The 137,105-nt window shown below is 54.3% G+C and overlaps 8 protein-coding genes and 1 long non-coding RNA gene across 17 annotated transcripts in view; 5 read left to right on the top strand and 4 right to left on the bottom strand.

The window, feature by feature from the left end:
- Positions 1 to 10,969, top strand: part of UPK3BL2 (uroplakin 3B like 2) — a 12,426-nt gene extending 1,457 nt beyond the window's left edge. The window contains exons 2-9 of the mRNA XM_002925815.4: positions 3,032 to 3,183; positions 4,779 to 4,931; positions 5,121 to 5,340; positions 5,858 to 5,934; positions 6,214 to 6,334; positions 7,112 to 8,066; positions 9,029 to 9,131; positions 10,300 to 10,969. Of these exons, the coding sequence (XP_002925861.1) occupies positions 3,105 to 3,183; positions 4,779 to 4,931; positions 5,121 to 5,340; positions 5,858 to 5,934; positions 6,214 to 6,334; positions 7,112 to 7,220 (759 nt within the window). The 5' untranslated portion in view covers positions 3,032 to 3,104 and the 3' untranslated portion in view covers positions 7,221 to 8,066; positions 9,029 to 9,131; positions 10,300 to 10,969. The remainder of the gene's footprint in view (positions 1 to 3,031; positions 3,184 to 4,778; positions 4,932 to 5,120; positions 5,341 to 5,857; positions 5,935 to 6,213; positions 6,335 to 7,111; positions 8,067 to 9,028; positions 9,132 to 10,299) is intronic.
- Positions 10,970 to 23,460: 12,491 nt separating this feature from the next.
- Positions 23,461 to 46,294, top strand: RASA4B (RAS p21 protein activator 4B). 9 transcript variants are annotated; one of them, XM_034669963.1, is made up of 21 exons: positions 23,462 to 23,651; positions 28,338 to 28,394; positions 29,949 to 30,062; positions 30,588 to 30,649; positions 31,780 to 31,909; positions 33,816 to 33,897; positions 34,440 to 34,571; positions 34,804 to 34,895; positions 36,159 to 36,276; positions 36,526 to 36,676; positions 36,957 to 37,021; positions 37,356 to 37,423; positions 37,697 to 37,889; positions 38,104 to 38,241; positions 38,807 to 38,951; positions 39,211 to 39,377; positions 40,934 to 41,071; positions 42,078 to 42,213; positions 43,585 to 43,705; positions 45,448 to 45,512; positions 45,647 to 46,294. In XM_034669963.1, the coding sequence occupies exons 1-21, from the start codon at positions 23,587 to 23,589 to the stop codon at positions 45,766 to 45,768; spliced, it is 2,361 nt and encodes a 786-aa protein (XP_034525854.1). In that variant the 5' UTR covers positions 23,462 to 23,586; the 3' UTR covers positions 45,769 to 46,294. The 9 variants fall into 9 exon arrangements, 8 of the variants coding, with proteins under 8 accessions (XP_034525856.1, XP_034525854.1, XP_034525855.1 ...); XM_034669964.1 differs by having other exon boundaries at positions 37,356 to 37,468; positions 41,018 to 41,071; XM_034669962.1 differs by having other exon boundaries at positions 23,463 to 23,651; positions 37,356 to 37,468.
- Positions 46,295 to 47,853: 1,559 nt separating this feature from the next.
- Positions 47,854 to 51,264, top strand: POLR2J (RNA polymerase II subunit J). Its single transcript, XM_002925813.4, has 4 exons — positions 47,854 to 48,012; positions 49,092 to 49,181; positions 50,399 to 50,573; positions 51,079 to 51,264. Exons 1-4 carry the CDS (start codon positions 47,960 to 47,962, stop codon positions 51,112 to 51,114), a joined length of 354 nt encoding a protein of 117 aa, XP_002925859.1. The 5' UTR covers positions 47,854 to 47,959; the 3' UTR covers positions 51,115 to 51,264.
- Positions 51,265 to 51,534: 270 nt separating this feature from the next.
- LRWD1 (leucine rich repeats and WD repeat domain containing 1) lies at positions 51,535 to 57,983 on the bottom strand. The gene is made up of 15 exons (XM_034669970.1): positions 57,850 to 57,983; positions 57,116 to 57,350; positions 56,919 to 57,035; positions 56,323 to 56,463; positions 55,804 to 55,908; positions 55,402 to 55,521; positions 55,205 to 55,319; positions 54,873 to 54,982; positions 54,521 to 54,728; positions 53,933 to 54,005; positions 53,705 to 53,845; positions 52,380 to 52,477; positions 52,050 to 52,205; positions 51,892 to 52,004; positions 51,535 to 51,809 (listed from the first exon to the last, which is right to left on the bottom strand). The coding sequence occupies exons 1-15, from the start codon at positions 57,927 to 57,929 to the stop codon at positions 51,669 to 51,671; spliced, it is 1,953 nt and encodes a 650-aa protein (XP_034525861.1). The 5' UTR covers positions 57,930 to 57,983; the 3' UTR covers positions 51,535 to 51,668.
- A 152-nt stretch (positions 57,984 to 58,135) lies between these two features.
- ALKBH4 (alkB homolog 4, lysine demethylase) lies at positions 58,136 to 64,186 on the top strand. The gene is made up of 3 exons (XM_002925812.4): positions 58,136 to 58,294; positions 60,550 to 60,747; positions 63,287 to 64,186. Exons 1-3 carry the CDS (start codon positions 58,172 to 58,174, stop codon positions 63,872 to 63,874), a joined length of 909 nt encoding a protein of 302 aa, XP_002925858.2. The 5' UTR covers positions 58,136 to 58,171; the 3' UTR covers positions 63,875 to 64,186.
- A 2,818-nt stretch (positions 64,187 to 67,004) lies between these two features.
- On the bottom strand, positions 67,005 to 75,160 carry ORAI2 (ORAI calcium release-activated calcium modulator 2). The gene is made up of 2 exons (XM_034669971.1): positions 74,843 to 75,160; positions 67,005 to 70,141 (listed from the first exon to the last, which is right to left on the bottom strand). The coding sequence occupies exons 1-2, from the start codon at positions 75,065 to 75,067 to the stop codon at positions 69,602 to 69,604; spliced, it is 765 nt and encodes a 254-aa protein (XP_034525862.1). The 5' UTR covers positions 75,068 to 75,160; the 3' UTR covers positions 67,005 to 69,601.
- An 11,017-nt stretch (positions 75,161 to 86,177) lies between these two features.
- Positions 86,178 to 111,224, bottom strand: PRKRIP1 (PRKR interacting protein 1). Its single transcript, XM_019806520.2, has 6 exons — positions 110,738 to 111,224; positions 109,921 to 109,999; positions 108,829 to 108,929; positions 103,741 to 103,826; positions 102,395 to 102,462; positions 86,178 to 86,656 (listed from the first exon to the last, which is right to left on the bottom strand). Exons 1-6 carry the CDS (start codon positions 111,059 to 111,061, stop codon positions 86,556 to 86,558), a joined length of 759 nt encoding a protein of 252 aa, XP_019662079.2. The 5' UTR covers positions 111,062 to 111,224; the 3' UTR covers positions 86,178 to 86,555.
- Positions 101,339 to 103,731, top strand: LOC117804135. Its single transcript, XR_004628377.1, has 3 exons — positions 101,339 to 101,790; positions 102,335 to 102,379; positions 103,588 to 103,731. It is a non-coding gene; the product is annotated as an uncharacterized LOC117804135 (long non-coding RNA).
- Positions 111,225 to 137,082: 25,858 nt separating the features above from the next.
- SH2B2 (SH2B adaptor protein 2) overlaps positions 137,083 to 137,105 on the bottom strand; it is a gene marked incomplete at its 5' end in the record, with an annotated part of 10,900 nt that continues 10,877 nt past the window's right edge. The window contains one exon of the mRNA XM_034669535.1: positions 137,083 to 137,105. This exon is cut by the window's right edge and continues 103 nt beyond it. Within this exon, the coding sequence (XP_034525426.1) occupies positions 137,083 to 137,105 (23 nt within the window).

Genomic DNA, 137,105 nt, shown 5'->3' with positions numbered 1-137,105 from the left:
CCCTACTAAAAGAGCTTTCTGGTTTATGATTCCAGGTGTGTGATTTTTTTTTTTTAAGTTTTTATTTATTTATTTGACAGAGACAGCCAGCGAGAGAGGGAACACAAGCAGGGGGAGTGGGAGAGGAAGAAGCAGGCCCCCAGTGGATGCGGGGCTTGATCCCAAAATGCCAGGATCACACCCTGAGCTGATGGCAGACACTTAACCACTGAACACCCAGGCGCCCCGCCTTTTTTTTTAAGTAAGCTCTATACCCAATGTGGGGCTTGAACTCACGACCCCAAGATCAAGAGCCACATGCTCTACCAACTGAGCCAGCCAGGTGCCCCAGTTTTGGGGGTTTTATGGAGGCTTCATTATGTAGGCATAATTGATTAAGCCATTGGCAACTGGGGAGTCATTCAACCACCAGCCCCAGTACCCTTTCTGGAAGGAGGGGGGATGGGGCAGAAAGTTCCAGTCCTCTCCTCCACTGCTTCCCTGGACCACCAGCCCCAATCCTGGGGTTACCTAGAGCTTTCCAAATTTCCTCATTAACATAAACTCAGGTGTGGTTGAAAGGGGCTCATTATGTAAAACAAAACATATTTCACCTTTACTACTGCGGGATACCACAGACAAAGACCACAGTGTATCTCACAGTAGCCACAGTTAAGTGATAGGGGGACACACACCAAACCGGGGACAGAGGGGGCCTAGGGGTGGGGGCAGGAGAGAGAGGGACACAGGCAGGAAGAGGGAAAATACAAAAGGAAGCTCAGGGCCGAAGTGCAGGGCGCTAATTTAGGTGTAGGCCACAAACTGAGAAGGGAAAGTAGCCGCGGTCCCGCAATGCAACACGGATCTAAAAGGGACAGACTCCTGCGTGAGCCCGACCTGGACCTGGGGCCAGTCTCCAGCGGGGTGGCAGGGAGGTCCTCTCTCAGTTGGGCCCTGTTTTCTCATTTGTATGATGAGATTAGTCAAAATGCCTGCCCTGCCCATTTCTGGGGAGCCGAGGAGATGAGTCTCTGAGCAAGACTTGCCTTCAGGAAGATAAAGCAAGCTTTCCCCTGTTATGATGTCCGTCTCAAACGCCTTTTAAAAAGGTAGAAAGAGGGCGCCTGGGTGGCTCAGTCACTAACCCTCTGACTGTGGCTCAGGTCACGATGATCCCAGGGTCCCGAGATCAAGTCCTGCATTGAGCCCCTTGCTCAGTGGGGAGCGTGCTTCTCCTTCTCCCTGCCGCCCCCCTCCCCGCCTCTTGTGCTCTCTCTCTCTCTCAAATAAATAAATAAAATCTTTAAAAAAAAAAAGCTTAAAAAAATAAAAAGGTGGGGCTTTAAAGAAAGCCCTCCCAGGGCTGGGTCTGACCCAGACCCTCGGGTTGGCCCCCCACTCCTCTTCTCCCCTCTGTGCACCCCGTGAGTACAGGGGGGCCAGTGCCCGCAGCTGGGGCAGGGCACAGCTGTGTGCATGGACGCACACAAGGTAACAACACGTGACCTTACAGTGATTGGAAGACAGAGATGTGTGCCGGGTCCCCGGCAAGCATTTAGGGAAGGCGCCAAGGCCAACCAGAGCGTGTTTCTGGCAGTGCCGACCCCTGGGGTAGGCAGGACTGAAGGTCGCTGAGTATTGCACGGTAGCAGGGCTCTCGGGGCAGAGACTGGCCGAAGCAAAGGCTCAGAGGTGCCAAGCAGCGGGAGCCTTAAAGAGGTGTCTCACCCTCTGGCGGAGCCTCCCCCCATGCACACCCAGGCTCACCCGCCCTCATCTGCCTTCCCTGAGCTTTTGCTCTGGTTTCGGTCTCCAGGTCCCTGGGGGTTGAGTCAATCACGGATGGAAATACAGTGATTTCAAATCTTGAAAAATCTGAAACTCTGTGCTAGCCTGCCCAAGGAGAGTTGGCCGCAAAAAATCTACGAGGCAATTGCATAGTTGGTAGGAGTATTTACCCCTTTTGAAGTTCACTATAATAGATAATTGGCACCGTTTAAGTACTTTTGGGGAAAAAAAATAGCATATGTGGGCTGGCAATCAAATAGCATGCAAATGCGTTATAATAACTAAGAGGATTTATAATTGTTTTAAAAATGTGTTTTAGGGGCACCTGGGTGCCATAATCGGTTAGGTGTCTGACTCTTGGTTTCGGCTTGGGTCATGATCTTGGGGTCGTGAGATCCAGCCCCGCGTTGGGCTCTGTGCTCAGCTTGGAGTCTGCTTGGGACTCTCCCTCTCCCTCTGCCCCTCCCACTCGTGCTCTTTCTCTCTGTCTCAAGTAAATGAATAAATCTTCTGGAAAATAGATAGAGATAAATGTTTTTTAAAGTACTCCCCAAAGGAGTTTGGGTTTCAGGAGGGTGGCTCTGGCCAGGGGCAGAGGTTGGGCAGAAGGGGACTGGTGCTTGGGGCAGGGGGTGCCCCATGAGGGGCTTCTGCTCCAATCCAGGTGAGAGGTGGTCAGTACATGCTCGGCACAGCCCCCACCCCCACTCCTGGCCCCCGACCCCATCTGGGACCCTCCTGTCAGGAAGAATTGCCCTGTCCTGGCAGCAGTCAGGCTAGAGGAAGAAGAGAGGGCGGGTCCCCTGGATAAGGAGAGGAGGAAGGGTGATGTTGGGGAGTCCCCCCACCCACCGTGGCCCAGGCTGCAGGGAGTGCCCCCAAGCTTGCCTTTGGGCGTGACTGTCTCATCAGGCTCTGCCCTGGCTGGCTGGGTGACCTCGGACAAGCCCCTTGAGGGTAACTGCCTTCAGCACGGGTTGGGACTGTTGGCCCAACTGTCACGGGGGCTACCTGGACCTGGAGCTGCTGCCTCCCTCCCGGGGCCCTCCCTGGCCAGGCCCGCCCACAGTCAGGGGTGGGAGGGTCCGGGCTTGTCCTGGCGGCAGCTATGGGATTGTTCTCTTCAGACCCCTCCCTGGGATGCCAAGTCCATAGGGCCAGCGCATTCTGCCCCCAAACCTGTCCAACCAGTCGTTTGGGAAGAGGGGGCACCTGGGAGGAGCTGCGGGAGGTGCCAGAAGCAGCCTCCCTAATCCCCCGGCAGACAGCGGAGGCTCTGGGACGTTGGAGACAGACCCTGGGACTGACGGACGGTCAGACGCTCGCTAGGCCTGGCCATGGGGCTCAGTGGTCGGTATCGGCTGCTGATGCCACTGTTGCTGCTGCTGGCCTGCCTCCAGCGGGGGACAGGCCTGGGTGAGTGAAGGGGGGCTGGGCATGGTGCTTCCGGCTTCAGAGGGACGGACCCACCTCCCCCAGCTGCCTCCCAAGCACAAGTCTGGGGACTGGGTCCTGTGTGGGTCACGGGAGATGGCCCAGCAAAGAGGTCACAAGACAGACACCTGTCCCCACACCCCAAGATGGGAGAGCGAGCAACGCTGCCTCCCTCTCTTTAGGGTTCTCATCCCCATGCGTCCTGAGCCCCCATCCCATTCCCGCCAGCGCCTCCCTTCCTTCCCCTCCTTCCCGTCCCTGAGGAGAGGCTTAAAGACGTTTACAAGGACACCCCCAGAGGAAGCTCTCCAGGTGGCTGCAGGCACTGGTCACTGTGGGCTCCTAAACTAGAGGTGCTTAGAGGTGCAGCCCCCCATCTGGGCTGCTCCCCTCCTTCTCCCTCATTAAGCAGACATTAAGTACCTGCTGTATGCAGGGTACACTGGGTCTCAGAGACCAAAGTGGGGGCTCTGAGGAAGGAGAGGTCTACCCCTGAACCTTCAGAGCTGAATGAAATGGAAATGAATCATACTGAACAGAACTGAGGTGGGGGGGCTCTGGAGACTGGCTGCCCTCCAGTACTGGGGGCCAGAGAGAGGACAGGCACTACCCTCAGGGGAGCCTTCTGGGCCGTGAGGCTGGTCCTGAGTCTGTGCCGCCCCCACCCCCATCTCTGGCATGGGGGCCCAGGCTTCCCTGCCCTTCCCCCAAGTGAAGCTGTGAGGGGCTGAGAGGGGGACGAGGTCCAGAAGGGGAAGATGCCAGGGGCGGGGTGGGAGGTACCACTGGGCCGGGAAGAGAGGATATCTGGTGCTCTCAGCCAGGACACCTCCCAGAGGTGCACCTCTGGGCCTGGGAGCCTGTTGGGGACCTCTCTGTGTCACCCCCTAGCCCTCCAAGCCCCTCATTCCCCACCCCAGACAAACCAACCTGGACCATGTGGGTGGAGCTGGAGGGATGTGAGAGGTAGGTAAACTGAGGCCCAGAGAGTGCCAGAGCTTAAGGTCACTGGGCTCTGTCAAGTCAGTCTAGGGTTTAGGCTCAGGCTCCCCTAAATCTGAGTCTCACCCCAACAAGGCTTAAGACCCCTTCCCCAGAACTGTGCGTGCTGCTGGGGGAGGGGCCTCTTGTGCCTCCTTGCCTTCCCCAGGCCCTGCCCCTGGCAGAGACCCCAGTGACAGGTGGGGCAGGACCTCCCTCCCGACCTCCCACAGTGCCTACCCCTAGTAGGCTAGCAAGGCAGGGGACACCCCCATGTCCCATGGGCACAGAGTCGCCGGGGAGCCCTCCTGATTAGTGTCTGACTGCAGCTTCCAGGTAAAGCCTCCACTCCTCCCTCAGATGGGGGCTCCCAAATCAAGTCTGTGCCTCCCCCCTCAGACTGGGGCTTCCAGAACCATGACTCCCCCCTCAGACTGGGGCTTCCACAACCATGACTCCCCCCTCAGACTGGGGCTTCCACAACCATGACTCCCCCCCTCAGACTGGGGCTTCCACAACCATGACTCCTCCCTCAGACTGGGCTGTGGGGGCTTGACTGTCCTGCTGAGCGCCTTCTGTCTGCCCCCCTGCCCCAGAGCGCATCCGCTATATGCCCCAGCTTGCAAGCCCCACCCTGGCAGGGACGCTCACCCAGACTACCTTCACGCTGGAGCAGCCAAGGGGCCAGTTCAGTCACCTCGACATCTCTGACTTGGACGCCATCTGGCTGGTGGTGGCCCGCAGCAACGGTGGGTGCTGCGGGGCGCAGGCCTTGGTTTTCCCTCTGTGGAATGGGCGGGAGGCCCGGGAGGAGCCGCAGGTGTGGGGGGAGGGGAGGCAGGTGTGCAGGGGGTGTGGCAGGAGGGCTGTGGGGCCTGGCGGGAGGGGCGGAGCCCTGCCCCCGCAGCCCCCGCCGTTTGACCTGCGGCTCCCCTCAGCCACCCAGAGCTTCACTGCCCCACAGAGGGCGGAGGATATCCCCGCCCCCGCCGACTTCACCCGGAGGGGCTACTACCTCACGCTGATGGCCCGCCGATCGCTCTACCCGGGCAACCAGCCCGGGAACCAGCTCCGGGTCCTCCGCGTCGGCAATGATACCGGCTGCCTCCCTGCCAGACGGGGCTGCAACGCCCCGCTGCCGGGCCCGGGCCCCTACCGGTGAGCACCCTCCCGGGCCCTAACCTGAGCCTGGGGCCGCTCCCAGCTGAGTGCGGGGCTTCCCCCCACCCCGGGGGAGCAGAGGGCAGGAGCCAGGGGGCCTTGGGGAACTCTCCCTCCTTTCTCCAGCAGAGGGCCCCCCACTTGAGCCTCTGCCCCCGTGGGCCCTGTGCGCAGGGAGTTTCCCCATCCAGGCAGAGTGTGCCCCAGCCCCATTTCCCCTCACTCAGGGCTTGAGTCACTGATGCGGGGCACTAGGGATCTAGATCATTCCACACACGTTTCCTAAATGAGGACAATAAGGCCCAGAGAGGGTAAGGGAGGCACCCAAGGCCACAGGGCTGGGAAATGTCACAGCTGGAATAGGAGCCCCTTCTGGTGGGTTCTAAGGCTGGCTTTTCGGTCCAGTCCCCACTCGTCCCCCCATCCCCCCCTCTGCCCAGGCCCTAGGAGTCAAGGGGTCAGACTGACAGGCGCCAGGGCCAGAGGCCTCACCCCGGATCCTGGGTCTCCTCAGAGTGAAGTTCCTGGTGATGAGTGGCAGGGGGCCTGTGGCTGAGACGGAGTGGTCCAGCGAGACCCGCCTGCAGCAAGGTATGGGGCCAAATGAGCAGGTCAAACACTGGGGCTGGGGGTCATGGGGCCTGGGGGACTCCCGAGGATGGGCTGGGCTGGGGAAGATGGGCCAGCCCCTCATCAGAGCCACCATTACCACCCTGCTGTCTGCAGGCGCCCCTCCCCCAGTGTGGGCGCCCCCAGCTCGGGCAAGGGATGGTTGGTCTGGAGGCTGTTCCAGGGCCTCCTGCTCAGGTCAGGTCTCTCCTCCCTGCTCTTCTCTGCCTGTCTGGGCGACCCCCCCTTCAAACCCCTCAGCTGTGGCACTGCAGGCTGCCCCAGGGCCGCAAAGTGTGGGCACCGTGGTCATCACTGCCATTTTGTCGGTCCTGGTGGCTGTCCTCCTCACTGCCCTCCTTGCTCTGCTTATCTACACCTGGTAAGTGGACAGGGTCCGGGCACCCTGGGAGGGGTGAGGTCTCTGACCGGGACCACCTCCTTTGCCCTTCTCCCTCCCTGCCCAGAAGACAGCAGGTCATGGGGGTGTGTGTGCATGCATGAACCCCTCCTTTGTCCCTCTCTGCCTGCCTATTGCCCCGGTGGGGGACAGCGGTGGCAAGGGCATGTTCACGCTCGCGGAGCTCGCACCACTCGCCCCCTGGCGGCAACAGCCGGAATTGCGAGTGGGGGGCTCACAGCAGAGAGTGGGTACACCCAGGCACAGAATTGCTTTTAGTCCGAGCGCTGAGCTTTGCCTCAAAACTTCATCCAGAGCTCGGATGCTGGGGCCTGGTGAACCAGAGGTGCCCACAAGGTTCCCTAGAGGAAACGGGAAGCCAGGTGCTTGGTTGGATTTGGTGAGGAGGGGAGGAGAGCAGCTCTGGGAGGGAGAGGGTGTGTCTGGGGAGGGGAAGGTTTCTGGCAGCCAGGCATGCCAGGGTCTTGATTCCCAGCTGAGGCAAAGGACTGTGTCCTGAGGGCCAGAGGGAGCCAGTGGCGGGCTTTGATCAGGGGAGACAGACAGATCCTGGGGTGCAGGGAGTAGAAGAGCATGGGGGTGCCGGGAGGGCACAGCGGGATTTGTGAAGTTTAGAGGAATAGCCTGATTCCCTTTGGTTCATCCAGCCTGGCCAGTGAAGCCTCAGTTTCCCCAATGCTCCTATGCCTAGAACTCCTAGACTAGCTCCTAAGTTCACCTTCTCTCCCCTCCCTGAAGCTATGACACCTGCGGGAGCACTCCCATTTCGGGCCCAGAGCAGCCGGTGTGCGTGAGAAGATATGATACCCACCACATGATCAGCCCTCCAGCCATGGGGGGCTCCTGAGGGGTCCTCCTGTGCCCCTCGGCCTCCTCCCTGGTCCAGGCTGCAGATCCTGGGCTGGGGGCCTGCCCTGCCGCTTCTGGAGCCCCGTGAAGAGAAGGTTTCCAAGTGAGGGTGGGGGGAGGATGTCCTTAGCCCGAAATTGGGCCTGTCCTTGTCAGAAATAAATGTCCCCAGCAGCCCCCTGCAAACCTGTGTTGTTGTACACCTGAGCAGTCTCCCTGAACCCCAGCTTCCCAGGGGCGAGGGCAGGCACTCAGGAGGGTATAGCACCAGGGGTGAGGCTCCAGGGTCCGAGGCCAGCTGAGCCATCTGGGTCCAGGTGAGCCCCTCTTCTGGCCTCAGTCTCCCTCTCTGGAACTGGCCTCACTGGGCTGAGGTTACACTAGACCAGTGAAGTCAATGCGTTCGTCCCATCCTGCGTGTCTGGCACTGGCTGCCCCATCCCCCAGCATCCTCCCTGTGGCCCTCTCTCCAGCTGGCCCTCCCTGTGCCCCCGCTCTGGCTGGAGGGCTCAGGCCTCTAAGCTTCATACCCAGCCCGAGGCTCACGCTGGGCGTGAGGTCATGACTCCTAGAGAAGGCTGTGCTCAGCCCAGAACTGACTCTGGCTCCAAACTTCATTCTGGGCTGTCCAGCATTTGTGACTATCAGCCCCACTGTGGGCCAGGCTCCGCAGAGTGGGTGATGTCCCCTGCAGGGTCCTGCCCCAAGCTGCCCTGTGCTGTTGGGGGAGGAGAGGGACACCAGTGCCAGAGATCCAGATGAGGCTTCAGAGGTGGCTTTCTGGGCAGGTGTAGCCTTGGAGAAGGAGCAGCCCTGTGCCAGGTGACACAGGAAGGGTGCGCAGGTAGGGGGAAACAGCATATGCAAAGGCCCGGAAGCCACCAGGGGCTGGTGGGTGGGCAGGTTTTGGGGTGGCTTGAGGATAGGGTAAAGGACGGCAGGGAAGCTGGGGTAGCCTGTGCCACGTGCCCCTGGGACTGGGGGAAGGGGGCAGGGGGCAGGGAAGGAAGGCGCTGGCTGGGCTCCCAGGTGCCTCTCTCTCGGGGAGGTGCAAATGGCCCTAATTGGTTTACTAGCCAGTGCAGACACATCCGCTCCTGCTCTGGAGGAAATGCTCACATGACGGTGGGGGAGCCAGGCTGGGAGGGGCAGGGAGGGGAGGGGGCAAACAGGCTTCCACCCTCTGCCTAGGTCAGCCTTGGCCTCTCCAGAGCCTTTTTAGAGCAGCCATGAGCCCCAGCCCCTGGGGCTTCGTGACTCCGGACACATCGCTTACTCTCTGTGGTCCTCAGTTTCCCTTTATGTAAAAAGCGGGGGTTGAGCTGGGTGACTCAGGTCCTCGTTGCACAAACCAACGCCCCGTAGGGTCAGGCCCGGCAGGAAACAGATGGCATGCTGTCTAGCAGGGCAATTGAGAACGTTTACAAAGGTGTGGTCAGCGTGCTAAGGGAGCCAGGCCACTGATGGGGCCAGAAGCTCTCTCCTGTACCTGAGGGGCCCACAGGAGGGAGTGGTGTTTCCAGAGCCGGAGTCCTGGGGGAGGGTCTGCCCAGCGGGAGCATGGGCTGTGGATAGAAGGACGCAACCACCAGAAGGAGTTGGGGCGGGGGAGAAATACCCCTGCCTTTCTCCTCCGGCCTTCTGCTGTCATGCTGGCGGCTCCAACGGACCTCCCCGAACTACAAGCCAGAGGGCAGGGGCTCTGGGCGGGGGGGTGGTCCATGAGCCAGCCTCCTGGGACCGGGGCAGCACCGAGAAGGGCCAAGAAGGGATTCAGAGGATTATTATGATCTGTTTTATTCACAGCACCCCTGACCCCACCCAATTCTCCAAGTGTCTGGACACCAACTGGGCGTGCTAGGATTTAATTGAACTCTGACACTGTCTGGAGTACGTGCAGACCCCACAGGTAAAGGGCTCGGCCCCCAAGACCGCCCCCCGCTTCAGACCCCGGTAACAAGCACTGGGGGCCCAGGATACCCACACTTCTGTCTGACTGGCTTACAGCACAGGGATCCCCGGGACCCTGTCCTCAGACTGGGTGATTTGCCAGAACGGCTCACAGACCGCAGGAAAGAGGTTTACTATCACTGGGTTATCCTAAAGGCTACAAGTCAGGAGCCGCAGACTGGAAGAGGTGCACAGGGAGAGGCAGGGGGGAAGTTGTGTGGAGCTTGCATGCCCTCTCTGGGTGCATCACCTTCCCAGCATGTTCACCAACCCAGAAGCTCTCTGAACCCCATCGTCTAGGGTCTCTGGGGGGGGGGCTCCCTCACGTAGGCACGATTGATGAAATCATTGGCCATTGGTGATGGAACTCAACTTTCAGCCCCTCGTTATGAGGGTCACCTCCTTAGCGTGGACTCAGGTGTGGTGGAAAGGAGCACGTTACAAAACAAAAGGTGTTTGGGGTACCCGGGTGGCTCAGTCGGTTGGGTGTCTGACTCTTGATTTCCGCTCAGGCCATGATCTGAGGGTTGTGAGATCGAGCCCCGTGTCAGGCTCCACGCCCAGCCTGCTTAAGATTCTCTCTCTCCCTCTGCCCCTACCCTCATCCCCGTACTCTCTCCCTCTCTCGAAAAAAAAAAAAAAAAAAAGAAAAGAAAAATGTTCTTGTCACCCCCTAACATTCAAAAAATTCTAAGCGTTTTAGGAGCTTTGTGCCAGGAATCAGAAACAGATCAAATATAGATTTCTTATTGTATCATGATATCACAGAGGGGCACAGGCCACCTTTGTGCCAATCCTGTGGAATCAGTCCCTTCCCCATCTTTGTGGTCTCCAGACCAGACGGAAGGGCAGACAGGTGATCTTAAAGTTCTGTCCCAGAGGGCTTCCTGAGGCCAGAGTGGGGGCGTGCAGTGGGGACTCTGCTGGAGACCATCCCTGAGGCCTGGAGGACAGGGACCCTGGCGACCTCTGAATGGATATTCCAAAGCCTCCAGGCCACCATACGACCCCCATAGCCAAACCTAGAGCTGCCCCCTGCCCCCTTACCTCCTCCCAGTTCCCTGGTCCTCCAGCCCCCAGGCCAAATGCTGGAGAGGACCCTGATTAACCTCTCTCCTTAACTGCAGGGCCCCACTGAGGACACGCACCATTTCCTGTGACCGACACAGCCTGGCCACAAAGCCCAAGCCACCGTCCTTGGGATCTGCCTGGTGCCAAGCTCAGAGCCCAAGTTTGAGGGTGTGTGGGATTTTTCCCCCTCCTGAGCTCCCATGGAGCCTCAGCCTGGGAGCCCAGGACAGGCTGGAGGGGAAGGCCTGAGCCAGGTGGCCCCATAAAGCCACTGACCACGATCCCCAGGAAGCAGAGAAGGAGCCCATAGCTCCTGTCGTTCCCTAGCCTGTTTGCTCACTCACTCACCCCCACACCCATCAGTCACTGACTCCAGCCTTGTTGGGCCTTGTCTCAGGCCCAACCTGGTGGGGGCTAGACGATGGCAAGGGGGCCCTCGTGGGACGGAGGGGTGTGCACTGCTGCCTGGAGCAGGGGCTGCCGGGTGACACTGACCGCTGGCCCACCCAGCATGCCAGCTCTCAGGGGCACAAGCCTGGGGTAGACAGACTTGGGGACATCATCACGGAATGATGTCCAGTGGGTCGCCTGCCACCTGCCATCAGCCTGATAAATGGACCGATGGATTCGAGCAGGGGCCTTTTTCTACCCCTACTGGCCCCTCGCCAGCTGTCTTTCTGACCACCTGTCTGTGTCCCCCTCTTGCTTCCTTGCTTCTCTGCCCATTTCTTGCCCCGTATCTCAGCTCTATTTCTTTTTTTTTTTTTAAAGATTTTATTTATTTATTTGATAGAGATAGAGACAGCTAGCGAGAGAGGGAACACAAGCAGGGGGAGTTGGGAGAGGAAGAAGCAGGCTCATAGCAGAGGAGCCTGATGTGGGGCTCGAACCCACAACGCCGGGATCACGCACGCCCTGAGCCGAAGGCAGACGCCCAACCGCTGTGCCACCCAGGCGCCCCTCAGCTCTATTTCTAACTCTGACAAGCCATGGGAGCTCGTCTCACTTTCTGGGGGAAGCTGTCTGAGCTGGCCCAGAGATGGGCATGACTGTCTCCTAGTGAACGGCAGGAGGAAACCAGAAAACTGGCTTCTGTTCTGGGTTGGGCTCAGTACAGGAAAAGGACAAAAATGGAACAGAAAGGAGAAGGGAGGGAGAGAGTGTGTGTCAGGGATGGGGACTGTTCCCGGCCTGTTGCCTCAGCCCAGCCAGTCCAGAGAGCCTCCCCATCAAGCCCCCTCACCCACGGCCCGCTCCCAATGCCCTTCACAGCCTCCAGCCTCCTCATTTCCATGTCCTGGCCCCTAGCTGGAGCCCAGTTGTCCCCAGCAGCAGGAACCCAGGTGGCCCAAGTGGACAGTCATGGGAAATCAGGCTGCTCCCCCCTACCTGGCAAGTGCATTTACACCCCGTCTCTGGGGTGGGACCTAGGGCTCTGCTGGGAACGCTGGCTCACACAGAAGGGTCTGAAGGCCTGGAAGTGCCAGAAGCTAGGCAGGCAAGAAGGATGATGAAGCCTGGGAGAAGAAGGGATCAGCTAGTCCTGGAGTCCGGGGGTGGGCTGCTTCTGCTTATGACCCAACCAACTTAAGCTTCCTGGAGGGTATTTCCACCCTGGGGCACAAAAGTGCAGCCCCACTTGAGAGATGGCACTCTCCGGGGTCTCAGCCACCAAACTGGGAGGCCTCTCCCTTGGAGGACAGTCCAGCCAAGGGGGTGGCTCCTCCACTCTCCCAGGACCCATTGGTGAGCCCCAGGCCAGAAGCAGGTGCTCCTGGGGTCCCCCTGGGGACGTGCTGTCGCAGGGACCAGATCTCTGCTTGCCGGGTGGGTTTGAGCTGCCCAGAGTCAGGTCCAAGGTCCCCGTGCCATCTTGACAGCCTGAGGGCTCACGCAGGATCATCCCCTTGCCCTCCTGCTGCCGCTCCTGCCTCCCGCCTCCTTCACCGGGAGTCCAGACCCCCCCTGGTCACTCTAGCCCAGCCCATCGAATGCCACACACAGAGGATGCGTGAGTCAGGGGAGGGGCTGACTCTTGCACAGCACCTCCTGGGTACCAGGCACTGGTCCGAGCAATTCAGATGTGAACCCCCAAATCCTCGGGCAAGCCCGTGATAGCCTCATTTTACAGATGAAGAAATGGACGCGTGGTGAGGGCCATCAGAGGAGGAAACACGGGGAAGGGAACCCAGCTGGGGGAGTGGGGGTGAGTAGGGAGGGTCTCAGAGCTCGGCTGCGGCGGGGGTGAGGGGGCTACAGGGCTCTTGGAGGGGTGGCAGGGGTGCCCAGCTCTCCCACCCCCACCTCTGATCTGGACAGCAGCCTGGATGGTCCCCTTACCTTCCCCAGCCCCCACCCCCAGCTTCCTCAGCAGGAGGACAAGGCAGGGCGTCTCCACCCCTTTCTGAAAGGTTCAGGAGATTAACGAGAGCAAAGCACGGAACTCCACTCAGGAGATGAACTTCTGGGAAGCCAGGAACCAGGGTCTGGGCTGAAGGCCAAGGGTGGGGTGGGCAACAGCACCTCTGGTCACAGAGCCTAACTACCCGCGGCCCCAGGGCCACAGCTCGGCCCCTGTGACCAGCCACGGGCCCCCCGGGGAATCTTCAAGAACGTCAGAGAACTCTTCTCTCCCCACGGCTCCCCTGCTCCTACCAGGGTTGTTTGGGAGGTGGGCCCTCAGGGCTGACATGGCTTTGGTTGTCCCTAACTCGCCTGCCTTGATCCTCAGGCTCAGTTGGCAGGGGTGAAGGGAAGAACAGGTTCGGGGACCCAAGATGTTAAAGCAGCAGACAGACTGGACCTTGAGTCTACATCTTCAGGCTTTTGATCCCTAAGGAGGGGACGTTCATCTCTTGACCTTTCTATGTGTCCCCAGCTGTCTGATGTGCTCCCCAGGCTGCGTGCTGGGCACTGGGGGCAGGAACAGCTTACCCACAGTCCCTGTCCTGGCAAGGGGGAGGGTGGCCAGGACAGAGGGACAGATCCTAAGTAGACAGTTCTGAAGTGCCATGAGAGGGGCTCATGGAACAGTTTTGTGTCCTCTTGGGGGTACGGAAGGGCTCTATGTTTGCTGAACAATCCAGTGGACCCTTCAGCTGTGACAGGGGGGCCCTGGGCCCATGGGGGCAGTGGGAGCCAGATCAGAGCTGCCCTGCTCTGCCCAACAAGGCTGAAGTATCTGGGGTTTCCACTACTGGACTGCTGGAGGGAGGTGAGGGGCCATCTGGTGGGTCCACTGGGGAGAGGTGGGGACAGGTGTGAAATGCCTTGAGGGGCCTCAAGAGTTGACCTGTTCAGGATTCTACCCTAGGACTCGGAGATTCTCCTCAAAGGTGTTTCCCCGAGAGAAGGGAGTGCTCGTGTCCCACAGAAGACACACGAAGAACTTATGTTCACAGTAGTCTCATCCATGACAGCCCCAGACTGAACACAGCACAGGGGTCCCTCCACGGGCGAAGGAAGAAGGAGATCGTGGGAGGCCAGGAACACAGGAGTACATTCTGTAGGATTCCATCCAGATGAAGGTTAGAAAGCAGGCAAGACCAACAGTCGGGACAGAGTTTGTCCCTAGGGGTGGCAGTGACTGGACTGGGGCACGAGGAAGCCAGCTCGGGGCTGGGAATGTTCTAGAACGTGGTCTGGGTGAGGGTTACCCGGGTGCATGCATGTGTAAAAATCCTTCCAGCTGTTCACTTGAGATGTGCGTGTTTCACTGTATGAGAAAGGATCCGTGTTTATTTGTGAGTGTCTAAGGAGCATCCACCGAATAGCCCCACGGCCACGGCCACAGCCACGAGCAGACGGAGGCCCTGCCCTGAGAGGAGCTGCCCCCCCAGTCAGCCTGGCCGTCCCTCCCCCAAGCGCAGGCCAGAGAGAGGTGGGTCAGGAAGAGAGTGTGTGGGGTCCACCAGGGGAAGGGGGGACAGTCACACGGAAGGTGTAGGAGGACGGTGGGGGACCCCAGTGAGCCAAGGCCGGGGCCCCCGGAGCGGCAGGGGTGGAGGAGGGGTGTTGGCACGTGAAGGGTGTGCAGGAGCTCTCTGGGCAGGAGTCAGGCTGAGACCCAGGAGCCTCCTCCACCTCCAGCCCCCGCCGCCCCCACCCCGTAGCTCTGTGCTTCACCCCAAGACTCCTGGTTCCTGTCAGCCCAGCCCGGCGCCAGAAGCCCCAGCGGGTTTATGTTCCGGCTGCAGCTGCACTCCTCTCAAGCCAAGTCCCTGTCTCGCATGTATATCCTTCTCCCTTTGGAGCCCCGAGAGGCCCAGTCGGGGCCCTTTGCAAGCACGCTGTCCCCACAACCTCGGGCCGTCTCTGTTCAGGGGGCACCCTGAGACCTGGGCCTGACCCCTTCACCCCCACTTCCTGGCCCCAGCCTTACTCCTTCAAGGCCAGCCTGGGGCCCCTTCTTCCAGGAAGCCCTCTGGGAACACCTCTACCCTCCATAAGAAGGGTGTGCTTTTGGCTGCTCCTGGACCCAAGACTGTGGACTCCTGGCCTTCAGCTTTCAGCACCCAGGACTTCTGGTTTCTCACTTGTCTTGCCATGCCTCAGTTTCCCACTTTGGGAGGTGGGAAAGTAGTTTGCACCCACAGGGGTGGAGGCTGAGGAGGTTAACAAAAAGGGACCTCTGAGCTCCCTGCTGGTGTCCACCCTCTGCCACCATTGGGATCCCCACGCCCACAGGGCATCTGAGGGACACCTGTCACCAGCCCTGTGCCTGCCTCTGCCCATGTTGGCTTCTGCCCGAGACCACTCTCGGCCACCTTGGGATGCCCAGAGGAGCCTACAGCCTGTTGCCTACTCACCTCCCAACAAGGGGTCCCTGGGGAGAACTGGGGGGCAACATTCTCCTTCCTTCTGCCCCCACCTCAGACTGGGGGCTAGGACGGTCCCCTCCATTTCTGTCTTTTCTCTTTCTGACTTCCTGTCTCTTTCTCTCTACTTCTGTTTCTTTCCACCTAGTCTTTCTCTCCGAGCGGGGTCTCTTCTCTGTCCCCTCAGGAAGGCGGGGCCGTGCGAGGAGGAAGCAGCTGTGTTGAAGCGACCCTGTGGCTCCTTGAGTGGACAGCAGACCTAACGCCAGTGCTCGGGCCCGGCCTCGCGCTGCAGATCCGGGCTGATGGGCTGGCCCGGTCTGTGCCTTCTTCAGCCATAAGAGGGGGATGACACAAACAGCCCCTGGCACTGAAGAGAGAATGTCCCTCAAGTGCTCAGCGTTGGAAGGTGCCTCACGAGGTCTGGTGACATCAGCCTGCTCTGATGAGTGTGACAGAGGCTCTCCGGGGTGCAGCCGCCACCGCCCCACTGCGTACATTAGGCAAGTGAGGCCCAGAGAGGCAGCGTTACTTGCCTAGAATCACACAGCAAATCCTATCGGAGTAGTGGATTCAGGATTTGAACCCAGCACTGTGGCTCCAGGGCCCACACGCTTCATTGTGGGCCCCAATTCTAAAAATTGTATTTAATGCTCTCTTTTTACTTGGGGTGGGTGGTGTGTCAAGACCAGAGGGGACACAGGGACGTTGGGGGCAGAGCCCCCCATCTGGCCTGCGAATGCCTCTCAGCCTGCCCTTCCTGTCTTCTCAAGTCTGGCGAGTCCAGATTTCTCGGCACACTGCTGTCATGCGGTCCAGAGCCTGCTAGGGCTCTCTGTGGCCCCAGGCTCAGTCCAGAGTCCTGTGCCCAGAATTTGCAGGGGCATAGCGGGGTCCCTCTAACCTTGGGGGGGCTGTCCTCACCTCCTTCAGTACATCTGTCCAGCTGCCTCCCCATTCCCTCCTCCTTCCTCTGACCCACTTTCTCCGCTACCCCCTAAGAGTCATGCCTTAGCTCCTCCTCCCCCAGCCTGTCTCCTCCCAGTGCACTGGACAGGCACCAGCCGCCACTGCCTCAGCAGGGAGGACAGTAGGGTGGCACCAAAAGGCCTTTCTTCTGGGCAGTGACAGTTGTCCCCGGGGGCCCTGTGGGCTTGGGGCCTCCGGCTCAGGAAAAACCGTGCGGTCCGGTTGGGGGAAATGCATTGGCTCCAAGATATTAAAACCCCCAAATTTAAGAAGATAGTAAATGTTTACTTAAATTTCTTCTAAATGTCCCACTATGTCAGCTTCGCTCACTGTTACATTTAGTATTTTAAAACATGTCACTGTGCACAAAAACAATTTGTAGGCCACATTTTCTCACTTTGGAAGAATCCCCAAGATTCCCAAGAATGCGTGATGTTTGTAGAAAAATCAGGGCCCGCAGCAAATCACAGGAGTGACTCGTACCAAAATAGCCTCAGAAGCTAAGCTGTACCATCATTTTCAACTATTTTTATGGCCAAAATATACAGACAGAGTCGGAGTATAGTTGCATTTTTAAAAATTGTGGTAAAACGCGTGTAACCTAAAATTTCCCATCCGAACCAGTTTTTAAGTGCACGGCTCAGCAGTGTGAAGTATATTCACATGGCTGTGCAACACACCTCCAGAACTTTCTCGTCTTGCAAAACTGAAACTCTATACCCGCTCAACAACAAGTCCCCGTGCCCCCTCCTTCCATCTCCAGCCCCTGGCAATCACCATCCTACTTCCTATTTCTAAGAACTTGACGACTCTGGGGATCATATATACGAGGAAGCCAGCAGTGTTTGCCTTTTTGTGATTGGTTTATTTCACCCAGCATGATGGCCTCAGGGCTCGTTCATGTTGTAGCATGTGACAGGATTTCCTCCTTTTTTTTTTTCTTAAATAAACACTAGCACCCCACGTGGGGCTCGAACTCACGATCCCAAGATCAAGAGTCGCATGCTTTACCAACTGAGGCTGCCAGGTGCCCCCAGGAATCCCTTCTTTTTTCAGGCAGAATAATATTTCATTGCATCGGTGTGAGTGTGCGTGTGAATGTGTGTGTGCGCGTATCACGTTATCTTTGTCCGCTCACCTGTGGGTGGGCATTAAGGTTGCGTCTAATTCTTGGCTATAGTGAATAATGCAGCCACAAACATGGGGTGCAGATATCTTTTCAAGACCCTGTTTTCAGTTCTTTTGTCTATATTCCCAGAGGTGGGATTGATGAATCATGTGGCGATTCTATTTTTAATTTTTAAAAAAGATTTTATTTATTTGAGAGAGAGAGAGAGCACAGAGCGAGAGAGAGAGAGAGAGAGAGAGAGAGAGCACAAGTGGGGGGGAGGGGCAGAGGGAGAAGCAGGCTCCCCGCTGAGCAGGGAGCCCAGCAGGGGCTCCATCCCAGGACCCCAGGATCATGACCCGAGCCCAAGGCAGACGCTTAATCAGCTGAGCCACCCAGGCGCCCCTGTTTTTAATTTTTTGAGAAAGCTGGTATGGATGCATTTTAATCAATTTTGCTCCAGTTTTCTTGAGATATAATTGACTTACAACCTCGTGTGAGAGGTGTACAACACGATGGTCTGATACGTGTGTATATTCTGAAATGATCTCCACGAGAGGTTTAGTTAACATCCACTACCTCACATAATTCTAATTTTTTTTCTTGCGATGTCAATTTTTCAGATCTACTCTCTTAGCAACTTACGAATACACAGCACGGTATTGTTAACTACAGTTACTGCGCTGCATGTTACAACCCCAGGACTTACTTATCTTGTCTGGAAGTTTGGCGGCTCATGCATTTCACCTGCCCACCACCCCACCCCACCACCCCCTGCCACCGTGTGCATTTTTTTTTTATTGGGGAGGGGCAAATGGAGAGGAAGAGAGAATCTTAAGCAGGCTCCGCTCCCAGCACAGAGCGCGAGTCGGCTCGACCTCAAAGCCCTGAGATCATGACCCGAGGCAAAAACAAGGGTCGGTCGCTTAACCGACTGAGCCACCCAGGCGTCCCCAACTGGGTGCATTTTTAAATGGGGTATTGGGGTGTGGAGTGGAACCCTGGCTGATGCAGGTCTAAAAATAGCCCTGTGTGATGGGTAAGGCATGCAGTGCACAAAGACAGAAGTGCCCAAAGTAAAACTGTTTTTCTGACATTCAATGCAATCTTTTTTTTTTTTAGAGAGAGAGAGAGTGAGTGCACTTGGGCATGCATGCACACGTGGGGGGTGGGAGGGAGGGACAGATGGAGAGAAAGAATCCTAAGCAGACTCTGTGCTGAGCTTGGAGCCCCACGCGGGACTCGATCTCAAGACCCTGAGATCATGACCTGAGCCGAAATCAAGAGTCAGACACCCAACCGACTGAGCCACCCAGGTGCCCCAGTGCAATTTTGATTGAATGATTTCTCATCTCAGTCAATTTGGCATCCGACCCCTCCCTGGGGTAGGATCCAAGGGGCTCATCCTTGTCTGAGGCTCTTTCTCCTATCCCTGCGGAGGCTGGAGGGGTAGCTGGTCCTGCCTCCCCTTCCAAGTCTCCCCTGAGGCTCAAAGACTCGGACCCTGTAACTCCCAACACTTTCTTCTTCCAACATTACTGCTGTGGATTGAAACCCAGGAGCTGCCTCCTGTCTCGTGCAAGGGAGCACTGGCTTTCCTGAGCCCCAGGCAACTTTGGCTGGCGTGGGTCAAGATCTTAACCCATATGTTACCACTGCTTTGGTATAACAATGAATACAATCCAGGCTGGATTCATTTATTACGTGTTCATCGCTATTATATTCACTTTTGGCTTCTGATTCAAAATAAATTAAAGCACTTTTGTGGGTCCCTAAAAATATGTGGGCGGAGATACTCCATTCAGCTGACTGCGTGAGCTGGGGACATAGGAAGTTCAGGATAGGAAGGAGACCGATATGCTAACACTTCAAAATGTCAGCCTACTGCATTTCCAGCACCCACATTTACCAAACCCTGCCCAGGAAAATGCAAAGCCCTCCCCACAGTCAAGGCCCTCCATCATCGGCTGCTTCCTATCTGCTTTTCCAATCTCACAGACCCTCGCTTCCTACGCTGCCCGCTTGGATGTTTCCAGAACATCCCAGGCTTCATTGCACCTGCCCACCTTGGCTCAGGCTGCTCCCTCCATGGAGAGCATTCCCTTCCCACCTGCGACGACGTATCAGACACGCCTCCCCATCCTTCCACACTCAGTTTAAATGCCACGTTCTCTGTGAGATCTCCCGAGCACCCCGCTCCCCTCCATACCCCCATTCCTTTCTCTGCTCTAGCGCTTACCCACCCCTTTACGCCCATTTCTTCCCTTCAACTGTGAACCCCTTGAGGGCAGGGACCACCAGGGCTGGTTTTTCTCTTGGCCTGGCACACAGCAGGTGCTCAATGAATGCCGAATACATAAGCAGGTGGCTGAGTGAATGACTGAATGAACCAGGGAGATAGCAAACAAGGGCAGTGGTCCGCTCAGCAGAGGGGTCTGCTCTGCCGTCCTCTGCAGAGGAAGGGTCTGGACTTGTGTTGGAGCCAGGACTGGGCTCCCCTCCTGGGCCCGCCCTCTGACTCACCCCTCCCCGGAGACCAGTTTCTGGGAACGCGCTGACAGCTTGGCTGGCCTCCCTGGCTCAATCCTCCTTGTTGACCATATTCTTCCCCGGGAGTCTCCGTGCTCAGAGGCATGCTCCCGGACTGCAGGGCCAAGGCCAAGGCAGTGGGGGTGGGGTGGGAGGAGTACTCATGTGTCGGCGGCAGGGACTGTGCGTGCACCCCAGGGAATCTCAGGGAAAAGGGGGCAATGGCACCTCCCGCACGGGTTGTCCCACGAACCGAATGAGAAAACCGTGTGGGTGGCTACCGTGCGGGTGGCATCTCGTGGTGCTAAAGAGATACCATCCGGGGGGGCAACGTGGCAATTCCAGCCCCTGCAGTGAGTGTCGTCACTCCTGGGGCTGCCCGACACCTGAACCTCCTTCCTCTACCCAGGGCCCTCCTCCCCCCCCTTTGGAGGTAGGTCCCTCCCTGCACAGATGCTGATGGCGCTGTCATGGGCCTTCCCCGCCCTGCAGTGACAGTGACGAGGGGGGATGCCACAGTGTGGTACTTGTGACAGCAACACCCCGGGGTCCGGCGTCGGCCTGAGATGAGGGGTCCATGATGCTGGGGGGGTCTCTACCAAGCCACCTTTGGCATGTGCTTTGGGGCATTGCTCTTGGCTGGGTGCGCCCTTTGGGCCTGGTTCTCCGGCCCTCCCAGAGAATCTGTGACACACTCAACAGCCTTCTAAAGAATCCCTTTCTGTTTAAATTAGTCACAGCTCGTTTCTGTTGTTTGAAATCAGAAACCAGGGCAGCGTGGCCCAAAAAAGCTAAGGGGGTTGTGGGTGGCATCATTAAAGGTCTAGTGCCTGAAGGGAGGGTTTGGTCTGTTCATGTCTGCTCTGTGCAGCACAGCACAGCAGGGAGGCCCAACCCTTCTCTGAAAGCCACACTCCAGAAAGGCCCGGGACAAACTGAAGGCCTTCTAGGGGCAATGACCAGGTCCATGTGGGGTCTAGAACTCATGGCAGGTGACGGGAGCCTGGCTTGGAGCTGAGTAGGCCAAAGGCTGGGGAGAGCAGCTGTGGTTTAGGCTTCAAGGGCCACTCTGGTAACCCACAGTGGGGGCGGGGGGGAGTGAGCCCCCAATGTACCAAGAAGCCGACAAAGCTGCTTCTCAGTCTCCAGGTGACCTAGCCCAAATCCAGGGGCGGGGGTTGGGACATGCCTGAAGAATGACAAGGCAGAGGGGGCACATCTCAGTGACCATGAAGACTGTGATGGTCCTGATAAACTACCTAAAAAAATAGCCCTGAGCACCCTGAGAAACCATTATTTTCCCACGGATGGCATAGACAAAGATCACAGATAGATAACGGAGCACGCTGGGACGACATGGGGGAGCCGGCACGCTCCTGTATGTCGTGGCCACGGACGTCATCGGAACCACCACCGAGGCAGGAAATCTGCATCCCACCCACCCCCACACACACATCTTCTGGCCCAGGGATGCCGCTTCTAGGAATTTGTCCTTGGCTGCATTTGCTCCCGTACGAAATGATGTGTGAGCCGTGCTATTGTCTGGTGAAAGCAACAGCCCATGCACGCACAGGAGAGCTGTCATCCCCACACTGGAAAACTGGGCAGCTGGCAGAGAAAGAGCATTTTTTAAATGTATAAATGTGCATGGCTTTCCAGGATAAAGTAAGAGAAACTGTAGGCAGAACCTGTTAGCTGTTATTTGCATGTAAAAGACAAACATATGTTATCTGCTGCTGTGTTGTAGGCAGAGACTTCCCCAGTAGGCTGTGCACGGATCCCGGGGTGTGGATGCCTTGGGGGAGGGAATCTGTGTGGCTGGGAGCAAAGAGAGACTGACTTTTCATGGAAAACATTTATTTACTTTTTATTTTTATTATATATAGAGTTTTAAGTAGGCTCTATGCCCCAGCTGGGGCTCGAACTCCCAACACTGAGATTAAGAGTTGCGTACTTTACCAAGTCATCCACGTGCCCCTAAAGTATCTTTTAATTTTTTAAATTCATTTTTATTATTATTTAAAGATTTATTTATTTCAGGGAGAGAGAGAGACAAAGACAGAGGCAGAAGGAGAGAATCTCAAGCAGACTCCCCACTGAGTAGGGAGCCCCATGTGGGGCTCAATCCCATGATCCATGAGATCATGATCATGACCTGAGCCGAAACCAAGAGTCAGAAGCCCAACTGACTGAGCTACCCAGGTACCCTATTTTTATTTTTTTTAAAGATTTATTTATTTACTTATTTGAGAGAGAGAGAGAGCGCGCGTGTGCACACGCATGAGCAGGGGGAGGGGCAGAGGGAGAAGCAGACTCCCTGCTAAGCAGGGATTCCCCGATGCAGGACTCAATCCCAGGACCCTGAGATCATGATCTGAGCCAAAAGCGGATGCTTAACCGACCAAGCCACCCAGGCACCTCCAAAAGCATCTTTTTAAAGTACTCTCTACACCTAAGTTTGGGCTTGAACTCACAATCCTCAGACCAAGAGTCACATGCTCTACGGACTGAGCCAGCCAGGAGCCCTTTTTTTTTTTTTTCTTTTCTTCTTTTTTTTAAGTAAGCATTGAAAGCATTGTAAACATTCAACATCTTTTGCATTTGGCCAAGTGTGCGTGTGTTGTATAAATAACAAAATAGGAAAAGAAAACAGAGGGTAAGAGAAAATAGAACCTGTGCTAGGCACCCACACATGCGATGTTTCCTGGACATCTGTGGCAGGTGTCACTGCTCCCTCTTTGCTGGTGATGAAATGGAACCAGCTCATAGAAGATCAGAAAGCCTCTTGGAGTGACCGGTAAGGGAGTGGTGGAGCTGCGTCTGGAACCCAAGTGTGCAGGGATGTTTGGAGCCGTGCCATCCAGGGCAGACAAATGCCCAGGGCCAGTTGCAGCTGTGCCAGCCCCAGAACTGTGACTTCTCGACCTGGGAGAAAACCAGGAAGGGTTTGATTCTAGAAACTCAGCTCTGGACACTGAATCTGGGAGAAGGATAGTGCCCCTACTGGAAAGGCCCTTGCTCACGGAGCACCCAGGAGGCCAAGCCTAGCTCTGCCTGGGCCAAACGGGTGTTCTCCAGCAAGTAATTTTCCCTCTGTGAACCTGAGTGCCTCATCCAAGTTCCCACTGCGGGGGAGGGAGGAGGCCTAAGGGAGGTGACACCTGAGAAAGCCCCCTCCTCCCAAGCAGGTTCTCAAAAATAACCCTGGTCTTTCAGACTCAAAAGCACGGTCCCCAAAGCTCTGGACCGCCCTGGCTCTCACGGCCTTCTTCTGGGTCCAGGTGGCTTTAACACAGACATATTGTTTGCTAAGTCCGTCCTATTGTTCATTCATTCATCTTACACCTACGCAGGGCATCCCACGAGTCAAGCTGGTGGGAGTCAAGCTGGGGGGGGGGCAGGATGGTCCTCCGTGCACGTCCCCTGCCCGCGTGTCCCCGCGCTTGCCCACGCCTCTGAGCACACGCTAGGGCCCATAGCCCCCGTGCGCCTGGGGACTGGCACTGGGACCACGCCCGCCGCCCACACGTACCGGTGGCACAGGCCACCCGGGCGCCGACCGTCGCGCCCTCGCCCCGCCGCGACCGCTAGCCCGCGGCGAGCCAGCAGGGCGACAGCACTTGGCGCAGGCCCCTCCCCTACCCCCAGGCGGCCAATGAGCGCCGCGACCCGGGCCGGCCCCGCCCACCACGGGGACCCCCGGCCGCCGATTGGCCCGCCCGGGCGCAATGGCCCCCGCACGTGGGGCGGGGGCGGGGGGTGAATGAAGTGGAAGCGATTCCCCCGCCCCCGCGTTTACCTCCAGCTCCCCGCGCGGCCCGCCCCCCGCTGCGCCCAGTCCAGCGCCCGCCCGCCGGCCAGCTGCACCCGATCCTGGCGTCCGGCTCCCCCGGGCCCGGACCCCGTGTCGTGGACCCGCGATGGCCAAGCGCAGCTCGCTGTCCATCCGCATCGTGGAGGGGAAGAACCTGCCCGCCAAGGACATGTGAGCGCTGCCGGGGGTGGGGGCCCCAACTTTCTGGGGGAGGGGCGCTGCCCCTTAAGCCTGACCTTTTTGGGGTCCACGCGGCCCGCCCACAAGTGGAGCAGCGGCGAGGGTGTGGCGAGCGTGGCCGCGGTGGGGAACTGGAAGGGGAATGGGGACAGTAAGATTTGTTGCGAGCACCGGGCGGGGGGGACAGGGAAGGGCCGTGGACTGGGGAGGGGACGGGTTTCTGTAAGGGGCCTGAGTTAGCAGGGAGGGAGCGAACGGCGGCTCAAGAGGGGAAGGGGCTTTAATAGGATAGGGGCTGAGCGTGGGGGGCACCTCGCAGGGAGATGTCTCCTGTACTGCGGGGGTGTGGCCGGAGGGGGTGGGGGTGCCCGTCTGGAAACGAGGGGTCTTCCTCTGCAGTTCCGGAACCTTGAGTACCCAAAAGGGTGCACCTGAAACACGCCCTGGGGCCGGGGCTGTCCCGGGGCTTCCAGCTGCGCGCTGGCGTGAAGGGTGAACCTGTAGGTCAAGAAGCCGGGACCGTGCAAAAATGGGGCGTCTGGGGAGCAGCTGTTGCTCCTGCCTTGGGCTTGATCTGAGCCAGGCGGTGGCTTTACCTCCCCACAAGTACTCAGCAAGGCAGTTCTCATCATTCCATTTTACAGATAAGGAAACCGAGGCTCGGAGACCTGAAACTGCTGGCTCCAGATGGTAGAGCAAGGTCTTGGGTCCAGAGCTCCTAACACACGCTGACATCTAGGGCTTTCCCTGGTCCCTGGCCAGATTTGAGGAGGTTTCAGGAGCCCCTTGTCCCAGCCCCTTTCTCCGTATTCCCAGAGCTGAGCTGCCCCATCCCATCCCTGGCTCCCTTGTGTTCAGCCTTGGGCAGCATCTTTGCTCAGAAGCCTCACTTACCCATTCTGTAAACTGGAAGTCAAAATCCCTTAAGCACAGGAGTGTTGGCTGGCTCAGTCGGTAAAGTATGGGCCTCTAGATCTTGGGGTTGTGAGTTCGAGCCCAGGTTGGGTGTAGAGATTGCTTAAAAATGAAATCTTAAAAAAAAAAAATCCCTTAAGCACAAGGCTCGAGGTATGCTGGCTGCTTGGAGTAGGGTGTGGAGGAAGGGGAGCCCAGAGGCTGCAAAAGGTCCAAAGTCCTCTGTCTGGAGTGCCCCCCTCCCTCCCCTGCCCTCCCCAGCCTCCTCAGCCAGCTCCTAGATGCCAAGAGGTGGCGAATGGGGAGGGGTGCACGAGGCCAGGGCGAGGGCGTCTCTCTCGCACGGACTGTGGCCCCTGTGAGTTTCCCTGCTCACTCAGTGCCTTGAGCAGTTCTAGTTCAAGGCCCCCTGGGCCTGGCAAGGCCGGGTGCAGCAGTTGCTATGGCAATGGGTGAGGGAGGGGGCTGGGCGGCATCTCCAGGTGGGTTTCTGTGCTCGGGGGTAGGTGGGACGGACGCTGGGAATGTGGTCTTGGGGGAGAGCAGGCGGATGAGCTCTGAGGAGGGTCTCAGCCTCCAGGCCCAGCCTCTAAGCACCCCCCAGGCTGGCACCGATAACTAGGTCAGCTTGGCCTCCTCTGGCTGGTGGCTGCTGGGAGGAGCAGCCCCTCCGTCTGTCGCCTCCCTCCCCATCCCCGCAGGCCCTAGTGCCTGGCTCTAGGCTTTCCCCAGGCCCGGGTGGTGAAGCTGCGGACTGGGTCTACCTGGGAGCCAAGGGGCCAGGTTCTGGAACCAGCCCTGCCTCTGCGCAGCCCAGGGACCCTGGGGCTCCATTCCCGGGGGAGTGGCCACTAAGTCCTGTTGGTTCTGCCTCTGGGATCTCTTTCCTTGCCCTACCCCCCCCCTCACCTCCCCTCACCTCCTGAAGCCCTCTGACCTGTTACCTGGCTCTTAATTCCAGCTGTCTCCACCCCCCAGCCCCTTACATTTGGGTTCTTTGCAGCCCTGCTTTTGCATGCTTTTTGGGGCTTCTGCCTTCATACCCTCCCCTTCAGAGTCATCCAGAAAACTCCCGTTCATCCTTCAGGACGCCTCTCAAACTTCCGCTCAGTTCCAGGGCTTTCTCTGGTGCCCTCCGGCAGCACTGGTTCATGTGCCCCCGGGCTTGTGTCCTCCACCAGTTGGGGTCAGCTGGAGTCAGGAGGATGCCCTTGGTGGCAGTTTCTGCTTCTTGGGCTGCCCGTGCTGTGCGACCAAGAGGGGTAGGCCCCGTGACTCCTTCGTCTTGGCATTCCAGGGGCCCTGGGGGGTTCCTGGTCCATGGTAGAGAAGAATAAGGGCTGTGGAGGACCCTTCCATTTAATCCTTGTATTCTATAAGGTAGATACGCTCAGTTTGTGGAAGGGGAAACCGAGGCGCAGGGTGTGCAAGTCACTTACCAAGGCCACATAGTATTTACATAGAGAAATCGGGATTCAAACCCACTCTTTCTGCTGCTGACAGGCTAAGAATCCTAGCTGGGCCGAGTTTGCAGGCTTGCTGTGGGGCTTGGTGGGGACTGAGCCTTCCAAATGCCGTGCAAATCATTTGGCTCAGGGACAGCAGGGGTTGGAGATCCCAGGAGGTCCTCACTGAGTGCGGGAGGCAGGGATGGTGGTGAGCCTGCCTCACTGTGCCTCATCAGCTGGTCTCCTGAGCGGCATCCCTTCCAGCCGGGACTTGCACACTTCTGAGGACGGGGAGCTCACCATCTTTCATAGTGACCCATCTTGACTGAGACCGTTGTAAGAAGGGAGACATCATCACAGCTACCATTTCCACTTATGGGCTTTTAGTTCTCTTAGGAGCACAGAGCACAGCTCTTCTCCCTGTCACCGACCGCTTTCAGAGCCCACCTGTTTCTGTTTTCATCCACCGTCTCCCATCCTTGCGTGCCTGGGTCAGCCAGACAGGAGCTAAGTCTCATAATGACCGGTGACTGACTGGCTCCCACGCCCAGTGGCCCTGGGGACGAGCCTGGGACTATTTCAGGGTTTGCCCTGATCCTTCCCCTTCCACAGCCTGGAAACTGCCAAGGGGCTAAATATAGAGGCCTCGCAAGTAGCCAGGCTGGCTTCCGCAAGTGACTTGGGGGAGAGGAAGTGGGGCAGGGGACCAGTCTGGGGGCCTCACAGGGCAGAGGGCACTGGGCAGGGGCACAGGTCCCGACAGCTGGCCAGGGATCATGGTCGGGCCTCTGGCCTCAGTCCGCTCCTGACAGTGTCCCCTTTGCCCCTCTCTGATCCAGTCACCCAGCTCCTCGCTGCCCCTGCACACCCAGGTCCATTCCTCCCTCCAGGCCTTTGCCCACCCCTGTGATCTGGCCTGTAACACAAGCCCCAAACCTCACGGTTCATTCAAAGATTCATTCATTGAGTGAGAGCTACACAGTGGGCAGAGCTGGGCTCATAGGGCTGCCAAGGGTGCCGGGCCAGGAGGCAGAGGCAGGGTAGAGGGGGCCTGCCCTGCTCCCCTCCCCCACCCCAGGTCTCAGCCCACATGCACATCTTCCTCCTTCCCAGTTCCTTGTGCAAATACGTGTGCAGCTGCTGGGCCCTGCCACCCAGCCCAGCTCTGGGGGTGTACAGAGGCCTGACTGCTGGAGGCCCGGAGTCCCCTGACTTTGGGGTGGTGGGATGCAAGCCATTCCCAAGGGGCCCTCTGGAGGAGCGGGCTCCTAAGTGATAGGGGAAGGGGTGACAGGCAGAAGAGCAAAGAGTCTAAGACCATGCCAACATTTACTAAACACCTGCCATGGGCTGGCCCTCCCATCAGGTGGGGGACCCCGGGCAGCCACCCTGCGAGCGGTCATTGCGCGCCCCACTGCACTGCATGGGGAGCTGAGTCCTGGCAAACGTTGCCGGTCAGCATCGGGAGGACCTTCGAAGATGTTTGTGTCTCGTGGCTTCCTCTGCAGGAAGAACCCCTTTTGAGAAGGGAAGCAGGGCCTGGAATTCCCCAACCTCCAACATGCAAATCACTTCCTTTTTATGGACACTGGGCCTGGCACTCCCGGAGACAGTCCTCACCCCCTTTCTTGCCTGGGACCAGCCCTAGGCCTGGCTGGGGCTCCCCCCCACCTCCCGCAGGAATCCCCTACCAACCGAGAACAGGGCACCTGAACAGTCCCAGCCTCGTCTTCCCCTTCCTTCTTTCTCAGATGGCCGAGAGCTCGGGGGCGACTTTACATTTGTTCATTCATTCATCCAGCAAACATCCCTGGGCCCCCCGTCTTGTGCCGAGCCCTGTCCTAGGCCCTGGGGTCACAGAAGTGGCCTCCTCCCTCAGGTAGTCATGTGGGGGTGGCAGCTGAGGACAGCACATCACTAGCAGTCTTGGGATGGAGGGAAAGATGGAGAGTACAGAGACAGTGGCCCCAAAGGGGAGACCTTACACCCGGCCTCGGGGATGGAGGGGGAGCGGGCTCTGAGGGGCTGGGCTGAGGCTGGGAGGTGGGCAGCGCCGTCCAGGCGGGAGCAGCAGCAGGAGCAAGGGCTTGGGTGTTGAGGATCGGGGTTTCTGGAGCTGGCCTGGGGGAGTTCCCTGCTATGACTGTTGTGTCTCCCTCCCCGGGGCAGAGCAGGGTGGGGCGGAAAGAAGGGGTGGCAGGAAGGAGGATCTTTTCCCAGAGCAGGAGGGCCGGCCAAAGGCCCTTTCTCCCCTTCCCCAGCACTCCCCCCCCGTCCCCGTCGCGCAGCCCCTGCCTGGCCTTGTTTCTTGCAGCAGCGGCAGCAGTGACCCCTACTGCATCGTGAAGGTGGACAACGAGCCCATCATCCGGTACGGCCCCTTCCTCCAGCCCCAGCTAGGGGTGGGTGACCGGGCTGCACCCCCCCCACCCCTGCCTGTCCCACTCACAGCCCGGGAGGGGGAGGGCTCCGAGCATCTGATCCCCTGGCCCCGCCCCCTGCCCGACACACCTGCTGGGAGGTGAGAAAATCGACCTCTAACTCCTCGTGCTGATTACGGACTTTAATGCCCACCCAGCCATTCGATCCAAGAGTCTCTCGCCCACCCTGTTCCTTTCTGTGATCTTCACGGCCCTCAGAAGGGACAGAGGATGGCGATTAGTAACAGCAGCTCATTTATGGAGTACAGTCCCCTGGGCCCTGTGCTAAACCTTTTGCAGCCCCTTTAAAACATGCAACGAGCTAGATGTGATATTATTAAATTGCATTTTCAAATGAGGAAACTGGGGACTCAGAGAGACTGACTTGCCCAGGGTCACATACCTAGGAGGTGGCAAAGTCAGACTGGAACCCAAATCTGGCTGACCCTGAAGCCTGAGCATCCCCCCCATCCTGGCTCTCCTTGGGGTTCCCCGCTCCCTGAGAGACTCCCACAGTGGTCATGCCCCAGAAAGGCATGCCGCAAAAAGGGGGCCCCAGCCTGTACCCAGAAGGGCCACTTCCTTGGATTCGCTTTTGTCCATGGACTCCATGATTCCGGTCTTTGAGGTCCCACCCCCTCCGTCTCTCTGGCCTTGACCTTGGACTTCATGGCCAGAGCTGCCCCGCTGTTCTGCCCACGAACGTGCCCATTGCTGACAGCCATCCGAGGCTGCCAGACTCGTGGTTCTTCCCCACTTCAAATAGGACCCCAAGTCTTCTTCCACATTTCGTCCAAACCATGATACCACGAGGGGGATGGGCAGGATGGCTCTGATTGTCTCTGTGACAGACAGGGAAACCGAGGCACCAGTGTTCAAGTGACCTGTCTGAGAAGTGGTTGGGGTGAAGATGATCATTTGAGCCTTCACCTGGGTCCTTGGGGGTTTCGGCTCCCCACCCCCCAACAGTCCCTGTTGATTGCCAAGAGCGGAAGGCTCTGCCCCGGAGGGTCTGGCCACATAAAACCTCTCTGGGTTGGGCTCTGGATCGGGGCTCCCCGGCCCTTCAGGAGGACCGTCCGGCTCCAGAGTCCACTTGGCCATCCCCCTGTTTCGACCCTCAGCGAGTCTGTTCAGCACCAGGAGCCAGGGGGAGGCTGGGAGGCCAGCCCTCTGGTTCTGGCTCTGCCACCATCCTGTCATGTGACCTGAGGCCAGCTATGGCCATCTGTGGTCTCAGTTTCCCCAAATGGAAAATGGCCTGCTAGCTGCAGCCCTATGACCCACCCAGGGCAGAGGGGAAGGTCAAGGAGGGAATGACTGATGGTGGGCAGTGGGGTGTAGGACAAGGAAAGTCACCAAACAGCACAGCACTCATTCTCGGGAGTGGAAGGGGATGTGGGGAAAGGTGAACCGAAGTCCCGTGGCCCTGTCTTGTCATGGCCCGTGGGTGGGCCAGGGGCCTGGGGGTGGCCCAGACACGTGCTGAGGGTCCTTTCCTGTAGGACAGCTACTGTGTGGAAGACGCTGTGCCCATTCTGGGGCGAGGAGTATCAGGTGCACCTGCCGCCCACCTTCCACGCGGTGGCCTTCTACGTCATGGATGAGGATGCCCTCAGGTGGGTGGGCCCCCACTCTTCAGATGGCGCCCAGACCCTGCCATCTGCCTCTCGCGGCCCATGTTACTTCTGGGACTGCTGGTCGCTTTGCATCCTCTTTACGGCCTGGGGGGAGGGGGATCCCCGGGAGGGTCTGGAAGGGTTCAAGGTTTGAGCAAGCAGGTGTCTGTGGGGGCGGGGGGTGTTCACACTGCTCACACCACGTCATCCCTATGCACGTGCCGGAATAAAGGCGCCGGTATGCTGGGCTGTGCGTAGGGGCATGCGAGCCAGGGAACCCAGAACAAACTTGGCATATATGTGGGCTCATGTGTCTGTCCACGTGCAAAAACCTAGCCCATGGTCGTGGGAGTGTCCAGAATGCCGGGCCCACAGGAGGGTCATGGGTCCCACTCCGATCGGCTCCTGCAAATGACTGGAACGTCAGCCTCCCTGCTTCCCACAGGGCCCCTGAACTGGGCCAGAGGGGGGTCCTGGGCTCCCTGCGGAGCCCTGCCCACCTCTGGCTCCCTCTCCATCCTCCAGCCGGGACGACGTTATCGGGAAGGTCTGCCTTACCAGGGATACCCTGGCTGCTCACCCTAAGGGTAAGATCCCTGGGAGGGAGCCCGTGGCCTGCTCTTGCTTCCCCTCCCCTGGGCCCCTTCCTTTCTCCCCCCACTGGTCTACCCCATCCCTGGCTTTCCCCCGATTCAGAGACGCTTCCTCTAGGCTCCTTCACGGCGCATGCTCAGGGAAAGCCATGTCCGCCCTCCTTAGAAGGGCCTCTGGCCGTCTCCTGCACCCTGACCTCTGTGCCCTGTGCCCTATTCTGTCCCCTCCTGGGACTGTGTCCCCCTAGGGCAGAGAGGGGCTGCCAGTGGTGGGATCCGAGGCCTGAGGCCTCTGTATGCTCCATTGCTGAGATGTGGAGACCCCTTCTCCCAATCGGGCTAGCTCTGTACCCTTGGGGCCCCCTTAGCCTGGGCCCCAGTGCCACTCTGTCCTAAGCCTGAGGGGCCAGCCTGTGGCTGAGCTAGGGCACTTGGGTGATGGCTGAGCTGCTGACAGTTTTGAGGGGTTAGCCCTGCCGCAGCCTCACCGCGTGCCCTGGGGCAGGTGGTGCCTTCTCTGGGCTGGGTCCCTCTCTGCCAGTGACGGTTCAGAGCGGGAGCTTTCGCACGGTTCAGGTTCCGCTTGTCTGAGCCCCTGTGACTCCTCCCGGGCCTTCCCGCCACACACCTGCTCCTGTCTGTGAGGCCTGGGCGGGCATGCGGGGTTGGGGGGGAGACTTTGCTGACTCATGGAGCCTCTCGGCCTCAGCCAGGCCAGAAGCCTCCCCTGCCCGCTGCCCCCGCCAGCCCCTCAGGGTCCAGCGGCCCAAGTGATGCTGGTCCCCTGTTGCTCCCCCATCTGGGCTCAGCCCCTCCTCCAGCAGCCCCAGACAAGATGGAGAAACTGTTTTAAGATGGAGAAACTGAGGCCAGAGAGGGTGGTCCTGTCATGAGTTAGGGTCAGCGGGGCACGACAATAAGGACACAGGGGTTGCCGGATTTGGATTCGCATCAAGCCTCTTCCAACTGCCGTTGTTCAGCTTCTGAGCCTGTGTCCCCATCTGTCCCTGGGGACGACGGCCCCTTCCCCCTGGAGCTTGAGAGGACTCCGAGGGGATGGTGGAGGGGTACTGTGGCGGGCCGAGGGAGAGGGCCAGGCCCCTGCTGAGCCGCCGGTCCCGCAGGTTTCAGCGGCTGGGCCCACCTGACGGAGGTCGACCCTGACGAGGAGGTGCAGGGCGAGATCCACCTGCGCCTGGAGGTGGTGGCGCGGCCGCGGGGCCGCCGGCTGCGCTGCTCTGTGCTGGAGGCCAGGTGAGACGGGAGGGTCTGGGGAGCAGGGCACTGGGCCCCCCTGCAACCAGAGACACCCGCCGTGACTGCCTGCCTGCTGTCCCCCACCCAGCTCCACGTCCTGGCCCTGCACCTCCTCCCACCAAGGCCTGTGCGGGCAGACCGGGGAGTTTCCCTGACCTGAAGGTTGTTTCTTGGGTGACCCGGCCCAGAAGGCTATGTCTCAGGGGACGGGGTGATGTTCTAAAGCTGGGGCTTTGGGCATCATTGAGCAGTGGGAGTAGCAGGCGAGAGGGAACCCCGAACTCTGAGCAGGCAGCCCCCATGCCAAGTCTGGGCCTCCCCTGGGTTTAACTGCTGTATGAACTTGGCCCTGTGTGTGTGTGTGTTGCAGGGGTGGAGTTGTCCTCAGTGGGGTGGAAGGAGTTGCTGAAAAGCTCCAGACGGGCAGGGTGGGGTTCCCTCCAGGAGGGACAGTGACTTGGGCTGAAAGGTGGGCCTGAGTCACCTGTGACAGCCACCCCCCCGCCCGCCCCGGGTATTTTTAGCTGCAGGCTCCCCTCCCGTCTGGGCCTGAGTGTGAGTCACACACGCCCCATGAGGAGTGCCTTCCCTTCTGGCCCTGGGCCGCCTCCACAGGGTCCTTGGCTGCCTCTGGGCCGGGAAGGCAGGGCCTGGGCAGCGCCTGTGGAAGAGGGGGGTGGGTGGCTGCCCCCGGGAGAAGGCTGTCTCTCCCGCAGGTGGGGACTGTGGCTCCACTGGCTGGGTTCTCTGTGCTGGGGTCGGAGCGTGGACGAGGCTCAGGTGGAGGGAAGACGTGTGGACAGGGGCAGAGGCCCGCTCACCCTCACGCTCGGTCAGCCCCACCTGCCGTCCCCCTGCCCACCCGCTTCCTCCTCCCTCAGCCCTGCCCGGCTCCAGGCTGTCTGTGGCCAGCGTGCGTGCACACTCGCACAGGCACACACGCTCATGCGTGTGCTCACACCGGCTCACACGTGTGTGCACACGCACGCACACGCGCTGTCGAGACTCCCGGGGGCGCAGTGGCTGGGCCAGCCTGGCCTCCGCTTAGCAGCTGCCTGGGCGGGAGGAGCGGTCTGTCCAGAACTCTGTGTGGAGTGGGGGGTCTCGGCCCCCATCGCCGCCCCCGCTCAGACCCCGATGGCATTCAGGGAGGCGCAAGAAGCTGTCTGTGCAGAAAGAACGTTTCTCCTCATCTTTCTGGGCAGATTCTCAAGGCCACGTTCTGGAATTCTCTTAGCTCTGAGGAGGAAAGAAAAGTGGGCATGAGAGGCTTTAAACTGAAAATATGGAAAAGAGCGGAAAATAGTATTTACAGGAAATGGAAGAGGGGTGGGCTTTGCTGCTGTTTCACAAGGGCTCTAAACTGGGGGTGCTGTAATCGGATTTGGGCCTTGCAAAGGACCGGCAGGATGGCCCATCGGGGCTGCTCACCGAGATCTACGCCCCAAGTAGGGGAACACTGTGGGGCAGGCCTTCCAGAAGCCCGTGACCTCTACTGTAGGAGTTATCTTCTCCATTCTACTGATGGGGTAACCGAGGCTCAGAGGGGCGGCCCCAGCTCAGGGCTGTGCTGGGGACCGGGGGCAGGGCAGGGGACGCAGCCCAGGGTGTTCCATAATGCACTTGCCTCCCCTAAGCCCCAGAGCAGAGGACGAGCTTGCAGCCGGTCTGCAGCTGTCCGGTCAGAGGAGCCATGGCTTCCACCGCGGGGAGTCCCTAGCCTGGTGTAGGTGCCACGTGGAGGCCTATGGGGTGAACGTTGTCCAGAAAAGGGAGAGGCACCGCCCACAGTCACCTGGCTTGCCAGGGCATGGATGAGCCCAGCCCGGTGTGGTTACACCGCAGCGGTGGGGTGACAGTCTGGGGAGGGGGTAGGAGAAGTGGGTGCTCTGCTTTCCCCCAGGGACCTTGCCCCCAAGGACCGGAATGGTGCGTCTGACCCCTTTGTCCGAGTGCGCTACAATGGCCGGACGCAGGAGACCTCGGTGAGGGGGCTGGGGGCGGGGGCCGGACAGGCCCTCATCAGCTGGGAGGTCTGGCTGGGACTGTGGTCTCGCAGAAGAGGTTTAGAAAAGCGGGGTGACCCCGGTGCATAGCAGGTCCCAGCACTTCTGGCACCAACCCCGTACAGCCCTAGCTGCCTTTCCCTCCCGGCCACCTGGGCCAAGACAGCCCGTGTGGGGTTCATGTGCACAGTCCGACAGCTCCCCCCACTGCTTTCCTCCAGGAAACAGCCGGGGTGGTGGGCTCAGCCCTAGGGTGGGGAGGGGGTGGAGTCCTGGTTTCCCAGTGCAGTCTGCTACCCTTTTGCTGTGTGGCCTTGGACAAGTACCTTACCCACTCTGGGCCTCTGATTCCCCTCTTGAGAAATGAATAGGGGTCTGGACAGGAAGTTTATACCTCTGCTGTTGCAAGGCCCCTACAGGGATCCCAAGTGGGGTGTTTGGGGTGGCTGTGCCCTTGGCTGGGCCTTGCTTGGGGGGCCCCTTGGGGTCAGCCCCGCCCGTCCTCACTCCGTTCCGGGCAGATCGTGAAGAAATCATGCTACCCACGCTGGAATGAGACGTTTGAGTTTGAGCTGGAAGAAGGGACCGCAGAGGCGCTGTGTGTGGAAGCCTGGGACTGGGACCTTGTCAGCCGGAATGACTTCTTGGGCAAAGTGAGTGCTCTGCTCCTTCTGGCTGCACCTGCCACCACCTCAGAGCCTGGCCTCCATGCCGGCACCCCCTCCATTCCCTCCCCCCACCAGCTGCCCCAAAGGGGCACTCCCACCAGCCACTGGTGCTCAGGGACCCCCAGAAGGGACTCCCCCAAAAGGAAGAGTAGTTGGCAAGGAAGAGAGCTGAGGGTCCCAGCCCCAGCGTGGGGCCCTGCCTCTGCTTTGCCCCCAGGTGGTGTTCAATGTCCAGAGTCTGTGGGCGGCCCAGCAGGAGGAGGGCTGGTTCCGGCTACAGCCCGACCAGTCCAAGATTCGGCGAGGAGAGTGAGTGCCTGGGCTTGGCAGTGGGGCTGGTGGGCTTCGGGCCCCAAGGGGTGGCTGGGGGCTGACAGTTGGCTCCAGCAGGCAGGGTGGGCAGGCAGGCTACACAGGGCAGGCAGACCCTTGCCCATCAGGCCAGACTCTGTTATCCTGGCTGGTCCTGCCGACTGGCCCTTCTCACAGCCTTGGACTCAGTCTTGTCCTCTGAGCTCCGAGGCAGTACAGGTCTCCTGCTTTCTACCTTCTGGCAGATTCTGGAACAGGCCATCAGACTTTTTCCCTTTAAGGGTTTCTCAGCAGACCTTAGACCAGAGTTCCAGTCCCCAGAGCTCTGACTCTCCCCCAGATTTTCCAGAAGCAGGTTGCCAGATAAAATATAGGATGTCCGCTTAAAGCTGAATTTCAGATAATGAATCATTTTTCAGTGTAAGTACGTCCATACAGTGTTGGAGACAGACTTATACTAAAGATACGCTTAACGGGGCGTCTTATATTTTTATGTTGGTAAATCTGGCAACCTTAACAGGGAAGCCCTCTGGCCTTCTTGCCCACCACTCAGCCTGGAAGTGGAGGATCAGCAGTGCCCCCCCACCTTGGATGGTTCAGCTCCGTCTCTCTGCAGAAAGCCCCAGACCCCCCATCCCCACCATTGACAGGGCGGGGGCAGGGCAGATGGCTGTGTCCAGCAGCAAGGCATTTCCAGAGAACCAGCCAAGGGCCACGTGGAGGGCTTCTGTGGACGAGGATGAGGATGGGGCCGTGTGCAGCAGCATCACTCAGTGACCTGCACTGTGCTTCCGGAAAGGGCGGGCCTCAGATGGTTAAGCCTTGCACCCCCACCAGGAGGGCTCTGGGTAGGGGAGCTTGGCAGTGAGAGCTGTTGTGGCAAGGTGCCTAACCCGCTCAAGCCTCAGTTGCCCCTGGCACGTTGTGATGACACTTGGGGATTTGCTTCCAGTGTAAAGCGTATATGCAAAGGGGCTGTTCTCTGACAGTTTACAGACTCCCGGCTGGGTCAGGCTCAGAGTCCAGGAGTCTGGAGGGCACAGGGAGCCAGGCTGTGAAGATGCTTGGGTGGCAAGGGCTTTCTGCGCAGGGAAAGAAAGCAGCTCGGGGAAAGAAGGCGGGGGGGCGGTGCAGGGAAGCAAGGTGGAGGGCGGGAGCTGAGAGACTGGCACTGAGTAGGGAATGTGGAGGCAGTGGGGAAGGGGCCCGGCCCAGGTGGCCTGGGTCCCTGGTGGAGAGGTCACAGGCTGCCCGTTCCAGGGGCAGCCTGGGCTCCTTGCAGCTGGAGGTGCGGCTGCGGGACGAGACGGTATTGCCCTCCGGCTGCTACCAGCCCCTGGTGCAGCTGCTGTGCCGTGAGGTGAAGCTGGGCACCCAGGTGAGGGGGCCCCGGGGGAAGGTGGGAGGGTCCAGGGACAGTAGGCCTGTCCTCCCTGTCCTACGCCTGCTCTGAAGAGCAAAGCTCTTGGTTCTCAGGATGGTAAGGAACTAGCCGGTACCCAGGGCCCCTTGCCATCCCTTGGGAAAACACCTCCCCTTCCCCGTGGTCCTCTGAAGTCCTCAGAGTGAAGGGTTTGGGTTCCCCTGTGGGTCCTCCAACCCTTTCTCTCCTTAATGCCTCCCACAGGGCCCAGGGCAGCTGATACCACTTATTGAGGAGACAACGAGCACCGAGTGCCGCCAGGATGTGGCCACCAACCTGCTCAAGCTCTTCCTGGGGCAGGGACTGGCCAAAGACTTTCTGGACCTGCTCTTCCAGCTGGAGCTGGGTCGTACCAGTGAGGCCTGGGAAGGGGCGGCCTGTCTGAGGGTGTGGTGGATCAGGGAGCCAGGAGCCAAGGACTCCAGAGATGCTGAGACGGGAGAAATCTGGGAAGCCTTCCTGTAGGAAGTTGCTGGGTCTGGTTAGGAGGCAAAGGAAAGAGTAAAAGGCATAGGTGAGGCAGTGCGCTGGGAGGTGGCAAGGAAGTTCTTTACAGAGGGGCCAGCTTAGAGCCCCCAGCCCCATGGTCCTCTGTCCTTCCCCAGCCCCCTACCCACTAGAACCTCCACTTGTAGGTGAGGCTAACACCCTGTTCCGGAGCAACTCTCTGGCTTCAAAGTCCATGGAGTCTTTTCTGAAGGTGAGGTTGAGTGGTATATGGTCTTTGTTTCCTAGATCAGGAGACAGAGGTTCAGAAGGGCCAAGAGAGAGTGTGGGAGCTTAAGCTCCAATCTTCTCTTGGGAGCCTGGGCCCTTTAAGGCTAAGAATGTCGTCCGTCCACCCATGCATCCATTCACTCGTTCATTCGTGCAGTGTCACGCTGTCCTGTTTGTATGCCTGGCTGTATCCTGAGTGCACACAGCAGGCGGATGGTGCACGGGGTGGGGGTGGGACGCTGGGAGGCCAGCTGCAGGGAGATGGCCGGCAGCTGGAGGCCAGAGGCAGGACCAATGCCACTCCCCACGGCCCCCAGGTGGCTGGTATGCGGTATCTGCACGGCGTCCTGGGCCCCATCATTGACAGGGTGTTTGAGGAAAAGAAGTACGTGGAGCTGGACCCCAGCAAAGTGGAGGTCAAGGATGTAGGGTGAGGCCGGGGGTGATCTCGGGGTGGGGGGGGTTGGGGGTGCCAGGCCCTTTTTGCAAGTGTATGTTTGGCTCTTGATGCCTGAGTCAACATCTCGTCGCTCTTCCCACCTGTGCGTTGCCTGTCTCCCTGTCCCTGCTGACGCCTTATTGCTCCTGTCTCGAGGAACCTCTGTGCCAGTCCTGTGCAGGGGCGCTGACCTCCATCCTCTCTGCGGGATCCACTCAGGTGCTCCGGGCTGCACCGCCCACAGACCGAGGCCGAAGTGCTGGAGCAGAGCGCGCAGACGCTGCGCTCCCACCTGGGGGCGCTGCTGAGCTCTCTCAGTCGCTCCGTTCGCGCATGCCCCGCCGTGGTCCGCGCTACCTTTCGGCAGCTTTTCCGGCGCGTGCGGGAGCGCTTCCCCAGCGCCCAGCACGAGGTGCGCCCCCTGCCGGTGGGGCCGGGCGGAGGGAGGAAAGCGGTGGGGAGTGGGGGAGCCCTGGCGTCCTCGGGTGCGGCGGCGGTGGTGAGGGGATTTAGAGCCACAGGCAGGGCCGTGGGGAGAGGGAGAGGCAGGGTCAGCACCAAAGGCCCGCGGGTGGCCAGGCGTCTAGGCCTCGGGCAGTCCAGCCGTCCTCTCCCGCGCCCCCCAGAATGTGCCGTTCATCGCCGTCACCAGCTTCCTGTGCCTGCGCTTCTTCTCTCCCGCCATCATGGCGCCCAAGCTCTTCCACCTGCGGGAGCGGCACGCGGACGCGCGCACCAGCCGCACCCTGCTCCTGCTGGCCAAGGTGCGGGCCCGGGGGTGCGGCGGGATGTCCAGACGGGTGCCCATGGGGCCCTTGCCTGCACGGCAGTGTGTCCCCGATCGGCTCCTGGAACGCCGGTGGCACAGCACTTCGCAGTTGACAAAGCTTTCTCGTGGTCCCCCGAGCTCAGGGACAAGGAAACAGGCCCCTTCGGGGGAGAGAGATTATCCCAGGCCAAATAGTCTGTGCGTGTGGATGCGGGCCTTTTAATCCCCAGAACTACTTATTCCCAGGCGGCACCTAGCTGCCTGGCACCAGGCAGGGCCCGGCGTACCCAGGGAAGCAGTGTCCTATTAAACTTGCCGGGGAAGGCCAGTAGGTTGGCCTCAAGTAGCCTCAACTATCACGTCCCGAAAGGCCTCGAGCTCCGTGATCGGTTCGGCCCCTAAGGCCAGTGGGGATGGAATGGGCCCATGAGCAGCGCTTGTGCCGATCCTGCCTCCGTTTCTACAGTGGGAGTAGCATCTATCTGGTGGCGGGGCCGGGGAGGTTGCAGTGGAGGGCCCTTGACCCAACAGAGCCTGGCCCTTGCTGCTGTCCCCTACAGGCGGTCCAGAATGTGGGCAACATGGACACGCCGGCTTCCAGAGCCAAGGAGGCTTGGATGGAGCCGCTGCAGCCCACCGTGCGCCAGGGCGTGGCTCAGCTGAAGGACTTCATCACCAAGCTGGTGGACATCGAAGAGAAGGAGGGTGAGCACTCCCCGTGGGGCCCCATGTTAACCTCTCAGGTCCGGGTTTGCTCCGCCCCTGCCCCGTAGCCCTGCCCACACCGGCGGCGCCTCTACGGCCCCGCCCACAGCCTCCAGGTCCCTTTGGTTGCACTCACAGCCTCTGGATCACGTTTACCCCGCCCCCTGTCCCACAGCTGCCCTTCCCCTCAGGGTTCTGCCCCAGCCCCCACTTAGTCCCTGGACTACTCACATTTTGCCCTCCGTCCCTGGCCCGGCAGAGCTGGACCTGCAGCGGGCGCTGAGCTTGCAGGTGCCACTGGTGAAAGAGGGGCCGCTCTTCATCCACAGGACCAAGGGCAAGGGCCCCCTCATGTCCTCCTTCAAGAAACTCCACTTTTCCCTCACCACCGAGGCCCTGAGCTTCGCCAAAACGCCCAACTCTAAGGTGGGTAAGAAGGAAGCAGGCAAGTGGGGACCCTGGAGGCCATCTGGGTGCCTGCCTCGGAGTCCATCGCAGGGCCCGCTGGGATCAGAGAAGAAAGCCAGGCGGGCCCAGGCTTCTGGTATCAGCCAGAGGATTTCTTAAGACCCGTGGGGAAGGAGCTTCTCTGCCCAGGGGGCAAGGGACAGGCAGCGGATGCAGTGTCAGCTTTCGCCTCTTGGTGCATGAGTGGGGTGCAGGGCTGAGGGCTGTTTCTGGGAGAGGAAGGAGTGAGAGGGGAGCTGGGAGGAGTCCTGGTTTCCTGCCTTGGCGTACCCACTGGGGATAATGGTCCGTACTTCCCAAGTCGTTGAGGGTAGAGGAGGTGACCGCACTGAGGGTGCAGAGCCCGGGCCGGCACAGGGCAGGATCTTAGCCAGTGGTTTTACCGAAGGCCCTGGGCTGGCCTCCCGTCCGTGCTCTTCTCCCAGGAAGGGCGGAGCACACACGTCTTGGATGGATCTGCTGACCCCTAGCTGAGCTGACCTGACCCCACACCAGCCAGGCTCTGGGGACGGTCTGCTGGGGATACCTGACCCAACCCTGAGCAGCTGATGAGGGAACCAAAGGGGTGATGGAGCTCCCTGGGTGACCCCTCAGCCTGGGCCTCTCACTTTCCAGCTTCTTCCACTCCGAGCAGCTGCCCAGCCACTGAGACCCCTCAGCACAGACTGGCGGGGCCTTCCCTTATGCCACTCTGGGCCCCTTTCCCTTCCTTGGCATTGAGTTCTGCTCTTCTGTGGGCACACCCGTGCAACGCTCTGTGCAGTGCCCTCCCTTCTGCCTCCTCCTGCCTCCTCTTCAGCAGGTGTACCCCAGAACGGGCAACACATCCTCTGTCCTTTGGGAAGCCCCACCCCCAGATGTGTGCCCCGGGACTCCCCTCCAGGTTCTTCCACTCCTCCCAAGAGGTGGCACTGCCCTTCTCGTCACAGAGGCTAGCAGGGCTGGTGGGCTTGGATGCCGGGATGGGGGGGTGTGGGTGCTCTCCTGAGGGCCACGGGGACTGGTAACCTGGGTGATAAGGGCCCTGACGAGTTCTGATGGGAGACCCCAGGGGCTGGGGGCTGCTAGCCCAGGTTCTGCTTAGTAGGTTGGGGGCCCCTCAGGGACGTGCATCCATCAGGCGCGCAGCTTCTCCCTGTCCTGTTTGTATCTTAACCATATTGGATGATGGCAGGAGTGGGGAGGGGCCAGGAGGCGGGGGAGGGAAAGGCAAGTGGGGGAATTATTCATAAGGGGAAAGGCCCAGGGCTGCGTCCGGCAGGTGCTACCTTCCAGGCCTGGGGAACGCTGGGCGTCCAGACACCTTTCCAAAGCTCAGATCTCCCAGGACCGCTGCGAACCCTCAAAAGGCCGGGCACTTGGTCACCATCTGTCTGCGCTCTGGCTGGGGTCACTCACAGTAGGGAGTGCTATGCTAACCCCCGGGGACTGCAGAGGGGGAGCCTGAGGCCCAGCACTAGGACACAGAGTGGCCCCGGCTCAGATCCTGAGTCTCCCCGGCCCGCCCACTCCAGAAAAGTGCCCTCATCAAGCTAGCCAACATCCGGGCAGCAGAGAAGGTGGCGGAGAAGAGCTTCGGCAGCTCTCACGTCATGCAGGTCATCTACGAGGACGACGCGGGCAAGCCCCAGACCGTGTACCTGCAGTGCAAGGTGGGGGCCGTGTGGAGGCCGCTGTGGGAATAGCTGCCTGCGGGGGTGGGGGTGGGGGGCTAGAAGGAGGCCCCAGTGAGTCTCCTACCCCATTGTCGGCTGCATCAGGCCCAGCAGGGTGTGAGATCTGATGTGAGTGCAGTGTGTGTGTGTCCGTGTCCGTGTCCGTGTCCTGGGCTCTGCGGGCCTGTGCCTGTGGCTTTCCCTGGGCCTGCCCAGGCACCCAGTGTAGGTCTGTGCGTGGTCCAGTGTAAGGACGGGTGCGTTCCCGTGATTCGGAGCTTTCACACGTACGTGTTTGCGGGAAACTGGGTTTCTGAGTGTCTGTGTTGGTGCCCATGTGTTGTGCTGTGCGTCAACACGTGATCATCCGTGTCTATGCAGGCGTGTGGCTCTGGGTGCCTGCTCTCAGATTTTCATCTATCTTTATGTACTAACTCTTCCATTCGCCTGAGAAGTATTTGTGGAGCCTGCAAGGCTCCGGGGGCGGTTCTCGCTGGTGGGGGTACAGCAGCAGGCGAAACCGAGCCCTGCCCTCGCGGAGCTTGTCTCCCAGGGAGGCAGACCGACCGCTAAATCGGTATTTAAAATGTCAGATGGTGGCAGTGCCTTGAAGCGCACAAAGGAGACTGAGAGAAGGAGGGGACAGAGTAGCGTTCAGCGGGGGGATGCTGCTCTCTGAAGGGTGGGCGGGAAGGCCTCTGACAGGTGACCTCTGGGCAGGGGCATCGTGAAGGAGGGAATGTCCAGGGGCAGGACACAGAGAGGAAGGTGAAGTCAGAGGGGGTTTGGCTTGTCCCCGGGAGGGATTGTCCAAAGCCTCAAGGGAAAACGGTGGCCACCCCAGAGAATCGGCGGGTTGTACGCTGCCCGGGGAGGGCCGAGGAGCCAGTGGCAGCTGACACCCAGCCCGTGCTCTGCTCATCAGGCCATGTGCCTGGGAGCTCTAGGAAGGGAGGGTGGGCTTCCTGGAGGGGGTGACCGCCGACACCCCCCACCCCCGCAGTGTGTGAACGAGCTAAACCAGTGGCTGTCTGCGCTCCGGAAAGTGAGCATCAGCAACCCCGGCCTGCTGGGCTCCTATCACCCTGGCATCTTCCGTGGGGACAAGTGGAGCTGCTGCCACCAGAAGGACAAGTCAGGTGGGAGTGGAGGCTGGGCCCCAACATGGCATCTGTCCACCCTGGCCGGGGCACGGCGCCTTCGGGCCCTGGCTTGCTGGCCTGGCTGGGGGCCGCCTGTGCACCTGCGGGAACAAACGGGCAGCGGGCCGGTCCCTGCAGGTCCTCCGGGCAGGGAGGGTTCCGTGACAGGGGAGTTTGGGAAATGCCGCGTGGTGTGGGTCCCACATGTGGGTTCGTTGAAGGCCCTGAGGAGGCGTGGAAACGAGTTGGGTGCCGTCTCGAACGCTGTGTAACGCAGCACTCCCTCACCCACGTGACAGGGACCCTTTCTTGTGAACCAGTGCTCCGAGGAACACGCTGTAGGAACTGCTAGTGCCGAGGGCACGGGGGACCCCTAAGCTGCACTGGAGCCGCGGGTGGGGGACCCTGGGCACCAGAGGGATGGCCGAGACGAGCTGCTGCTAGAACTTTCCGTGATGGTGGCAGCGGTACCCAGTACTGTGCATGTGCTTGTCATGAACGCATGTGGTTAGACTTAAACCATGGCCAGTATGGCCCAGGAACTGAGTTTTAAGTTTATTTTAATTTTATGTAATTTTAACTATTTTAAATTTAAGCGGCCTTATGTGGCTAGCTGGCTACTCTCTCAGAGAGCTCAGTTCTGGAACTGTTAAGATCTTCCTTCTCTTACCTCCATCGCTTTACAGAATTCTTGCTCCCCGGTCTCAGAAGAGACTCTGCACTTGGAGCCTCCAGCCTCCAGGCCGGGCCCAGCCTCCACCCCTGGAGCCTGGCACGGGGAGCCCCTGGAAGCTGCCCCACCTGCTCCAGCCCAGCCCTGGGTCTGGGAGGAGGCAGGGGCAGCTCATTACAATGCTGTCACTGGTTGGTTGCCTGACCTGCAGCCGCTGGCTTTGACCCTCGTGGCCTGACCTTGTTATTGGTGAGGGGTTTCCCTAGGGCGCTAGGAGGCAGGGTCTGGTAGCCCATTCTGTGCAGGAGAAAACCGAGGCTTAATGGGGGCCGATGCCTCTGCCAAGGTCATAAGGCCGGCAAGTGGCAGGGCCAGTTTACTGCAGGTGCAAAGCCCTCAGCTTCCGTCCCCATGATCTTACGGTCCCAGGCCACTCCCTCCTTCCTTCCAGAAGGGCAGCCATCCAGAAAGCTGTCCAGAGCCCTGACTTGTCTCCTGTACGGCTCCCGTGCTCTCCAGTCGTGAATCTCTGAACTCAGGAGCTGCACCCGACAGAGATGAGCTACTGCCCTCCTGGGCCCCTGAGCCCATTCCTGTCCCTCTCCAGGCCTCGGTGTCCCCACCTGCACTGCCACGAAGTTGGACATAAGCTCTCACAGGACCTGCCCGCAACCCTGCCCTCTCTGTGCCCCCAGATCTGGGCTGCGACAAGACCCGGTCACGGGTGACCCTCCAGGAGTGGAATGACCCTCTGGATCACGACCTGGAGGCCCAGCTAATCTACCAGCACCTGCTGGGCGTGGAGGCCGCACTGAGGTGCGGAGGCCTGTACGGCTCCGGGGGGAGTATGGCGGGTGGGGGCCAGAGCTGGGGCCGTGTGGCTGGTCTCCCACTGCAGATTGGGCCTGGCCCCTTCCTGCCTGTGGCAGCCACACCTGGGTAGGGGCACGTGGGTCTCTGGCATGAGGCTGGCTCATGTGAGGATGAAGGCCCAAGGGCTGCAGAAGTCCCAGGTCATTGTCACGGCCGTGCCCTGCCCCAGGCTGACTCAGCCTCCCAACCTGTCCGGCCTTCCCGTGGTGCCCTCGGAGCGCAGGGATTGTCCTCAGCCAGCTCTCTTGAGTTCCTTAATGCCCTGGTTCTCGGCCCTGGCCCCCGCTCCGAGAAAACCAGAATGCCTGCGCCCTGCCCCACTGACTCATAACCTCTGGAGGTGGAGTCCGGCGTGGGGACAGCTCCAGGCAACCCTGTGCTTCCCTGAGCCTGCTGGGGTGGGGGGCAGATTTCTGTCCCCCACCCCTGTCCCTGGGCCCTGGAGGGCTAGTGGCTGTTGTCCTTGTTCCTCATCAACTTTTCCAGGGTGTAATCTCTTCCTCAAAGCCCTTCAAAGCTCACGGGGTCAGACGAGAATGGCTCGCTCCCCTGTCAGCCAGAGTCTCCAGTAGCTTCCAGGTCCCTCTGCCTCCACATCCTTCCTGATGGTGTGGCCCTGTCACTGGCTCCCTCTCCACCCCTAGTCTGGCCCCCTGGCTGGGTGACTTTGTCTTCCATCTACAGGATGGATCCACCACCCTGTCTGCTCTGTTTCCGGGACCCACAGTTGTCCCCCATTTAAGCCAGGAAGCAGCAGAGCAAAGATTTGAACCCAAGCCACCTTGGGTTTAGGTTGGTCCTGGCACAGGACCCGTGCCCATGGGCCTGACCATAGCGCCTGCCTTGAGAGCTTCCCCACCTCCGGAACCACTCGGCCACCCCCCTCTCATTCCACCTCACCTCCTTGCCATTGAGCACCCCGGACCTTCTGGCCCACCAGCACCTCTGATCCCTGACACGGTGGCCCGTCCTTAGTCCCTGCTGTACCCACTTCCCGTGGCTGCTGCAACCAATTACTGGACACTTGGTGGCTGGGGACAACACAGATGTCTTCTCTTGCAGTCAGTGTTGAATTAGCAAATGAGCAGGGGGGTAAGGGACCGGTCCAACCCCACAGGCCCATGAAGGCATCTGAGGAAGAGGAGCCCATTAGATCTTAGCAGAGGGACACAGCTCTCCCGAAAGAGGTCAGGGAGACCATCCAAAGGACCAAGCCAGTGGAATTCCTAAGTAAGGAATTTCAAGCCCGGGGTCCATGTGGCTGCTCGCTCTCCCTCCGTGTAAGCTCCCAGGATTGTACCTGAGAGGCCCCAGGGATCTCTGGGGAACCCTGGTTAGGAATTGATACTGTCTCTTACTCCCATAAGAAGGAAACTCATTCCACGGCCAGTTCATACTGGGGACTTCTAGGCCCCAATTGGTCCTTTTCCCCAGGGACCTCTGAAACAGGAGTGACGTGGTACGAGCTTGGTTTCCAAAGTGCCCACCGTGGCAGAGGTGGGGGAGACCAGAGGAGGCTGGAAGAGGGAAGGTGGCAGGTGACCAGACAACCACAACCTGGGCCCCTGTTTCTTCCCCATAGATGAAAGGGTCAGCCCCCCACTTCCAGGAGGCCTGCACAGGGTCACCCAGCCTTCCTGGCAGGGGCAGCACGAGCTCTCACTCTGTTCTCCCCTCCCCTATAGGGAGAAGCACCGGGAGCTGAGTGCAGGCACAGAGGCAGGCTCTGTGCCCACGGGCCCAGGGGAAGGTAGGTCCCTCCCCTCTCCCCTCTGGACTCCGGCAGTGGCCTGAGCTCCATCCTGGGGTGGTGCGGGCGGGGCCCCACTGCCCGGGGGCCCTCTGGCTCTGGCTGCTCTGCCCTCACCCTGCATCTGCCTCCAGCCGCTGAGGACGCACTGGCCCAGCTGCTCCGGGTACTGCGGGACCTCCAGGAGGCCCACAGATCCAGCCCAGCCAACTCACCGCCCTCGGAGCCCAACCGCCTGCTGGCTCTGCAGACGTGAGGCCTGCCCCCCCGCGCCCTCACCGAGCCCCCTGCCAGGTGCTTGGAGACCCCCGGTGTGCTTTCGGCTCTTCAGTTCACTCCCGCTCACTGGGGAGCAGGGCTTAGGGCTCTTGTGGGCTGGGTGAGTTGGGGGACCGGGGGTGCAGAAGGCCCGTCGTTGCCCGCCGGGTCTCTAGGGGACTTGGCGCGCTCCTGCTCTTCTGTGAAGCCTGGCTGCTCCCCGAGGCCCCTGCACCATCGCTGGCACTAGCCCAGACTTGCCAGGGACCCTCTCTCCTGCCCAGGGCAGACCTAGCCAGAAACCACCCATGGGATGGCCTGGGCCCGGGAGGACTGATGCTCCCTGGACCCAGAGAGGTGGGAGGGAACACCCAGGAGGAGCACCAGGGAGCCCAGGAGACCAGGCCTTGACCTCAGCATCCCTGGGCTCCTGGCCACCACGCCACCTGCTCCCCTGTGGCCACTGGCGGGGCCCCTGGGAGAGCTTCGCCGGTGCTCTGTCGCTGACAATAAACCTGCTGTGACAGCCTGGGCTTTGGGTCTTGTGATGGGGGTCGGTGGAGGGACTGGGCCTGGGGACTCCAATGGCTCCTTGGGGGTGGCCAAGGACGGGGTCCACCAGCATAGGCTTTGTGCATCCCCTCTGCCCCCTCCCAGGGGGACTCGTTTCTCCCCCCCAGCTGCTGGCCTCACAATACCATCGCCCACAGGCTTGAGTCTGAACGTGCCTCCCCTTCCCTTCCTGGCCCAGGGGTGGCTGAGTCTGCGCCACCCCTCCCCCATCACCAGCACCCTGTTCTCTGGCTACTTCCTCAGGGCCTCACACAAGTCCTCACGCCTGTTCAATCTCCTTGGGTTTCTGGGACCTTGTGGTCAGGAAGTACTGACCCCAGAGTCTCCTGCGCCCTAATGCGAGAGTGAAGGGGAAAGAGGTGTGCATTTATGGGGCTGCCACAAGTAGGAGCCTGGATTTGAACTGCATACACACAGTGGTGACACCTACCACCCTCTCCTCCAGAAGGATCCTGGGGTGGGGTGGCCTCTGCAGCCTGAAGAGAGGTTACAAGTGTCTGGCACTGTCCCTACTGCTCAAGTACCCCCAAACCCCTGGGTTCTATTAGGCAGGAAATGCCCCTTTGGGGTAAAAACTACACCCCTCCCCCCACCCAGCCCAGTGAAGTAGCCATCCTTGGCCCAAACTTTGCCAGGATAGCCAAGAGGTGGAGATTACAGCCCCAGGGCATTGTCCCCTCATTGCCTTCTATTCCTCCCCAGTTAAAGAGCACCCCCTTCCCATCACTTGGCCTGGAGAGTCAAGGCTGGTGTGGGTCTGGGGCAAATGACCCTTCCTCGCCCCAGGGCCCAAGGCTTCAGTAGGGAATGGCTCTTCCCAGGAAGTGCTGTGGAAGCTTCTGGGTTCCTTGGCGGCTGCTCAGCGGCTGTGGCTGCAGTAGCTAATGGGAGACCCAGCCCCTTGCTTCAAACAGCGCAGGTGGGGCCTTTACACCAAACTGCAGTCTGCAGAATCCCAACCAATCCAGTCGGACTCCAGCCCTCCACGCTCCTGTCTCCCGACCGGGTACACCTGCCTGGGCCCAGCCCTCACCCGCTGTCTGCCTAACAAGCGGCTCATCAGGCCACAAGGCTACGGGGCAAGCTCAGACAACGCCGCCGGGGTCTCATAGCAGGCGGCCTCCGCAAGGGTCTTATCCGCACCGACCGAGGCCCAGCCACCCACGAGGCTTCTCCAACCCCCNCCCCCCCCACCGGCCCCCCTGCGCCCTGGCTCCATTCTCCACTCGAGGGCCTCGCGCTGGGTGCTCCAAGGGCACATTTCCAAAGCAGGATCAAGGGGCACGGGGAGCGGAGAAATGCCCCGCCCCGCTCCGCAGCGCAGCGCAGCGCAGCGCAGCGCCGCGAGGGGGCGCCGAAGCGCGTCTATAGGGAAGCGAGCGCACGGACGGAACTAAGGGCTCACGCATGCGCAGAACCACGCGCCTCCCTCAGCGCCCTGGGCTTTCCTCGCGCCTGCGCTACGTCCTCCGGGCCGCTAGGGGGCAAGCAGCCGGTCTTCACACGGGGGAAGCCGTAAACCGGAAGCAGCCGCTAGCCCGGAAGAGGTGGTGTTCTAGGGCTTTGCTGGCGGCGGAGGCGGCTGCTGCGGCTTGGGAGGCTGGTGTGCCGCTAGGATGAACGCACCTCCCGCATTTGAGTCGTTCTTGCTCTTCGAGGGCGAGAAAAAGTAAGTGGAGCCGGCGGGGGCGGGCCGCGGGTCGCGGGCGGACCCTGGGGCTTCTCGGGCTCGCCCACTGCGGGGAGACGGAAGCAGCTTTTACTGTGTCTGCCAAACTTGAGACAGCCCTGCCAGGCGGTGGTGAGTAGCCCCGTTCTGCAGAGGAGGAAGCTGGGGCTCAGAGAGGCTAAGGAGCTGCCCCGGCGCACGGGAAGTGGCGGTCTGTATGGGAACCACAGTGCCTGGTGCCACAGTGCTTTCCCTCCGGGATCCTGCAGCCTCCTGGCCGCCGCCTTCATCCTTCTGCTGCAGCCAGAGGGCTGGCTTTCAGGCTCACGACCTGGCCTGTGCAGAACCTTCAGGGGCTCCTTGCCTGCGGAGTGCGAGGGAATGTAGTCTCCCGGTCTCTCAGCCTGGGCCTGGTTTCTGGTTTCTTCGCTTACGTCTCCATGTCTTTGGGCAAGTGACTTCATCTGCCTGAGGCCTGCTTTCCTCCTCTGGAAAATGGGCTTCTTGCTGTATTAAATCACAGGATTTTCTCTAAGGGGAGCTTAAGGAGGTAATCTACCGAAAGTGCTTAGGCCAGGGCTCAAGACGCAGAAGACTGTCTTAAACATCGCTTTTCCTTAACAGTCTGGCGTGCAGGGCTCTGTGGTCTAGCCCTTGCCAGCCACTTCGTCTCCCCTGGGAGCAGTGTTGGCAGCTGGGGCCATTTTGCTCCCCAGGGGACTTTTGGCAATGTCTGCCAACACTTCTGATTGTCATAAAGGGGGTGCTGCTGGCAGCTAGTGAGTAGAGACCAGGGATACTGCTCGTATCCTACAACGTACAAGACAGTCCCCTACAGAAAAGAGTTATCCACCCTAAAACGTCACTGGTGCCCAGGAGCAATCCAAAGTAGGTGAGGGTCCCACGGAATCAGGGCATAGCCACTCAGCTTCTGTGAGTCAGAGAGGTCTTTATGGCTGAAGAGACTGAGGAAGGCTTCCAGGAGGAGGTGGGACCTGAGCCTGCATTGAGGGCAGGTTTCAGATTTGGGGGAGGAAAGGAGACTGTGTTCCTCATCTGTTGCTTCTGCCTCTTCCTAGGATTACCATTAACAAGGACACCAAGGTACCCAATGCCTGTTTGTTCACCATCAACAAAGAAGACCACACGCTAGGAAACATCATTAAATCGTAAGTTCCAAGTTAAGGCTCTTGGGCAATGTTTAACGGGGCTCTTTGAGTCAAGGCACACATTCTGGAAGATTTCCCAAAGGCTCTCTGAGCTGCAGGAAGGTCTGGGTGCTTGCTCTGGTAATTCACACATTCCAGTATATTTTCTCCAAAATGACGCTGTACCGGCTCGTTTATCTGCTGGAAGGAAGCGAGCGTGCGGCCATCCAGAGAAACGTGGGCCTGCTGTGTGTCTCTGCTGAGGGGCGGTCAGGGCTGGCTGCCACCCACCCCTCTGTGGGACCATGACCTCCGGGAAACCTGGCACGCAAAGACAGATGTGCCAGAGATTGGATTTTATTAGAAGGGGAGAAGGTGGGAGAGAGGCTCTGGGTTATCCGGTGCCCCTGGTGGACAGTGGATGTGGGTTGGTGGATGTGTGTTTACACCAGTGAAGTCCTGACCAGGTGGGAGGTCAGCGACGTGGTTGCTGTTGTGACCCAAGCGCTGTCATTTCTCTGCTGAAAACACCGTTGGTGAAGCCATGTCTTTCCGGGGTTTGCACGTTTGAGGCCGGGGCAGGAGCCCACCCACCTGGTCTCTGGGCTGAAGGTGGGAGGTGCAGTTGGCATCTGTGTCTGGCTGACTCCCACCCTGAGCCATGCCAGTGGTGCCCCCAGGCCCTTCTGGGGCCTTGCTGCTCCCCCGCTCTGGGAGGCGGGTCCGCACCTGTGCAAGGGCCCTCCGTCGTGGCGCCTGCTGGCTTCCCTGCCTTGCACACGGGGCCCCAGGCGTGTGGGCAGCAGCTGCCAGCCTGTGTTGCCCAAAGGGCTGCCGTTTCACTAACTGCCCAGCCCCGCCCGCCCCCCAGATGCTCATTCTGGCTACTGAACACAGGTTGCCTGGAGATGGTTCTTTGGTGCTGTCGCAGGGTCCTGGACCTCCCCTGAGGGAAGTTGGCAGGAAAGCCTGCTTACACCCGCTGGGGTCTTTGATCCTCACAGATGTAGGTAGGGGGCGGGGGAGACGTCCCCCATGAGGTAGAAATTTTTCAAAATGTTTTATGTGGAAGATTTTTTTTTGGGAAATCAAGAACAGGGTACTAGTGGGGTCAGCCCCCTAGCTGTACTGGCTTCTAGGCCTCAACCCGGTGGGAAGAGTCCTTGGTTAGAGGCCTGGTAGTCCCCAAGGGGGCCAGGTCAGCCCCCTGGGGCACACTGCCCGTTTCCGTCCCTCAGACAGCTGCTGAAGGACCCCCAGGTGCTGTTTGCTGGCTACAAAGTCCCCCACCCCTTGGAGCACAAGATCATCATCCGAGTGCAGACCACCCCGGACTACAGCCCGCAGGAGGCCTTCACCAATGCCATCACGGACCTCATCAGCGAGCTGTCCCTGCTGGAAGAGCGATTCCGGGTGAGCGGCCAGGCGTGCAGGGCCGTGGCGCTGGGTCTGCCCAGAGCTGCGCTGTCAGGACGAGCCCTGGGTGGTTTCCTGAGTTATGGGGGGATGGGGGAGGCGGTGACAGAGCAGCCGTGCCCCCACAGCCTTGAGCAAGTGTGGATGAAGGGGCTATGGAGTCAAGGCCAGGGGCCTGCCGTCTGCAGGCACGGGTGCGAACCGTACTGTGTGTTCGGGGTCTCCTGGGGGGCGTGTTGCCCTTGGGGACTGCTCCCCCAGGCCTTCTCCGCTGAGGCCTGGCTGCTTCCAGGGTACTTGGTGGAGCTGTGCAGGGAGGGGCCGCATGGTTCTGTCCATGCTGAGGGCCAGAGTCCGACCCGGGTGTAGAGCGGGAAGGATCCGAGGCTTGTCAGGTTTGGGCTTATGACACTGGCACCACAGGCAGAGGGGGTGGGGGCGCTCAGGGACACTGGGCTGGCCCTTCTAGCTAAGTAAGTGGCTGCTGCCCCTCTCTCCTCAGGTGGCCATTAAAGACAAACAAGAAGGCATCGAATAGTGGCCTGGAAGGGTCTTGCGTGGCCACTTCCTATGCTGCCCTGGAGAGAAGAGCAGCTCCCCCAGCTTCGGGGCTGGCCCGGTTAGCACCCCCGCTGGAGTTGCTGTGTCCCGCAGTCTGAGCTTGCTAATAAAGTGCAGAGGAAAAGGCCTGGCTGTGGGCTGAAGCACGGGTGACGCCGTGGGGCTGCAGGGAGGTCGATGGGCCTGCTCCCGTTACTCTGGGGCCACGGTGCAGAGTGGACAGGCCCCGGGACCCAGATTTCTGGCTGAGGAGGTGGTGGGACCAAACTCCTTCTAGGCCAATCCCCAGGAACCCGGTGGGGTGGGGGCACTTGCAGGAGCCTTAGCTCCCGGCCCTGCCTGTCTGGCTCCGAGGAGAAGTGCCTGACGGGGCCACAAACAGCTCTCCAGGCTTCTCTTACACAGCAGAGTTTAATAAAAATATTCCCCGATAAAAATATCCTGGTCATTTACCCCAAAGCTGAATAACTTAAGTCGTGTCCCCAGGACTCCCCCACCCACCCCCCTGAGGCAGGGGCGCCCTGGCTCTGGCTACTGTCTCCTCCAGATGGCTACGATGTTGGAGTCCGTCAGAGCAGTGAGATAGGTAAAGGTGGGGTTGGCCACCACCGTGTTCACCATGGTCTTCGTCACCATCTGGCCGAGGGCCCAGGGCTGGGGCCACTTAAGGATCTGCGGGGGGAGAGGGGACGGGGCTCCAGCTTCCAGCTGCGCCGTCCCCGAGGCGGGAGAGGGGTGAGCGGGCAGTGCCTACCTGCGTCGGGGTCTGGGGCGCTGCCGGCAGCGGAGGCGGCTGGGTCAGGAGGTGCCGCACGTCGTAGACCCACACGTTGCCCTCCTCATCCCCACAGAGCACGATCCCCTCATCTGGCGGGAGACACAANGGGGGCGGGGCAGGGGGCGGGGGCTCACCGGGACAGGTGCTCAGCGAGAAGTAGGCCAGCTTGGTGGGGGACCACTGCAGCCGGGCCAGCACCACCACCGCCAGCGTGGACTGCTTGCCCCGGCCTCCCCACGTCTGGCTCCAGCTCCACAGGTAGATGGTGCCCAGGCCATTCCCCTTGGAGGCTGGGGGGGGTAGACAGAGAACTGGGTGGGGGCCCCCTCTAGCCACTTCCTGCTGCACAGTGGGGACCCCTGAGGATTCCCCCCGGCCCTGGGAGAAGCCACCCCCAGAGGCCTTCCCGGGGCCTATCCTGGCTCCCAGGAGGCCAGGCTGTCCTGCAAGCAGGGCCTACTCACCCACCACGTCCTCGTTGACAAACGCCAGCCCGTCCACTCTCCGCCCGGCTGCCTCCGAGCCGTCGCCCTCGGAGAACACGAACTCCACCTCGCACCCCCTGCGGGGTGGGGCGGATGCTGTCAGCGGGCCCTACCGTGCGCGCCCCCACCGTGCCAGCGGCTGCTCTGCGCCTGCCCGCCTCAACTAGGAGAGGAGACCGAAATTTGTTCCCAGCCCCGGAAGGGGAGCCAGCAGGGCCGGAGCTCAGGCAGGCACAGGGGTGTGCGCTCAGCAGCATTTAGGGGCCGGTGGCAAGTGCCTGCTGCACGTTCCCAAGCCGAGAAGTGAGGGGGGTCACACTGCTTGAAAAGGCAGCCAAGTACCAACAGGAGAAGAAGCAAACATCTGATGCGTGACCGCCACAGGGCTTGGGGACCAGACAGACGCCGGGGGGGNGGGGGGGGGGGGGGGGGGGGGCGGCGCGGGGAGTTCAGGGCTTCACTCCCGGGTGTGGCATGGGCCCACAAGGGCACTGGGCTAGACAAACGCCACCGCCTGCACTGATGCTTTTGCTATTTGCCCCCACATAGCAGCTGCCTCACTGCTATCACCTCCCCTAACCCCCAAAGTGCTTCCCAGACGGTCACAGCACTGAGGACAAAATTCGTGTCTTACCACGGCAGGCCGAGCCGGCGTCCCCTGGCCCCAGCAACCTTGCCACCTCATCTTGTGCCGTGCCCTCCTGCTTCCGATGCTGGGTTAGACCTCGCACAGCCCCTCGCCGCCACCCCTGCGTGAGCACCCTCCCTCCCGCAACCAGCCTGACTCTCCTACTAGGCTCGTGTTAGCCTGAGGACCCATCCACCACCAGTCACCTCGCCACGGTCCCCTTACTCTCCTTCCTCCACACCAGACGCTGCACTTTGTGGGGTTTTAACACCTTCTGTAACAGCCATCTCTGCCACAAGGCTGGGGTCCGCCCGAGGGCGGGGATGCCACGCCGAGCACGGTCTCCAGCCTTCCGGGGTCTCCTCACTGCCCAGGCACCATGCCAGCCCCCTCCTTCCCTCCAAGGTGAGGTGACCACGGCTTCGAGAGCTGACCCAGCCCAGTCCCACAGCCCGGCAGCTGGCGAGGAACAGGGCACAGGCCTTTCCTTGGGAGACCAGAGGAGGTGGGGACAGACCAGCCCCGTGAAGAGGCCCCTGCAAACAGCCTCTGGCTGTCCAGAATGGGGCATGGCTTGGGTCCCACCCCTGGCAGATGGGCTGGGTGTCAGACATCTGGACTAGCTGCTGCCTAAACTCCAGGGCCTGGCTTTCAAGGCCTCCCCACCCCACCTCACCTCCTCTTCTGGGGTTGGTCCAGCCGCACGTCCCAGCAGCAGCAGCCGCCCTCGCAGCCGGCCAGCAGGTAGGCATCCGGGCAGGAAGCCACAGGGCAGAGGCGCAGGGGGATGGAAGTGGTATCAAGGGTGAGCAGCTGGCTGCAGGCAGAAGGGGAGAGAATGAGGCCACGGACCTGGCCACCCTAGCAGCAGCCCCCGCCTCCCCCCGCTGTCCCCCAGCCTCACCTGGCCTGGAATTCGTAATCGTGGTTGGGCACCCCGAGGTCCCAGAGGATGATCCGCTTATCATAGGAGGCCGCTGAGTGGGGGATGGGAAGGGAAGGGGTGGCTCTGAAGAGACCCTACTCCTTCCGGCAGGCCGCACCCCAGGCTGAGACCGTGGGCACAAAGCCAGCCCCTCCAAGGCAGGCAGCGCCACAGCCGGGACACGGGAGACTTGAGGCAGCCGGTCTCTACCTCACTCTCAGCTACCATGGCCCGTGCCAGGCAGCCCTCTTTTTGCAGGCCTCCGCTCACACAGCCCTTTCTCGGCCTTATCACGCTTCACTGCCGGGGGTGGGGGGTACCCACCCAGGTCACAGGCTGGCCCAGCTGCCCAGCCTCAAGGCCACAGAGCAGGTCAGGGGGGGAAAGCAGGATCTGAGGCCCCGACAGTTGCCCACAAAACCATGCTTCTACCCCGGCCAGAGGTGACCCCGGCGGCCCAGGGTGAAACCTGCCAGCCCCAGGAGCTCCCTACCGTCCTGGGGAGGGCGCATGGTCAGGCTGCAGGACAGGGTGCTGGGGACACCTCAGGGGTGGGGGAGGACTTACTGAAGAGGTGGGTCTCGTGGGTGGGGCTAAAGCAGAGGGTGGCGATGGCCTTCTTATGGGCCCGGATGACCCCGCAGCAGAAGCCAGCTCGCACGTGCAGTAGCCGGACCAGGCCGCGCAAGCCCGCGGCCGCCAGCACGCTCCAGCGTTTCTTGTGGCCGGCCTGCGTCACCACGGTCAGAGCGGTCCAGGCCACTGAGAAGAACTCCTGGGGACGCAGGGGGCGTGGGCGTCACAAGAAGCAGAGCTATGCGCGCGCACCTGCAAGGTCAGGCCGGTGGAACCGAGGCCTGGCAGGATCAGGTCAGCCGCCCACCCCCAGCACCGCAGGAGCAGGCCGTGGGCCCCTCACCTCGCCAGGTGCCTTGTACTTGTGCAGCACGATGCCCGTCTGGCAGTCTATCACGCACACGGCCTCCCCGCCACACGTGGCCACGGTCTGGGAGGTGGCCCCCTCGTGCCCTGTGTTGAGGGGTCAGCCTCAGTAAAAACGTTCTCCGCGGAGTCTCCCCCTGCAGCTCCTTGCGCCTGGCCTTGACGCCACTTCACAGGCTGTCTCTCCCAGGCCCCCCATCCACCGAGGCGCCCCCCTCTAGGTGTCATTCCTGGGCCCCGTCTAGACAGCTGGTCCCACTCATGCCCTGGGGCGCTCGCCCTGGCCCTGCCTGCCCACCGAGGCTGTACCCTCCTCCCAGGCCGGCTCAAAGGCGCAGGCCCAGAGCTGGGTCTCCAGGTCCCGAGGGCTGTTGTTCTTGCTGTGACACTGCAGGAAATGCAGGGGCTCCAGGTCCAGGGCAGGCTGTGGGGGCAGAGGGGGGGGGTCACAACTGCCCCAGCCTGTGCTCCCTGCCAGCTGGCTCCCTGCCCCCTTGCTTGCTTACCTGGCTGCCATCAGAGCCCAGGGGGCTGCCCTCCTCGCGGGCCGAGGAGGTACACGCCCGCTTTTTGGGGGACCGGTTGACTGAGAAGTCATCTGGCCGTTTCTTGGCCACGGGCCTGGCCTGTGGAGGGGGGGTTGGGGCCAGGCTGAGGGCCTGGGGACCACGGGCCCATCTGCCCAGGGCTTGCTTCCTTGGCATCACAGGTGGGACTGCACCCCCCTCCATGGTGGGGGTAGAGAGCAAGGGTTGGCCCAGGGTCAGTGTAAACAAGCCGGGCATCAGGGGCCGTCTTGGGCTCATTTCTGGGACCCCTGCACCCCATCCCTTTTCCCCAGTGTCCCTAGGCAGGAAAGGCCAAAACAAGCCTTTGGAGCCTTGGTAGCCGCATGGTTCCACACCTACCCTGGGTTCCTTGGCTGCTGTGGCTTTTGGAGGCCTCTCTGGGGTGTCTGCCTCACGCACCTGCATCCCACCAGAGGCCACCAGTTCCTCAGAGATCATCCGCACCTACGTGGGCCAAGGACATCGGGGAACTAGATACGGTCCTAGGGGCCCCCGACCCCTCCCGCAAATGCCAGGGCCGAGGGAACCTGTGCTTCCAGAGGTGGGAAACGGCCTTTCCAACCAATAAGTCTGCCTTCCCTGACCCACACCCCTCTCCACCACCCATTTTTTTTTTTCTTTTAAAGATATTATTTCCACAAGAGACGGAACACAAGCAGGAGCAGTGAGAGGGAAAAGCAGGCTTCCTGTTGAGCAGGGAGCCCGACTCGGGGCTAGATCCCAGGCCCCTGGGATCATGACCAGAGCCAAAGGCAGGTGCCCCTCCGCTAGCCCTCATGGCCAGAGACCTCTAGGGCCGCTGAAGGCCATCAAAGAGCTGGGAGAATGGACTCCCAGTACAGCAGGGTGAGGTCATACCCGCCACTGGGTGAACTCGCTGAGGGACTCAGGCCCATAGCGGACGTCCCTGACAGCAGACTTCACAAAGTCAGCCTGGGCCTTCTCTGCCTCTTCCTCTGGGCTCAGGGCGGCCTTGAATTTCTCCCAGTGAGCTGTGACCTGGAACAAGAGGGACCAGATTCAAGCCCAGCCCATCCCAGATCTCCTGGACCCTCTGCGGTACTCCTGCCTCCAATCTTACGGCCACAGGTGTCTCCACTTCACCACCTCCTGGAAGCTTCCCTGCACCACAGCCCTTGCTGCAGCGCAGAGGCCTAAAGAGCGCGCGCGCGCACACACACACACAATCAACGGCCCCGAGGAGGAGTTGGCCCAGGGTACAGTTCCTGTGATAGTGTCTCAGCCTCCCGGGCCAGGCCCTGCCCACACACCCGGAGAGCAGGACCTCTAGGGACAAGAGGCTCGGAGCACAGGCTAAGGGATAAGCACTGCTCGCGGTCAGGGCAGAGAGCCCCCGGAACCCCCCACTCAGGGTCCTCCAAACGTCTATTCTGTCGCTTGCTCCTCAGGGCCCCCCGAGCGCTCCCAAACACCAGAGACACCGGCCCCCTTACCCGGCTGGTCAGCTCTCGGTTTAGGTTCTCCACCTGAGAGCACGTGGAGGACGCATCCTTGCCATTGACCTTACGGAGCTTGGGCAGGAGAAAGGAGACTTTCAGGTTGTCACTGACCTGGGGGATGAGGGAGAGTGGCTCAGCCCCACACAGTGCTGGCCCTCGGTCTCCGGGGCGGGGAGGGAGGGGGCACTTACAGTCAGGAAGGGGTTGCCCTCCAGGCTGAGCTCCTCGAGCTGCGGGAACTGGCACAAGGCGGTGACGTCCCCCAGCTGGTTGTTGGCGCAGCGGAGGATGCGCAGGTGGGCCAGGCCCAGGTTGGCCGGCAGCGTTTCCAGCTGGTTGTTGGAGAGGTCCAGCTCTTGCAGCTGCGTCAGGCGGCTCAGGAGCTTGGGGTCCAAGTGCTCGGAGAGCAGCTTCAGCCCGGACAAGCTGGGTGGGTGCAGACAGGGAGGGCTCAGGGCGGTAGGCAAGCCTCCCGCCTCGCACCTGGGGCAGTCCCGGGTGCCTGCGCAGGCTCTTCCAGCAGAGGTGCTCGGGCACGCGCAGCCTCCCTTCTTAAAATCTTGTTTACTACTTTACAACTGCGTACAGCTGGCCCCTCCAGAACGCTTCCCCGGCCCTCTAGGGGAGCTCCTCTGTGCTGCCCAGGGCCTCAGGACTAGCTCAATACCCCTTCTGCGGGACTGCCTCCCCCACAGCCCGAGCCCCTTCAAGGGAGAGGCCACTCGGGACCCAGCCCGCCCGTCTCATAACGGGAGCCCGGCGTTTGGCCCGAGTTCGGAGATTCCGCCTAACCGACAGGGCGATAATGGGACCAGGCAGGGAGTGGGCAGGGGTCCCAGCCTTTCTTCCCGACCGGCCGGCAACCCAGGCCCGGATGGCGGGCTGTGTGGCCGCGGTCCCCGTCGCCCCCCAGCCCGCCTCTTACTCCAGGCTCCGGATCTTCCCCAGCCGGTCGCTCTTGGGACGCCCTCGCTGCATGAGCAGCCGCGCCGAGAGGGGGCCCATAGCGAGAAGGCGCGGCCCGCGCTGGCCGGTCGGCGGCACCGGCGTCCGGCCGAGTCCGCGCCTCCTGGAAACCGACGCTAACGTCCGCGGCAGGCGGAGTTCTGGGGGTGGCGCCGCGCGAGCCGGTAGCTGGCGACGACCGGAAGGAAGCGGCCCCGCGGACCTCGCGCCCCGCGAGCGGACTACAACTCCCAGCGGCCCCCGCGGCCCCGCGCCTGCGTTCTGGTCTCCAGGACGCTGCGATGGCGGCTGCGGTGGTGGCGGCCCCCGAAGTCCTCCGGGAATGCGGCTGCAAGGGCATCCGGACCTGTCTGATCTGCGAGCGGCAGCGTGGAGGTGACCCGCCCTGGCAGCATCCCCCGCAGGTGAGGGCTCGGGGAGGGGCCGTGCCATAACTCCCTTCTTCATATGGGGAAACTGAGGCCCAGAAGACGGCTACGAAGACGGGGCCCGGATCAACCCGTGTCAGGGGCCTTCGCGGTGGGGGCGTTGCAGGGTGAGATGAGCGCTTTGAGGGGTGGGCTGTGAGTCGGGAAGGGACTGGAGTGGGTGCCGTCCGAGCACTACTCCGCTCTGAGCCCTGGGGAGAGTGTGACAGCAAACCTCCACGTAGCCCGCCCCCCCCCGTCCCCCGCCTTCCATTTCTGGGCCTGGGAGCTTCACGGAGTGGGGAGACTACCCGGAAAGAAAAGAGGATGCCGAAAACCAGGCAGGGCATTGTGTCCCAGACTCCGTCGAGCAGAAGTGGGCAAGGAGGAAACTAGTTCCGGTTAATTAAGGAAAAAGGAGTCAGAGCCTTTGCGGGGGGGCGGGGCAAGGGCGTTCCCGCTGGGGGTACTGCTTGGGTACAGGCCTGGGGTAGGTTCGTGCTTTTGGAAGGAGCGTGACGCTCCAGGGGCCGCCGATACCGATCCCAGAGGGCTGTGTGTGTGGTGGTTGGGTAGGCTGGACTTGTCCTGAGTGCCACGGAGAGCCGCTCATGGTTTTAAAGGAAGTTAAAGATCCGGGGAGAGGGGGAGAGGCAGATAGGAAGGTATGGAGTCTGGGAAACCAGTGCAGAAACCGTCACAGCATCCGTGGTAAAAGCTTGGAAGATCCTGTGGAAAATGGTCTGGTGATTTCTCAGCAAATTAAAAGCAGAATTGCTGTGTGATCCAGCACTTCTGGATATACACCCAAAAGAATCGAAAGCAGACCCTTGGAGAGAGATTTGTACGCCCACGTTCCTAGTGGCGTTGTTCCCAGCAGCTACAATGCAGAAGCAACAGAAGAGTCCCGCAGTGGGCAAGCGGGTAGACAAATGTGGCCTACTGTGTCCGAGGGAATATTATGTCCCTTGAAAAGGAAAGGCATTTTGACATCTGCTGTGACATGAGTGGATCCTGAGGTCATTATGCTGAGTGAAATGTGAGTCACAAGAGGATAAACATTGCAGGATCCCACTGCCACGAGGTCCGTAGAGGAATCAAACTCAGAGTCAGAAAGTAGAATGGTGGGTGCCCGGGGCTTGGGGGAAAGAAAGAAGAGTTGTTTGTGGAGTTCAGAGTTTTAGAGAGCTGGGGATGGGTGTATTTAACGCTGCCGTGTACACTTAAAGATGGGGACGATGGCAGATTTCATGTCATATGTATTTTTGCCACAAGTAAAGCCTGAGAAGTGCCCGAAGTCTGACCTTTGCCTGTGACTGGGTGGGGGGATAGCCCCTGCCTGACTTGCTGGCTGTGGGATGAGCAGAAGGTAGAGGACGTGTCCGTGTGAGGTGCCAGAAGACAGAGGACACCATGGTTCACACACCGGGTGGGCAGCAGCGGCCATGACATGTAAAGGGGGGGGGAGGAAGCAGAATTAACTGGACGGGGCGGGCCTCAGACTGTCATGCAGCTGGGACAAAGTCATGGCCAGCCCAGGGGGGAGCTCCGGAGCCGACTGACAGAGGAGCCCCGTGTCAGGTAGAAAAGGCCAGACCTGCGCTGAGTCATTGGTTGGGGGCTGCCTGGGACTGGGTGGCCTCTGCCCAAAACCTGAGGCTGATCCTGGGAGGCACCGCAGCAGGAGCTTGCCCTCGGGGCACTCCTCGAGGATGACTGGCAAGTTCTCTCTTTTGAAGGGAAATGCGGGCAGTGCTTCTGTGGCCACAGAGGAGGGCAGGGCGCAGAGGCACCCCCATCTCGGAGACAGCGTCTCCCCTCTGGCTGCCCAGCATGCTCTCCCTCTGACAGCCCCCGGGGTCCTCTGCTTTAGTCCCCCCGCGGCCAGGGAGGCCAGAAGACACCCCCAGCGACATGAGCACAGTGTGGACCCGCAGGCAGCCCCCAGCTCTGCAGCCTCAGGCTAGTTCCTTCACTTTGCTCTGCCCAGCTCCCTTCAGCTTTTGAGTGGAGAACAGTAGTGGTTGCAAGGACGCTTTTTCCACTTAAGATGAGGAAAGTGAGAAAGGACCGGGCAGAGGGCCCTTCCCAGGAGGCAGGCCCAGGCAAGGAGGGGTTCGGCCTCCCTCTGGACTCCAGCTGCTCTCCAAAGTGGCTTGGGGGGGGAGGGGAGCCAGCCTCCAGAAGGCACACATGCGGTGTGAGGAAGGTGTTCCTTCCATGGTTTCAGGTCCCTCAACTTTCTTTTGCAGAAAACACACCGTTTCATTTACTACTCCGACACTGGCTGGGCCGTGGGAGCTGAGGAGTCTGACTTTGAAGGCTGGGCCTTCCCCTTCCCTGGTGTGACACTGATAGAGGATTTTGTGACCCGGGACGAGGAGGCCGAAATGGTGCAGCTGATGGACCGGGAGCCTTGGAAGCTCTCCCAGTCTGGACGGAGGAAGCAGGTAGGCTGGCCCTCGGCGGGGGAGGAGGGGAGGGCCAGCCTGGCTGGTCAGAGAGGAGTCACTCTGCTGGGCCCCTCCAGACTCCTTGCCCTGCGCCCCTTTGCTCGTGTTCCTCCCAGTGCCTCTCTCTGCAGCCACAGCACCCCAGGGCCATTAGTGGGGCAAGCTCCCCCGACCCTGGGGCTTGGGCAGCCAGGGGGGCCGTGTGTGTTGGAGTAAGGGGCACAGGCAGCCCGGCCTCCTCCACTTCCCCACCAGACACATCACATGCAGGCCGTATGGCAGACTGATGCTCAACCTGGAGGGTTTCTAGAAGGCCGCCAGTCTCCCCATTAGTTTTGAGATACTTAGGCCCCCGAGTCCTGGACCTCCCCTTCGCTGGGGATCACAGCCCCTCTTCCCTGCAGCACTGTCCACCATTGGCCGTCTTTTCCTCTTCCCTCCCCCTCAGTGGCTTCAGTGCTACGCCGGTCATTACACCACTTCCTCTGGTGTTCCCATGCCCTTTCGCCCCTCACTGTCCTGCTGCTTCCCTAAACCCCAGCCCCGGTCACGTCCAGCTCCTCCGATTGCTGGCCTCCCGGCCCTGGCCGTCCTGCTCCGGCGGTCACACCAGTCTCTCCGGGGCGGCCCCTTGAGCAACCTCTCCCCCCCGCCGCCCCCGGCTCTCCGCTGCCGGCTGTCTGGGGCCGTGCCCTTCTTGCCCGAGCCCTCTGTTGTCAACGTCAGTTTTACCTCAACCGGTCTTTCCCCCAGAGTGCCCATAAGCTCCATCTCTCACCTCTGCAGCCAGCTCCTCCAAAGAGTCCTTTATTCTGTCTTCTGTGTGTCTCCTCCCGTTCCCGCTTCACACACTCGCCGCTTCCTTCCCGGCCCTGCGCCCTCACCCAGCGGCCGGTTGTCAGGCTCAGCCCTCGGGCCTCTCCTTTTCCAGACGCTCCCTTGCTGGTCTCCATGAGTCACGGCTCTGACACCATGCGTGTGTTTGCGACTCCCACGTTCATGTCTCCAGCTGGCTTCCCATATTTGCCAGACCCTCGCTGAGCTTTGGGTCTTGGCCCACCCCGGCACCCCTGCAGTGTACCCATCTCGGCAAATTCCATCTTCCATCTGCTCAGGCCGGAAACCATGCAGCTCTCCAGGTTTCTCTCTCACTGGTCATCCCTGTCCACTTTCTTCCTTCAAAACATGCCCGGAATCTGAGAACACAGCACCGCACACCCCCACTGCCCCCACCTAGGTCCCAGCCCCCGGTTCTGCTGCTGGGATTCCTTCTGGAGCGTCCTGGGGCCCCTGCCCCCGCTTCTGTCAGTTGCCCCTGCAGAGGACCCCTCCTCAGACGCACTTGCTGCTCTGCTACAAACCCGCCAGGCCTCCCATCCCGACCTTCGCGTCCCCGCTGCTCTCGGTGTCCCCGTGCAGCCGCCTTGGTGCTCCAGGTCACACGTTCCTCTGGACGTTACACCCCCCCCCCCCTCGCCTGCTGCTGCCCTGGGGGCCCAGCCAAGCTGAGACATGCCGAAGCCGGAAGGAGAAAGACTTTTGCACCAGATAGCGCCACCCTCCCTTGGGGGTGGGGGACCCAAGGGGGCAGGAGTTGGTGGATAAATGCTCATCCCTTGGGCCATAAGTCTGAGGGGTATTCTAGAAGTCTCCTCCCTAATGACTGTTTTTTAAGATAGAATCCACATACCGTAAAATCCGCTCATTTAACATGTACAGTTTTGCTCTATTCAGAATGTGCAGCCATCTCCACCGCCTGCTTCTGGAACAGGCCCATCGCCCCAAAGGAAACCTGTACCCCATAGCAGTCGCTCCCCATTCCCCTGGCAACCACTAATCTACTTTGTCTCTGGATCTGCCTGTTCTGGACGTTTCACGTAAATGGGATTATGGAACATGCGGCCCTCTGTGTCGGCCTCTTCCCCTGACCACAGTGTGGTCAGCCTGTGTCAGTGCTGCGTGGCATTTGTGGCCGGATGGCACTCCGTGGTGTGGACACTGGCCTGTCCCCGCTTTTCGGCTGCTGTGCCCCGGAGTTGCTGTGAACACCACGGGCAAGTGTCTGCATGGCCATGTTTCCAGTCCTGGGCGTGTCACTGGGAGCGGAACTTCTCTGTCAAGGTTCTGAACCCCAGGGATCCCCAGCTCCGACCGGGGATGAGGCTGCCTTGGGCTGACCCCGCCCTCCCTCACTGCTCCTTTTTCCCACATCCTGACCCTTTGGCCTCACGGCCCAGAACACACTGCCTGCACAAGGGCCCTTTGTCTCCCTCTCTCTCTGCTTTCAGGGGCACACGGGCTAAGTGCACATCGTCTCCCCTTCCCTGCTTTCTTCCCTTAGCGTCTACCAGCATCCGAGCGTTTGCCGTTTGTCTGTCTTCGGGGCCAGCGTTCTCCTGCTGGAGCTGGGTCCTGACCCAGAGGCGGGCATTTCTGCTTCTCTTGGTTGCGGTGATAGCTTCTTCAGACCTGGCCTGTGATAGCCGTTCCTAGAAACTCACGCACTTCTCCATTCCTCTTTGTCCCCCCCTTTCAGGACTATGGCCCCAAAGTCAACTTTCGGAAACAGAAGCTCAAGACCGCCGGCTTCAGAGGCCTCCCCAGCTTCAGCCGGGACGTGGTGCGGAGAATGGGGCTGTACCCCATCCTGGAGGACTTCCGGCCCGTGGAGCAGTGCAACCTGGACTACTGCCCTGAGCGGGGCTCGGCCATCGACCCCCACCTGGACGACGCCTGGCTGTGGGGGGAGCGGCTGGTGAGCCTCAACCTCCTGTCCCCGACCGTGCTGTCCATGTCCCGGGAGGCGCCCGGCAGCCTGCTGCTCTGTCTGGCCCCCTCCGGCTTCCCGGAGGCCTTGGTGGAAGGGGTGATGGCCCCCAGCAGGTCTGTCCTGTGCCAGGAGGTGGAGGTGGCCGTCCCCTTACCCCGCCGCTCGCTGCTTGTGCTCACGGGAGCCGCGCGGCACCAGTGGAAGCACGCCATCCACCGCAGACACATCGAGGCCCGCCGCGTCTGCATCACCTTCAGGGAGCTGTCGGCCGAGTTCTGTCCCGGCGGGAGGCAGCAAGAACTGGGGCAGGAACTCCTGCAGATCTCTCTCTCCTTTCAAGGGAGACCTATGTGAGCCACCTCCCTGGGGACAGGAGCTGGCGCTGGGCCTGGCCAGGGTGCCGGCTCCGGCCTTGACTGTCTGCCAGGATTTGAGGCCGGGAAGCCCGGCACAGGGGGTTTTCTCCCCAGCTTAGTAGCTTTTCAGAGAAGACTGCTCAGCGTCCGGACACGACGACAGTGTGGGCCCCGCCTGGGAGCTGGTTGTGATGGGAACGTGCCTCAGGTCAGTCCTGTCTGACCTGCCCGTGGCCACCGTGTGGGGAGCCTGTCACAGTTGGAGGGCAGGGGGATCATTTGAGCTTAAACATGTTGGTACCACATAGAACCGTTTTCTCCTTTCTCTCTCAATGAAGTTCCTTGATACCCCACATTCTCCAGTCCTTTCATTTGGGAAGTGAGTTGGAGAGCAGAATTGATGGAAGGCTACCATTTCAGCCTTCAGAGCGGGTGACCGCCTCTGCGTCAGGCTCTGCCTGGGTCATGCTTGACCCCCGGCAGGTGTGGGGGGGCAGTGAAGACAGGGAGATCTCCAGAGAGTCCGGTCCCATGTCCCTCCCTGCCCCATGCTGTGAAAAAGTAGGGGGACTTCCTGATACTGGTGCCGTGTGGGGTGCTCACCTGGGTGGCAGCCAGCCCTCTTCCCTGCTCATAAGACAGGATACACTCACCAGCCATGTGCTCAGCGCCAAACTTTGGGACCAGGGCCCCATCAGAGCCCGGAAAGGTTCATGGTTCGCACTGGTCTTCAGTCATTCTAGAACCTTCTATGAGCTGTCAGGTGGGGGCAGTCACTGACCGCCATGAACTGTCTGTGAAGTGGCATCACTGTGGAGACCACTAGGTCTCTAGTGGCCGAATGAGCCCAGCTGCAGAGCGGGTGGCTCCCCGAGTCAGCTCACCTGGAGCAGGAAGGCGGAGGGCAGCTTCTTCGCAGAGTTGTGACCCTCGCAGACCCTGCCCTGGGTCCCTTATTGGGCATTCAGATGTAGGCCTGGCTGGAGCTCCAGCCAGTCCTGTTGCATGTGAACAGCTCGTGGGCTTGCGAGCCTGGTGGTCTGCTCCACGGGGGCCTGTGGGGAGCCTCTGCCCTGACAGGCTGGGCCACAGAGCACCCGTGTGTGGAGCCTGCAGGATGTTCTGCCAACACGGCCATGTGGGAAACGCTGCATGCCCAGACCTGTGCGGGGGGAGGCCTGTGAAGGCCGGGAGAGCCACTCAGCAAAGAAGCCCGTGGCCCTCAGAATCACCCAGTGCTTGCCAGACATTTGACAGCGGGCCCTCCTACAGCCCCGCAGATCAGCCCTCAGGGACACACTCCATGCTGTGGTCCGTACAATCCCCGGAGCGCACCTTGGGACATGCTGCATCATGTCACAGTCAAGCTGGTGACCCTAAGCTGGGTTTGTCCTTGAAGCTACAACAGGAAGACCATAAGTTCAGCGTGCCCACCTCCGCATCCACTGCTCGTGCCACCCACTGGGACGGGGCTGGGACGGGGCCAGGCTGGGGTGGCTCAGCCACAGGCTGAGGGGTATGATCACTGCTTAACTCTGTATTTGAGGGGACCGTTCCTGCGTTCGCACGCTCTGCGTCAACAGCAGAAATAACGCTGTGCGGACCGTTCTGTCCTGATGCTCTGGCGGTCTGACCCCGAGGAGCGACGGGCCTCACGGGAACGTCCTAACACGGAAGCATCCACTCCGAGGCTGGCTTCCAGCACCATCCTTTTCCAGAGTAAGTCGGGGAGAGCGCAGCCGATAGCCTGTCTTGCTTTGACAGATGTTAAGGAAACTCAGGGCCATTTATGTGTTTGGAGCTGGGGGTAGTGAGGCCCAGGCTGGTCCCAAAGGGCAGGAGGATGCGGAGCTCAGTCCAGGAAGCATCGTCTGGGTTATTCCTGTTGAGACTCATGTAGTCTGTACTGTGTCCCCAGTAACTGTGTGTGTATATGTGGGGGGGGGGGCACAGACATCCAGGGCTGCAGAGGGTTCAGCAGGTTCTAAACTGGGCCTAGCGAGGCATCTCGGCTCAGTCCTGTGCCCCTTGCCCTGCTGGCCCCCACCCACAACTCTGTGGACCCTGACTCGCCACCTTCTGGAAGCATGGGAGTCGAGACTGAGCCTTCTGTGGGTTGGCTGCACTCACTGAGGAAGTGGTCCATGCAGTGGGCTTGCTGGACCCGGGCTTTGTAGGGAACTTAGCCCTCCTTTAGACCCGGGGGCCTGGGAAGGCCTCCTCCCGGGCTGCAGAGGAGGTGGGCCCCCCGAGGGATTGGCAGACCTTGTCCACGCAGCGGTGTCGGCTGCTTTGCACACCTGACTCCTAGAAGCCTCTAGGTTGAAGTGCCTGCAGGTTCAAAATAAAAGACATCCTTTCCTGGACAGGGGCCTCAGTGGGTAACAGTTACAAAACAGAATGTCTGGGAGCTTCTCAGGAGTGTCACTAGGCACTAGGGAGGGATTCCGGGGTCCTGACCCCAGAGCCACAGGTACCTGGGGTGGAGAAGTTGCCCCCAAAGGACCAGAGCCTCTGTGGCTCCTCACCGGGAGGGTCTGGGGACCTTCAAGCTGACCCAATTTAGATGGGCGCTGTTGGCACCCAGCCACCCGCGGGGCTGTCCTTTGCTGTGTTTCTAGAAAAGGAGAGCCCTGCTGGGGAAGGGAAGGGAAGCGGCAGCCAGAGACGCTCCGTTCTCTCGGGGCCCCACTCGGAGGGAGCTCCCCAGCATGTCTGGGTCCGAGCACCCTGCCTGCCCATTCCAGAGCAGTCACCCCCTCGCCTGGGAAGCCTGTTAAGACACGATGTCGGTGGGGCGCCTGGGTGGCGCAGTCGTTAAGTGTCTGCCTTCAGCTCAGGGTGTGATCCCAGCGTTCTCCTCCGCTAGGAGCCTGCTTCTTCCTCTCCCACTCTGCCTGCTTGTGTTCCCTCTCTCACTGGCTGTCTCTATCTCCGTCAAATTAATAAATAAAATCTTTAAAAAAAAAAAAAAGACACGACGTCGGTGACCAGCAATTCGGAAGAGGCAGGAGGGGCCTCAGGAGAGGCAGTCTGCCCTCTGGGAGGCAGCACACACTGCGGAAGAGCCAGGGTCTCCCGCCCGTCACCTCCGTCCACGGCGCTCCGCCAAGAGCAGAGAGGGCGCGTCACAGAGGCACTGATTTATTCAGTTCAATCCCAGGCAACTGTGTGAAAAACCCGCACACAGGATAGGGGTGATGTTCACTGTATGTGGTCTCCAGTGTCATGCATAATGAATTAATCAGCGCGAGACAGGTAACCGCTGCCGCGGAGCCCTGATGCGCTCAGACTCACGCGCTCTAAGCCTCACCAGACTTTCCTAGAAGACATGAGAATACACTCTGCCCTTGCAGTTTCTAAAATAGAAACACTTGGGTTTGGAAACTTCTGGTCCGGTACTAAAGGGAGACCGTGTTCCACTTTGGAGAGGGCTTCAGCGACTCTGGCCGCTTAGATCGTGAGCCCCGGGAAGGCCCTGCGCAGAGGAAAGTAGGGCAAGCCCTCGCTGGCTCCAAGGCGGCCTGCGCGGTGCCTCACCCCGAGCGGCCAGGCGCCTGGAAGGCTCACAATCAGGTTAAACCTCCACAAACTGCCTTTCCGGCTCATCATCGGCCTCCCCCTGCCCCAGCCCGCCCCGCTGAGTTGTGTCGGCAGCTCCGAATAGCCAAAGCTATGGGGCTACCCTGAGATTCCCCACAGACCACCAGTCCCCAGACCCATGGTCCTCTCTGTTCCCACAGAAACTCTGCTTGCCCCATGCTGCTGGGAGCTGGGAGAACACTCTAGAGGAAAGAGAACAAGAACTACATTCTTCTAATCACCGTTAAAAACACGGGATGTGGCATCTTTGCTACCCGTGCAGCATGGTCACGGGTCACCCAGTGTCTAGCCCGAGGCAGCCAGGCCAGCAGCTCTGCCCGCAGAACGGGCATTAACCACCAGCCCCCAGCTGGCACTGGGGGTGCTTTCCAGTCTGGGGAGCTTGACACGTCTGGCGCACTTGGGGCAGGGACACCAGATGGCCCAAGAAAGTGAGGCCAGGACAGCCCCTCTCCGAAGGCTCAGGCTAGAGGAAGGGCCTGCTGCCCACTCCCAGCTGTGGGGAGGAGCCAGCCTGTCCCGTCCCGGCTAGGACACACAGTGGCTGTCTTACAGTGACTCGGACACAAAGCAAATACATACGAAGCCAGACAAGCCTTTTCAACAAGGCTCCAGGAGAGAACAGACACGCGCCAGAGAGCAAGCAACGAAAGACGTCTGCAGACAGCCAGGACTGCGCCCCGTGGAAGACGCCAGGCTCTCGTCTGGCTCCATGGAACCCAATGTCCAGGCTCCCATAATGTCCCGACATCACGGTGACTCCTGGCACGGCTCCCACACAGCCCCTTGGCATTTTGGTTATGTGTGAAGGTGTACGTGCTCAACAGTATGTCACACCCGCCGCAGCCGCAGCCAGGCCAGCCAGGATTTCTCGGCACAGGCAACCCAGACCCCAGAGAGAGAGAGTAAGCTGTCCACAGAAATGCCATCAGAGCATGACGTCCGATGACGGCGGAAACAAGAAAGGCTCCCTCTCCAGGCTGCTGCTGGCCGATGTGGTAAACATGGGTTTTAAAAGCAGCTCGGGGTACGGCATGCTCACCCCAGGCTGAACCGTAGTACGTTATGTGCGCGGCCCAAGAACACGGGCTCTGGTCTAGTGAAAACATCCGAACCCACATGGCACGCGGCCACGGAAATGCGTGAGCTGGGCCCCTGCGTGTGGCCGAGAGGACTGGGGGTCTCGCCCTCCCTGCAGCTACTGCCCACATCATTAAAAGCAGATCTCACATTGCGCCAGGTTAGGACAACGGGCCTTGTCTAGACAGAAGGTCCCCTAGGCTGCGCCCTCCCGCCTCCTGTGGTCACGGGCAGCAGGGAGACGGGAAGCACCAGCTGCTGTCTGGGCCAGTAGCTTTGGCGGCCATAGCCTGGTGGAGCAGCCGACGTGGGCCCAAACGCTATTCTGTAGCCCAAAGATCGAGGGCTCTGCACTGTGGGCCCCTTCCCCACCCTGGTGGCTTTGCTGGGTCAGCGTGACCGGGGCTCCAGGCTGACTGGGAAGAGCAAACTTGAGCCCAGGGTGCCCCAGAGTACACCCCCTCCCCCCACCTCACACGGGACGCCCACACACGTGCCTCCCCAGCCCCGTCAGGCCACCATCGGAAGTCTTCCCCAGGGCCGGACCAATCCGAAGCCCGGCTAGGCACCCACCGCGCCTGCTAAGCGGACCAGGGACCCCCGACTCCTGCCTCTCCCCTGTCAGCCCGGCCACCTAATCGTCCCAGGGCAGGGGAGGGAAGCACCGGGCCAAGCTGTGGGCCTGCGCCCGGTCTAATCGCAGCAGGGCAGCACTGTGAGACCCCCCTCAGGGGTCACGGGGCGATCCCTTCTCTGAAAGCCTCAGCCCTCCCCCTCTCTCCCCGCCCCCGCCGGCCGCTGGCTCCCCATCACGGAGATGGCCCGTGACACCTGGGGGCCGCTTGGAGCCCCGTCTCCTGCCACAGGAAGCCCCCAAGCCCCACAAGGCAGGCTGTTTTTGCTCTAGGCTCGTAGCAACAGAGTCTCTCTTTTTACTACAGATCTCCATTTTCTGCGGGAGGACCACCCAGCCAGGTGTTCCGGCATGAGGACGGATAAGACTGTGGTCTCGAGCCTGCGGCGGGGTCAGGGCGCCGCGCCCTCACACCACCTGCAGGCTGCGCTCGTGCCCGTCCAGCTGCACCTTGAGCTTGTGCAGCTCCTCGATCTCGCGGTTGTGCCGCTCGGTTTTGTGGCGCACCAGGGAGCGGTAGAAGTGGATGGTGAAGACCACGAAGATGAGGCCCACGGGCACCATGATGATGGTGGACACGAGGGCGGCCTGCCAGCCCGTGTGGCCGCCGGGGCCGGGCACGGGGCCGGGTTGGCGGCGCGCGTCCACGGGCAGGAACTTGATCCAGCAGAGCAGCACCACCTCGGCCAGGAAGAGCAGGATGCCCAGCACGGTGGAGAAGCCCCAGGCCAGCTCGATGTAGGGGTGCATGCGCTCGTGCGGCGACTCGCTGATGGAGTTGAGGTTGTGGATGTTGCTCACGGCCTCCACGTTGGGCAGGATGCACGTGCTGATGAGCAGGGCGAACAGGTGCACGGCCACGAGCACCGTGGTGCAGGCGCTGAAGGCGATGAGCAGCGGCCGGGGGTACTGGTACTGCGTCTCCAGCTGCACCTCCACCATGGCCACCTGCAAGGCAGAGCGGGCAAGGCTGGGCCGGCGCAGGGCAGGGGGCGCCCGCCTTGCACTTCAACGTCTCCTGTTTTCTGAGGAGCTAAGAATGTCTCGCCGAGCGGGGATCTCGAAGGTGCAGGAGAGATTAAAGCGCAGGGTGGGGAATGGTGGGGCTCACCCCCCGGGGGGCCTTCCCGGCACGAACGCAGGGGGTTCCTGGGGGTACCGGGCTTTGAGAGGCCATACTTCCCAGGACCCCGTGGCTTGGCTTAGCCACCAAACAAATGCTGTTTTTCAAACGATAAAAAACTCGGACGCCTGAGTGGCTCAGTCGGTTGAGCGTCTGCCTTCGGCTCGGGTCATGATCCCGGGGTCCTGGGACTGAGCCCCACATCGGGCTCCCTGCTCAGCGGGGAACCTGCTTCTCCCTCTCCTGCTCCCCCTGCTTGTGCTCTCTCTCTCTCTGTCAAATAAGTAAATAAAATCTATAAAATACTTTAAAAAGAAATAAAAAACTAACCTTTCAAAGGGTAACAAGAGAAAAGTAGTAAGAGGGGCTCCTAGCGGCCCCCAGACTCAGAGCCACACACCCAGACAGCCTCACGCAGACCGCAGGGTGCATGTGGCAGTGGAGACCAGACGCCCCAGGGAGAAGCCCGCATCTCCAAGGCCAGGCATGGTGACAGCAATGAGGGCAGAGGTGAGGGGAGGCTGTGGGGAGGGGGCTGGGCTGGGCAAAGAGCTGAGTCATCACCCACAGTCACAAGGAGACAAGGCCAATAGGTAAGGCCTGAAATGGATAAATCTAGGAACAGCAGTCTGGAGAAAGTTATTCAGAAAGGAGGGGCCTGCAGTCACTGCTGCGGGTGGGGGGTGGGGGATGCTTAGCGGCCTCCCGGGGCTCCTTCCGTTGTAAACTGGGAGCATGTATTAACTTTGATAAAATAAAACTGTTTTTATTATCTTTTTTTAACTGAAAATATTTTTTTAACTCATGCCCCTGAGATCAAGAGTCACGTGCTCTACTGACTGGGCCAGCCAGGCGCCCCCAAAACTAGTTTTAAATAAAAGAAAAAGGGGCGCCTAGTTTGGTTTTGGCTCAGGTGGTGATCTCAGGGTCGTGAGATCGAGCCCTGCGTCTGGGCTCCACACTGAGGGGGGTCTGCTTGAGATTCTCCTTCTCCCTCCACTCTTCCCCTCAACTCATGTGCGCATGGGCGCGTTCTCTCTCTCTCTCAAATCAATCAATCAATCTTCAAAAAGGAAAGAAAAGGAAAGGAAAAGATCTACAGAGGGAACCAGAAGCCCCAGCCTATCTCCGTGCCAGTGAACATCTATAGACAGCAAGGCAGGACCTGCTCAGCACATGTTAAAGGGCATTCAAACTACAGACTAGGAAACGTGCTCCTGCCTTGCTTCCCCCAGGGCAGGCCCAGTCCACGGAGAATGGCTCCCTCCGTGGCCTGGCACCTGCCCCCGGTCCCCCTCCCCGGCACTGTGGACTTCTCCCAGGGGATGGTTTAGTTCAGGCCCAGCAAGGACTCCGGAGCTCACCAAGGGCCTTCTCCTGGGTACCCAGAGGTAAGAAACCAGACAGTCAAGGAAAGGGGAGGGAAGGCAGAAAGAAGTCAGAGGAAGGCTTTTCTACCCACTGTGTTTTCTTCCTAGATCTAAGCCATCCCGTTTTTAAAATTTGACAATAAAGATTTCATAACTTCTAGCAACTACCACCTCCTAGAGCGAGAGACTCAACCTCTCAGCAGAAACAGAACATTCAGTAGGTAAAAAGAAGATATGGCAGTCCTAGTGGACCACAGCTGAACGGAAACTCAGCAGCGACCACTGCTCCATATAGACAGTCGCCATACCACAAGAGTTGAGGCATGGTCTTTTCTCAGTGCCCCTGTGGCCTGGACAGACTCTTGTGACCACAAAGGACATGGTTCAACAAAAGGAGGTTGTAAACCACAGAAGACGTTGAGGTGAGAAACAAAGATAAGTAAAAGGCCTAGAGGAGGAAAGCAGTTTTGTCCAGCCTTCGGGGGAGAAAAGGCCAAAAGGCCTTTTTTCAATGTGTTTATGCAAAGATTTTATGAGGGGGCCTCGGATCACTGGTTCTGTGTGTTTGCAGAAGGATAGACATGAAGAAACTGGCTCAGGGCTGGGCAAAAGTGCTTGCTGTCGGACAAAAGAACAGCTTTGCAATTCTAATTAGGGGATACAGAACTCGAAGGGAGAGACTCCACCTAGCAAACTGCCTGTTTTCATTTTTGCCTGTCCCTGCCCCTCGGTCGACCACTGCGTCTGCGGCTGACAGGCTACCTGATGATCTGTGTGTCTGCGTTCTCCGCGCTGAGCCACCGTCCGAATGATGACCTGGTCTACCAGCGGCGCTTGTGGGCGCGCTGCTGCTGTCCCCAGCCCTGGTCCTTGCGCCACGCTGTTTCTACTGCTTTCCAGTTTCCCCCCATTACAGCTGAATCTCCAGCACGTATTAGGCTGTGGCAGCCTCCCTGAGAGGAACCCTCTAGAAGGGAAGGTGAGGGCACCTACGGCTGCTGAAATGTATCCCAGACTGCGTAACGGAGCACGTGCTGGTAGAGGAGACACTCCGTAAATGCTAAGAAAGGAATAATTCCTGGCAAGGGTGACCGCCATCGCCAAGCTAGGGACAGACAGCACTCTGTGGGACACATCGGGCCCTCCCATGCCTGTCCCTCTGTGGTCACTATTTTCATTCTAAGACCATTTCCTACCCTACGGGCTGCCACTTGGCCTCACACTGGCCCTCTAGAATCCACTCCTTGTTTTGTAACCCGATGAACAGGGCCTGTTTTCCAATTTTAAGTGAGTAGTTTTGGAGGTTTCGATGTGGGTGAGCCCTTTTGTGGGCTGGGAAAACAGTGACGCGTCTCTAAGTCTGCAGGTCCAAGTATTTGATCCAAGTATTTGGAAGGCCACGGTCTAAACAGACAGCTGCAGACAGGAAGTGACCTCTGAGACCCGGCCCCTACACGCAAAGGAAACCTGGCGGACTGCATCGGCTCACGCGATACCCCTCGGTTTGTCTTCCAGAGTCACAAATGTAATAATAAGAGCAGGCCAGACACACACACTGCAATCCTATAATTCCGTGGTGGAGAAAACAAGCTCTCATTTTCATAGTGACGTTGATACGTCTCACACATACTTCTTCAAATTAAGCTTGAGAAAACATTCTGTCTTTTGCGTGTCATGGAAACCACAGGACAAAAATCACTATAAGCCAAGGTTGTGCACCGTATGACTGTACCCTTTTGAAGCTATGTTAAAAATAAGTAAATCAGGGGCGCCAGGATGGCTCAGGCAGTTAAGCAGGTACCTTCAGCTCAGGTCATGTTCCTGGGGTCCTGGGATCAAGCCCCGCGTCAGGCTCCCTGCCCACTGGGGAGCCTGCTTCTCCCTCTCCCTCTGTTGCTCCCCCCCTGCTTGTGCTCTCTCTCTCTCAAGTAAAATAAATCTTTGGAAAAAAAAATAAGTAAATCATTACCATGCAACACCTAAATAAAGCCTTTGCTTTAAACTACAGACCTAAACCCAAACTTATTGCCTCTAAGCTTGGTGACCTCTGCCACGCCCTGACAACAAAGGCTCTCAGTTTTCCAAGGGTGGCCCATACCAACGAGCGAGTAGGCCCCTGCCACAGGAGTGGCCAGAGTGGCTCACTCTGACAGTTTATTTTCTATACTACCAATCTGACAACAGAGGCTCTGGGCTTTGGAAAAATAACCACTGTTTTTTACATTAAAGAAAAAAGCTGGGGTGCCTGAGTGGCTCAGTCGGTTAGATGTCTGCCTTCGGCTCAGGTCATGATCCTGGGGTCCTGGGATCAAGCCCCATGTTGGGTTCCCTGTTCACCAGGGAGCCTGCTTCTCCCTCTCCCTCTGCTGCTACCCCTGCTTGTGCTCTCCGTTTTTCTCTCTCACAAATAAATAAAATCTTTTTTTAAATTAAAAAAAATAACGAAAAAAATTATTTCCACCCAATAGGACCTCTGAGCATACAACAGAGAATGAGGGGTGGTCACTCTCAATTCTGGCATCTTCACCCTCTGGGATAATTCCCTGAAGGGACGTGGGTCAGGGGCCTTGGAGTCAACAGGTAACATGGCCCTTCTTAGGGCATGGGATTCTGCCCCAAGATCGACTTTTGTCCTGGGGCAGAAGGAAAGCTGCAGCCTGGCAGCCAGGAGTCAGGCCAGGGGCTCTGCCTCATCACCAAGAGGCCACATCTTGCGGGGGCGGGGGGCATCTGCATCCTGAATGGGTTAAACTGAGCAAATCCCAATCAATCCCACAGACCCGCTCAAATCCTTCAGATTTCCATTCTTGGGTGGTGTCCGGGCTGGGGCAGACATGGGTACTTTCCCCCATGTACACTGAAGCTGTTTCAATTGCTCTCGACTTCCCTGCCAGGTAACTGCTTTGTGGGAATGTCAAAAGGGGGCTTTCTGTGGTCTCTGGGACTTGGGGACTCCCCTGGGTCCCCCAGACAACCCCTCCACTTGACGGAGCAGGCAACTGGGAGGAGCTGAGACATGGGGAGACTTCCCGAGGGTCTGTCCTGACCGCCAGCAGGGCCCAGAGGGAGTGCTTTGCTCCCTGAAGCTCCCCGAAGGATCTCGAGAGCAGAAGCCCACTTTGCAGGCTGCGGGCCCCGCCACGCGTCTGCACTCACCATGGCGAAGCCAGAGAGGAGGGCAGAGGTCCGGCTGGAGGCCTTCAGCTTGGCTCTGCTCAGGTACAGCTTCCTCCAGGACAGGGCCTGCACGGAGTGGTGGTTGGAGGTGACCAGCTCCAGGTAGCTGCGGCGGACCCAGTCTCGGTAATCCATGCCCTTGTGGCCCGGTTCAGAGCAGGCTGGAGTGGAGGGGTCCACAGGCACGTTGAGCTCGGCACTCATGGTGGGAGCCAGACTGGGGGCAGGAGAGAGACACTCTCAGGCATCCCAGAGGATTCCCGAGACCTGGAAAAGCCAGAAGCCGGGCAAGTTAACTTTCGATGGGACCTGCTGTATATACCCCACACCAGGGGTAGTATTGAGTGTGGGGACCTGATCCCTGCACAGGATCGTGGGGACCCTCTGCTGGAGAGGAGGGTCAGGAGTGCATTTCCAGGACCCCCCTTTCCCCTCGCCAGTGTCCATCGTGCCTCCACAAAGCTAAAGGTCCAGCCTTCCATCCCTACATCAGAAAGGCTCTAAGCAACGATGGATTGCAGGTGAATGGAATTCTAGGGTTAGCCAAAACACCTAAGGAATCTTCCAATTTCTTCCTATCTTCAGGAAATAGGGAGCTACAGCATGTATAGGACCAGCATGTAAAGATCCTAGGACCTAGTTGCTAAGCCTAGATTCGATCCTACTGTGTGATCCCTGTGCATTTTCCAGTGGGGACATCCCCACCTTACAGGGCTCGGAAACAAAATAACGGACCCGAAGACTCAAAACCGCTTTTCAAAGCCCAGGCGCCAACCATGAAAAACACATTTCCAAGCAGGGGCTCATTTCTCAAATCCAACTTGAATTTTAATCGGCGCAGTTCACCCCCAGAAATACTTGGTTTCTGTAACTAAATAAAAGCCACATCCAGGGTCCCATGGAAACCGTGAGCAAAAGGAAAAACTGAATCCACCGACACGGGCACCTTTCACAGAGCAATGGAGGCCAGAGGCATCTGCAGTCATCCCAGGTAGATACCTGGTTTGATAATAACACGGCATGAAGATCAGAAAGGCCAATCTGTTAAGATTTGTGAATTTAAACCCAAATCTCCACTAATCCAAATAGGGGATTGGCGGTCTCATGCGGCCCAAGGGGCCGGCCCGTGCAGCAGCACGCCAGGCTCGGCTCTAATTAATCTGTAGGGCAGACTTCAAGGGCACAGGCACCTCACAGCTCGCTTGGCATCAGATATTAACTTGTACGTTCAGGCCCGCATAGGACCCACCGAAAGCCTACTTAAGGCTATTAAGAACAGATCAGTGTTTCTAGGTCCCAGGGAGCATAGCTGGGGGTGGGGGGGGGCTGTTTACCAGGGTCAGCGGCTGCGGGAACGTGCCAAATTCGATCGAGCCACGTTAATCTCTAAAAGGGTTCTATGGGAAGGTCCTGGAGGTGGGGAAGAGCTCTCTCTTTTGGGGTGCCTTCCTCTTTGTTCTCTGCCAGGCTGCAAAAGTGTAGCTTTTACTGGCCAATAGGACCCTGGGGAACAGTTCTGTGCTCTTCTATGTCTGCCAGGGGATACCAATTACTAGGTCATTTCTAGGAACGTCGACGCGGGAGCCGTGGTCACCCTGCCCCCCGCCCACGTCTGCAGCCAGAGGCACTGCTTCGAGCACTTCCATCACTGGAACGTCCCTTCCTGCGGGAGAATCGAGAGAAAAGCTGCTAACTAACCCATCCATGAGCTCCAAATAATTGAGAACGGCATCACCTGGAAATTCACTTTTCCTCTCTTCTTCTCCTACACGTCACAGAAGTGAGCTGACAGGTATGAGGACGGCATAGGGCCATGTGGATGGGTGACAGGCACAACCTTTGCCCCCCAGGGTATCTGTCCTCTAAACTCCATCCAACAGATGCTTACTGGGCTCTACGGTCAGGCTGCGTTTGGTACTTCGGCATCAAAGATGGAAGTGGTGAGGATCCTTTGAGTTCCTTCAAGGAACTCTGCCCAGTGGGGGAGCAGCATTAGCAGGGGATTCTCACCCAGTGAGCTAAATGCTGCTTTAGTGGAGGGGGTGTGAGGGCCAAGGGAGCAGAGGAGGGGCTGGCTGCCTCAGCCTCGGGAAGGGAGAAGATCCCTGTTGGGGAGCAAGAACATAAGGAGTAAAGGCAGCACTAGCAAAGAGGGACCCTTCCTCGAGAGGAGACACTGCCCGCACGGCAGGGTCCTGAGAGGCAAGGGGACGTGGCAGGAAGGCTGGCGGCAGCAGGGGTCACGGAAATGTGGGGGGAAGGCAGGATATGGGAGGTGTGTGGAGCCAGAGGCAGCCCCGGCAGTAGGAATGCGCTGGACCCTCTGGAGGCGCCAGGCTGCAGGGGCTTTGAAGGAACTGGGGTCAGGCTGCTCTGGGGGCCCACTGAAATGGCTGGCTGACTGGGAGGGGCAGCAAGGACTGGGAGCCTCCAAAGGGGTAAAGGCAGGTGTGGGGTCAAGAAGCAGGAAGCCCAGGGCCCATCAGTGGTTATGGGCTCAAGTTGGAGAGGAGATGGAGGGCTTTGGGGGCAGTGAGGTCGGACACTGGCCTCTGGGCAGTGCCTAGGCAGTCTCAGCCCTGCACATGTCCTCAGAGTGGCAGGGAGTGGAAGGAAGGGAGGGCTGTGCGTCTGCTTGGAGCCTGGGTCTTGAGGCAGGCCTGTGGGTCCGGGAGATAGAGAGGCCACTTCCTGCTGACAGAGCAGCGCAGACGGATTCACATGCATCCTAACCGTCCCAGCCCCAGTGTCCTACCTTGTGCCAGACCTCCTCCCCCTACCCTGGGGAGAGGCAGAGTCTGGTCTTCACACTCCCTGATGGGGTAGGGGGTGGGGTGGGGAGGGACAAGATGGAACCGGACATCTCTGTCAGGTGGCAGACGCTCCAAGAGGTGCTCTCCTGGCTAAACTTTGCAGGGGATTTTTGTTTTTTATATATAAGGGGCAGTCACAGAACAAAGCTCTTGTAGAATAACGGCGACTCCCTAAAGATGAGCTATTCTCCTTGGCAGGCCTGTCTGAAACATTTCCAGGGGGTAGGTTTGGGGTTTGCCTGTCTTAACTTCCTTTAAACATCTGGGGCATGAGCAATGGCGAGTCTGTTTCTGACTCGGTCTTTGTCAAACCCGCGGTGAGGGGGGTGCACAGCCCCCACAGGGGTCTCCCAGAGGCATCCACCTGCATTTGTCCCTTCCCCTAGGGAAGCTTCAGTAGCCGCGGGACCCGCACTCCGTCCCCCGTCCCCAGCCTCCGAGCGTTCTCAGCGCCGCACCCCGCCCAAGGATCTCATGGGGTTTGGACCACCTGGCCACCCTCCAACCCCGCAGCCACCCCCATCCCAAGCCTGCCCAGGAGAAAGTCCATCCCCTCCCCCCATCGAGTATCCCGGTGCAATTCCGGTCCGCCGGCTGCCCCGCCCCCGCGGGCCACCGCAGCCGCTGCCAAGGCAACGGCGCGCCGCCGTCACGTGGTTGGCCCGTGGGGCGCTACGGACCACGTGACCTGACAGGCCGTGAGGGGAGGGGAGGGAAAGGGAGGGGCGGGACTCGCTGCCCCTCTTGGGGGACCCCCGCGGCGTGGACCCACTGGTCAGGACCACACGGGCCGGAAGCCGGGGAGCGGAAACCGGCAAAAGGTGCGCATCTCTCCCGTTCCCCGGGCGCGCCGTGGGCCACAGTGAATACAGTTGGTGCGGCGGCGAAGGGGGCCGGAAGCCTGGGCATCCCTCGCTCTCACCGCCCCCTGCCTTCTCCCCCAGCGGCGCGGGCAAACGATGCGGCTGCCGTTTATCTGGTCTGGGTCTGGACAACAGGTCCAGGGCAGGGTGAGCCCTGCTCGGCCCGTGTGTGGGTCTGAGGACCCAAAGAAAGCACGGAGTCCCCAGGGTGACCCCCAAAGGATGCCCAGGACTAGTCATGGGCCTTGTGGATGGGTGGGGAAAGGCCAGGAGGGCACGCCCTGCGGGGAGAGGGAACAGGTATCCCATTGTCAGGCCACAGGGCCGGCGGGGTGAGGTGGCTAGAGTGGGGAAAAGGGCTCCGTTTGGGAAGGGTTCCGGCAGCCACACCCGTTTGCCGGGGTGGACCGTGGCGCTGTGCAGGGCACGCAGGAGCTGGTCAGGTGGTCACCAGGACTGTAGCCGTCCGCTCCGCCCACAGGCCCAGCGAGACACGCGGGGTCCTAACCCTGGTGCAGCTCGCTTGGCCCCTGATGGACGTCCCCTGAGCTGTTCTACTGAACTATTCAAACAGGAACATTCTTTTCAGGAAGTGCATAGGAATAATCAACTAAGAGGCGAGATGGGTTCCTATCAAGCCCTGTGCCAGAAGGCCCCTCACAGTCTTTCCTGCGTGCCCTACATAGGATTTTTCCATCTGTCACAACACTATCCGACAGTGACACATTTATCCAAATGAAAGAAAAATTCCACTCATGTCAAGCAGTCCAAGTTTTCTGACAACTGTAAGAAGGGAGGTGAACGGATGTCAGGCCAAATCCATTTATCTCTCAAGATGTATTTTAGAGGCCGTTGCTGAGAGCCAGAATGACACCTTTTAATTCAGGAAGACACTTTAAAACAGACCACAGTCTAGGAAAATCCCAGGGTCTGATTACTGACCCTCCGCCCAACACACACGCACACACATTACAGATGGCTATAGGAAAGCGATCGTTTGAATTTCAGGGGGGCAGAACCCTCAAAAACCAACCGCTCTTTACAAAATGATCTGGAAAACAGGAAGGAACACTTTGTAAACTAGAGTCATTGCATCACAGATGACCATTTTTTCCACAACAGAATCACTTGCTTAATTTTTCACCCTTGGAATCTGACTGCACATCCTTTCGAAAGCTTCCGGTACCAGTGAGTGCTGCCTCCACCCGCAAGCACACTTACCCAGCATGCCCAGACAGAAGCAAAATCTAAGTCATCGTCACCAGTGCTTTTTGGAGCCAGTTTCTTAACCAAACACAGAAAATGGCTTTCTCACCCCACCCCCCAGAAGATTAAGGAAGGTGCCAGCACCATGCTGAACGGAGAGGAACAGTTAGAATACTAATAGTTGGAGGGCCTCTCAGATGCACAACTACACAGAGGAAGAGGGTCAGGGCAAGGCCCACGGGTGCCAGCCACCCAGCTGGCATGTCTGGGTGATAGTTTGGGCTGTGATTTCCTGAGTAGTTTGGCCATGGCAAGTTGCTCCTTCTCCTCAGGCCTCAGTTTGAAAAAGACCAATTCTCCGTGGCCCATCCCAGGGGCCGATCACGTTCTGGTTTTCCCCATCAATGCCCACCCTCATTCAGTGAAGACCGCGGGCCCTGCTTTCCTCTTCCCTGGGTCTTCTCATCCGGATTGCTGCTCTGGACAATGTATCCAGTCTCCTGACAGTTCTGTCCCCTTGGCCACTGACTCCTATGGTTAGTCCTTGTCACTACCCTTTAGATCTTCAATTCGCACCTCCTACTGCCTGACCCTTTCTTACCAGGTTGTCAGCCTGTACCAGGCTGCCTCCTAGCCTGTGCTGAGACCAGCCCCCCCGCCCCATGCCTCTCTTCCCACTCAGCCTGACCCCTTCCGACCTCTCCTGCCACCGCCTTCCCCCACTTCACGCCACACTTCTCAAGAGAGCTGTCGTTGCCACTTCCTTCCCAGCCCTCTGCAGCCCGCTGCTGCTGTGATGCTAACTCCAGGACAGAGTTCAGCTGTGCCTTCCTCCCATCTAGAAACAACTCTCTTTCTTGTTCTGGTGCCCTCACTTCTCTTTTAACCTGTGCAGTCTTCCCCTCTGCTGTCTGCCCCTAGATGTGGGTGTTTCCCCACTTCCTCCCGATGGGCCCCACCCACTCCCCTTGTTTCAAGGAGACTGTTGACTCCAAATGGTCACCTCCAGCCCAGATCACCCCCATCCTGGTAGGGTGCGTCCCAAGGCCCCCGTCGCCACACTCACAGCTGAATTCCTCATCTTTCCTCACCTGCCTGCTCTACCTCCTGGGTCACCTTTCTCAAGTTCTACCAGCCACCCGCCGGTGACATTACAGATCTGCCATTCCTGATTCCTCCTGTCCCCATCCAGTCCTGTGAACTCTCCCGTTTCTCCCTGGTGGTCCCACTGGTCTCACGCTAATTCAGGCCCTCACCTCTGCTCTGCATTCCTGCAAGAGCCTTCCACCTGTCCCCTTTCCATCTAGTTTCCACACTGCAAAGTGGAAAAATTCCTGTCTCTCTAACCCCCTCCAGCCCTTCAGTTCTCCCTGCGGCATTAGATCAAGTCCAATCCCCTTTACTAGTGACTCAGGCCATGAGAGGGCAACTGCTACTAATCCCTACTCGGCTTGCTTTCTTAAAACTGCTGTGAGCTACCCAGCTCAGCTCAGCCCTGCCCGCATCCCGGAGGCCTGGGTCACATGCCACGCTGCACCCTGTGCTACGCGCCACCGCACTGACCTTTCTCTTGTCTGTGTCTCATATCAGATCTGGAGCTCCTTCAAGCCAAGGCCTGCACCCTGCTCACCATCACCCCCACTGCTGAGCCAAGGACACTTAGGAATCCTTCCGATTAAGCTTTTGGTCCTTAATTGGTCCATGGTCAAACAAACATTTGCTCTGTTCTGTGGTATAAGAAAACTGAAAACTGCCTCAGGACCTGCCCCACGGTGTTGTCTTCACAGAAATATATTAAGATATGGCAAACTGTAGCTCACTTTAGTCACGTGTGCACCAGCGAGGAGACATAAATGAGCTTCCACAGGGGAAGAGAAGGCACACGTTTCCAGCGCTGCCGCCGAAGGAAACAGTGCTTTCCCCGCTCTCCTTCCAGGCAGGCTGGAGACCGAGTTATATTCCTATTTCTGAAAGTCGACAATACATCACTCCTCTAACTCAACTGAGTAATTGGCTTTTTCCAAAAAGATACATGTCAAAAACAGGAAAGGAAACTTAAACTAGTACCAGTCCTCAACAGGTTCCAAACCAGTGTTTCTGAAGGTACCGGGGCGCCTGCAGCAGAAGCTGCTGGGGGCCTGGCTGAAATGCCTGAGCTGCGAGGAGTCGGCCTTCGGGACGCAGCCCGGCAGTCTGGATGTCTGAGGCGAGCTCCACTGCCGCGGGGGCATCACATCCGCCGTCTCCAGCGCATGCGGCTAACTGCGCCATCTGCTCAGGCTCCTCCTGCCACAGAGGCCGTTTTTCAGGTCGGAACCACTTCCCTGCTCGCTTTCAGGCACTGAGATTTGCTGTCACATAACTGGACATCACTGAGCACCTGTGATGTCCCAGGCCCTGGGCTGGCCCTAGAGGTACAGCAAAGAACAGGACAGGCTGGTCCTCGCTCTGGTGGCGCTCAGAGTTGAGTGGGGGATGTGAGGGACGCTGGCGTGGCAGGGTGCTGACCAGTAAACAAAGGATGGGTGCCAGGAAGACAGGGAAACAGAACAGGGTGGGTGGAAAGCCGAGGCCCGACAGCACAGCAAGAGGCAGAGCAGGAGTGAGGGCAGTGGGACACAGACCTGGGCTGAGGCGGAGGCTCCAATGGGAAGCTGAAGCCGCAAACTCAGACTTCAGTGAGGGTGGTACTTAAAGCCATGGGTCGGATTAAGATCTCCTGGGGCCCGAGTGTTGACCATAAAAGGCAGTGCACAGGGTCACCCTAACATTTAGGATTTGAGCAGAGAAGCAAGGCAGGGCGAGGCAGAAAGAAAGGCAGGAGGCAATACTGTCAGGGATGCTAAGGGTGTCGGCTTCTAAATGATACAGGTGCCCCCAGGGGCTGGATGTGGCAACACTGAAGGCTTTCAGTGGGATGATGGGGATGAAAACTTGGGCAAGGTGGAAGCAAACACAGAGAACTCTCTGGAAGTTGGGCTGAGAAGGGAGGAGATAAATGGGGTAGTGGTTTACAGGAGATCCTGGAGCCGGGGCTTTGCTCTGCTGTCGTACATGGAGCTGCTTGCTGGGGGGGGCAGGGGGTGCGCACCAGGCACTGTACCTGGAGGGCAGGCAGGGCCGGTGGATGAAGAGGTGGGGCATGAGGACTCGGCCTGAACCTCTACTCTCTTTCCGCTCTGGGAGCCACTTACCCGCTAAGGGGGAGAGGGCCGAGAAAGGACATGTAAAGGCACCTTTTAGATGGTGGGAGATGAACACAGTAGGGAAGACCTAAGGATAGGTGGGGAGTGCCTGTTCCCTCCCATGTGACTTCTCTGGTCCTACATTCAAAGTGGGACTGAGGAGTCCGGCTCCTGATCCCCCAGGTGAGATAAAGTACTGTTCGCACAGAGGATACAGCAGTGAGGTACAATCCTTGCTTTAGGAAACGCTGCTCTCCGGAAGGCCAGGCTTGCTCACTTGCGTTCCCTCCCTCTCCAAACACGTGCACAACTGGTTCTCATGACTCATGGTAGTCATGTTCTGTAAAGTCACTGTGAGCGCTGACTGCTGATTAGTGAATACTGAACCCCTGCTGCTTGGGGAAATGGTATTTCTGTGACACCCCCCCCAAGTCACATCAACCGATCGACACATAACCTTGTTTTGTGTGTGTTGTTGTTTACAAACACGTTCGTTGGGGGCGCCTGGCTGGCTCAGTCAGAGGAGCATGTGACTTTTTAAAGTTTATTTTACTTTATGGGGCAAAGGGGACAGGCAGAGGGAGAGGGAGACTCTCAAACAGCCTCCGTGCCAGGGGCTTGACCCCACGACCCTGAGATCATGACCTGAGCTGAAATCAAGAGTCAGATGCTTAACCGACTGACTGAGCCACCCAGGTGCCCTGAGCGTGCTATTCTTGATCTGGGGGTTGTGAGTTCAAGCCCCATGTTGGGCATAAAGATTACTTAAAAATAAAATCTTAAAAAATAAAAAAATAAAAACACTTCGACGAACTTGCAGCCAACGGCACTGTAACTCATTCCTGAAACGAAGCTCATCTAAGGCACATCCGGCTTCTTGTGTTTAGGACACTAGACAGTACTGTGAGTACTATGCTTCGGGGCCATTTTAAAAATGGCAATATCATCAAGGAAAGGCAAAAAATGCAAAAAAATCTGCCATTAAATAGACAAGTTTGAGCTGAACAGGAAGGCAGGAACTGCCTTGTTTGAACTCAGCTGGAAACACTGCATTAGGCAACTCGCATTTTTCACCACTCTGTGCATGTCTGCAGATGACCGCAAAAGCACCGCAAGTACTCATCCTGGGGTTACAAAGTGTTAGCGAACAGGTGAGTTCACGAACACGGAACTGTGAACAGTAAAGGGCAACTATACAAAACTATTATATATGTTGTTACATGTGCGCGCGCACCAGGAGCTTACTGAAGGAGCGGGCTTCAGCCTACAGCTCTGGCACCAGAAGAGATGCACCGGGCCTCCCAGCCCAGCAGGTCTGGGCCACACACAGCTTCTCCCCAGAGCAGCACAGCACTACGGTGCAGGGGCCGGAATGGTGGATTCTGGGAGTCACATTGCTGGGGTTCAAATGCTAGCTCTGTCCCTTACTTGCTGGGTGACCCAGACCTGTTTATAAATCTCATTTGGTAAGCCTATAAGGGACATCTAATCAAAGGACGGAGTATTCTACTACAAGTAACTTTGGCACAGAGCTGTCCCATGAAGTGCTCAACAGAAGCGTGGGGAGTGAGTGAATGAATCAGAATTCTTACACGTGAGGTTTCCTGAGACACCGAAGTTATGCACACAAGTCCCGATTTTCCCCACACATAGGCCAATTAACGAGGGCATTACTGAATGATTCTCTCCCCATCAAGGCTTTTGTTTCTGGGGGGAAAGGGGGTCTCTCCGTATCTCAGTCCCTTCTCAATGATGACACCTAACTGTTCCCTTTTCTCAAACAACAAAACCCTGAAGACCGTCGTTCAACCTAAGGTATTGATAGCCCCTTAAAAATTGCCAGAATTGCTAGACATTTCCACTTAAGCATCCTCTTCTGAAACCTAGTAAAGGTATAGAACATAAACCTCCAGCCTGGCATCCTGTTACCTGTTCCGGCATTCGCCCCGCTGTCCAACACACTTCTGCGTGGTGTGTCAGTAAGCTCTTGGCCAGATGCACCAGAGGCAGCATCAGAACTGAGACACCCAGGGGGTACATGGTGGTTCAGTCGGTGCAGTAAGCTTCTGACTTTGGCTCGGGTCATGATCTCGGGGGGTCCTGGGATCGCGCCCCACATTGGGATCTGCACTCAGGGGCAAGTCTGGTTATCCCTCTCCCTCTGCCATTCGTGTTCTCTCTCTCAAATAAAATGCTTAAAAAAAAGAACTGGAATACCTAGGTCTTCAGGCTCCAACTTCTAGCACAGTCGGCAGCCTGCAGGGCAAGAGAACACCCACGAGACGCAGGCTGCAGATTCAAAGCAAGAGTTGTGACACACATCTTGCGGGGAGATAAGGGAACCAACAATACAAAGAACAAAAAATAAACACAAAACTAACCAGCCAGTCCCTGAAGAGAGAAACACAGGTTCCAAAATGTACAGCCACGGAGCACGCTAATTTATTAGGGCTGATTTTCCATTTCAGCTTCGTGGGAAAGAAAAATTCCCGTGGCTTGAATTGCTTAAAGGACAGAAGTGATCACAGATGTCACCTGGCTCAAGGTGGGGCCAGGAAAATCCATACTGCAAAAAGGAAAAACAAGTAAGATGCTTCTTAGTTTCCCTTAGCTCAAAACCGCTATTTCCTTAATTCTATCGAACTCCATAAAAGGCACAAAATATACTTAGAAACTTGGAACTGGAGATAAAAAACCCCAAAAGTGAGCAAAGGCTCTAATTCAAACCATCTCTGTCTCTCCTGCTGGCCTGAAGCTGCCCGGTCCTCTCACACTTTGGTTAGCTCCCCTTTACTGCAGGATGAAAATGCAGTTTTGGCCAATTCACTCCCTCCCTTTGGGTTGGGCCAGGACTGCCCATATTCTGCTCTGCTCCAGTCCAGCTTTGATTCTCTACCTGCTTATTTTTCTAGTCTTTAATTGTTTTTCTCAAAAGCGCTCTTCATGCACCAAGTTGCCCTTTGTGGGGCTTGGCCCCATGGCCGAGCCCCACATCTCCCCTTGCACATGCTTGGGGCTTCCCAATTCACACTTGGGAACTGGGGGCTACTGGGCGGCAGCATGTATTATGGGGTACAGTCTGCCCCTCAGTGGGAGGAAGTGGGGCTCCTGCACTGTGCAGTGCAGCCTGGCCCCAGAGCCAGGGCCATTTCCTTCAGCAAGCCTGGAAACAGGCCCACCCCTGTCACATCGCTTCCCAGCCTTCCCTACAGCTTCGGAACAACATTACACAGGTCTGAACCAAACCTAAAGTGTTTCTGTTCTTTACTAAACAAACATTTCTTTCACAGAAACCAGTCCAAACTCATCACTGTCCAAACAGGAGAACAGGCACCAGGGGCGGAAGGTTATACATGTTCCCCATCAGCGGGAGTTCATTCACTCTGCTCGGCAGTGCCCCAAGGGTCCAGGACACAGTCCTCTCTGTCCCACAGGCCTGGAGGCCTGCCAACAGGCGGGGCTGTCAGTAGTCAGGATGGGTTCCCACTTGCTTCTCTCCAGCAAGGCAATGGGAGGGGACCCGAGTTGAAACAGAGCCTCCTTTTCCCTTGGGTTGTGTGGAGGGTTTTCTGGGCCCTGATCACAGAATGGGCCAGGCTCCAGACAGCCACTACAGCAAACACTGTCATCGCCCCATGATGAAGCTGGGCTGCTCTTCCTCCTCTTCCTCTGTTCCAGATGCTTCCTCAGAGCTACTGGATGGCTGCTCCTGGGACTGACTGGATCCTGTAATCACATGACATCTGATTAGAGACATACAAATTTACCCAGAGAACGAAGGGACACTTTTTTTTTTAAAGATTTTATTTGTTTATTTGACAGACAGAGACAGGGAGAGAGGGAACACAAGCAAGAGGAGTGTGAGAGGGAGAAGCAGGCTCCCAGAGGAGCAGGGAGCCTGATGCGGGGCTCGATCCCAGGACCCTGGGATCACGCCCTGAGCTGAAGGCAGACGCTTAATGGCTGAGCCACCCAGGTGTCCCCAAGGGACACTTTAAAAATGGAGGAGCACTGAGGAGAGATTATGAACTACAGTTTGCCCCTGAGCAGTGCAGAGCTTAGGGGTGCCAACCCCCCCCCCACAGTCAAAAATCCATGTGTTACTTTTTTTTTTTTTTTAAGTAGGCTCCATGCCCAGCGTGGCTTGAACTTACGATCCTGAGGATCAAGACCTGAGCGGAAATCAAGCTGGATGCTTAACCAGCTGAGCCACCTCGGCACCCCTTCATGGGTAACTCCTGACTCCCCCAAAACATAACTAATAGCCTACTGTTGACCAGAAGCCTTACTAGTAAGATAAACAGTCCATTAACAGATTTTGTATATGATGTATTGCATACTGCATTCTTATGGTAAAGTACACTTTAAAAAAAGCAGGGGCGCCTGGGTGGCAAAGCGGTTAAGCGTCTGCCTTCGGCTCAAGGCGTGATCCTGGCGTTATGGGATCGAGCCCCACATCATGCTCCTCCGCTATGAGCCTGCTTCTTCCTCTCCCACTCCCCCTGCTTGTGTTCCCTCTCTCACTGGCTGTCTCTATCTCTGTTGAATCAATAAATAAAATCTTTAAAAAAAAAAAAAAGGAAAATACATTCACAGTGCTGTACTGTAAAAAAAAAAAAAAAATCTACATATATATGGACCCACAGAGTTCAAACCCATGTTGTTCAAGGGTCAGCTGTAGTTCCCACACAGTACGACAGGGAGACAGAGGAGGTCCGCACATCCATCGGTCCCTCATGCCACGTCTCAGATATAAGGGCTCAGGCACAGAACTGATCTAGCCCTGCTGGCAGCTGGATCTCATCCTTGTGAAGACGGTCTGGCAGCATCCATAAAGAGAGCCCCACACCCCATCAATTGAGACTCACTGCTTTTTATTTTATTTATTTGACAGAGAGAGAGAGAGTGCGTGTGCATGCACACACACAAGCAAGGGGAGCAACAGAGGGAGAGGGAGAAGCAAGCTCCCTGCCGAGCAGGGAGCCCAATGCGGGCTTGATCCCAGGACCCTAGCATCATGACCTGAGCTGAAGGCAGACACTTAACCGACTGAGCAGCCCAGGCACCCCCCTCACTGCTTTTTAGATGCCACCCCCCCAATGTGTGTCACTGTCACCATGACAGGGCCACATCCCCAGCTAGCCCTTTAACACTTAATGTTAGGCCAAACGACACTCCTGCCCAAATCTCAAGCTCTCACGACAGTTTGCAAAAGGGAATCAAAAACTGTGTAGCAGAGGGCTCTGCCCACAACAAATATGCCAGCTTCCAGCTCTTCCCACAGACCCAGAAAACTTCTCTGTTGACACTCCACGTGCAGCTCTGAATTCCAACATTTCCCCAGTAGTCATGCCGGTACCCACAGTGCTGAGCTGAAAGACAACTTGTTCCCAGCTGCTCCTCCTTCCCCCGCCTCTCTGGGGGCAGGGCAGTGGGCAAGAGCTGGAACAGGAGAGCCAGAGCCCACAGAGGCAGCCCTGTCCTCCAGCCCTTCACAGGCACCGTGGGCTCCCTAGGCCCACCAACAGGCCTCCTCCCTGCAGATGTGCAGGAACTCACTCCGGCACCCCCAGGGACCACAGGGACCCAGAGCTTTGCTACTGCTGCCGTCACAGGGTCAGACAGAAGCTTCAAGGCGGGAGGCCTGGGGGGCCCAGGGCACAGCACAGTCTACGACTCCCCCTCACACCCCAGGATGGCACACTAAAGAGCGCTCACGGCAATGGCTGGAAACCGTCTCTCAGATGTAGTTTCATTACTTTAGGCTATTCCTCCTTTTCCTCAACCTCATGCCAACAGGAAAGAGAAGTTTCAAAAGTACAAACAGTGAGCATGTTTTATTTTTTCAGGTTTATTTATTTTTGGGGGGAGGGGCAGAGAAAGAATCTCAAGCAGACTCTGCACTGAGCGGGGAGCCGGACGTGGGGCTCGATCTCACAACCCTGAGATCATGACCTGAGCCAAAACCAAGAGTCAGACACTCAACCGACTGAGCCAACCAGGTGCCCCAATTATGTTTTAATAACTAATATTTGTTGAAAACCTCTTACGTGAGGGCGCCTGGGTGGCTCAGATGGTTAAGCATCTGCCTTCAGCTCAGGTCATGATGTCCAGGTCCTGGGATTGAGCCTTGTGTCGGGCTCCCAGCTCAGCAGGGAGTCTGCTTCTCCCTCTCCCCCTGCTTGCGCTCTGTCTCGCTCTCTTTCAGATGAATAAATAATACCTTAAAAAAAAAAACAACACCTCTTATGTGCCAGGCACATGCTAAGACCTTCCATACACCACCTTGTCTCATTCTAACAGAAATCTATGAGACAGGGCCGCCTGGCTGGCTCAGTCAGTGGAGTGTGCTACTCTTGACCACAGTTCTGGGAGCTCAAGCCCCACCTTGGGTGTGGAGATTACTTAAAAAGAGAAGTCTTAGAGACAAGTACCACTACTACAGATCCATTTTACAGATGAGGAATGGAGTTCACAGAGGTTATGTAACTTGTTACACACGGTCTCATAATCATCACTAAGAATTAGGACTCTGACCTGGCCTAACTCTCTAGGCCTCTGCCGAACCGTGCCCGCAGCAGTGCACAAGCAAACGGAGGCAAAAGGAAAACGAGGTGGAGACAGGGGTGAGGTGAGCCCACTGAATGGACAAGCAAAGTGCAGTCTGTGCACACAATGCAATATTGCTCAGCGTTAGAAAAGGAAGGAGGACGTTCTGACACCTGCCACAATGCGTGAACCTTCAGGGGGAGTCAGTGTTGAATTAGGTATAGTTTCCATTTTACAAGATGAAGAGCTCTGGGGATGGAGAGTGGGGACGGCTGCACGACAGTGTGAATGTACTTAACACCACTGAACTGTCACTTAAAAATGGTCAAGATGGTAAATGTTATGTGTATTTTACAATACAAAAAAAAAAAAAGAAAGAAAATGAAAGAAAAGAAAAACCATGCATGCCATGGAAAGACAGAGTGAAAAACTAGAGATGCACCAATAACCTGGCTCTGAGCCCCTGGATGCTAGGGTAGTGCTCCCCAGCTCCCTGAGCACAGCCCTCAGACAAGGATGCTATCGTTTTTTCTTCTTTTTTTTAATAGTAATTTTTTATTATGTTATGTTAGTCACCATACAGTACATCCTTAGTTTTTGATGTAATGTTCCATGATTCATTATCTGAGTATAACACCCAGTGCTCCATGCAATATGTGCCCTCCTCAATACCCATCACCGGCCTATCCCAATCCCCCACACCCCTCCCAGGATGCTATTTCTATGGCACGTGGAGCAACTGGTCCAAAGCCTGTGCCCTCAGTCTCTACCCCGAAGGCCAAGGGGAACACGGTCATTGCCACTTGTAGCCCATTCCTTGTATACCAGCTGGGGGCCCTGCTCCAGAACTTGGGCTCCAAGGTGGAAACTGCTGATGATTAGCTTTGTTCCATAACTCAGTCATACTCTGTCTGCCTCAAGGTTCCCTAAGAACCACTAACCCCTACATAGGTCTGAACACAGCAGGACAGGTGCACAGGATTTGATCTTTAACTCGGGTCTTAAAGAAACAGTAAAACACTGACCAACTTGGATGTTTGTGCACTGGCTGTTCTGGATGCCTGAGATGCTGACTACAAGAGGAAGGCTCAAATCATCCCTGTGACTAGAAAGCACTTGGCAACGGGCTCCTCACCTTCCTAGATATACACTCAGAGGATCTGAAAACACCCACACAAAAGTCATCACACAGATGTTTGCAGCAGCTTTCTTCATAATCACCGGAACAGGATACAACCAAAATGTCCTTCAACAGGTGAATGCGGAAACAAACCACGGCACATCCACGTGATGGATACCATCCCACAACAAAGAGGAATGAGCTGTAAAGCCAGGCAAAAGCATGGATGGATCTTAAGTGCATTTTTCTAAGTGAAAGCAGCCAGCTGAAAAGGCTACGTGTTGTAGGACTCCAACTGTATGGCATTATGGAAAACGGTGAACAGACGCGTGGTTGCCAGGGATTGTGGGTGGGAGGAGGCTGGAGGTGAAGCACGGGATTCCTTTTCAGGCAGCGAAACAATCTGTAGGATATTTATTAGTGGCTACAGGATGCCATGCATTTGTCAAAACTCACAGAACTTTACAGCACAAAGAATAAATCTCAATGTATGCAAATTTAAAAAGTTATTTAGGATCCCAGGACGAATGCAAAAGGTGACACATGAATCCAACTCTACAACAAATGGATGAAAGAACTTCCGTGAAGGGGGTGGGAGAAAAGTGCTGCCCTAAGTAATTTTGGAAACAGTGGAGTCTGTAAGACCAAAGGCAAAGGAACTGTACAGAACACTGGACTCTAGCTGATAGAATTGTTTCACACAGGTAACAGGTTAATTCTGAAGCCACTATCCACATGCTCTGGAACTGGACAACTGAATAAACGAATGGTGGAGGGCAGAGGCCAGGTATCTCACTGTTGGAGGGGGAGGTTATGAGCAAACAATCTGGAATGAGGTTGGAGGCTCATGATGGAAAGCCGAAGTGATCTATGTGGCAATGGATCAGAGTTGGAGACATCAGTATAAACTCAAGTTTAGCATAACAGAGATCAACATAGATGATTATATATAGAAATATCATAAATATGCGTACACACACTGGTTAGTACACGTGCATATTTCCTTGTTCTAACAGTTAAGGGGGCCTACAAACAACAACACCCCAGCAGCAAAGAACACACCTAACCCCCAGATCTTGGCTTCTAAAACCATTCCCCAATAAAATGAACCAAGACTCCTTGGAGAAATGGCTGGGTCTGGGTCAGGAAACACAAAAGGTAAGTCTGAAACAGCTTATACTGCCAGAAAGTAAGCACGTGCTTAAAAAAGAAGAAAAAAAAAATCCAAATCCCATAATGACGGGAGTATGTAAAAGGGACAGAGGAGCCAAAGGAAAGAGCTCCCCGCAGCCAAGGATGGAACGATCTGAGCAAAACAGTAAATAAGGTGGTACTGCATTCAACCTAAAGTATAAAATAAATGCCCACAAGTCCATACTGTTAAACAAACAGGGGAGGAGAGATCAATCTGTGCAGAAGGATTTCAAATAATCCACGCAGCCACTCCACCCTCACAGAGAGGGTGCATAACCCCTCAGTCTTCAAGTGTAGGCTGCATGTAGTGACTCCTTTCCAAAAGGTATGGTGTGGGAAGGGGAAAAAAATTTACAACAGACAATCCTGACAGGCACTGCCTCAGCCAGGTGATCAAGGTCAACGCCTCAACAGCACAAGTCATCTTGACAGCATACAGCCTTGATAGAATGTGATTAAGCATGGAACTTTATCTGTGTTGCCTTCCTCCCCAAAATAAATCACTCCAGTCTAATCAGGAAAAAAACCGCAGACAAATCCCAACTGACGGAGATTCGAGAGGACACCCAACCCTCCAAACTCTCAAAGTCGTCAAAAACAAGCAAGTCTGAGAAACTGTCACAGCTAACAGAAGCCTAAGGGTACGTGGTAATTAAATGTAATATGATATTCTGGATGGGTTTCTGCAACAATAAAAAGGCATTAGGTAAAAACTAAGGGAATATGAATAAAGTAGAGACTTCAGCTAATACATCTATCAATACTGGTTCGTTAATTGTGACAATACGGTTAACTTCAGATGTTAACAAAAGAGGAAGCTGGGGATATGGAAATCCTTTGGACTATACTTCTCTGAATTTTTCCTGTAAATCTAAAACCATTCTTAAAGTTTTTTATTAAAACAACAAAAGACACTGCCCTACACTCATGGAACTAGGATTATAGCTGAATAGTGTTGGGGAGGAAGAATTTCCTCTGCCCTTCAAGGTGCTTCTAGCTGGATTAAGAAGCAAACTGACATGAGACAGCAAGAGGAGAAAATCAAATTTAGTTTTTTTTTTATGTATGGGGAATCCGGACAGACACAAAATTCCAAAAACAGGCAACAGGAAGGCTTAAGTGACATCCTGAGCATAGGAGAGGGGTAGGCGACTGAGGATACAAAGAGACAGAAGACCATTAGCAGGAAGGTAACAGGAGATGTTTGGAAAACAAAGCTTGCCCTATTGTGCAGATAATTTCTTAGGTAAAGAGGAATCCCTATTAATAGCTCTCTTCCTGGTACAGCAGGCAGTTGAGGGGGAGGTAAAGAGCTTTTCCTGAATCTGCTGGGTTTTGACTGCTTCCAACTTGTGAAAACTAGTAACAGGAAACCTTACTAAAATGGAGTTGAGGGGTTTTTGCACCCACCCCCTCACCATCAGTTGCAGACCCAACAAGAAGAGATGGACTTGATCTTTTATCTGGATACTACTCTACTATCCCAGGTGGAGAAAGATATGCTTTCCATGTACTCCCCCTCCCCCACCACCAAAAGCTTAGCCACTGAGAAGCCACCATACTTTGAATTACCAGTTTACTCCACTGAACTTTTAGTTTATAACAGCCTTCCCAACTTACCCCTTTTCTCCTTAAGAAAGCATTATTGCCTCAGGGCGCCTGGGTGACTCAGCTGGTTAAGCGTCTGCCTTCGGCTCAGGTCATGATCCGGGGTCCTGGGATTGAGCCCTGCACTGGGTTCACTGCTCGGCGGGGAGTCTGCCTCTCCCTCTGCCTACCTCCCAACTCCACTTGTGCTCATTCGCTCTCTCTCACTCAAATAAATAAAATCTTAAACAAAACAAAACAAAACAAAAAACACATTGCCTCTCCTTTGTTCTCTAGACTTGCCCACAGTTTGGCCAGAGGTTGTTTGTCCCAAACTGCGATTCTTTTATTCCTGAATGACCCCCTTTATTGCCGGTAAAATAACTGGCAATTCTTATTTTAAGGTTAACAAATTAAAAAACTAATGTTCATGCCAACGTGGCCCATCTTGGGGCACCCTGCCCTTGGCTCCTTCAAGAGATAACCACATTCTGTAATTTAGCAGATCCTTTAAACCAAGTACGTGCCCCCTCTGGGAGCAAGGTGGAGGGGAAGGCTAGATTAGGTTAGGTTGGGGAGGGAGGGTAGGAAAGGCTTTACAAAGAGAGAAGACATTGCAAGAGGAAGGTGCAGGAGGACTAGAAGCTCTTCGGGCAGACGGGGAAGTCACGGAGCACGAACAAGGAGAGAGCAGAGTCCTGAGCCTGTGAAGTGAGGCAGAAGAACACAGATGTACACCAGACTGGTGGAGCGACTGGAAAGGGAACTGGGAACGCAGGAGCTGCTGACTAGATTCCAAGCAGGGTCACCCTGCGGGTAACACACTGCGCAGTGGAGACTCATTACCTGGGTTCCAATCGTGCCCCGTCACTCCCTCCCTCTAGCTCTGTTTGGTGCCTACAGTCCCCCAACTGTAAAATGGGGATAACACCACTGCCGACCTATCTCTCAGGGCCACTGGGAGGATAATATTAATATTCGCAAAGCACTTACAGCTGGGGGTACATAATAAATGTTCAATAAACATTAGTTATGTTATTATATTATTTTTTTAAGTAAACTCTACCCCCAATGTAGGGCTTGAACTCCGAGATCAAGAGTTATATGCCCCACTGACTGAGCCAGCCAGGTGCCCACTATTATATAAAATGAAAAAAGAAAACACAAGTCAAAAATTGAGTCATTTGCCCCCACCCCCAACAGCATACCAAGACCTAATTACAGTTTCAGTCTAGCCCAGGAATGTGACTTTTTAACAGGTGATCTGAAATTTCCTGATCCACACAGAGAGAGAGGTCATATGCATGATAAAAACCCTGCTATTCCCTTTCCCCTAAAAAAGATTTCCTGGCCTGAAACAATTCTTTCTTTCCCTTTGCTTGTAACTTCTTGCCCCACCCTCCTTCCAATAAAAACCTTCCTTCTTCTTCTTCTTCTTCTTTTTTTTTTTTTTTTTACATCTCTTGGGGGTATCTCTCTACTTGTTGGATGGGATGCTGTCCGACTCATGAATTGCTTAATAAAACCAATCAGAACCTTACATTTACTTGGATGAATTTTGTTTTTCAACAATAAGCAAAAGAACAAAGGACAGTCTAAGCTCTGTTTCAAAAGAGCTTTGAGGGGCGCCTGGGTGGCATAGCGGTCAGGGCGTGATCCCGGGTTATGGGATCAAGCCCCACATCAGGCTCTTCCGCTATGAGCCTGCTTCTTCCTCTCCCACTCCCCCTGCTTGTATTCCCTCTCTCGCTGCCTGTCTCTATCTCTGTCGAATAAATAAATAAATAATCTTTAAAAAAAAAAAAAAAAGAGCTTTGGGGGTTGTACACAGGTGGGAGAAGTGGGGGCTGGGCTGGGAAGAGAGTGGAGACTGCTACCCTGGTCCTGCCAGGTCTAGATCTGGATCTTTGTACGGTTTTTACTAAATCCCCAATGAGACCCTGACTGCTTTTGAAGTCACATTCTTATCCACATGGAGGAATAGTTTTTAAAAGCCAGTGCTGGCAAGGATATGGTAGAAGTGCACACTGCTGACGGCAGTAATAATTGGTACAACTCCTCTGGAAAGAAACGTATTTCAAGAGCCATGAAATCTTTTTATACTCTGCAGTCTAGTAATTCCCACTGCTAGAAATTTGTCATAAGAAATAAACCGTAAGGGGGAAGGGAGACAAGTACATAATATTCACTAAAAATTGTCTTCTAAAGACAAAAACCAATCAATCTAATGTCTGACAAAAGGGAAAGAGGTGTATTGCAGCATGACAAACGCTGGATATTATCAGTCACTGAACAAATTACGAAGGACTGGAAATGCTTACAGTATTAAATGAAATAAGCAAAACAGAAAACTTTCATACACTACACAAATGACATGCACATGTGGGGAGAGACAAAGCAAACGGAAAGAAAGGGGATTTATTAGGATAATATTTGAGCTGTTTCCATTACTGTTACACTATTGTTTACACAATATTTTAAAATCCAGGAATCTGAGATTTTATTCACATATTTTAGGAATACCAGGTAAACGCCATTGAGTGTAACTGAAACTGATTTTAACTTTATTTATTTACTTTTTAAAGTTTACTTGTTTTCGTAATCTCTACACCAACATGGGGCTTGAATTCACGATCCCCAGATCAAAAGTCACATGCTCTTCTGAGTGAGTCAGCCAGGTGCCCCAAAACAGATATTAACTTAAAAAAAAAAAAAAACAGATGAAAACAGATGAACAGATGAAAAAATCCTGCCTTGTACTATGGAATCGTAAGAACATGGGAAAATATTTACGACACAATGTTATGTGATAAAATTAGAACTATAAATACAGCATTTACATAAAGAGGCTTATGTGATATATATTTAAAAACTGAAAAAAAAAAAAAAGAAATGTCATCCAAATGTTAAAATGACTGTTTTTAGTAAGGATTATAGATAACTTAAATTTTTGACTTTATTCTTTTATGCATATTCCAAAAACTTCTAAAATGATCATATATTACCTCTATTCTCTCTCTTTTTAAAAAGATTTTGTTTATTTATTTGAGGGAGAGAGGGAGAAGCAGACTCCCTGCTGAACAGGGAGTTTGATATGAGGCTTGATCTCAGGACCCTGGGATCATGACCTGAGCCAAAGGCAGCTGCTTAACCGAATAAGCCACCCAGGCACCCCTACTATCTTTATTCTCCAAAGGCACAAAGGGTATGGATAGTTTTCCAACATAGCATATATAAGAATTCTGGCATTGAAACAAACAGTTCAATATAAAGCATATACTGAGTACCTTCCGAACACCAGAGACCAGTTGAGATAGGAGTCTTAATTGGGGCAATTCTGCTGCCGCCCACCCCCCCCCCCCCCCCCCCCCCCGCGGCTCCCACCAAGAACAAAGGCTGGAGACATTTTTGGACTGTCAGTAACCAGGGGACGGTGGGCAGTACTGGCATCTAGTGGGCAGAGTTAAAAATCCCACAGTGCACAGGACATAGCCCCTCACAACAAGGAGTTCTTCAGCCCAAAACGCCAGAGTGCTGAGCGTGAGAAACTGCTCTCCACGTGCCTCGTAGCAGATCCCCTGGGGCCACCCTAGGTTTCTCTAGTAGGCAGGCCTATGTTAGGATGAGTAACCCTGTTTGGGGAGTTCAAGGTTTCAAAATAATCCACACTGGCCTAAAGCCAACCCATGGTGTCATGCAGACTACACTACAGGGCGCCTTCACTGAATTACTGGACCAGTGTGGACAAGAAACAGGGATATTTCCTCTCCAACAACAGAACGGAACGCCTAGCCAGTGGTCGCTCACTGCTTTTTAGAAGGGCCTAAAAAGCTGGAGCGATTTTCCGTCCAAGTTCCTCAAGAACCCAGTGGTGCACTGAAGCCACCTAGTGGCCCAACACCGTATCACCACACTAAGTTTCTCTTCAGCCAGACAGCAAGAAAATCGATTTTCTCTTTCACAAAGTGAAAAACGAGGAAAGAAATGGAGAAGGCACAGGAGAAGAAGGCACACACATCACCCTCACGTCCAGCACTCTCTATCCTGCTCCCGGGTACAAGGCATACCCGGCCACGTAGTTTTACTAATCACCGGTCAGTCTGCCCAGGTGCTAAATTCACAACTGAGCCTAAGAGCAGGGCCCACGTACTACAACGATTTTGAAACTTGTTGGCAGCCACAGCCGACACAGAAACTGAAAGAAAATTCCGCAGATCACTTTATGCAGAGGTGTGACACACTCTGACAATTTCTAGTCTATTCATGTTGGGAAAAGCGACAGCTGCAACCTGGAAACTGACCGCATGACCCAGGAAGTAAAGATCACAACCTCGGTGTGAGAAAACATCGTGTTACCAGGTGTGACTCCAGAACCCACAGGGGCACAAACATCGTCTTTTCGCTAGAACTGAGGCTCAAGACGCGGGCAGTGAGCGGGCACAAGGCCGCTGTAAACAAGCTGGAGGCTCTGGAAGTCATCTCCCTGAGAATACTAAAGCCTGCCGTGTGACCGCAGATTCGCTTTACAGCCTCAGGCAAATTCAACAAAGGCGCTACAGCACGGTCCCCGCACCTGATGTCTAAACGAGTTTAGAGGAGGACTCCAGAGGCCCTAGCTCTGTGATGATGCCACTGGTCTCCTTCGATTATAGAATCGATTACTAAAAGGTTAAAATATGACCCCCAAAGACCCAATACAGGTTCATTAACTACAAATGCAGAGCAAACTAACTTCAGTTTTCTGTTGTGGAAGAGTTTTTAGACTCACTGCTGAGGGAACCCCCCCAAATATGGTGTATCTTAATTACAGCATGAGGTTTGACAAAGTTCTCAAAGTGCATAATTTTAGATCTAGACAGAGCTAATCAGTTATAAGCTAAAAAAGAAATCTGCTCAAATAAGAGAAGCCAGATGCTTGAGGCCAGGGTGAGCTGGAGGGAGAGCTAAGCCTAGACTACCTCCACTGTACTCACTCCATAACCTCAAATTACCACTTAATTTCTCATGACACGTCTCTGAGTCAGGAAAGAAGAGGGAGTTTGGCTGATTCTTAGCTGGAGAATTACCTCCACCCTACAAGTTTTAGTGAAGAGATCCCTGCCGGCCTACACGGAGCTCTCTCCCATGGACACTGGAGGGCTCAGGCTCTTGGCCTGGCCCGGTCTGGCTCAACACTAATGACAAAGGAGTTACACTTATCAACTCTGCCCATGACAACCCCAAAAAGACATGGTAATATGCTGAATTTCAGAATCAGAATTCAAAAGGATTTTGGAACCTGAATCAACAGAGCCAATAAGCACCAGGCTGAAATGCAGAAGAGCTGAAGTCCTGTGATTTCAAAACAACAGAGGGTTCCAGGTAAGACAGAGCAAGCACATTTGACTCCTTCTCTCCACTGAATATAGCTATAGGACCTGGACAGAATGACGGACTCCTGAGAAGCAAGCAGACTGGGGAAAAGATCAGCATACAAAATGCCGCTGGAACAGCTCTGAATTCCTGAGGCCTTTTCCCCCCTCAGAACCCCCAGCCTGGAGTTGGGACGATCCAATATGCAGAAGTGGAGCCCGGGCACAGACGGAACTCCACGAGAAACCCTCCAGTTCTGATCTGAGGAGTAAGAAAGGGACTCCTTGGGGCGCCTGGGTAGCGCAGTCGTTGAGCGTCTGCCTTAGGCTCAGGGCGTGATCCCAGCTTTCAGGGATCGAGTCCCACATCGGGCTCCTCTGCTGGGAGCCTGCTTCTTCCTCTCCCACTCCCCTGCTGTGTTCCCTCTCTCGCTGCCTGTCTCTCTGTCACATAAATAAATAAAATCTTAAAAAAAAAAAAAAAAGAAAGAAAGGGACTCCTACTGCTGAGAGTAAGGGAAATTGTTGCTTCTTTTTTCTCCATCCTCTCACACCCTAGTTCCCAGGCAATCCTGCTGGAGTCACCGTGGCAACAGCACCTGTGGTAGCAATGAGGACTTGTGGGCACAAACTGCAGAAGAGGGGAGCCTTCCTTTCTGATCGGGGGAGCTGTGATCCTAAGATGGCCAGGCAAGCCCTGCTTGCTTTTCTTCTCTGTTCTCCCACCACATGGCCCTTGAGGAAGGTGCCGCTGAAGGCGGCATGTACCAGCGTGTAACTAAGGCCCCGGTTTTCTGGCTGGAGGTCTGAGAAGGGGAGTCCCAGGAAACCAGAAAGTACAGGAGAGCTCATGGAGAAAAAGGAGATTAGAAAAACACCGTAAGTCATTTATGAACTCCTGGGGTCAGCCTGACAGCGCAAGCACGGATGTGGCCCTAATCATGATACCAAACACTGAGAACCAAACTCAAAGAACTAAACCCAGCCTGGCCACTGGGTGGCGCATGCAGGACACACCTGGAGAAAACGGCAAAACTTGGAAAACCGAACTGACAGTGGAACCACAACGAACGGGAGGCTAGTGAGAATCTGTGTTCCGGAACACAGCCGGGCTGACTGACTACTAAAACAAATACCACAAAGCCTCATGATGTAACATTCAAAATGCCCAGGGGATGGCCTGGGTGGCTTAGTTGGTTAAGGGTCTGGCTCAGGTCATGATCTCAGGGTCCTGGGATTGGGCCATGTGAGGCTCCCTGCTCAGGGGGGGAGTCTGCTTGTCCCTTTCCCTCTGCTCCGCCCCCGATCAGTTTGTGCAGTCCCACTCTCTCTCTCCAATAAATAAAACATTAAAAAAAGCAGTCAAAATTTTTGAACTTTTCTGAAAAAACACAGTAATTGAGATAAAAAATTCACTAGGTAGGATCAATAGCAGAATAGAAATAGCACAGGAGAGAGATAGCTTGAAGTCAGATCAGTAGGAATTATCCAACAGGAAGAATAGAAACAAAAAAGATTGAAAAAAAATTTTCCAAATTTGACAAAAGACATATATGCCTACAGATTTGAATAGCTCCACGAACCTCAAACTTGATAAATCCAAGGAAATCCACATGTAGACACATCATAATCAAACTGCTGACATCTAAAGACAGAAATCTTAAAAGCCGCCAAAGAAAAACAATGATGGAACAATTTGAACGATTACAAAATTTTCATCACAAACTGGAGGCTAGGGAAAGTGGAATGGCACTTCTCCAGTGCTGTAAGAAAAAAATGCCAATCTAGAATTTTATATCTACTGAGAATGTCTGTCAGGAACAAAGGTGATATGAAGACAGCCTCATATGAAGAAAAGCTAAGAAAATTAATAGCCAGCAGACCTCTTCTAACTGAATGACTAAAAGTTCTTCAGACAGAGGGAAAATGATGCCACAAGCAAGCATGGGTCAAGTACTTCCAGGTTCCCCCGTGTGTAGGGAGGGAGAAGGGGGCTGGGAAAGTAAAGAGGTGGTTTATTTGAGGGATGAGGTCCTAGCAATCACTTTTTTTTTTTTTAGATTTTATTTATTTATTTGACAGATAGAGAGAGCACAAGTAGGCAAAGTGGCAGGCAGAGGGAGAGGCAGGCTCCCCGTAGAGCAGGAATCCTGATGTGGGGCTCAATCCCAGGACCCTGAGATTATAACCTGAGCCAAAGGGAGACGCTTAACCAACTGAGCCACCCAGGTGCCCCTAGCAATCACATTTTAGTGTTGTAAAATAAATTATTTTAAGAAATGGTAAGAAATAGTCTAAAACTACACCATACACAGTGTGTCACGTAGTATATTTACAACTCAGAAGGAAATTGTTTCTGGAACAGACCAATCATATTTAGTGTATCAGTGAAAATCTGACTTTATCCAAAGACCAAAAATCACAACTGTCTAACCAGGAGCCATGGCTGGTCAATCAGGGAAGAGCCACCAATTCAGTAATGTGGTCTGCAGCTATCATGTGTTTGGTCCCTTAGCATCCTTTGTCCTTTCCGTTGGAGACCTCTCTTTCCCCGATTCTCAGCTCAGGCGCTCTCAGGGTAGTGGCTGGCACCTCTGGCCATGTGATGGGTTCAGAGGTGGACAAGACTATGGGATAGCGCTACCCCCTATTCCTCCTTGTTAACAAAATCTCATCTCAGTCCAGGGTGGCAATGTACCCAGCTCCCAGGGATGAATCCTGACAGGTTAAAAAGTCACAATTCTGTTTACTATTCATCTAGCCTAACAGCAGCAAGGGATGGCTAAGTGACCTAGTACTGACCAATGAAATATAAAATGACATCTGTTGGGGACTTTTGGGGGATCTTTTGCTCTTCTGTTAAAAAAAAAAAAAAAAAAAGACAAGTACAACTTCTTTCCCCTTTCTTTCTTCTTCGAACATAGGTATGATGCCTGGAGCTGCTGCAGCCATCTCATGCCCACAAAATAAAGCCCAAGAGAACTGCCGGGATACTGGGCCTGACTCTGCTGAGCTGCTGAACGACACCAGGCTGCCACCTACCACAAATTTCTTGTCATGTGAGAGAAATGAACTCCTCTTTAACTACTGCTAGTTGAGTTTTCTGTTTCTTAGAGCCCAAAGCATTCTTAACTGACTTGCCACATGACTCAATCAGAGCCAAAAAGACAAAAAACCACTTTTGCTAGGGACATCCCGTCTTTCCTTTAAAAAAAAAAAAAATAATAATAATAATTATTTATTTGAGAGCAAGATAGACGAGAGAGAGAGATCCTAGGACCCTGAGATCATGACCTGAGCTGAAGGCAGATGCTTAATCAACTAAGCCACCCAGGCGCCCCTCCCCTCAGCCTTTCCTACTGGACAAGAATGAGGTAGGGTGCAGCCCCAGGTACCCCACGACCACAGGGAGGACATGAACCTGCCTGAGGACAAGGAGCCACCCCTGAAGGGAGGTCTATCCTGACTTGATGTGAGCCAATATCTTTCCTTCTGTTTACCTTTCTGACACCTGCAATTAAATGAGTCCTAACTAATAGAAATAAGTCCTCATTTTCAGTGGCCAACCAACCAGCTCCACACTCTCAATCTCATTCTTGACAGGTCAGCCACGGTGATCGACACCAAGAAAGATCACAACCAAGAAAAGTAGGTACCACTCACCTTCTTTTTGTTTCTTCTGTTCAAGTTTCATCTTCTTTGCCAATAATTTCTTCTCTTTTAACTTCTGGCTATAAATATAAAATACATTAATTCCTTAACTACCTTACTTATTTTAGAAAATAAGTATCTATTTATGTTTAAAGACCTTATAATTACACAAACACTATAATAATGAAATGGAAGAAATACTTTCTCATGATTCTGCTTCTCCAACACCATCAACATTATCAAGCTGTTTTCTTCTTGAATCAAAATGAAATCCCTGGAAGTCTGGAGCTGATTAAAGCAATCTCAGGAATACTGGAGATGTTTTTCATTCTAAGATATTTAGGGACTGTTTTTATTTATTTAAATTTATTTTTTTAAATGACAACTTTATTGCAGCATCAGCAAAGGTGAGATTTCTGAAGCTGGTGAAGACCGGGCAGCATTTCCATGTGAAATGTTACAGTTTTACAAGTTTTTTTTTCCTTATTTAATACCACATGCAGACACTAAAACATGGTAAAAGAAAAAATGCAAAATATCTAGAAAAAAAGATGTAATCGAGTTGTAGCATACAGACATGCTCTTTAATTAAATTTACTATGCCTATCAGAAAGCAAACAAAAGACGACTATCCCAATAAATTAACAGATTGCCAGAAAGAGACTAAGAATTAGGGACTGCTTTTAGAATCCTACTTAGCTCTCCAAAGGACAAGGGAGCATTTATTTATTTATTTATTTATTTTTTAAAAGATTTTATTTATTTATTTGACAGAGATAGAGACAGCCAGCGAGAGAGGGAACACAAGCAGGGGGAGTGGGAGAGGAAGAAGCAGGCTCATAGCGGAAGAGCCTGATGTGGGGCTCGATCCCACAACGCTGGGATCACGCCCTGAGCCGAAGGCAGACGCTTAACCGCTGTGCCACCCAGGCGCCCCAAGGGAGCATTTATTAAAACACATACAGTCTACATACTGATGTAATATCACTGAGGGAGGTCACACACCCTAATTTAAGGAAGAAGCTAAAGAAAGTTTGCTCACAGCATACTGTTAAACTTGAAAATACAGAAGTGGAGGAGAAATCCACCTGATCGCCCAAGTGCTGACCTGAGCTGTGGAGAATCTGTAACATGGATATGGGTATGTATGTGTGTGTATGTATGTATGAAAAGCATCAGCAATAAGTGACTTAATCTCTCCTCAGATACTGGAAGAAAGGCCATTCCTCTACTGGGTAACACCCAAGGCCTCGGCAGGCCATACAGTGAACTTCTGACCACAAGGACTACTCATTCACCAGCTTTTACATTTCCTGCCTTTAAGTTTCATTGGTCAGGAGAAGCCACAAAGCCCTTACCGCTTTTTCCGCCGCTTTGCCGTCTGCTCCTCTGCAGCGATTTTATTCCTCTCCAGTCTCTTCTGAAACTCTGCATCCAATTTTTGCTGTGAAAAAACACATCATTCAGACACCCTTGGGGCAGTGTATGAGAGCTCGAGAAGTCACACCACTGGGGGTGCTACAGGCCCACTGAGGTCTCCACGGCCACTTTAATTGGAAGAGACTGCCCAACAGGTGGGGCAGGAATCAATATTTGGCCCTGATGGACACCGTTACTCCTTCCGTGAAGATACCACTCATGAACAACGAAATATGAGAGCATGGGAAGGGGCACACCTGCTGGTTATATAGCCAGGGCCTTGGCTCGTGCACTGTTGTGATTTATAGTAAGAAATCTACACAGCTGACCTTTGAACACAGGTTTGCACCATACCGGTCCACCTACACGTGGATCTTTTTTGATAAATACAGGATGGTACTGTAAATGTATTTTCTCTTATGATTTTAACATTCTCTTCTCTTACTATATCCTAAGAATACCGTATCTAATACATATACAGAATACATGTTAATCGACTGTTTATATTAGCAGTAGGGCTCCTGGTCCATAATAGACTATTAGAAGTTTTAGAGGAGTCACAATCTCTGTGCAGAGGGGCGCCTGGGTGGCACAGCGGTTTAGTGTCTGCCTTCGGCTCAGGGCGTGATCCCGGTGTTGTGGGATCGAGCCCCACATCAGGCTCTTCCGCTATGAGCCTGCTTCTTCCTCTCCCACTCCCCCTGCCTGTGTTCCCTCTCTCGTTGGCTGTCTCTATCTCTGTCGAATAAATAAATAAAAATCTTTGATAAAAAAAAAAAAAATCTCTGTGCAGATTTTTTACTGCATGGTAGGGGGGTGGGTGCCCCTAATCACTTTGTTCAAGAGTCAACTGTATTTGATCTTCATCCACTATTTCTGGCACAGAGGCCCTAAAACTTGTAAGTTTCCTATACAAGCGCCACAGGGGCATCTTTTATTATAATATTTAATTATGTTCCCAGTTCCTGAAATAGCTCCAGAGGTGAAGGTGAAATGGTGTCTTTTTTATAACAAGCCCCTTTCAACCACAGGAGTTTATATTAATGAGTGACGAGGGTAACTTTCAGCCCTACCTCCTGTGCTCCAGGGAGGGGAAAGGGGCTGCAGGTTGAACGAATTACCAATGGCTAATGATTTACTCAATTGGTAGTGAAGCTTCCAAAATCCCAAAAAGATGGGGTTCAGGTGGCTTCCGTGTTGATGAACATGTGGAGGTGCTGGGAGGGAATGGAAGCTCTGTGTCCCCTTTTTCCACCTGGCTGTTCCTGAGTTCTGTGAGCCCCTGTAAGCAAATTAATCGAACCCGAGGAAGGAGTCATGGGAAACCTCGAACTCAGGTAACAGAAGCACAGGTAACAACCTGGGCCTGGGATTGGCCTCTGAAGCAATCGGGGGCAGGGAGGCAGTCTGGTGGAACTGAGCCCTGAACCTGTGGCATCTGACGTTTTCATCAGATGGATAGCATCAGAATTGACTTAAATTGTAGGACACTCAGCTGGTGTCCCAGAATTGCCTGATGTGGGGGGAATCCCCACACATTTGGTGACCAGAAGTGTCAGAAGAGTAGCAGAGAACTGAGAGTAGAGGAGACGCACAGGAGCGCGTTTTCTCCTTGCAGTGACCTGAGCTCATCAGGTGGAACCGCCAGAGTGGGAACCGCGGGATTTTCAGGTCCTAACTGACGGCGATTATCAAATGACTGATTCCACAGTAGCGCAACAGCCACCATCACCGCCACTAGACGCACACGCACACACATGTGCACAGAGTGTGTACACACGCACACACGTACACGTGAGTGTGTACACATCCACACAGACCCATCCCTTGTACTGGTCCTTCCTAGCAGCTCCCTGTCTCTAAGCCTGTTTTCTCACCTGAAAAACAGGAAAAAGATTAATTCCTCTCTCCCAGAGTCTTCAGGAAGAATAACATTTGATGACCTACAGGAAAGCACTGGTAAACCACAGATGCAATTGCTATTCAGTACCATCTCTTTTTTCCAGTCACAGCCATCAAGGTCAGCGGGGTAGACAAGGAGCCAGCAGAGGACAAGGTGGCTCCAACACTCTGCTCGCCTGCACTGCCAGGGCTGTGTGGATCTGCTTCGAGTGGCACGGATGCTCTGAGAGCAAAAATCATGAAATAAAAAAGAAGGGTTGGGGCACCTGGCTGATTAGAGGACAAGTTGAAAGTAAACGACTTGAGGGGCACCTGGGTGGCTGTGTCTCTCTCTCTCTGTCAAATAAATAAATAAAATCTTAAAAAAAAAAAAATCTTCACCATATGAAATAAGAACCTGGGTGTCTCTGGGGACTCAAGGTTTGCTAACATTTTTTTCTTTTTTTTTTTTTTTTAAGATTTTATTTATTTGACAGACAGACCTCCAGCAAGAGAGGGAACACAAGCAGGGGGAGTGGGAGAGGAAGCAGCAGGCTCCCAGCGGAGGAGCCTGATGTGGGGCTTGATCCCAGAACGCCGGGATCACGTCCTGAGCCAATGGCAGACGCTTAACGACTGAGACACCCAGGAGCCCCTGCAAACATTTTTCTGTATTTTCTCTGGGTCTTTAATCAATATATAAAAAGTTCAGACTAACTGATGGTAGCTGAGCCAACTGCCTGCTCTATTTCCTTCCCTCTAAAGTAGTTTAAAAATTTAAAAAGTGCTCCTGATAGTTTTCACATTGAATTTTCTTTATTCTTGACAGTGGAAAACCCACCACGGTTGACCAGGTGTAGCTGTGTGACAAGCCACCAGAAACTCCCCACTAGAATTGAGAACGTCCCAAGTGGAGGATGGCAGTAGCTGAAGAACCACCAACAACGGGGAGCCAAGACAGGCTGCAGGACAAGCAAACACCAGGTGAAAACCACCACGGCAATGATTCCATTATGTCCCCAAATCATAAAGATATTTTCCAAACTCAATTTTGGTCATGCCAGTGAATTTTTACTTTTACATATTTTCTTCTGTATCATGTCTATCTCTTTAATATTTTCCCTTGTGTTTTATGTTGGAAAATTTCAAACACAGAAAAGTTGAAGGAATTATACAGTCCACATACCCACCACCAAGATCCTACAACTGACATTTTGCTACTTGCTTTATCACATCTGTGCACCTATCTATACCCCATCCGTCCGTTAATCCATCTCATTTTTTTAAAACACATATTGAAGTAAGTTGCAGACACCAGGACATCTCACCTCTAAAGATTTAACCATGCACAGCATTAACCAGAGTTTAATATTTGTTAACTGTTTCTCAAAATGCTCAAATCTTGAGTGTACGATTTGATCACACCAGAAAGTTCTCTCATACCTCTTCCTATCCAACTCCTAGAGACAATTATTGTTCTGATACATATACACGTTTAACATAGATTCGTCTTGCCTCTTGCAGAGCTTCACATAAACGGAATCATACAGTATGCTCTTTCGTGCCAGGCTTCTTTCACTCAGCAGGTTTTCAGAATCATCCATGTTGTCGCAGGTATCATTAGATTCTTCCTTTTTGTTGCTAAATAGTATTCTATCTTAATGAATGGTTGTTTTAACTTTTTAAAACATTTTATTTCCTTTATATAGGAGGAAATTCTACAGTGAGTCTTTTTTAAACCAAACCACCGGAAAATCAAATGTTATTGGACTAAGTGGCTTCCTCCTTTATAAAAAGCAAACAAATATTGTAAAGTATGTGAAGCTCTCTAAAACACACAGCTGTATTCAGTAAAACAACAGGCGTCACGGTTAGACTGAGGAAAAGGTCTTTCCCAGTGCATGGTGTAAGATTAAGAACAAGGGGCAATCTCTCATGCAAGTCAGGAAGAGAAATCAGGTTTGGAAAATCACAAAGAATTAGCCAAATAATATTTGTGTTTTTTTTTTTTTTTTAAAGATTTTATTTACTTATTTCAACAGAGAGAGAGAACGAGAGCAGGGAGCTGCAGAGGGAGAGGGAGAAGCAGGCTCCCCACTGAGCAGGGAGCCCAATGCAGGATTTGATCCCAGGACTGTAGGGTCATGACCTGAGCCGAAGGCCAATGCTTAACTGACTGAGCCACCCAGGTGCCCCTCGTTTTTATTAATAGTCAGGTGGGAAAACATAGAAGCACTAAAATGGTTTTTTTCCCCTCATTTTTACTAATAGCCAGTAATAAAATATAAAGGAGCACCTAGCACCACTGCAATCAAAAAGCATGAAATCTTTGAACAAATATAAGATATGTACCAAATCTCTATAAATTATCCCATTGAGAGATGCAGGGGGGGAAAAAAAAGGCATTTCCAGAGGGGATGACTAACCACTGTAACATCCATTCTCAGTCTAAAAAATTCAAGTTACAGATTCAACTCAATTCTAGTAAAAAACCAAAAAAACCCAAACCAAGATTTTTGGTGTGGGTAGAAGAATTCTATTTGAAAAATAAATGAAATGTCCAAAGAGTATTTTTTAAGAACAACAAGACAGAGGTTTTTGGGTCTTCCAGTCAGGTAATAAAAGGCTTAGTCGTTCTAATACAATTTCTAAGGCTATGCCCAATTCTTAATTATTATTTCACACCTGTTATGAAGAAATGCCAGCCTCTAACTAGACCACTCAAAGAAGGAGACACATGAAAGCACACTACTATTCACATCAAACATACAGCTACAGGGAATTATAGGAATTCAGCCAAGAAGAGAATAGTTTGAAATAATAACTCAAGTAATATGGGAGATCCTGCTTTCTGTTCCATTTCATGGCAAATGGCCTGGAGGGGAGAGGGGACTCTGCTGTCCCTTCTACACACATGGAGGTCTCCCTCCTTTCATTTGTCTCCTGGTGGGAGCATCCTGAGGTGCTGAGTCTGACCTAGGAAGAACCTGGATTTGATGTCTGTTTCCCATGCTGACTTTAGAAGGCAGCCTTCACACAGGCCAAGAACCAGGTGTTACTTCCTCTTCTTTAAATGCTTTTTCCTAAAAGTCCTAAGTGCACATTGCCCAAACCCAAGGGCGCAGCCAGCCTCTTTGCTCACTGACCTTCTCGGCCATGGCATCCATGTAGTCCTGTCGCTGGTACTCTCTCCGGCGCAGATGCCTATACACATGGAACTCTCCACTGCCAGCCCCAGCGCTTGAACCTAAAGTCAGAAGAGTCCAGAGTTCTCAAAGAAATCCAACAATCAAAAGGGACCACAGAAAGAAACTGGAAGTAATGGAAAAGACCATTCCCCATTGTATTCCAGAATCTGGCACAGTGACTTGCATAGTGTAGTCATCATTAAATAATTGTTGCATGAATGTTGAATGCGAAGTCACTAAAAATGCCACTCTAACACAGTAGTAAGAGGAGGAACAAACTGTGGTTGAGTCATCAGAAACCTAGAACATAGCTTAAGACCTTTCCCTCCCCTGCCAGACGATTTCACATTTGACATGCTAAATTTCTATTTAACTGACAAGATGTCCATGTATGTTGTTTTTTTTTTTTTAAAGATTACTAAGTAGTATGTGTAGAACAACCACGTTTTAATAAAATCATTTTTTCTTAAACTTCAGTGGTTTTGACTATAGGAGTTCGAAAGGCTATATCAGAATGTTACAAGTGGGGGGCACCTGGGTGGCTCAGTCATTTAAGCGGCTGACTCGTGACTTAGGATCAGGTCATGATCTCAGGCTCCTGAGATCCAGCTCCATGCTTAATGGGAAGTCTGCTTGGGATTCTCTCTCCCCTTCTCCCACCTTTGCTTGCTCACTTGCAGGCACGCATTCTCTCAAACAAATAACTCTTAAAAAAAATGTCACAAGGAGAATGGTGGAATTACAGGGGTTCAAAAATTTTCATACCCGTTACTTATTCTTCTTTATAATTAGTATGTTAATTTACAACCCCCAAATAAAACTATTTCCAGTTAGAAAATACCGATACAACGCATTATTTAAAACAAAGCAAACTCTCTAGTGCCAAACCATAAGCAACAACACCCCTTCTTTTTAAGCACAAAATTACTGAACCAGTGAACTTTTTTTTCCTATTAGAAATCTAATTGACAAATACTAACCGCAGGGTTTTTGTATCTGTGCTTCAAAAATTATATTCACTCACACATACATATACACAAAAGACATTACCCATTACATCTCGAACAAATTCTGGGGGAGGCCGAGGTGCCCACTCGCTCATTTTTTCTGGAATCGGAACTGCTTTGTCCTGCAACATTTAAACACGAAAGCATCTTTAAGTACAAACCTGCTGACAAATTGACACCTCTTAAAACCAAACCATTTTAACTGGATGGGTGAAATAAGGCTGCTTTGGTCCCTGGACCTAAAGCCGATTTTCTTCCCTGCCTTAGATTTACCTCATCCCGTATACTTCAGGGTCTATCACAGCCCATAGCCTTGCCAGGGCTACATCTAACTCTTCAAAGCAGAACTCAGAGACGTAAATCACCAATTATGGCTGGAACCTCTACCCTTAACTCTACGACACCTGGAGTCAACGCTTTCTAGCCAAAAGTGTAAGAGACCTCATCCAATTATCTTTATGACTGAAGGGATGGAGATCCTGACGGGGAGAGTGAGTTGCCCCAGGTAAGTCGGTCAACGCCCCTCTAACAATCAGCGCTTTTTAGAAGAAAATGAATCCTTGCGCCAACCCACAGATTCTACCTTTCCAGTCAACACTTCAATTTACAGAAAGTTAAACTACGAGTGTCTTAGAGCACGGGACACAGCTCCACAGCGCCCTCAACCAGGCTGGGCTCCAACATAAAGCCAGGGGCAGCTCACTATCTCCGGGGTAGCCTACTCCTTCCTAAGGGCTGGCCCTGGGGTTCGGGTACTGAGTTCCTAAGTTTGGAGGCAGGGGAGGAGGGCCCGTGGGTCCCCAGAAGCGTTGGAAGGGAAGGGCGCTAGGAGGAGCCGTCGAACGAGCGCCTCGTCTCACCGGGTTCTTCATGAGCCGCTCCAGCTTGAGCTTCTGCTCCTCTGCCGCATTCTTGGGGATGACGAGAGCTTGTGGCTCTTTCTTGGGCCTCGGCGGTCGTACCGAGGAGGCAGCCGAACTCGCCATCACAGCTTCCCTACCGCTCGGAGACCGGCGGTTGGGCGGCGGCGCGCACGTATGACAACAGAGCCGCGCGCCCGCAGCGCAAGCGCAGTCCGCTAACAGGGCGGGGCTGGAGCGGAGTCGCAAGACGGAAGCAGGCTGCTGAATATTCATGAGCTGGTGGCCGGGTGGGTCACCATGATCAAAGCCGCTTGATTTCATTTCCTGTGTCTGAGCAAATCAGGGCAGCAGAGCGCCCCCGTTCCTATGGGAGAGGTGGCCTTGCACGCCCGAGGGTTTGATCCTAGCCGACCTCTCCAGTCCGCGTGAGCGTCGTGGCTCCGCCGGCAGCCCTGCTAATGGCTCTCAGCATCCCGTCCCGCCCCCGGGTCTTTGTCCTGGCGGTTCCTTGGGTCTGGTCCACTCTCCCTCCCACTTCAGACAATCTATTTAAGAGAGCGCAGACTTGTCGCTGAGCTCCCTGAGGACTGGGGCCATGTCTCTTTTGTCCTCCTCGAATTTTTCTGCACCTGTCACTCAGAAAATCTACAAGGGTCGAATGAATGAGAGCCTTTCTTATGAGAAAGAGGGAAGGGCCCCTCCCATCTGGGAGCTAGCCTGGCACTCACAGCTAGGCCTTGATGTCCTCCTCTTGGACATAAACAATTTCCCAGAACACCAACAGCACACAAGGCCATTCTGTCACCACGATGGAGTGAGGCATAAACAAGGCTGCCCTGTAATCATGTTTGAACATAGATGCAAACAGGAATATTGTTGGAACCACAAAAAGACCAAACGTTTTCCTCATTCTGGCTCTTATGAGTAACTGCTGTCTTCTTTAAAGCATTAGCCTCAGTTCGCTTTAAATATTTATGAAGACAGCCTGTCATTGAATTGTGTCGCTTCCTGACAGCATCTAATGCAGAGTTAAACCCACTTGCTTGAACCCTCCCCCAAGTCACTTCACCCAAGCCCAAATCTTATAATAAGTCCTCTTTCATATCCCCTTGTTGAAGTAAGTGCAGTCTTCCTCCTCGAAAGAGGCAACAGAACCAAATTTTCAACTACAGGTGTATTTCTGGTGGTCTTCACACTTGCTGGTTTTCTCATTTATCATTTGTCACCCACTGAAGAGTGGACATTCTGTTCACTGCTGTATTCTGACGTTTGGGGCAAGGCCTGGCTCACAGCAAAGTATTCAATTAGCTTTTACTGGATGACCACAGGATCTTGGGGGCCAGGCACCTTAGGTGCCACTGTTGCTGCTGCTTTCACAGCCTGCTCAGCCCAGGACAGCAATCCTGGGCACTGAATGTCCGGGGCCGGCCAGGTGACCCGTGACAGGGTGTTGTGTTATTGCCCTAAGGCCATTCATGGCCCCCTGAGAGTAGGTGATTTTCCAGTGACCAAGGGTGATGGATTAGGAGAAGTCCTCAACCAGCCCAGGTCTGTCACTGGAACCTCTGGAGGGCTTGGCTTGGGTGTGGTCACGGACACATGACCCTACATCATACACTCCAACCACCCAGATACCTCACTTTCCCCCCAAAAGTGCCACACACAAAAAAAGGCTTTACTCGGAGTGTCTATCCCTTCCTGGAGAACTCCCACGCACCCTACTTAGCTTTGCTTAAATGCTACCTCCTCCATGAAGCGTTCTCTGATTACCCTCTCCCCCCCACCCCACCACACCATCCCCATTCCCTTCTCCAGGCAGTTAGTTGCTCTCTTCTTGGTGCTCTCCCTGCTCTGGGTCCCGATGGCTGGCATATGGTAGTTAGCACAGCATGTCCTCACCATCTGCTTACCCACAAGTCTGGGAGGAGGGTTGAGCTGAAATCCCAGCATCTAATCCTGGCCTAGAGTAGAGTGGTGCTTCCAGAATGCTTGCAAAACAGAGGAATTAGGGAAGGAGGAAAGAGGGGGGTCGACAACTGCCTGAAAAAAAGAAAGAATGGGTGAATGTGTAAACGAGATAACCAGGGGACGGATGAATGAATGAACATGTGAGATGGCAGATCAGCAGAGAGTAAAGAGCCAGAGAGCAGCCATCTCCCTGTCACCCCCCACCTCCAGGTCTGGCATAGAGCTGGTGTTTGGCAGACAGCTCCTGGGTGGAAGTGAAATGAAGGAATGAAGTGAATGAGAGCACAAGGGTGGGGGCATGTGGGTGCAATGGAGCTGGTAATGACATCCTCAGTGTCCAAGCCTAGTCTAAGTGTGTCGACATGTTTACCATCCTGATTTACAGATAAGCAACTGAGGCCCAGAGGGGTGAGAGATAGGCTCAGGGTCACACAGACTCAAAACCCAGCACTCTGGGTCCAGGTCTGTGAGGGCCTGATTGATCACGAGTCTTAGGAATGGAAAGACCATGGCCCCCAGCAGGCCTTGGTGGCGCCCTTCTAGGGTTGAGGCCAGTTTTGAGGTCCTGCTCGGTGGCTCCCACCAGCGGCTGCCCCACAACTGTGGACTCAGACCCAGAGCACCACCTCCTCTGCCACCAGAGGGCAGCAGAGCTCCACCCGGGTGCACCTGCTGGCCTGTGCCCCACAGGCCCAGGACTATGGTGCTTTGGAGTTTGGCTGACCTGGTGCCAAAGATTGGCTCCACCTATTCTGGACTGTGGGCTGGGGAAGCAACTTAACCTCTTGAAGGCTGTTTCTTTATGCACAAGTAGGGGGCACACCAACCCCCCTTGACGCTTGTGAATAAAACAATGTGACCGATGTTCAGTGCCCTGATATTCAACAGTAGGGTGACCACATATCCCAGTTTGGGCCCAGAACTGAGGAGTTTCTCAGGATGCAGGGCTTTCAGTGTTAAAAGCAGGAGACTCTTGGGCAAACTGGGACAGCTAGTCACCCTAGGGGGTCGACACTTCTCCTTTAATCCTTTGAGTTGTGGTTGCTACGTAAAGAACTAAAACAACAAAAATGTTTACAACTATTCCATAATTTAACTTTCTCATGGAATTAGCGAGTCATGGAATCGGTGGTCTTTCTACTATAGTCCTGCTGTCGATGACAAGAGAACAGTTTCAGCAAGGGGAATCAAACAGAGATGAAATACCCCCACTTGGCAAAAGAGTTTGTCAGTTTCCTATAAAGATAAACATACAGGGGCGCCTGGGTGGCTCAGTTGGTTGAGTGTCCGACTCTTGGCTTCGGGTCAGGTCATGATCTTGGGGTCGTGAGATCCAGCCCCCCATTGGGCTCCATGCTCAGCGAATGAAGAGTCTGCCTGAGGATTCTCTCTCTCCCTCTGCCCCTCCCCCCGCTCATGCATGCATACTCTCTCTAAAATAAATAAATAATCTTTTTTAAAAAGATAAACATACATGTACCGTACGACCCAGCAATCTCACTCCTAGGCATTACCCTGGAGAACTGAAAATGTATGTCCAGTGAAAGTCCTGTATGTGAATACTTAGAGGAGCTCGGTTCATAACTGCCCCAAACCGGAAACAACTCAAACGATCGTCAGGTTGTGACACACCCATACGGTGATGTACTGCTGAGGAATAAAAAGGAAGGAACTATTGATATTTGCAACCACATGGATGAATTTCAAAAGCATTATGCTTAGCGAATGGAGCCAGATTCAAAAGGCCACAACCTTCTGAATGATTTCATTACTTGACATTCTGGAAAAGCCAAAATGAGAGGGATGGAGCGCAGCTCAGTTGCTGCCAGGGGCCAAGGGCAGGAGGAGGGAATTGACTTTTTGGGGTGATGGACTTGTCGTATGTCTGGACTGGGGTTGTGGTTCTGCGAATATACACATTTGTCGGACTCACAGAAGTTGATGCTTACAAAGGGTGAATTTAATTGCATGAAAATGATACTTCAATACGCTTGACATAATAAACAAGTCACCTTGCCAAGTTGCCGAGGTGCCAACCTATTGTCTGCGTGGATTTGGGGAGCACGACCAGCTTTGAGCCCACTTCGCCCACCCAAGGCAGCTCATATCCTATAAATCTGCCCTGCTCTGCCCCGTCCAGTCGGGGGCTCAGGGGTTGGGTGGCAGTAATTGGCTTTCCGAAGCCTGGAGGCCAATGTGGAGGAAGCTGCCATGCTTCTGTGTCTGGGCCCACCTGCGCACAGGGCAGGGTCCTGGCTGCTCTAGCTGAGGCAGGTCAGGACCCACAGGCCGGGGCCCCTTCTCACCCAGGCCATGCCGAGCAATGGTAGGAGGTGCTGAGAACTGCCACTGCCACAACCCCATTCTCCAGACTTCCCAGTCTGACTTACTAAAATTTTTTATCTTCCTATTCCTGAACTTGGACCACCCCCCCGAGGTTAGGGGAATCACCCAGTGGGAGAGAGGCATTGCCCTGTTGAGGCTCGCCCATGATCTCTCAACTCCTGACACGGCCTGCCCCTCCCGTGCCCCACACACCTTCCCTGGGTGGCCGCCTGTGAGTATGCGGACCACCCACAAATCTTCTGCAGGGTTCCGCAGGCAAGGGCAGGTTGCATTCAAAATCCCCCCAATCCGATGATAATTAGAGTCGCTCACCTTGATGGATAGTTGCCCATATGCCAAGCTCTTTGTGACAGGGTCCTATGCACTATCTCGTGTCATTGTCACAAAAAACCTTCTGAGATAAACACTCTTTTTAAACTTCTATATCGTGAAATGAAACATACACACAGAAAAAAATGTTCAAAAACAGAACACAACTCAATGAACGATAACAAAGCAAACACCTGTATGACTCCATTCCCATCAAGAATTGGAACACCACAGGCCACTCCCGGTTCTCCAAATCACGCCCCTGCCCCCCACCATCCCGAGGTAACCCCCCTCCGTGCTTGAATGGTAATCGCTTTCTTTCTTTTCTTTATATTTTTATATTTTCACCGCCTAACCATACATCTCTAAACTCACGTGGTCGGTGCTGCTTCTGGAGCTCTGCATACGTGGAATCAATCAGAAGGCATCCCCCTTCCACTCTGTGCTCACCTGTTCTCTTGCTTACTAACATCAGTTGTCAAAAAGGAGCTCTTCATGCGAGTATAGTCAAATATATCACCATTTCCTCTCTTTAGGGCTTTTTGTGTCCTATTTTTAAAAATCTGTTCTTACCGCAAGGTTGCAAAGAAACTCCCCTATGTTATCTATGAGTGCTTTATTGGCTTGCCTTTCCCATTTGGATCTGCCGTTTTACCTAAAGCTGTTTTCGGGGGGTGAATGTAAACTCAAGAACTCATTTCATTTTTTCCACGTACCAATATCTGGTTTCCCCAGAATCACTTAATGAAAAAATTGCCTTTCCTCCCTCCTCTTGTGCCTTGCTTCAGATCTTCCCAACCTGACTTTTAGTCGGGGCCTTGCCCGCCCCTCCTGCCCTAACCCCACCCCCCAGGGCACAGCACAGCTCTTGCTTCAAGCCCGGGGACCCCCTGGGTACTCGCACAGATCCAGAGCCCGACTTGCCAGGGGAGTTAACGTGACATGTGGAATGCTTGACCAATGGGGACAGGAACTGGTGGATAAATGCTTCTCTCTTCCACTCCCTGGGTGGAAAGTTCTGAACGGTGCTCTGTATGGCTTCTCAGAGGGTCCAAGTTGGCTTAAGCCCCGTAACGCCCACAGCAGAGAGCAGCTCAATCCTTCTCTCTTGGGTTGGCTTTTTTTTTCCTTCCCTGTTTCCATCTTCTTTGTCCCCTATGTTCTGTCACCCTGGGATTGCTTCCCAAAATAAATGACTCACACTTCTGAATGGAATCCCGGCTAAGACAGTTGGCACTAGAAGTGACTCAAGAAAGCAGCACCTCGGGATGGGATGATGGGATGGGATCGTGTACTGGGCAGGCTGCAGTAGGGATCCCTGTGCTAGGGGTCAGTGGGGTGGTGACCACCCCTGGCATGCAATTGCCACGTGATCACTCACGCTTTCTCCTGTGACAGACGGAGCTGAGATTCAGGTAGAAGTTGCTGCGTTGGGTTATATGCCCCGATGGCCCTTGAAAGACCAGGAGCAACGGAAAGTAAGAATTGTGCTGTGGCCTGTTTTCTGTGCACTGCTTCGGAAGGGTTGAAAGAAGAAAACACAGCCTCGGGTTAGCCAACCATGAACGCAAGATAGGCTACGAGAGTCAGAAGGCAACCAAAGGGCCAGCAACACCAGGTAGACAAGATGGTTTGTCTAGAGCAGGTCGTCCAGCGTCTGTCCCAAGTCACCCCAGTGACACTGCAACTGGCCCAGAAGCAGGACTCTACTCACGGGCGGGGTAGAGCTGCACAGAGAGTAGAAGTTCAGGTGCAATGGCGAAGTTCAGAGTGTGGTGACACGCAGGTAGCCTCCCATGTCCCGGGAGGCCCCCCCTTCCTGGGGCTCTTGGTAGCAGCTGCATTTGTGTGAGCTTTATTTGGAAGACTTCCACCCTTTGCTGACTCACATGCAGCTCAGGTCAACTCACACTCTCTGTATTTGCACCTGTGTCTCTTGAAGCTGCTGGGGTGGGGCACGTGAGACACCTGATCATTGTCCCTGCTGAATTTCCTTCTGGACACACCTCTGTCTCACTGGCTGGCCCAGATCATCTGGACCAGGGGCGTGACTCACCCCTCTTTAGCTCCCTGGCAGCCCCGGTGTGATCGGCAGGGCCGGCACCCTGTCCTTAACAGCTCCCATCCGGCTTCGCAAGGAAGAGTGGCCAGCAGTCACAAAGGCTGCAACTGCTGTCCCCTCTCTCCCCGCCAGTGGTTGAAATTCCACTCCCACCACCTTCACCCCATCTCACAGCTACACACTTTGGAACCACAACGACTTGGTTTCAATCCAGGATCTGCCGTGTACAGGTTATCTGAACCTCAGGGAGTCACCCATCTTTCCGAGCCTCAATTCCTGACCTCTAAAATGGAGATGACACTATCTTGTGGGATGGTTGCAAGGGCCAGTTAAGATGGAATGTGTGACTAGGACACTAGCTGGCACTCAGCTAATGCAGGCTGGAATATAACTGTCAAGGTCAAGCCTGCCACGTGGGCTTGGCGTCCTATTTGCTGGGACCCTCCAGAACTGGCCCCACTGGGGAGTTCTTCTTCTGTGCTTCTCAGTCTGTCCATCAGCAAATAAACATGCTCCCTCTCCCCAGATTCGATGTCCCTCTGCAGGTGCTCTCCTTCTCTTCATCATCAAACTTGTGCCTTTTTAAGAAGTTGACTTGTGGGGGCGCCTGGGTGGCTCAGTCAGTTGAGCATCTAACTCTTGATTTTGGCTCAGGTCGTGATCTCAGGGTTGTGAGATCGAGCCCCACGTCCGGCTCCCCGCTCAGTGCAGAGTCTGCTTGAGATTCTCTCTCCCTCTCCTTCTCCCTCTGACCCTCCCCCCACTCGTGCTCTAAATAAATAAATAAATAAATAAATAAATAAAATCTTTTTAAAACAGTTTAATTGTGGATATAAAACTAGTCCTAAGAAGAGAGAATACAAAGTGATTCCCACATGCTCATTACCTAGCACTTGTCAACACTTTGATTTCTGCCCCATCCCCACCCTGGAGTATATTGTAAAGCAAATTCCAGATACCATGCTGTTTTATCTGTAAATGCTTCTGGGTGTATCCCTAACAAATAAGAACCTTAAAAAACTCTGTAATACCACTATCACACCTGACAAAATTAACAATAATTCTGTTATATCATTTATTTTTTCTTTAAAGATTTTATTTATTTATTTGACAGAGAGAGAGACAGCCAGCGAGAGAGGGAACACAAAGGGGGAGTGGGAGAGGAAGAAGCAGGCTCCCAGTGAAGGAGCCTGATATGGGGCTCGATCCCATAACGCCAGGATCACGCCCTGAGCCGAAGGCAGACGCTTAACGACTGAGCCACCCAGGCGCCCCTGTTATATCATTTAATACCCAGTCAATGTCTTAATATTCCCAATTGTCAGGGGCTCCTGGGTGGCACAGCGGTTAAGCGTCTGCCTTCGGCTCAGGGCGTGATCCCGGCGTTATGGGATCGAGCCCCACATCAGGCTCTTCTGCTATGAGCCTGCTTCTTCCTCTCCCATTCCCCTGCTTGTGTTCCCTCTCTCGCTGGCTGTCTCTATCTCTGTCAAATAAATAAATAAAATCTTTAAAAAAAATATTCCCAATTGTCTCAAAAATGCCTTTTTTTAACAGTTGGATGATTACATTTAGTTCCTACATCTTATCTATGTCAGTTCCCCTCCCTTATTTCTTTCCCACTACAATTATTTGTTGAAGAAACAGAGTATTTTTTCCTTTTTTTGAAACTTTTTGAAAAAGATTTCATTTATTTATTTGACAGAGAGAGAGAGAGCAGGGACACAAGCAGGGGGAGCAGCAGGCAGAGGGAGAGGGAGAGGGAGAAGCAGGCTCCCCACAGATCAGGGAGCCCCATGTGGGGCTCAGTCCTAGGACCCTGAGACTACGACCCGAGCTGAAGGCAGACTTTCAACCGACTGAGCCACCCAGAGGCCCCCAAAACAGAATAGTTCTTTCTGTAGAATTTCTCAGTTCTAGATTTAGCTAAATGCATTTTTTAATTTTTTTTTTAAAGATTTTATTTATTTATTTGGCAGAGATAGAGACTGCTAGTGAGAGAGGGAACACAAGCAGGGGGAGTGGGAGAGGAAGAAGCAGGCTCACAGCAGAGGAGCCTGACGTGGGGCTCGAACCCATAACGCCGGGATCACACCCTGAGCCGAAGGCAGACGCTTAACCGCTGTGCCACCCAGACGCCCCTAAATGCATTTTTAAATTGTTTCTTTTTTTTTTTTTAAAGATTATTTATTTATTTGACAGAGATAGAGACAGCTAGCGAGAGAGGGAACACAAGCAGGGGGAGTGGGAGAAGGAGAAGCAGGCTCATAGCAGAGGAGCCTGATGTGGGGGCTCGAACCCATAACGCCGGGATCACGCCCTGAGCCGAAGGCAGACGCTTAACCGCTGTGCCACCCAGGCGCCCCCCTAAATGCATTTTTTAAAAGTGTCTTTGACATGTTCATCCATCCCCTTATTATTACAATTTATTTTATAAACTTGTAGTTAGATCTAGAGACCTGATTGAATTCAGGTTCAATTTTTTCCCCTTCTTTGTTTGATTCATCAGAGGTTCTGTGTTCTTTCCACCATCTCACCTCGGGATCCCTGTTGAGACTGGTTGTCTTGCTTTTTCATCATGATAGGATTGATCGGGGTTAGAAGTTGGCAGGCTAATCCATCCATAATAAAGTTCCAAAAACCTGACCTAATGGTTTTTACAGCCCACAGTGGTCGTTCCTGGATCCATTATTTCACTGAGTGCTACGAGACGTTGAATGTCTCATTTTATCATTCCTTATGCATTTATTAGCTGGTATTTCTCTCTAAAGAACTTTCCCCATTGCCCATCTGGTCATCCTGTAGAGAGAACGCTATTGAAACTACAACCCACATCTCTTTGGCCTACCTTTGGGTTTACCATAGACCCCAAGGGCTGCACCCCTCAACTGCCTACATCTCTCTGCTCCTCTGGACGTAGCATGACAGTTGCCAAGAACCTCACCTGTGGTGGTTTGGTAAGTACCACGTATGTTGGACCCTTAGATCTTAAAGGATGTGGGGCTGATGGCAATCATATGGATTGTGGAGTTGGCTGGCTTTTCTTCACTTGAAGGAACAAAATAACAAACTCTGGGCAGCCAGTGGAACCCAGCACAGGGAGAGTGCCTACGTGGCAACACTTAAAGAGACTCCCATCTCCAGCAGCTGGAGGCAAGTCAATGCTGAAAATCAGAGCAATCAGGGGAAGATTGACAAAAGGCACCAGAGTCCTATTGGAAGAGTTATTGGCTGAGAACTTTCTAAAATTGATGAAAGATATGAATCCACATATTCAAGAAACTTAGTAAACCCTAGCAGGATAAATACAGAGAAAACCATCCCAAGCATACCAGAGTCAAACTTCACTAGACTAAAGATACAAAGAAAATTCTTAAACAGCCAGAGGAAGAAAGACACTTTAAATTCAGGGGAACAGTAAGAATAATGGCTTCTTAGGAGTAATTATAGAAACCAGAGGAAACGGGATGGTATCTTTAAAGTGCCCAAAGAAGGGGCACCTGGGTGGCTTAGTCATTAAGCGTCTGCCTTCGGCTCAGGTCGTGATCCCAGGGGCCTGGGATCAGCCCCGCATCAGGCTCCCTGCTCAGTGGGAAGCCTGCTTCTCCCTCTCCCTCTGCCCCTCCTTGTGGTCTCTCTCTCGCTGCCTCACTGTCAAATATATAAATACAATCTTTTAAAAAAATAAATAAATAAATAAAGTGCCCAAAGAAGAAAGTCCTGCTAGTCTAGTGATCTATGCCCAGTGAAGGAAAATAATCCCAAATGCTAGCTTGGGTCTTCAGGAAGGAAAGAAGAAACATAAAATGGGTAAATAGATGGAAAAATTTAAAAGATATGAAAAATAGCATGGCAGTTCCTCCAAAAAAAAATTAAACATAGAATTGCCAAATGATCCAGCAATTCGACTTCTGGGTATACACCTAAAAATATTGAAAGCAGGGACTTGGACAGATATTTGAACATCAATGTTCATAGCAGCTGTTACTCACAATAACCAAGGTAGAAATGACCGACGTGTCCACCAGCAGATGAACAGAAAAGCGAATGCGGTATATCCATACACAGCGGAATATTATCCAGGCTTGAGAGGAGGGAAATTCTTTTTTTTTTCTTTTTAAGATTTGATTTACTTATTTATTTGAGAGAGAGTGCGTGCACGTGAGCAGGTGGGGGGGAGGCAGAAGGGGAGGGAGAGAATCCCAAGCAGACCCGTGCACTGAGCACAGAGGCTGATGGGGGGCTCAATCCCATGACCCCGGGATCATGACCTGAGCCAAAACCAAGAGTCGGATGCTTAACTGACCGAGCCACCCAGGAGCCCCAAGAAAGAAAGAAATTCTGACACATGGGTAAACCTTAAAGACAGTATGCTAAGTGAAATAAGGCAGACACAAAAGACAAGTGCTGCAGGATTCCCCTTCTAAGCGGTCCCAAGAGTAGTCAAATTTAGAGAGACAGCGAGTAGAATCACTTTTCAGGGGGTTGGGGGAAGGCAATGGGGAGCTAGTGTTTAATGGGGACAGAGTTTCAGTTTGCGAAGATGAGCGAGTTCTGGATGCTGCCCATACCTTCCGACAAAGGAAAACACACCGGCGCTTATGCACCAGAAGAGAAGTGAGTCTCCTATTTGCTTCTTTTACTCGCGTCGTCTGATCGAATGCGATCCCAAATGTACCATTTCCACCCTTCGGTGATAGCACTGTGTCCACCCAGCCTCCAACCACCACTCAGCCTGGTGAATCGAAGGCTATCCAGCTCATGACAGCCACTTGCATTGCGTAGACCATGATTCCCGCAGACAACGCTCCGTTTCTTCTGGTAACTAGTACCTGGACCATACTCCGCTTTACAAAGGAAGCACTCTCGCCCAAGACTTCAAACACTAGAGACCAGGTTCTCTGAGGTGGGCAGTGGGGATGGTTGGCGGAGTTCCAGAGAACTTAGTCTCAGCCCAAACCCAATGCTGAATCAAAATTATTGTGCAAAGCAGAAAACAAAACTCCCATGCTTCATGTGAGCAAGACACACTTGTCATTTCCACATTTCAAAGAGGACGTCTAGTAGATCTGAGAGCAGAGATGGAGAATGACTTAAAAAAACCAAAAAAACCAAACCTTAGCCAGTGGGTAATCGTTGCCTTGCCATGGCCAGAAATGGGCAGGTGCTATTTGTCCCTTCCGCTTGTTCCCTGAAGGTCCTCTGGTTACTGTAAGCCACAAAACACTGTCCCAGTTCAGGCCAAGTTATGACCCAACCTCAGACTCACCGAGGGGTATCATGCAGGGCTGACAGATTGGGCAGGTAAAGAAACAACAAGACCTTTTTAGATTCGGACAATTTATCATTTACATCGAGAGCAAAAGCAAGATCCGGGAAGGTGTCAAAAAACCTGTATCCTCGGGGCGCCTGGGTGGCGCAGTCATTAAGCGTCTGCCTTCGGCTCAGGGCATGATCCTGGTGTTCCAGGATCGAGCCCCACATCAGGCTCCTTGGATGGGAGCCTGCTTCTTCCTCTCCCACTCCCCCTGCTTGTGTTCCCTCTCTCGCTGGCTGTCTCCCTCTGTCAAATAAAGAAATATAAATCTTTAAAACAAAACAAAAAACAAAAAACCTGTATCCTTGCTCAATAGGATGACCCCCAAGACAAAATGTCAGTTTTTGCCTGATTATCAGTCTTTGTCCTCTAGCTGTTTTTAGGATTTTCTCTTTATTACTGATTTACCCAATTTGACGGTGATGAGTCTTGATATAATTTTCTTCATGTTTCTTACACTTAGGATTTACTGAATTTCTTGGATCTGTAGGTTTAGTTCGTATCAATTTGGAAAAATTTCAGCCACTATTTCTTCACTATTTTGGTCCCTTTCTCTCCTCTCCCCTCCTTTGGGGAATCCCAATTTCATGTATATTTAGCTGCATGAAGTTTTCCCACAGTTCACTGATGCTCTGTTCATTTTTAAAACAGCTTATCTTATTTAATTTTATTTTTAATTTTAAAAAACATTTTATGTGTTTACTTATTTATTTGTTTGTTTGTTTAGAGTGCAAGCGGTGGGGAGGGGCAGAGGGAGAGGGAAAGAATGAATCTCAAGCAGACTCTGGACTGAGCACAAAGGCTGATGTGGGGCTCGATCCCACAGCCCTGAAATCACAACCTGAGCCAAAATCAAGAGTCAGATGCTTAACCAACAGAGCCACCGAGGTGCCCCCAATTTTTATGTTTTTAAGTAGGCTCCATGCCCAATGTGGTGCTTGGACTCACAACCCTGAGATCAAGAGTCACACGCTCTACTGACTGAGCCAGCCAGGCATATATTACATATAAACACTGTCTATTGTATATATGTCTATTATATAATATATAATGTATATAAATATATATAACTTGCCATTTTAACTTTTTCAACTGTACAATTCAGTGGCATGAATTACATTCAGGATGTTGTACAGCTGTCACCACACACTTCCCAAACTTTTTAAAGATATTTTATTTATTTGAGAGAGAGAGACAGCGCGCACGCACACACAAGCAGGGGGAGGGTCAGAGGGAGAGGGAGAATCAGGCTCCCCACTGAGCAGGGAGCCCGATGTGGGACTTGATCCCAGGACCCTGAGATCATGACCTGAGCTGAAGGCAGACGCTTAACCGACTGAGCCACCCAGGCGTCCCATCTTCCCAACCTTTTGGCAGCCCAAACGGAAACTCTAGCCTTTAAGCAATAATCCCTACGTCCTCCTCCACTCAGCCCCTGGTAAAGTCTAATCTACTTCTTGTCTCTGAGTAACGTGCCTGTTCTAGATATTTCAGATGAGTGTAATCATGCAATATCTGTCCTCTTGTGTCTGGTCTGTTGATTTTTCTCCAGCTCCCCTCTGCTAGTTTCTGTGTCTTTGCCTCCAATCTCACCAACCTCTTCTTATACAATGCCCAGTCTGCTACTAATCAGGCCTTGGGTGTTTTTCTTCTTAGTCCTTACAGTTTTTATCTCTACAAGTGGGATTTGGACGCTCTGTTCTACATGCCACATTTCTACTTAACAAATTCACTATTTCGTTTAGCTTCTGGAACGTGTAGAATCTTGTTATAGGAACCGTTTTAATGTCCTTGTCTCCTAATCTACCATTGGTGTCATTTCTGGGTCACTTTTAGTTTATTTTCTTCCTTGTTATGGGATATATATATTTTTTTCCTTCACATTCCTGGTAATTTGTAACTAGATGCCAGACCTTGTGAGTTGTACCTTGTTGGATGCTGGGTATTTTTTTTATTCTTCTAAATATATTTTTTTAAGATTTTATTTATTTATTTGACAGAGACAGAGACAGCCAGTGAGAGAGGGAACACAAGCAGGGGGAGTGAGAGGAAGAAGCAGGCTCACAGCCGAGGAGCCTGATGTGGGGCTCGATCCCAGGACTCTGGGATCACGCCCCAAGCCGAAGGCAGATGCTTAACGACTGAGCCACCCAGGCACCCCATCTTCTAAATATTCTTGACTGGGACACAGTTCAGTTACTTGGAGAGAGTTTATTCCTTTCAGGTCTTGCTTCAAAATATTTTTTTTAAAGATTCTATTTTTAAGCAATCTGTATGCTCAACGTGGGGCTTGAACTCATGACCCCGAGACCAAGAGTCGCCCATTCCACCAACTGAGCCGGCCAGGCACACCTTCGGTCTTGCTTTTAAACTTGAATTGGAAGCGGGGCTGTTTTTTCCAGGGTTAATTCTTTCCTTGTGCAAGACCCTTCCTTGTGCTCTGATGTTCTCTGGATTTGGAGGTTTCCCACTCTGGCTGTTGGGATCACGCCCTATTGTTGGCCTGTGTGGGCACGGGACACTGTTCTGCTAATCCTTCCAGGTGATTCTCTTTTTGGCCTCTAGTAGTTTCTTCACATCATGTGCTGAATGTGCATTCGGTATTCTCAACTGAATACTTAGGAAGGGGCCTCCAGAGGTCTCCACAACTCTCTTCACTGTGTAGCTCACTCTTTCTGCTATTTGCCCAGCAGACTTGAGCTCGTCTCATTTCCCAGATTTTTGCCTCTGTGCACTCAGCTTGGAGAGACTGCTGGGCTCTTCCTGGCTTCCCTGTCCCTCAGCACCGCAGCCTAGAAACTTTTTCCAGTAACCTGGGATCATTGCAGGGCTCAGCTCATTTGCTTCCCATCTTCTAGACATTACTGTTCACTGCCCAGCGTCCAATGTTTTGAACGGTATTGTTTGAGGACAGAGAGTATGTTTGGTCTATGCTACCCCATCTTGACTGAGGCAGAAGTCTAGGACCTTAGCTTTGCCCTTTCTTTAATCATCATTTCATTATAAACTTTAGAAGAACTAATGCAATCTAATACGTGGGTTGAATACACATGGTGTGTGTGTGTGTATGGATTTTTTTTTTAGCCTAAATACTCTGGAACAAAGTTTATAGCATTTAAGTCTATAGGTTTGTTATTTGAAAAGAAAAAGGAGGGGCACCTGGGTGGCTCAGCTGTTAAGCATCTGCCGTCAGATCAGGTCNGTCTATAGGTTTGTTATTTGAAAAGAAAAAGGAGGGGCACCTGGGTGGCTCAGCTGTTAAGCATCTGCCGTCGGATCAGGTCATGATCCCAGGGTCCTGGGATCGAGCCCCGCATCAGGCTCCCTGCTCCACGGGAAGCCTGCTTCTCCCTCTCACACTCCCCTTGCTTGTGTTCCCTCTCTTGCTGTCTCTCTCTGTCAAAAAAATAAATAAAATCTTAAAAAAAAAAGAAAAGAAAAAGGAGTCTAGTCTTTCAATGTCACTGGGATATTGGAAGGTATAAGGCATCTAATTAGGTGCCCAAATAATGAAGTATAATGTATTTGCTTTAGTAATAAATAAAAGCAAGAATAATAATTAAGAACAAGGTATAAATTTTTTGAGGTATGTTTAAATCATCCTTTATTTCTTTTTTTTTTCCTGTTTTTTTAGAGTGAGACAGAACGCATGAGCAGGGGAGGGGAGAGAGAGAGAGGCGAGAACCTTTAGCAGACTTCCACACCCAGCATGGAACCTGATGCGGGGCTCGATCTCATAACCCTGAGATCATGACCTGAGCCAAAACCAAGAGTCGNCTGAGATCATGACCTGAGCCAAAACCAAGAGTCAGACGTTTAACTAACTGAGCCCCCCAGGTGCCCCCATCCTTTTTTTTTTTTTTAATTTCCATTTTGCTGTTTATTTATTTATTTTTTATCATAGGCACTTTGAGTGTTTATATGTAATGTTTTCACGGCCTTAGTTAAATGCAGATAAAATTTAAAAAAGTTTAAACAGTCAGAAAATCCAATTACTCTAATGTTGAGTAAAATTAACAGTTAAGTACCAGAGAAACACGTCAAATACGATATTTAAAAAACTATCTCGAGGGGCGCCTGGGTGGCATAGCGGTTAAGCGTCTGCCTTCAGCTCAGGGTGTGATCCTGGCGTTATGGGATCGAGCCCCACATCAGGCTCCTCTGCTGGGAGCCTGCTTCTTCCTCTCCCACTCCCCCTGCTTGTGTTCCCTCTCTCGCTGGCTGTCTCTGTCTCTGTCGAATAAATAAATAAAATCTTAAAAAAAAAACTATCTCGAGGCTGGGGCATGGGGAGAATGGGGAGTTGCTGTTTACTGGGTGTAGAGTTTGAGTTTGGGGGGATGGACAAGTTCACTGAACTGTATCCTCAAAAAGGATTAAAATGGTACATTTTATGTTATATCTATCTTACCAAAATAAAAAACTGTATTGAGAAAGTTTACTTGAAACAACTTATGTAAGTCCATGAAATGTTTATACTGTCATCTGATTTCCTTGAGAAGGTTTATAAAAAGATTCTACAAGCACACTTGGATTATTATACATTTTAGTTGCCAATCCATCCTTATATTTTATTTATAAACTCTATAATATCAATTTGGTTGGTGGAATAGAGTTTAATAAGACATAGAAGAGAAAAATGAGAGTTACAGCCACGGACGCTATCTTCCAACGATGTTATGAGAATATCTTCCATCTCGGGGCACCTGGCTGGCTCTGTCAGGAGAGCACAAGACTCTTGATTTCGGGGTTGTGGGTTTGAGCCCCACGCTGGGTGTAAAGATTGCTTAAAAATAAAATCTTGAGGCTTTTGGGTGGCTCAGTCAGTTGAGTGTCTGAATCTTGGTTTCAGCTCAGGTCGTCATCTCAAGGTCCTGAGATCAAGCCCCATGTCTGCTTGAGATTCTGTCCCTCTGCCACTCCCCCTGCTCACACATGCTCTCTAAAATAAATAAATAAATCTTTAAAAAAATAAAATCATAAAAAAATATCTTCCATCTCATATGCTTTTCAAGAAGTTTTCCATTTTTACTACTAAGAGATTCTTCTGAGTCCCTTTCCTTTGAATTCTGGGTAGGCTTGTAACACAATTCAGTTTCTGTCTTGCTAGCATACTCCCTCTTGAGGCCCTCAGCCACCATGGAAACAATCTAACAGCCTGCCAAGGCTGCCATGTTGGAAGGAAGCCCCAACCAGCCCAAATGGAGAGGCCCCGAGGTGACTCAGAGCGGGAGATGGCTGGCCAGCCCTAGCTGCTCTGCTCCAACCACCATTTGTTCATAACTGCATAAGATATCTGAGCTAGAACCTTCCAGCCAAGCCCTTCCTGAATTTCTGACCCACAGCAACCACGAGAGATAATGAAATGATTGTTGTTGCTTTAAGCCACTAAGCTTTGAGATAATTTATTATACAGCAAAAGTCATGAGAACAGACATCATAGGCTATCTTAACTTTGGTGAAAAAATCTAAAAATCTTGTCCTTCTCTTTTATCTCAGTGTAACCTCACCTCAGTAAGGCTGTCTCTTTCCACAAATAAATCATTTCTGAAACATAAAGATTAGCGATTGATAAACCAACCCAAGATGTGGTTATACTTTATTGGGGCCTTGCAAAGCCTTATTAATTTTGAATATTGGAATCTATGGATTATTCTAGAAAAGGTAAAAGCTTTTAGCTTTTTACATGTTTATTCCAGATATTTAAATATTTTGCCTTGACAGGGCACCATCGCACACTTATTTTTTTTTTATTTTTAAAATTTTTTTAAAGATAGAGACAGCCAGCGAGAGAAGGAACACAAACAGGGGGTNTTTTACATGTTTATTCCAGATATTTAAATATTTTGCCTTGACAGGGCACCATCGCACACTTATTTTTTTTTTTATTTTTTAAATTTTTTTAANTTTTTTTTATTTTTAAAATTTTTTTAAAGATAGAGACAGCCAGCGAGAGAAGGAACACAAACAGGGGGTGTGGGAGAGGAAGAAGCAGGCTCATAGCAGAGGAGCCTGACTTGGGGCTCGATCCCATAACGCCGGGATCACGCCCTGAGCCGAAGGCAGACGCTTAACCGCTGTGCCACCCAGGCGCCCCACACACTTTTTTTTTTTTTTTAAGATTCATTCATTCATGAGAGAGAGAGAGAGAGAGAGAGAGAGAAAGGGAGAGCACAAGCAGGGGGAAGGGCAGAGGGAGAGAGAGAATCCCAAGCAGACTCCCCACTAAGCGCAGAGCCTGACCCCACGACCCGAGATCATGACCCAAACCGAAATCAAGAGTCAGACGCTCAAGTGACTGAGGACCCAGATGCCCCACTGATTTTTTAAAACACAGAAATGAAAAGCTGAAGTTTAAATATAACATATAAATAGAGAGAGAGAGGTTTAAAAATGTCTGAAATTTTACACAAGGAAGTCACATTTTCCAAGCATAGAATTATTTTTGGGATTTGTGAGAAGTTTTCTTTAATAACTTTATTTGTAAATTATGTATCTCAGTGGTAGCCTTATTGACATATAACTCACATCAAATTCACCGTTTAAAACTATAACTAATTCAGTGGTTGTCAGTATATTCACCGAGCCAAGCAATCATCACCATTATCTGACTCCAGAACATTTTCATCACTCCCAAAAGAAATCCTATACTCACTAGCGATCACTTCCTATTCCCCTTTCTCCCCTCACCACTGGCAGCCACTAATCTACTTTCTGTCTCTGTGGATTCGCTTACTCTGGACATTTCAGATAAATGGAATCATTACAATATGCTGCATTTTGTGTCCAACATCTTTCACTTAGCATGTTTTCAAGGTTCATTCATGTTGCAGCCTGTATCTGTACCTCTCCCTTTCTATGGCTGAAGAGTATTCCATTGTACGGATAGAATACATTCTATTTATCCATTCAACCACTGATGGCTGTTGGGTGTCATCACTTTTTGGCTATTATGAATAATGCTGCTTTGGACATTCATGTGTGCTTTTCCTTGTGAACATACGCCTTGGATTCTCTTGGGCATTTTTCTGGGAGCAGAACCGCTGTGTTATTTGGTAACTCACTCTGTTTAACTTTTTGAACTGCCAAACTGTTTTCCAAAATGGCTGTGCCATTTTGTATTCCAAGCGATAAATGAAAAGTTCCAATTTCTATACCTCCTTGCCAACACACGTTGTTTTCCAGTTTTTTGATTATAGCCACCCTAGTGAGTGTAAAATGGTATCTCATGGTGGTTTTGATTTGCATTTCCCTAATGACTCATGACATTGAGCATCTTTTTGTGAGCTTATTGACCACTTAGAAATGTTCTTGGAAGAAATGTCTATGTCTGTACCCATTTTTTTATTTGACTTATTTGTCTTTTTGTTGTTGAGTTGTAAGAGTTCTTTATATATCCTGGATACTAGTCCATTATCCATTTAGATGATTTGCAAATATTTTTTCCCATTCTGTGGGTTGTCTTTTTACTTAAAAAAAAGAAAATCAGTTAGTTTAGGTGCGCCTGGGTGGCTCAGTCGGTTAAGTGTCTGACTTTGGCTCAGGTTGTGATCTCTGGGTCCTGGGATCGAGCCCCACATCAGGCTCTGTCCTCAGCAGGGATTCTGCTTCTCTTTCTGCCCCTCCCCCTTCTTGTGCTTTCTCTCTCTCTCAAATAAATAAATAAAATCTTTAAAAAATCAGTTAGTTTATGGGGCATCTGGGTGGCTCAGTTAGTTAAGCAGCTGCCTTCGGCTCAGGTCATGATCCAGAGATCATGGGTCCTGGGATCGAGCCCCACATAGGGGGCTTCCTGCTCAGCAGGGTGTCTGCTTCTCTCTCTCTCTCTTTCTCTCTCTCTCTCTTCCCCTGTGCTCCTCTCCACCTTCTCTCTCTCTCAAATACATAAAATCTTTACAAATTAAATAAAAATCAGAGTAATGATTACACATACTTCATTTTAAAAATTATAAAATATTCCACGTCCACAACAGAATATATATAATGCAAAAGTCAGGTATTAAGAAAAAAATGAAGTGACCATCCATGTGCTTACCACTGAGCTTAAGAAACAGATTATTACCGGTGTACCATCTTCCCCGGGCCCCCAGTCTGCACCTTCCCACCATTGCATCCCTACCCATTCCCACTAGGGAAAACCGCAATACTGATTTTTGTGTTTGTCAAGGTTTTTTTTCCTTTTTAGTTTTACTGTAGACATATACGCCTCTAATACATTATTTAGGTTTGAATGTTTTTGAACTTCGTGTAAATGGAATATTATGTGCACATCTTTCCGCAACTTGCTCCTTTGATCAATATTTTGAGAGATTCATCCGTGGTAATGGATGTCTCAGTGGCTCATTCATTTTCATTGCTCTAACAGTATTCCATCATGTGAATGTTCCTTTATGTACGTATCCTTTCTCCTATCAGTAGATATTTCAGTGACTTCCAGGTTTTTGCAATATAAATAGTACTTCCGTGAACATTCCCGTAGAAGTTGTCAGGCACGTTAAAAGAATTTCTTTAGGACACACGCTTAAGAGTGGAACTTCTGGGTAAAGGATATGTACCTCTTCAACATTACTGCATGATGCCAAAAAGCTTTTCCTTTTCTTTCTTTCTTTTTTTTTTTTTTTTAAGATTTACTTATTTGAGACAGAGAGAGAGTACAAGTAGGGGGAGGGGCAGAGGGAGAGGGAGAAGCAGACTCCCCACTGAGCAGGAAGCCCAATGCAGGGCTCGATTCCAGGACCCCTGGGATCACAACCTGAGCTGAAGGCAAGTGCTTAACTGACTGAGCCACCCAGGCGCCTTGACAAAAAGCTTTTCCAAGTGGCTATACCAATTTATACCTCTCCCAGTCAACCAAAAATTCTCATTGATCCAATTTTGGTCATGGAGGACACTGAATGGCTTCAGTCTTTGCCAGTCTGTTGTGTGTAAATGGTAATTTATTTGGAGCGATGTGTGTGTTAAAATATAAATCACACTGGGGCGCCTGGGTGGCTCAGTTGATGGGGTGTCCAACTCTTGGTTTTGGCTCGAGTCACGATCTTGGGGTCGTGGGATTGGGCCCCGTGTTGGGCTCTGTGCTTGGGGTTCTTTCTCCGGCTCTCTCTGCCCTTCCCCACAATGTACTCTCTCTCTCTAAAAATTAAAAACTAAAAAAATCTTAAGAAAAAAATATATATGGGGCACCTGGATGGCTCAGTCAGTTAAGGGTCCACTTTCAGCTCAGATCATGATCCCAGCGCCCCAGGATCAAGCCCCACATCGGGCTCCCTGCTCAGGAGGGAATCTGCTTCTCCCTCTCCCTCTGGCCCTCCCCTGCTTGTGCTCTTGCTCTCTGAAAAATAAATAAATAAAATCTTTTTTAAAAAAGGGTTAAAAATGTATAAATCACATCCAGTTTACCATTTTAGCCATATTTTTTTCATTTTAGCCATTTTTAAGTGTACAATTCAGTGGCATTAATTATATTCACCATGTTGTGCAACTATTACCTTGCCTACGTCCAAAACTTTTCTGTCACTCCACATGGAAATTTTGTACGCATTATGCAACACCTTCCCTTCTCCCACAAGTCCTCAGCAACCCTAATCTACTTTCTGTCTTTATGGATTTGCTGCTATTTTTTAAAGCTCATGAGCACCAAATTTTAATCTTAATTAAGTCACAAAATAGTCTCCCAGGGGCGCATGGATGGCTCAGCCAGTTAAGCATCCAATTCTTGATCTCAGCTCAGTTCCTGATCTCAGGGTCGTGAGTTCAAGCCCCGTGTTGGGCTCCATGCTGGGCATGGAGCCAACTTAAAAAAAAAAAAAAAGAAGTAGTCTTCTAATGTACAAAGCTCCAAGTTGAAAGTTATAGTGCATAAATCTACATGGGCATAAGACCTTTCACTGCTGTACTTTTAATTAGCTCTCCCTAGCCAGTCTAAAACAGGGAGAATAAGGTCAGTGAGAGAACATTTCCCAAGACCACACAAGACTCCTTTCACCTCTAAGGCCTGGCTCCTTGTCCGGTTTGTTTTGCAAGATCAGAACTCTTGATCATGCTCAACGAATTGGGAGGTGAATTTATGCCGAAGGTGGACAGACAGGGGAACCAGCCAAGGGCTTTTGGATAGGAGGTACTTGATTTCTTATTGTGTTGTTGTTTCTCTGCTGCTTCTGAACATTCGATTTCAAATGCATGTAATTTTCTTCACCTTTTTTTTTTTTTTTTTAAATGTAAGCTCTACACTCATCGTGGGGCTTGAACTCACAACCCTGAGATCAGGGGTCACATGCCCTGCCGGCTCACCCAGCCAGGCGCCCCTGTCTTCGCTGTTTTTTAATTTTTTTAAATTTTTTAAAAAAGATTTTTAAATTTATTTATTTGACAGAAAGAGAGGCAGCAAGAGCGGGAACACAAGCAGGGGGAGTGGGAGAGGGAGAAGCAGGCTTCCTGCTGAGCAGGGAGCCCGATGCGGGGCTCGATCCCAGAACGCTGGGATCATGACCTGAGCCGAAAGCAGACGCTTAACGACTGAGCCACCCAGGCACCCCTGTCTTCACTCTTCAGAGCAGGGTTGCTCATCTGAGGGCGCGAGATGGTTCATGCATAAATCATTCCCTAAGTCCGTGAACTTGAATGGGGATAAAATTATGTCTTTAACTAACCTCTAAGAGTTACAGTTCTTTAATTTAAGGAGAAACCACAGCAGTATGAGCCGCACCTGCCGCTTCGGCACAGCTAGAAGTCAGGGATATTTTCCTATCAGATCTCGGTTGTTGCAGAAACTTTGAAGTGTGAATTACACTAGACATTCTTTGGAATTATGGTGGTTATTAGAGCCCCGCTAGAGTTTGCCATTTGAAGTGTGAATAAGGAAGCACGTATATTACCATATCACAAGTTCGAATTTTTCTTTGAATTATTTTTTTCTTCTAGTTAATATTTGGCTGAATTCCAGTATAATTTGTTTTCTTTGCAAGTCTATGCATTTGCTTCATGAGTTTTAAAACGTTATTCTGAGCAGGGGTCCTTAGGCTTCATCAGACTGCCACGGGGTCTGAGGCACAAAAGAGATGAAGGACCTTTTTTTGCCCTTTCTTACCTGCAGGCTGGCAACTTGGGCCAGATGAATCTTTTTTACTTGGTTTTTTTTTTTGGACTTAGGCTCCATGCCCAGCGTCAGGCTTGAACTCACGACCCTGAGATCAAGACCTGAGCAGAGATCAGGTGTTGGATGTTTAACTGAATGAGCCACCCAGGTGCCCCCTTTTTCACTTTTGTTTAAACGATTTTATTTATTTATTTATTTATTTATTTATTTATTTATTTGAGAGGGAGAGAGAGCACAAGCAGGGGGAGGGGCAGAGGGAGAAGCAGACTCCCTGCTGAGCACAGAGCCCGAGGCTGAAGCCTGCTTGATCCCAGGACCCCTGAGATCATGACCTGAGTCGGTCAGATGCTTAACCGACTGAGCCACCGGGTGCCTCTCTTTTTTACTTTTTAAAAGGATTTGGAGAGAATGACGGTTCATTACTCGAAATTTGCATTAGAGCGCTGCTTTGATGTCTCTTAGAACTGAGCACATGAGAACCCCCCCCAGGTCCCCGGAATTTTATATCTTCTATTCCAAAAGGGCCCCAACTTGGCTGTTAGGAGGAGACCATTTATAGGAATCACTGCTGGTACACCAGTTCTATTTCTGAAAGTATCTTCACCACCAGGGCCATAACATATGGGCTTTGCCTGTTGATGGAGCGGGCACAGGTGTGGTCCCTCTGTCCCCCCACCCCCAGCACACATACCTCCATTCCCATGGCGATGACTGCCTTGGAGAAAGTTCAGTGTCACGTCTGCAGGCAGGACGGAGAGCATTTCCCACTTCGTGGTCTGGCTGGTGGGTGGCTGAGTAAGGGAAAACCCACCTCACACAGTCAGGCCTGGGTGCCCTCCCGGAGAGACCCTGGACCCTTGGTTTGGCCCGGACCCCTCTGAGACCAGGTCACCTGGGCCATGCGCAGGGACCTGGGCTTAGCCTCACAGCGTACCTGGCTCTGGGCTGAGGGCCCCCGGGAAGAGTGCCAAGGGCAGTGGCTCTCCTGTCCAGGGTTCTAACCCCATCTCTTACCTGAAGGGAGAGCTGGGAGATCAGACAGCAAGGGTTGGATGGTGTGGTCCCGGGCTGGAGAGAGACAGTCGCTGGGACTCCCTCCTGGAGATGGGCGAGATTTCTTGCTTCTCCCCTGGGTGTGGGAATTGGATTCCGAGTTCTCCACAGCCCGTCTCGGGTGGAACTCTCCAGGGGGGTCCAACCGGCCTCCAAGCCTCCAGCCGGAGATGCCCCGCCCCCTCCCCTCAGTCTACGGATGATCTTGCTTCCTCCTCCCGCTCTCTGCCCTGGCCCAGCTCATGGCCCCGCCCCACACCTACAGCGCCTCTCTGGCCCCCTGCCCTCTCTTTTACTTCCTCCAATCCATCCTCCTCCCGACTCTCCGGCCCCAGGGTGATCTGTCTAAAGCGCAAAATTGACCATCTTCTCTCCCATCTCAAACTGGCTTTGGCTCCCCAGTGCCCTTCAGTTCTGGCTGGCATTCAAGACCTTCTCGAGCTAGCGGTTCTCATGTACCACTCCCTGCCCCTTGAACCTGCGGTCCCCAGCCCCCTCAGTGTCCCCAACAGGCAGGCCGGGCACGTCGGCCATGTGACCGCAGTGCGTGGCCAGCCCTCTGTGGCTGCCCATCACGCTGCAATGGGCCTGCCTGGCTGCCCCCTGCTACTCTGTGGGCCTGACCTGCACACAGCGGGCACCGGAAGTGCTCCCCCCTCCCCCAGAGATGCTGCTGCCACTGGGCCACGGCAGTGGTTTCCCCAGGCTCCCACGGAGTCTGGGCTTTCTGGAAGCACCACTTTGAGTAGAAGTCCTGAGGGTCTCGCCCTGGGAGCCATGCCGTGGAGAGAGCCTCCTTTCCACTTGACCTCCTGCTGCTGGGCCCTTGTGTGCCTTAGAGAGCCCAGGGTGGTCCCCATTCTCTGCTTTTCTCCCCCAAATTCACTTTATCTTGGGAACACCTCAGGAACAGTGCCTGACGACCATCCTCAGGGTGTGTGTAGACCCTCTCCCACTTTCTCATGTGCCCCCAATTCAGCAAAGGCGACAGGCTTTGGTGCCCTTTGCCCTACTTCCATGCCCAGATTCCCACTCGGGGTGCTCCGCAGTGGCCAACCGTGTCGGGCGGGGGCTGCTGAAGGATGACACACTTTGTGTTCAAGTCTTACCGCCGCCCCTGAGGCCACTCTGAACCCTTCCAAGGGAAAATCCAGAGGGAGCAAGGATGGAGCCCCAGGCTTGGGCTGCGGCTCGGCCTCTTGCTGGAGGGGAGGAATGTTCTGGAACTCCAGATGACTAAGAGGCAGAAAACAGCCAAACGGAGATCTCCCTAGCTCCTGGGCTTCTTCCCAGCTCGAGACTCAGCCCAGACCCCGTCTGCTCCTGTCAGGGTGGGACAGACCCCAAACCACCAGGGCACAGGGGCAAGAATACAGAGAGGCTCCAGGCACCTGGATGGAGGTGCTGAGGTACAGGCCGCTCTCTGGAGCTCCGGCCTTGTCCTCCTCCCTCTCCGAGGGGGCAGCAGGAGCTCTGCTCAGTCACTGCCACGTCATTTTGTGAATCGGGACTGGGTAGCTGCAGTGGCAAAGCCCTGGGAGCCCAGTGGGGGTGCTAATGCCCCTCCTGTGGGGAAGGGCGTGCGGAGGGTGCAGGATGAGCGGTCTGGGGGTCTGAAAGGCACACCAGGCACGCAGGCCCTGCAAGGCACTCCTGGGTGGGGGAAGCTTGGGTGTGTGGCTCCCGGTGTTTGGATTGGGGGGTGCTGTCTAGCTCAGCGGGAAGGACATCTTCCTCAGGGGGAGTAGTGCCTGAGGGCTGGGGTGCTGTGCCCTTGAGCAGGCTGTGTCTCCAGTGCTGGACCTCTGCCTGCAGCAAAGGGGGGGGAGGGGAGAGGGAGGAGAGGAAGGGGAGAATGAGAGGCCCCTCAGGCCTCTTCCAAGTTTGAGTCAACCAGCCTTCCCACTGCCCAATCCCCCAAAGGCCTAATGTGGAGGAAACCTGCCCCACCACCCCCTGACCTGCAGTCCTGTACAGCAACACCCCTACTCCCTCTTAGCCAGCCGCCAGGGAACAGCTCCTCATCTCGGCATTCAAGGCCCCCATGCCTTGCCCCTCTCCCCCATCTTCACCGTGTCCTTGCATCTCTTCTTTCCCCTACCCTCTACCACTCTTCATTCTTGCCCCCAAGCGTCTGCTCTGGTCACCCCTCACCCAGAGTCTCCCTGAGCCCTGCTGTGGAGCCTAGCGCCTTAGCTCTGTGCGTCCTTCGGGT

This window comes from Ailuropoda melanoleuca, chromosome 10 (genome assembly GCF_002007445.2).
Source record: "Ailuropoda melanoleuca isolate Jingjing chromosome 10, ASM200744v2, whole genome shotgun sequence".
Classification (NCBI taxonomy): Eukaryota; Metazoa; Chordata; class Mammalia; order Carnivora; family Ursidae; genus Ailuropoda; species Ailuropoda melanoleuca.
Note: the sequence above shows the minus strand (reverse complement) of the source record. Positions and strands in the feature narration are given on the sequence as shown.

Bases quoted from the DNA above. Each gene is read 5' to 3' on its own strand.
- LRWD1 (XM_034669970.1), bottom strand. From the start codon at position 57,929: ATGGGCCCCCTCTCGGCGCGGCTGCTCATGCAGCGAGGGCGTCCCAAG. The intron at 57,351-57,849 runs GTAAGAGGCGGG...GCACCCACCCAG, and splicing joins GGGAAGATCCGGAGCCTGGA to CTTGTCCGGGCTGAAGCTGC. The intron at 55,320-55,401 runs GTAAGCAAGCAA...CTGCCCCCACAG, and splicing joins TGGGCTCTGATGGCAGCCAG to CCTGCCCTGGACCTGGAGCC.
- ORAI2 (XM_034669971.1), bottom strand. From the start codon at position 75,067: ATGAGTGCCGAGCTCAACGTGCCTGTGGACCCCTCCACTCCAGCCTGC. The intron at 70,142-74,842 runs GTGAGTGCAGAC...TCTGCCTTGCAG, and splicing joins TCCTCTCTGGCTTCGCCATG to GTGGCCATGGTGGAGGTGCA.
- POLR2J (XM_002925813.4), top strand. From the start codon at position 47,960: ATGAACGCACCTCCCGCATTTGAGTCGTTCTTGCTCTTCGAGGGCGAG. The intron at 49,182-50,398 runs GTAAGTTCCAAG...TCCGTCCCTCAG, and splicing joins CTAGGAAACATCATTAAATC to ACAGCTGCTGAAGGACCCCC. The intron at 50,574-51,078 runs GTGAGCGGCCAG...CTCTCTCCTCAG, and splicing joins TGCTGGAAGAGCGATTCCGG to GTGGCCATTAAAGACAAACA.
- RASA4B (XM_034669962.1), top strand. From the start codon at position 23,587: ATGGCCAAGCGCAGCTCGCTGTCCATCCGCATCGTGGAGGGGAAGAAC. The intron at 38,242-38,806 runs GTGCGGGCCCGG...TGTCCCCTACAG, and splicing joins CCCTGCTCCTGCTGGCCAAG to GCGGTCCAGAATGTGGGCAA. The intron at 41,072-42,077 runs GTGGGGGCCGTG...CCACCCCCGCAG, and splicing joins CCGTGTACCTGCAGTGCAAG to TGTGTGAACGAGCTAAACCA.
- PRKRIP1 (XM_019806520.2), bottom strand. From the start codon at position 111,061: ATGAAATCAAGCGGCTTTGATCATGGTGACCCACCCGGCCACCAGCTC. The intron at 108,930-109,920 runs GTAATGTCTTTT...TTCTGACTTTAG, and splicing joins ATTTGTTCGAGATGTAATGG to GTTCAAGCGCTGGGGCTGGC. The intron at 86,657-102,394 runs GTGAGTGGTACC...ATGTGATTACAG, and splicing joins ACAGAAGAAACAAAAAGAAG to GATCCAGTCAGTCCCAGGAG.
- ALKBH4 (XM_002925812.4), top strand. From the start codon at position 58,172: ATGGCGGCTGCGGTGGTGGCGGCCCCCGAAGTCCTCCGGGAATGCGGC. The intron at 58,295-60,549 runs GTGAGGGCTCGG...TTTCTTTTGCAG, and splicing joins CCTGGCAGCATCCCCCGCAG to AAAACACACCGTTTCATTTA. The intron at 60,748-63,286 runs GTAGGCTGGCCC...CCCCCCTTTCAG, and splicing joins AGTCTGGACGGAGGAAGCAG to GACTATGGCCCCAAAGTCAA.